Below are 124,027 nucleotides of genomic sequence, written 5' to 3'. Positions count from 1 at the left end.
CCTATACGGATTGACCATGCATGCATGCTTCCAGCAGGATGCACAGCTAACTGGTTTGCATGCCCTGCCAAAGGACCAGTGGTGGAAAAAGTACCCAATTGTCATACTTGAGTAAAAGTAAAGATACCTTAATGGAAAATTATTCAAGTAAAAGTGAAAGTCACCCAGTAAAAAACGACTTGAGTAAAAGTCTAAAAGTATTTGGTTTTACAGTGGGGCAAAAAAATATTTAGTCAGTCACCAATTGTGCAAGTTCTCCCACTTAAAAAGATGAGAGAGGCCTGTAATTATAGGTACACTTCAACTATGACAGACAAGGATTTTTAATGAATTTATTTGCAAATTATGGTGGAAAATAAGTATTTGTGTCACGCCTTGGTCTTAGGTTTTTGTGTTTTCGTTATATATTTTGGTCAGGCCAGGTTGTGACATGGGTTTACGTGTTGTGTTTCGCATTGGGGTTTTATAGGATTGGGATTGCTATGATTAGGGGTGTGTCTAGTTAGGTTTGGGCTGCCTGAGGCGGTTCTCGATCAGTCAGGTGTTTCTTGTTGTCTCTGATTGGGAACCGTATTTAGGTAGCCTGAGTTTCACTTTGTATTTCGTGGGTGATTGTTCCGGTCTCTGTGTAGTGTTCACCAGATAGGCTGTATTAGGTTTCACGTTCCGTTTGTTGTTTTTTTGTATTTATCGTTATTTCATGTACCGTCACTTTTTTCATTAAAGACATGAGTAACCACCACGCTACATTTCGGTCCGACTCTCTCTCAACAAACGAAGAACGCCGTTACAATTTGGTCAATAACAAAAGTTTTTGCCATGCAAATGAACTGAATCCCCCAAAAACATTTCCACTGCATTTCAGCCCTGCCACAAAATGACCAGCTGACATCATGTCAGTGATTCTCTCGTTAACACAGGTGTTTTACATTTTTTAAAACATTTTTTAAAACCTTTATTTAACCTTTATTTAACCAGGCAAGTCAGTTAAGAACAAGTTCTTGTTTTCAATGACGGCCTAGGAACAGTGGGTTAACTGCCTGTTCAGGGGCAGAACGACAGATTTGTACCATGTCAGCTCGGGTGTTTGAAATTGCAACCTTCCAGTTACTAGTCCAACACTCTAACCACTAGGCTACCCTGCCGCCCCTTGACGAGGACAAGACTGGAGATCACTCTGTCATGCTGATTGAGTTTGAATAACAGACTGGAAGCTTCAAAAGGAGGGTGGTGCCAATCCTTGTTCTTCCTCTGTCAACCATGGTTACCTGCAAGGAAACACGTGCCGTCATCATTGCTTTGCACAAAAAGGGCTTCACAGGCAAGGATATTGCTTCCAGTAAGATTGCACCTAAATCAACCATTTATCATCAAGAACTTCAAGGAGAGTGGTTCAATTGTTGTGAAAAAGGTTTCAGGGCACCTAAGAAAGTCTAGCAAGCACCAGGAACGTCTCCTAAAGTTGATTCAGCTGCGAGATCGGGGCACCACCAGTACAGAGCTTGCTCAGGAATGGCAGCAGGCAGGTGTGAGTGCATCTGCACGCACAGTGAGGTGAAGACTTTTGGAGAATGGCCTGGTGTCAAGAAGGGCAGCAAAGAAGCCACTTCTCTCCAGAAAAAACATCAGGGACAGACTGATATTCTGCAAAAGGTACAGGGATTGGACTGCTGAGGACTGGGGTAAAGTCATTTTCTCTGATGAATCCCCTTTCGATTGTTTGGGGCACCCAGAAAAAAGCTTGTCCGGAGATTACAACGTGAGCGCTACCATCAGTCCTGTGTCATGTCAACAGTAAAGCATCCTGAGACCATTCATATGTGGGGTTGCTTCTCAGCTCACTCACAATTTTGCCTAAGAACACAGCCATGAATAAAGAATGGTACCAACACATCCTCCAAGAGCAACTTCTCCCAACCATCCAGGAACAGTTTGGTGACGAACAAGGCCTTTTACAGCATGATGGAGCACCTTGCCATAAGGCAAAAGTGATAACTAAGTGGTTCGGGGAACAAAACATCGATATTTTGGGTCCATGGCCAGGAATCTCCCCAGACCTTAATCCCATTGAGAACTTGTGGTCAATCCTCGAGAGGCGGGTGAACAAACAAAAACACACAAATTCTGACAAACTCCAAGCATTGATTATGCAAGAATGGGCTGCCATCAGTCAGGATGTGGCCCAGAAGTTAATTGACAGCATACCAGGGCGGATTGCAGAGGTCTTGAAAAAGAAGGGTCAACACTTCAAATATTGACTCTTTGCATCAACTTCATGTAATTGTCAATAAAAGCCTTTGACACTTATAAAATGCTTGTAATTATACTTCAGTATTCCATAATAACATCTGACAAAAATATCTAAAGACACTGAGGCAGCAAACTTTGTGGAAATTAATATTTGTGTCATTCTCAAAACTTTTGGCCACGACTGTACATTAAAATGTTACTAGACACAACTTTTACTTGTGTTGTCTTTTTTAAATTATTGAATTGAATAGTATCAGTCAATATGAGGTGGGAGAAACCCTGTGTATTCTGTACCAGGATCAGGGAACTCCTGTTGTTGTCACGCCCTGATCATGGAGAGCTTTTTATTCTCTATGTTGGTTAGGTCGGGGTGTGACTAGGGTGTGTCATCTAGGTGATTTATATTTCTATATTTGGCCTGGTATGGTTTTCAATCAGAGGCAGCTGTTTATCGTTGTCTCTGATTGGGGATCATATTTAGGCAGCAATTTCCTTCTTGGTGTTTGGTGGGATCTTGACTATGGATACTTGAATGTTAACACTATTGTTAGCGTCACGTTTCGGTTGAGATTATTATTTTGTTTTGCTGTGAGTTTCACTTAGTAATAAAAAGATGTGGAACCCAGATCATGCTGCGCTTTGGTCCACTTATTATGATGATCGTGACAGTTGTATACAGGACACCACACAGGAAGATGTTTACCAAGGTTTCTGATCCTGATTACCGCCAGATCCTGATTACCTCAAGACAAAATGCAGATAGGCGCAGTATCTCTATCGGCTGGGAAACAGCTGCGGGCAAGGTTCTGACAGATGGGCTTGGCGGTGGCAAGGACACACCCAAGAAACACCGACATACCCCCAAGCCAACTCACGTATTGCTTCTGTCATGGCCGCCAGCATGTCTTGAGGAGCAAGCCAAAAAACGAGGCAAAATCAGCAGGTGTAGTTCCCCTTTAAAATTGTTGGACACTTATTCCATTTTACTCAAGCTATTGGTGGCCATACCAAATGATGCAATGGTATAAAGCAATTTCTCTGACAAAAATATGGTGATGCAAGTGTGACAGAAAGATGCTAGACCTGGACACTGTAATTGATTAAGAATCTATTGTGCAAGATATACCTAACTTCGCAAACACTTATCACACAGGATTTAACTGTAGGCCTTTGATGCTGTAATATACACTTTGACATTTGAGTATTTTGTGTAGATCTTTGACAAAAAAAGACAATTACATACCACTTTGTAACACAAGAAAATGCGGAAAACGTCAAGGTGTGTGAATACTTCTGAAGGCACTGTATGTACTGTACATATAGGTAGGGGTAAAGTGACTAGCAGCAGTGTATGTGGTGAGTGTGAAATTGTGTTTGTGTGTGTGTGGCGTCAGTGTGCATGTTATGCGTGTGTGGGCATGTGTAGTGTGTGTACAGTATGTGTGTGTCAGTGTATCAGTGTAAGTATGTGTGAGTATGTGGGTAGAGTCCAGTGTTTGTATAGTCAGCGCAAGAGAGTTGGTGCAAAAAAGGGTCAATGCAGGTAGCCATTTGATTAGCTATTTATCAGTCTTGTTTAAAAGTCTTATGGCTTCGGGGTAGAAGCTGTTCAGGGTCCTGTTTGCTTCCAGACTTGGTGCATTGGTACCGCTTGCCGTGCAGTAGCAGAGAAAATAGTCTGTGTCTTGGGTGGCTGGGGTCTTTGACAGTTTTTTGGACCTTTCTCTGACGCCACCAGGCATAGAGGTCTTGGATAGCAGGGCCTCAGTGATGGACTGTCTGGGCCGTATGCACTACCCTCTGTAGTACCTTGCGGTCGAATGCCAAGCAGTTACCATTCCAAGCGGTGATGTAGCCAGTCAAGATGCTCTCGAAGGTGCAACTATAGAACTTTTTGAAGATCTGAGGACCCATGCCAATCCTAAACAACACTGTAGTCCCGGTCTTGGTCTGTGTCGTTCATAGATATGTTACTAGTATACTTTTTGTGCCTTGTTCTGAAGAAAACATAGATAAACCACAGAGAAGACATCTATTTCTGTTCACTGTATTGGGTTTTCAAAACATTTTATTGGTCGGAGATGTTCTAATGAAGGCCTACCTTTGGTATGACAAGAGTTCAACTCAAGTTGGATTGTGGATAAAAATGACCCATTTTCTTTCCATGATGAAAAGTGAAATAATCCTTTCATTTAGGTTCACAGCAAATTCCAGGAGCTCCCTATTTGCTGACTTGCTTGCTAACTCACGTACATTGGCTGTGTGTCAGTAAAAAGGTAATTCAAGATGAATGATGTCAATAATACAGCCTAAGAACAGAAGGGGATAGTGGTGGATAAAAGTTCAAAAAATATAATAAAATGCTCCAAAGAGAGGTACACTACTGTACATAAAACGATTTGATAGGTAACTTAGATCACCCTTTGCCTCCTGCTGTTAAATTAGTGAGTGTATAGACTGGCAATAAGAGCATCCAATATCCAATACCTCTGTCCTTAATGTCTCACTTTCTCACAATCTGCATTGAATCTCACTGCATACTTTTCCAGCTAGTATTACATACATTGGTTGTGCTTGCTTTTGTTAGATCTACAATACATTTTTCACCGTTTTACTGAACTCACACAGATAATCAAGGCTTATTACTCTTCAATAATCTAGCCACATCCCTTAGGCCAAACATAGTACTGACATGGTTTATTATATATAGCATGCATTTGTCAGTTCAAAGATGTCAAAAGTTAGTCCACATACTATCTTAATAGATACGGTATATTTAGAGGTAATTACTCAATCATTTATGTGAGCTACACTATTCTTGACTATTTTGGGAGGTGGCACATTGCTTTGGACACTCCTAAAAAGTATTTAAGGACAAGTGTTATTAACATCGAACAATCACAGACACACACACCCACACTGATTTCCAAGGAGGCCTTTCATGATGCAAGAGTTAGCAACATCCCAGAAGGCCGCTTCCACCCTGGCGATAGGCTACATCCCTGTGTGCAGCTGGATTCACCAAATCAGTGGAGAAAACACACGACACCATCACCTTTAAATAAAAGAGTAAACCACCTGCTAAGAATCATAGAAGCTGTGTTGACATTTTGCCTAAAAGTGATTCATTATGGAGGTTTAGGTTCAAAGACAGGGCAGAGAAGATCTGTTATGTTACATTCAGTTACATTATAAATGGAATAGTGGTCGACATTATCATGTGAATTAATGCATGTATAGTTTCATACATCTTACACGGTTGTCCAATAGCATACAACTTGGATGACGTATAGTATTGCACGTCTTTATCTGAGACCAGGTTGCTTCTTGTGCTGTAACAACATAAGAGAATTAGGGGGAGAATTTACATTGGCGGTTAGGGAAACTAAAGACAAAGGTTAGGAGAACTAAAAAGAAAATGGTTAGATGAATTTACGTAGCAGGTTAGGTGAATTGGGTTAAGTTTAGTATCAGGGTTAGCTAAAATACTACAGTTGTCCCTGACACCACTCAAACATGCAACCTTTGGATTGCTAGACTGTTGCGGATTTCACCCACCCATCCTCAATGACAAACCTCCCTAAACTAGACCATTAGTAGGTATCATACATCTTGGAGGTGTTCAGAAATAAGTAAAATATATTTTGCATGCCTCTGAGGCCAGACCGCAGTGTTGTGACCAAAGTATGTTTCCCCAAAAGCCTTATGAATCACATGAAGAGAGTATATTCTAAGTCAGATGAAGGAGCCTTTGGAAAGTGTTCACATTTAGACTTCTTTTTTGTTTTCCTGAAACTGCTCACTTCTGCTTTCGACAACATCAGATGCTGCCATTTTAGTATGTGTGGTGAGGCTGTCAAATTCAGAAATAGACTCCATGGTCAGTGTGCATATGTGAGAGCAATTCTTCGTTGTGTGTACTTTTATAGCTGCAAGCTTATCTCCATCAGAACAGCTTTAGCTGCACTACAGGTGTCCTGCTGTCTTCAAGACAGTCACATGCAGATAACATTTCCCTTACCCCTTATTACTAGAGATCAGCATCAGTACATACACATATATAGAATTATACCTAATTAAGCTTTGGTTTTCTTGGAACTTTTGTTGTTGTAGGGGTTTAACATGTGCTATACACTTCAGAATGGATAAAATACAACCATGTTTGTTTGCATGAAATCAAAAAGGTATTCTATTTGTATACTAGGGAGGTATCCATGTAATTAAAGTAACTTCAGAAAATGGAGGCATAGCCATAGTCTAAATATGGATGATGGAAAGAAATAGTAGGAATATTAATTAATCAAACTGTAGGCATTGTTTTTTTGTTAAGTGGTGCAATCCATAGAGGTCACAATGATCACCAATAGGACACATTTACTGTCAATCAAGTATTTTCTGAAATTCAATATACTGTAAACTGAACAAAAGTATTAACGCAACATGCAACAATTACAGTTCATATATAGAAATCAATCAATTTAAATAAATTCATTAGGCCCTAATCTATGGATTTCACATGACAGGGAATACAGATATGCATCTGTTGGGCACAGATACCTTAAAAAAAAAGTAGGGGCTTGGATCAGAAAACCAATCAGTATCTGGTGTGACCACCATTTCCCTCATGCAGCGTGACATATCTCCTTCGCATAGAGTTGACCAGGCTGTTGATTGTGGCTTGTGGTCCCACTCCTCTTCAATGGCTGTGCGAAGTTGCTGGATATTGGCTGGAACTGGAACACGCTGTCATACACGTAAATTCAGAGCATCCCAAACATGCTCAAATCACTCACTCACATCTACCCGGTACAGTTGAAACCCGGGATTCATCCTTGAAGAGCACAGTTCTCCAGCGTGCCAGCGGCCATTGAAGGTGAGTATTTGCCCACTGAGGTCGTTAAGACGCCAAACTGCGGTCAGGTCAAGACCCTGGTGAGGACGACGACTTTGCAGATGAGCTACCCTGAGACTGCTTCTGACAGTTTGTGCAGAAATTCTTTGGTTGTGAAAACCCACAGTTTCATCAACTGTCCGGGTGGCTGGTCTCAAGATGCTCCCGCAGATGAAAAAGCTGGATGTGGAGGTCCTGGGCTGGCTGGCATTGTGGTCTGTGGTTGTGAGGCCGGTTGGGCATACTGCCAAATTCTCTGAAACGACATTTGAGGCGGCTTATGGTATAGAAATTAACATTAAATGATCTGCCAATAGCTCTGGTGGACATTCCTGCAGTTAGTTAGCTACCTCAAAACTTAAGACATCTGTGTCATTGTGTTGTAACAAAAGTGAAAAAGGTACACCTGTGTAATGATCATGCTGTTTAATCAGCTTCTTGATATGCCACACCTGTCAGGTGGATTAATTATCTTGGCAAAGGAGTAATGCTCACTAACAGGGATGTAAACAAATTTGTGCACAACATTTGAGAGAAATAATATTTTTGTGCAGTATAGAACATTTCTAGGATAGTTTAATTCAGCTCATGAAATCAACATTTTACATGTTGCATTGATATTTTGATTCAGTGTACAATAACAGGTCAATGGTGAAATGAATTACGTTTCCTAAAGAAGCCAAACATGAAAGGTGGGTGAGTGAATGCACAGGGCAGTAGCCTCAAATCAACAGAGCAACAGCAGTGCGCTCTCTGGGTAAACAGTGTGTGTTTCCAAGGCAACCACTGAAAAGTTAATTGGATTCAAAGAGGGAGATTTCGGGGAGAATGAATGAGAGGGCAGGACACCCCATTTCAAATTCCCAGGACCTCTTGGGGCGTTGCACAATCGCGAGCTGATGGCATTGCGTCATCTTTTGGCAATTTCAGACGCTCGTGCATGATAAGCGAAACATTAACTAATGTAGACAGTTTTAGTTTGATTATTTTCAGGAGGCTACTATTGATTAATTAAATAGACAATGCCTAATTAAAGAGCTATTGAGGACTAAAGAATGTATCTTGATGGATCCTTATTCATTTTAATAGCATGTCTGCACCAAAAATATGACGGTGGCCTAGTCAACCCAACATAAATAAAAACCAAGTCATAATATACAAATAAAAATATTTGTTTTCTGGAGCATGGTTTCTTCATATGTAAAATGTATTTGAGGTTTAAATTCAGTGCGCACTACTGCAATTGTGTTAACGTTCCCAAAATGCCTTCATGCCGGTGTAATTCATGTTTTGGAAGGGAAAGTGAATAGTTTCTAACTTGTATAAATTGGTATAGTTTCCCCCCGGCTGTGGACTGCTTCGGACGAGCACATCAACGCATTGTTCCGGAGAATCCAAGTGAAAAGTCCATTGTTGTTGCGAAGTTTTTAATCTGGGGATTTAAAGAACATCACATGCTCGGCTGGGGGAGTGGGTGCTCGCGCACAATAGGCAAATAACACTCTAATTCCATGATCGGACTCTAAATCACAGGTTTCTTACCTTTTCCTATTCAAAACATTTTTCTACACTTAAAACGACATTTTATGTTAGTTTGAAGCCTTTGGAAAAGAGGACCGCAAGAAGTATCCGGAGGATAAAGTGGATTCCCACCGCGATAACTTTTTCCAAGGAAGACAAGTGCGTCGACGTCAGTCCGTGATTTATTACCCAAATATGACGGTTTACAGCCAGCGGTCTTTGATGGTCCTTGCTTTATTGGGGATCCTATCAGGGATTATGTCTCTGCTATCGGTCAATCTGATTTTCCATTTACAAACACAACAGATTGCTGTGAAGGAATCTCCCACCATCTCCATCGTGCCAACTAATGTTTGGGCAGTGCTGATGCCAGTGTCTACAGTGCTTTCTGCTCTGTCTCTCACGCTCAATTTGAGCTCTGCCGTGGTCTGCCTTCTGCACAGCTACTTTACAACAGAGATATGCAGAGGAGAAGATGATACTGAAAGGTAAATCCATCAACACACCTATACTTAGGATGCTATTTGTTATAGGCTAACATCACTGATACACCAGTAGTTTATTTGGTTGTATAATGTGCTTTAATTAGCCTATATTAATGTTTGACATTGATAGAAATGAAAGAATACTACATTCTATTACATTCATAACTTTCAGTGTGTGCAGAGGCTGCTTGACTGACCGACCCTTATCTCTAAACTCGGTATGAATCCTGGACAAACAATAGCATTTCCTCATTATGCACCCAGTGCACGGCCCCTGGCCTCAGTGGCCCTGCTCTTTCCCACTTTGGCTTATAAATGTACTTTCATTTAGCTTCTGTGCACTCCAGTGCAAGTAATGACAAAGCATTCTGTTTAAAACGATCGATTTTGAGCAGAAAAGTATCCCACATGATAGAACAATTATGGACAGAAGGCCTAATTACAACCTTGAATTGATTTATTTTGGTCTAAATACATAATTTAGCACATTCCACAAATAGTATGGTCATGTAACTGATTGCATTTGCTTAATTTCCTCCCACAGAGCAGACTGGTTCCTATTGGATAGCCGAGCTGTCCGACATGTGGCCATAGGACTATTTTGCCTTGGGGTTTCAGTATACTTAGCAGGTAAGACCAACAACAAATAACAGTAAGGCCTAGTTAATGACCAGGACATATTGTGGACCAAAGCAATCTGCATCCAGCTGGTCTTAACACTTGTCACCCCAAACTCATTGGCAAAATCAAAAGTAACAAACTGCTACTTATTTGGTAGCGTTATGTACACAGTAGTCAGACCACATAACTCTATTCCACATCAAGTAACTCCCAAAAGCAATAAAATCAGATTTAAAAAAAGACAAATAAACCTTATGGAACAGTGAGGACTGAAGGGTCACACACATGGGTACACACACAGGTACCCTACACACACACCTGGATAGTGTGTTGCATTAGAGTAGTGGCCTGCAGAGAGACAGTTAATATGTTGTAACATTTATTTTAATGTTTAAAATTATATATATATATATTCATTCATTTTTGCTGGATCCCAAGAAGTGTAGCTGTTGCTTTGGCAGCAGCTAATGGGGTTCCATAATAAATACAAATGAACCTCACGTGCAAGCTTTTAAATGAATCTGCTTTAGCTAAATTATCAGACATTACATACGTTTAGACCAACGGCTAAACAATTAACAGCTTCTACCAAATAGTTGTGACCCTAGAAAGGAAAACTTAATTTAGATTCCTACAGATATATTCCAGTTAATTTGCAGCAGAGGCAAAAGTCACTACTTTCAGAATCCCTCCAATTGATTGATACACAAGGACCAAAATAATGACTTATTTGATGTGTTAAATAAGTATGTTAAGGTATGTCCTGGCAAAGCTGCTGGCTTTCCATTCCATTGAGTGTCTTGTTGAGGTGGTGGGGGCAGGGCACCATTGTGATGGTAGGGCGAATGACCTCCTGACCCCACAGCTCCCTTTCAGAGGGAACTTAGCCAGAGCCTCACTGCAATGCCACAATGTCGTCATCATCATGTCCCAGAGCTGTGTTTCTCTCCTCCTTCCTTCAGCACTCTTGGGTCTATGGTTCTTCTCCTGCTGAGAGATGTCAAATATAGTAAAATAGGTCACAAAAACACAACCGTGGCAATGCACTACATTAGAGTTATCCACCCCAGGGAGAAAAAGTGATCTTTCTTACAGTGTATAGACTCATCTTTCTGTACCTGTCACTGTGTCCATCTCCCCCTCTTATTCTGTTTATCTTTCTCTCTCTATCCCTCTCTGCTGCAGCTATGTCCATCTACATGCTGCTGGTGTTTGAGGTAGAGACAGGCATAGCGAGCGCATGCGTACTGGCCTCGGGCATCCTGATTCTGCTGATGATCGTGATTCACTCCCTGGTCAAAGCCACCCGTACCGCCCAACACTACCGCGGTGGGGAACACACTGACACCTTGTACCAGAACCAGCACGGTGGGAGCACCCCTGCCGCCCGGCAAGGCAAGCTCCAAGATGGGGAAAAACCCAGGAGGCACCGCAACAACTCCCAACTCCACCGGCATTTGTCCTACCCCCCTCCCTGCACCGACCCTAAGCAGCATCACCAGCATCAGTACTCCCCATCCCACAGCCCTCAGAGCCACAGCAGTGACAAGGAGGGCTACAGTAGTGGTGGAAGTGGTTCTAGAATGCACAGGACCCTGTCAACAGAGTCAGGGCTGCTGCAGTCTCCATCTAAGCCCTGGAATGGCATTAACAATGAGATGCGGAGCGTGCTGGCCCGCAAGTCAGGAGCCTCCAGTAAAGACTCTACTCTGGTGTGACCTGACCTGCAAAGTCTTAGCAGTTAGTACATTCCTAACCAACCATCAAACATTCCAAAGGATACAGTATGGATAGAAAATATCTGAAGCTATTTAAAAGCTCTGTGCTATCCCTTCATGATCCAAGCACCACTAATACTATTACTGTACATTTCAATACAGACATACAGTGAAACTGTCATTTTAATGCACCTTTCCTAACATCTTGTTCCCTTATTGCCTTTGTATTGACTTTTTACACAGAAACCATCACTATTAAACCCTCTCTAGAATGTTTACTTACTGGTATTCCAATGGAAAATGTTAGTAACTTATAGCTACAGCTAATGCTATAGTTGCTACGTGATTATACAATTTAACAAGTGGCTGAGAAATGCTTTATATTTTCAAAATTGTTTGGTAAAGACCAAAGGTGGTCTTTGAAATATATTGCCAAAAATGTATATTACACAATGTGTAGATAAATTTGGTAGTGTTTAGTCTGCATACTGTAAAACAAACATGTCATAACTTTGAATAAAGGTCGTGAGTATGTTGATACAAAACACTGTAAAAAATAAAGTGGAGCATTTTAAGTAAACCAGTATTAGCACATTCCGCTTCATTCTAGCGCACTTACTTGAAAGTCAAGAGAGTGCCTAGAAGTCCTTGAGTCCAAGTATAGCTTTGAGTGATGCCTGAGGATCAACTAACCTTGGACAGTGTCTTCCAAAGGTCAGGAGGAAGTGGATGGGGGATGTGGTGGAGTGGCAGGGGGAATGGGAGAGGGGGTCACTTCATGTGCGCTGCATGCATGTGCCAATGGAGGGAAATAATAAAGTAAACAGAACTGAGACACAAAAATGGCAAATAAAATAATGCAAAGAAAGGATGATTGCAAAGGAAAATAACTACAAACAAGAAATGGTGGCCCACGTCTATGAAAAAGTTACCTTGGCTTTCACTCAAAAGGAGTTTATAAGCCTCATCAACTCCACCCTTGAGCAGGGAGATTGTGTTTTTTCTCCTCAGCAGTGATGAGTGGGTTGTGGGCAATCAGACAAATGAAGGATACAGTGTTGTTACTGTGTAAATGACACAGTGTTATTATGGTTTCCCAGAGCCAAAGTGAGTGGTTGTTTACTGCCTCTTACCTGCGCCCCTGGGAGGTGCTGATCTGTTCCTTCATGCTGATGGCTTGACGAAGGAGGCCATCGATGCTTTTGAAGTACAGGCTGCTGTTTGTCATGCTTTTCACTGCACTGGAAATGAAAATATGAATGTGTGTTAACAAATACAACATTGAATTGCCGATCAATGTTTTCAATATAATTAAAATCGTAAACAGTAGACTTTAGACCATGACTCCAATTCCGTCGCATAACTTTGGGTCACTGGACGCCCCCTTTAGCCTTGTGGGAAATGCCCTGGCACTGCCCGATGCACCTGGCTGTGTTGAGTAACACTTGCCTAATAAATCTGACTTTTATACCAATTCTTGGTATACAGTCAAACAAAGCACTGCAAAAATCGTAGAGTTTAATGACAAGCCAGAATGTTGAATAAATTACATTTGAACTTTACCGGTTGTCTGTGTGGTTGGTCCTTCAGCTGCTCTAAATTTTAAACAAAATATCCACAGAAAAGTATTGTTTCCCCAGCTTTTTAGAGCACCGATACAACACAATTTATATCACCTGGCACATGCGCATGTCCATGTACAGTTGAAGTCGGAAGTTTACAAACACTTAGGTTGGAGTTTTTCCAACCACTCCACAAACTATAGTTTTGGCAAGTCGGTGAGGACATCTACTTTGTGCATGACAACAAATTTTTCCAACATTTTTTTACAGACAGATTATTTCATTTATAAATCACTGTATCACAATTCCAGTGGGTCAAAAGTTTACATACACTAAGTTGACTGTGCCTTTAGCTTGAAAAATTCCAGAAAATTATGTAATGGCTTTAGAATCTTCTGATAGGCTAATTAACATCATTTCAGTCAATTGGAGGTGTACCGGTGTATGTATTTCAAGGCCTACCTTCAAACTCAGTGCCTCTTTGCTTGAAATCATGGGAAAATCAAAAGAAATCAGCCAAGACTTCAGAAAATAAATTGTAGACCTCCACAAGTCTGGTTCATCCTTGAGAGCAATTTCCAAATGGCTGAAGGCACCAAGTATGCATACGCAAGTATGAACACCATGCGACCACGCAGCCATCATACCGCTCAGGAAGGAGACGCGTTCTGTCTCCTAGAGAATAATATACTTTGGTGCGAAAAAGTGCAAATCAATCCCAGAACAACAGCAAAGGACCTTGTGAAGATGCTGGAGGAAATAGGTACAAAAGTATCTATATCCACAGTAAAAACTAGTCCTATATCGACATAACCTGAAAGGCCGCTCAGCAAGGAAGAAGCCACTGCTCCAAAACCCCCATTAAAAAGCCAGACTACAGTTTGCAACTGCACATGGGGACAAAGATCATGCTTTTTGGAGATATGTCCTCTGGTCTGATACAAAAATATAACCGTTTGGCCATAATGACCATTGTTATGTTTGGAGGAAAAAGGGGGAGGCTTGCAAGCCGAAGAACACCATCCCAACCGTGAAGCACGGGAGTGGCAGCATCATGTTGTGGGGGGCTTTGCTGCAGGAGGGACTGGTGCACTTCACAAAATAGATGGCATCATGAGGCAGAAAAATGATGTGGATATATTGAAGCAACATCAAGACATCAGTCAGGAAGTTAAAGCTTGGTCGCAAATGGGTCTTCCAAATGATCAATGACCCCAAGCATTCTTCCAAAGTTGTGGCAAAATGGCTTAAGGACAAGGTAGTCAAGGTATTGGAGTGGCCATCACAAAGCTTTGACCTCAATCCTATAGAAAATGTGTGGGCAGAACTGAGAAAGCGTGTGCGAGCAAGGAGGCCTACAAACCTGACTCAGTTACACCAGCTCTGTCAGGAGGAATGGGCCAAAATTCACCCAATTTATTGTGAGAAGTTTGTGGAAGGCTACCCGAAACACTCGACCAAAGTGAAACAATTTAAAAGGCAATGCTACCAAATACTAATTGAATGTATGTAAACTTCTGACCCACTGGGAATGTGATGAAAGAAATAAAAGCTGAAATAAATCACTACTATTTTTCTGACATTTCACATTCTTAAAATAAAGTGGTGATCCTAACCAATTTTTACTAGGATTAAATGTCAGGAATTGTGAAAAACTGAGTTTAAATGTTTTTGGCTAAGGTGTATGTAAACTTCCGACTTCAACTGTAAACACCTGTTAGTATGCATGCATCGCGTGCATGTACTTCCGTCTTGTGCACCTGCCTTCGTTCATGAGCAAACATCCGGATTGCAACACATCGACCTGCGTTTAGGCCCTCTACTCGTTTCTATTTTTTACCAGTGACCTGCCACTGGCATTAAACACAGCATGTGTGCCCATGTATGCTGATGATTCAACCACATACACATCAGCAACCACAGCTAATGAAGTCACTGAAAACCTTAAAGAGTTGCAGTCTGTTTTGGAATGGGTGGCCAGTAATATACTGGTCCTGAACATCAAAACTAAAAGCACTGTATTTGGTACAAATCATTCCCTAAGTTCTAGACCTCAGCGGAATCTGGTAATGAATGGTGTAGCTGTTGAACAAGTTGAGACTAAATTACTTAGTGTTACTTTAGATTGTAAACTGTCAAGGTCAAAACATAGATTAAATGGTTGTGAAGATGGGGAGAGGTCTGTCCGTAATAAAGAGATGCGCTGCTTTTTTGACACCACACTTCAAAAAGTCCTTCGGGCTCTAGTTTGATCTAATCTTGATTATTGTCCAGTTATATGGTGAAGTCCTGCAAAGAAAGACCTAGTTAAGCTGCAGCTGGCCCAGAACAGAGTGGCACATCTTGCCCCTCTTTGTAATCAGAGGTCTAATAGTAATACTATTCATGCTCTCTTGGCTAAGAGTTGAGGAAAGAACACATCACTTATTTTTTAAATAACAAACATTAATGTGTTGGAAATTCCAAATGGTTTGCATAGTCAACTTACACACAGGACTGGTACACACACTTTCCCCCACCAGGGGTCTTTTCAGTCCCCAGGACCAAAACAAATTAAAGGAAATGTACAGTATTATACAGAGCCACGAGTGCATGGAACTCCCTTCCATTTTATATAGCACAACTGAACAGCAAACCTGGTATCACGGCACAACAACTCTCCCCCATGTGACCTACTTGTGTGTATGTACTGATCTGTATGTGTAACTAAGATTGACACACACTACATGTTGTTTTTAAATGCATGTCAATTGTAAAGTCTTTTGTCTGTAATGTCTTTTTCGTTATGTGTCGGACCCAAGTAAGACCAGGCTTTATTACAGCCAGGCGCAACTTTGTTAAAATGCGTATTTGAAATATTCTCTCTCATTGGTATGAAAGTTCCAAAGGTTTCTAAAACCGTATCACAAGCGAGGATTATTAACATTTCTATTCGTTAAAACAAAGTGTCAGAATTGTAGTTCACATGGAGCCAGCTGTGGTCCATACCTTCAGCTGAGCACCCAAAAGGGGGTTGACTCGCAGTTCTATTAAAATTACACAGAAGTCACTGGACGAAGGCGTTTTCTGTACGAGAGAGTTTTGTTAAGACACTCGACGCTTGGTGTGAACATTAACACACATCACTTACGGTACAGGTTTGGAAGCATAAGGACCTTATCTTTCATATCAGCGAGAAATACTTAAATTGATACACACCTTTAATGGTTCCCACACGGCCATATCTCCATGTTACTGCGCATGTTTACGAAAGACAGAGGGTCCACCTGTGCTAATTAACTATCTAGCATGCTCCAAACACCAGTTTGTAACAGAAGAAGGCCACCAAAAACATGTTGTCACTGAAAAACTGTTGGCTGCAACTGTGATTAAGCCAGTTAAAACAGTGTAGAGTAAGTGTATTTGTGATGCGAAATGAAAGTAAAGGACTTTATGTTTCTAGAACCGTATCGCAATTGAGGCTCCTTAAGAGTACATCTTGGGCTAGATTACCTGCATGCATATTCCACAGTGTAGATTGCTCCTTGGCTTTGCTCCTCCCAGCTCTGCATATCTGTCTGGAAGAGATGATCAGAGAATAATATTATGAATTACGTTACTGCAAAAGTAGCTACCGGTATACATTTAGTTTTTAGACGTGTTTTTGGACAGCCCATTATAGCTATTGTAAAGTAACAAAACTACATTTATTCTCCTTAGCAAGTTAATATGTAGCTAAACTGCTTTGGATTCACTAACGTTACTTACTTTGTGTTGTACTAGCTCTGGGAGGGACCTTCTAACGTGTTCTTGCAGTCGATAAAGAGCCACTGATGGCTCGTTAGCCAACACGTACATGTTCTCCGTGAATTTGTCAGTCACTGCAGAGATAAACATATAATAATATAATATATACTGTTATGAGAAATAGCTACGTTAGCTGTTTAGCTAATGCAGCTACTAGCTAAGGTTAGCTAGCTGGTGATGACAATTGACTTTAGCAAACAATTGTACTATAAAGTATTCGCTAATTACCTCTTTTAACTTTCAGTTGCATCTCCTGGTCCTCCATCTTATACACAGTAAACGATCTACAATGAAATAATTGCAAGGGTTTAAATCGTGTTAAACCGTTATCAAAAATAAACATGCAGTTTCCGTGTTACTGTCATGCGCATCACAAATCATGTTCGGAATGAAACACGCATTTAAAAATTAGTTCCTAGATATTTATTCTCTCGACATTTATCTCACGTTTACTGGTGGATTGAACAATTATCGTAGATAAAATCAGTCAAACAATTTCATACATTACACATGCACACATTCAAAAACACTTAATTGGATAAAGTTATTTATAAGCAATGTAATGAATGGATGGACAGTTCGGGCGGCTTACCATTATCAATTGCATCATGGGATTTTGTAAATAAACTCACTTTCAGTTTTGATATCAGGAAGTTGGAGTGAAGACTAAACCATTGATGTTGCTATTTTTTCCGATATTGTGAGCTGGACATATAAACCATTGCTTGCGACATAAAGGTAAAAATGAATCTATTTATAATGTTCAATTGAGACTTTCCTATTTTGCAAGAGCTGATGTGGAATGGTTTTCCATCATTTCAGCTTTGAAAAGTAAGAGATAGTGAGATAATCATAGACATTTGTTCTATATTTGTTCTATTGACTTCTGTTGGCTAAAGCTAATCTATATAGTAATATATATCTCTACTTTGATTCAAGAGACCATGGATGGCACAGATGGTGTTGAGATACCAGATCTTGCAGCCAGTTTACACATATTCTCAGATGATCTAGCATTGGAATCCACTACATGTCTATCAGGGGAGGCCAGAGGAGAGCGGTTAAATGGTATGACTGTCAGTCCTACAACTCTTTGCTGGTTTTACATGGTCTATAGGCTTTCTCATACAGTAATCACACTTGTCCATTTGTCTGCAGTGAATGTGTCAACACCATTTTCAGTTTGCATAAAGTCTCAAATGATTATAGGCATTGGGGTATGCAAATGTGATGAAATATCTGTATTGCTCCTTGCCACCAGGTGTGATGGTGACTACAGAGAACATGGGTGTGGATGAGGAGGAGAGCCTGTTGAAATACTCCACCACCCTCACGAATAGGCAGCGTGGGAACGAGGTCACAGTCAGACCAGCTACTTTAGACAGTAAGTATGTCTGTCTGAACTCAGAAAACACACTCAACTCTTTGTTCACGGCAAATTACCTTAAACACTACTGTGTATGCACTCTCATTCATAATCTATTAGATAATGCACAGGAATGTTACAGGAATGACCCTAAAATATCTCTGTGGTTTTATGTACACTGTATATGTATATTCCTGTATATTTGTATATAACTGAGGGAGATTAAGGTATATTATGCATATCATTTAGTATATGGACAATTAAATGTACAAAACACTGACCCCTTTGATGTCTCATCAGTTCTGTCCATCCACCAGCTAGCTGCCCAGGGGGAGGTCTTACAGGTGGCCACACACCTGAGCAAAGGTGAGAAATGTTCATATCCACTTACCAATAGTGCAAAGAGTAGAACTTGCCTGACTTGTGTAGTATTGTGGAACCAGCATGATGACTTGTAGGCAGTGTCCTGTGTAAAATGAAAATGTTTGTTGACCTTGCAGACAGTTCATTATTAAACCGCCAGGATGAACGGGGCTTAACTCCTCTCATGTGGGCAGCAGCGTTTGGAGAGAAAGCCATGGTGGATTTCCTCCTGGAAAACGTTTGTGATATTTCTAGACCCTTGATCATTGAATTCAATGTTTAGTCATAAACAGGGTGGTGGTTGATTGTAACCTGTGTGGCTGCTATGACCTTGTGTCTTAGGGGGCAGATCCGAGTACGATAGCATGGGAACGGGAGAGTGCCTTGACCCTGGCGAGCTCAGGAGGCTATGCAGTCATAGTGAAACGTCTTCTTGAACATGGAGTAGATATCAATGCTTATGACTGGGTAAGGGTGTAAATTAGGATTCTTGATTTCTTCAGAAATATCACACATCAGTCTTCAATATGTTTTTGGGTAATTTTATTCATGGGATGTTGTATGTTTAAGAATGGTGGTACTCCTCTCCTTTACGCTGTTAGAGGGAACCATGTAAGGTGTGCTGAGGCCCTCTTAGGTACGTTGCCTCATACCCCTGCACACAGGTCATTTTAATTAATGATCTCCAAAACCAAAATACTGTAGTCATCTCAAAGTGGCACAAATACATAAGATGGTCTTATGATTGTAATTCAGATAAAGGGGCAGACATGAACATTGAGGCAGATTCTGGGTATAGTCCAATGGCCTTAGCTGTTGCCCTCGGACACAAACAAGGTAAGCACCCTCTCTAATCTGTCATCTTCAACAACAAAAAAGTTTTACATTTAAAAAAAAACTTCCCTGGCAAAAGTAAATCATGTAATCAAGTAAAACAAGTTTTGTAAATCATGTGTTGTTTCAGTCCAAAAGGTGTTAGAGGACCATATTCTGAAACTCCTGAAGAAAAAAGCATGACACCAGCTAAGGGTACCAGGATGTGGTTAGAGAGGACGTTGTGCTGAACAGAGGATCACCTGCTGGCATCAGTGGTGAGGTGGTTGACCAAAACACTGAAGCCACAAAAGGCGGTTGGTAGTGAAGACACTTGGAACGGAAGCTCCAACGTTAAGGGACACTGTGGTTCTTATCTTGTACATTTATTCAACATGTTTTTTATATTATGGAAATGCTTATTTCTTTTTTTTGGGGGGGGGGGGGGGGGGGGTCAAACTATCTTTAAATATATATTTAAAAAAACTGGAGGTTTTGCACCAATGGATAGTAAACAAATGTTCAAAAACAAAATGCATTTTACGACGTTCATTTGGAATGGGAAATCAAATGCACAGCACAAGCATTTGAATATGTAGGTGGTTTCGTGACCTTAAAGCCTGGAAAGCTGCAATAAAATCCAGATTCTTTGTCTGAACCAAATCCTCCCTTTTCCCTTGTTGTTTGTGTGCGCAAGCAGGGAACCAACTTAAAATGTCCTCACCAAAAGCAGTCAGATATGGTTCCCATTCAAAACAATTCATTTGGGGTGGTAGTCTTCCAGCAGTCATGTTCTTCAATGGCACTATACCCTCTCTTTCCCTATAAGTCTCTCCCTCTCTCACGCAGAAACAGAAACGTCACAAAGCTCTTTCCCCCAGGATGTCCAAGGAGTAAACAATTATTCTGCCAAAGAAGTCGGCACTGTTCTCAAACACTATTTGTAGCCTGTGCACCGTGGGGACGTCCTGGATGGGAAATCTGTGGGTGTGGAGTTAAGAACCAGATAAGCAGAGGAGTAATGAAAGAGAACGGCACAGAACAATGTTAATTGAAAGCTGCTCTGTAGCTACTATGCATTAAAATCAACATTTCTGTATTACAGTATTTAGGTCCAGGCATAACTTTTCTGTACTATTACAACTTATTTAAGCAATTATTACAACTAAGACTAGTGTCCTGTCCAGGCGGTGTAGTTCTACATCAAGCTGCCTCACGTTTGAATTACAAGGCCATTCTGTCTCGAACAAGACTTACTACAACTAATTTGAACAGGTATGATTTTAGAGACATTTAATAATACATTGAAGGATATTTGTAGTGAGCTGCTGTCTTCTGGGTAAAAATCTATGATTTTAGCCAAGTCTCCATCTTTTGGGCATCCTGACGGGAAAGTGAAAGCCTTTTCAGGATCATTGACAGTCTGTCTCTTTTTTGACATATGACGTGTTATAGCATAGTATGACAATGAATCATTGAAAATAATACCTTAATAATAAATCATTTGGTGAGTACTTATTTGTCCTATTTCACATGTGAATTGTTCTTCATGGTGGTACACTGACCAAAGGAGTTATGGGTGTGTGTGTGTATATATATATATATATATATTTAACACCTTCCAATCCACGTTTTACCTGAAAAGCCACCTTGGAACTGCACCTTTAATTCTGAAACTCTGAAGGACTGTGGGAATTCCAGAGTAACTCACTGAGAATCACCCTGTAAAAAGTTAACATAAAGTAGGTGCTAGTGTCATGGGTTAGTCTGCTGCAGGCTTTCACCTCACCTTTTGTGTGTGTGGTGTAGTGTGCACACACACACACACACACAGCATTCGGAAAGTATTCAGACCCCTTAACTTTTTGTTACAGGCTTATTCTAAAATTGATTTTTTTTTTACGACAAAATGTTCCTCATCAATCTAAACACAATAGCCCATAATGACAAAGCAAAAACTGTTTAGACATTTTTACTTTGTTGAAGCACCTTTGACAGCGATTACAGCTTTGCGTCTTCTTGGGTATGACTCTCCAAGCTTGGCACACCTGTATTTGCAGAGTTTCTCCTATTCTTCTTTGCAGATCCTCTCAAGCGCTGTCAGGTTGGATGGGGACCATCACTGCACAGCTATTTTCAGGTCTCTCCATAGATGTTCGATCAGGTTCAAGTCCGGACATTCTGAGACTTGTCCCAAAACCACTACTGCGTTGTCTTAGCACTGTGCTTAGGGTCATTGTCCTGTTGGAAGGTGAACCTTCGCCCCAATCTGAGGTCCTGAGTGCTCTGGAGCAGGTTGTCATCAAGGATCTCTCTGTACTTTGCTCCGTTCATCTTTCCCTCGATTTAGACTAGTCTCCCAGTCCCTGCAGCTGAAAAACATCCCCACAGCATGATACCGTCACCATGCTTCACCATAGGGATGGTGCCAGGTTTCCTCCAGACGTGACGCTTGGCATCCACGACAAAGAGTTCAATCTTGGTTTCAAAGGATCGAGAAGGGCAAGAAGGTAGAGACAACAATATATCACACAAAGCAGCCACAACTGTCAGTAAGAGTGTCCACGATTGAGTCTTTTAATGAAGAGATTGAGATAAAACTGTCCAGTTTGATTGTTTGTTGCAGCTCGTTCCAGTCGCTAGCTGCAGCGAACTGAAAAGAAGAGCAACCCATGGATGTGTGTGCTTTGGGACCTTTAGCAGAATGTGGCTGGCAGAACGAGTGTTGTATGTGGAGGATGAGGGCTGCAGTAGATATCTCATATTGGGGGGAGTGAGGCCCAAAGGTCTAAACAATCTGACCCAGATGTTTTTGTGGGGCTTAAGAGTTTAAGGAGCTCTTTTAGCACCTCAGACTCAGTGACCGCCTGCAGGGAGAAGATTTGTAGTGGGGCAGGGGGAAAAGAGGGAGAAGCATCAGGGATAGTCACATTAGAATGGGTGGGAGATGAGGAAATGTTGGACTGGCAAGGAGGCATGGCTGAGTCAAATTGGAATCTTGACTTAATGAAGTGGTGATTAAAGAGCTCAGCCATGTGCTTCTTGTCAGTAACAACCACACCATCAACATTAAGGGATATGGGCAGCTGTAAAGAGGAGGGTTTATTCTTCAGGTCTTTAACTGTTTGAAAACTTCTTGGGGTTAGACCCACAGAGAGAACTGCTCCTTAGAAGTAACCAACCTCGGCCTTCCAGATAGCCTGAGTCACTTATTTCTCATTTACCTGAGCCAGTCAGCCTGAGTATGCGTGTCCCAAGCCTTTCACCAGATGCATTTCTTGAGGTAGAGTAACCCTGCAAGATCACAGTTGAACCAGGGGCTGAAACTGTTTTTAATTCCCATTTTCTTTATGGGGCCGTGTTTGTTAACAATACCACTGAAAATATAAAAAAATAAGGTCCAAGCGTCTTCGACAGAGGGGATCAAGCTGATTCTATACCATTTTACAGGCCAGTTCATGAAGGAATGCTTGCTCATTCAAGTTGTTTAGCAAGAGTCTATGACAAATCAGGACAGGTCGTTTCACTGAGCAGCCATTACGAACACAGGCTGTAAAACAGTGATCACTAAGGTCATTACAGAAAACACCAGACTGATACCTATCAGGATTATTTGTGAGGATAACATTGAGGAGAGTAGCCTTTTCTGGGTGTTTGGAGGCATACCTTGTGGGATTGGTAATAATCTAAGAAAGATTTAGCGAGTGCCATTGCGTTAGGACTTGGCCAGGTGATTTAAGTATGTCCCATTTTAGGTCACAAAGCAGGACAAATTCAGACTTGGTGTAAGGGGCCAGGAAAGAGCTTAGGGCAGATAGGGTACAGACCGGTGCTGATGGAGGATGATAGCACCCAGCAACAGTCAACAAAGAGCCATTTGAAAGTTTAATGCTTAAAACCATCAAATTAAATTGTTTGGGGACAGACTTGGTGGAGACAACTGAAGGTGATCCTTGGTAAAGATTGCCACTCCCCCACCTTTGGAAGATCGGTCTTGCCGAAAAAGGTTATAACTAGAAAGGTTAACATCAGTATTCAAAACACTCTTCCTTAACTTCTTGGTGACAGGGGGGCAGTATTGAGTAGCTTGGATAAATAAGGTGCCCAGAGTAAACTGCCTGCTACTCTGTCCCAGATGCTGATATATGCATATTATTAGTAGTATTGCATAGAAAACACTCTGAAGTTTCTAAAACTGTTTGAATGATGTCTGTGAGTATAACAGAACTCATATGGCAGGCGAAAACCTGAAAAAAATCCAACCAGGAAGTGGGAAATTTGATGTTTGTAGTTTTTCAACTCTTTGCCATTCCAATATACTGTCACGACCTGGCCTTAGTTATCTTTGTTTTCTTTATTATTTTGGTTAGGCATGGGTGTGACATGGGTGATGTATGGTTTTTGTCTCATCTAGGGTGTTTGTACTGTCTAGCGGTTTTTGTAGATTTATGGGTTTGTGTTCATTCTAGGTGTTTATGTAAGTCTATGGTTGCCTAGATTGGGTCTCAATCAGAGACAGGTAGGTGTTTATCGTTGTCTTTGATTGGGAACCATATTTAGGCAGCATGTTCTTTGGGTATTTTGTGGGTGATTGTTTCCTGTCTTTGTGTTCTCTGCACAAGATAGGACTGTTTCGGTTTTGCCACGTTTGTTATTTTGTAAAGTGTGTTCAGTTTTTTTAAAACATGGACACCTACCACGCTGCGTATTGATCCGATCCTTGCTACACCTCTTCAGAGGAAGAGGAGGAAATCTGCCGTGACATTGCACTTCCTAGGGATTCCACTACATGTCAACAGTCTTTATAACTTTTTTACATGTAATTTTTTTTTTTTACCCCTTTTTGTGGTATCCAATTGTTAGTAGCTACTATCTTGTCTCATCGCTACAACTCCCGTACGGGCTCAGGAGAGACAAAGGTTGAAAGTCATGCGTCCTCCGATACCCAACCAAGCCGCACTGCTTCTTAACACAGCACGCATCCAACACGGAAGCCAGCCGCACCAGTGTGTTGGAGGAAACACCGTGCACCTGGCGTGCACTGCGCCCAACCTGCCACAGGAGTCGCTGGTGCGCGATGAGACAAGGATATCCCTACCGGCCAAACCCTCCTTAGCCGGATGACGCTAGGCCAATTGTGCGTCGCCCCACAGACCTCCCGGTCGTGGCCGGTTACGACAGAACCTGGGCGCAAACCCAGAGTCTCTGGTGGCACAGCTGGCGCTGCAGTACAGCGCCCTTAACCACTGCGCCACCCCGGAGGCCCGCAGTCTTTCGAACTTTGTTTGAGGCTTCTACTATGAAGGGGGAGAGAATGAGAGTGGATTGAGCCAGGTGTCTGGCAGAGTGCCACAGGCTCGTGATGCGCGGTCACGAGAGATTTAGCTCTCGTTCAATAGATTTTCTACAGACATAGGAATTCTCCGGTTGGGACATTATTGAAGATTTATGATAAAAACACCCTAAAGATTGATTCTATACTTCGTCTGACATGTTTCTACGACCTTTAATAACTTTTTGAACTTTTCGTTCGGCTGGACCTGGACCTGAACGCGCGTTTGGAGTTGTTTACCAAACGCCCTAACAAAAGAAGCTATTTGGACATAAATTATGAACTTTATCGAACAAATCAAACATTTTAATGTGGAACTGGGATTCCTGGGAGTGCATTCTGATGAATATCATCAAAGGTAAGTGAATATTTATAATGCTATTTCTGACTAATGTTGACCACAATATGGCGGATATCTTTTTGGCTGCTTTGTTGTCTGAATGCTGTACTCAGATTATTGCATGGTTTGCTTTTTCCGTAAAGTTAAAAAAATCTGACACACTTCTCCTTAATGCAACCGCTGTATCTCTAATTCCATGTATAACACTTGTATTTTCATCAACATTTATGATGAGTATTTCTGTACATTGATGTGGCTCTCTACAAAATCACAGCATGTTTTAGAACTACTGAACGTAACGCGCCAATGTAAAATTAGATTTGTTGATATAAATATGCACTTTAGCGAACAAAACATACATGAAGTCCTATGAGTGTCATCTGATGAAGATCATCAAAGGTTAGTGATTCATCTTATCTCTTTTGTGTTTTTTTGTGACTCCTCTCTTTGGCTGGAAAAATGGCTGTGTTTTTCTGTGACTTGGTGGTGACCTAACATAATCGTTTGTAGTGCTTTCACTGTAAAGCCTTTTTTTAAATCACACTGGCTGGATTAATGAGAATTTTATCTTCAAAATGGTGTAAAATACTTGTAAATGCTTGAGGAATTTTAATTACGAGATTTTTGTTTTGAATTTGGCGCCCTGCACTTTCACTGGCTGTTGGCGAGGTGGGACGCTATCGTCCCACATATCCCAGAGAGGTTTTAACCCTTTCACGTACCATCACACGGGTCACACAGTCACAGTGGTTACTGAAGCGCACGATCACACCCATGTGATTAGAACGCTTATTTAGAACGGCCAGTTTCGAATGATACAACAATCAACATTTGAGCTGGCCACACTTTTTTCTGAAACTATTTACACAAATCTAGTCCCTACAAAGTTATATCCATAATGTGAGCAGTTTATTTTAGGATGCAATGTTCTGATATTCACAGATATTCCTTAGCATAACACAATCATCCAAATCGGAAAACTGTAGGCTACATTTGTCCTAGCGCTAACTGAGGAAAGATTGATGCAACACAGCACAAGATGTCATATTTTATAACTCTCTTTATAACTCTCGCCAGGTGGAATCCATGCAGCGGTGCAGCAGGCAACAGGAGTAAGTGTCACTACTGGTCTTTGAACAGCAGGAGGGGGCTTCAAAGACTCCTGCCACTTGTTGGGCCCAAAGGCCTCGACACATCTCACGTAGTCACACCTTAGTGCTAATTGAAGTTGTATCTGGTCTGTCCTAGCAAGCCTGGCAGCCTTAACTCAGCATTCAGTCCCCATAAAGTAACATATATCATTGTAATGTACTTCATTTTTTCATTTTTTCTTCTTGTAATACATTTTATTCTAATGTAATCCATTTTAGAATAAGGCAGTAACATAACAAAATGTGGAGAAAGTCAAGGGGTCTGAATACTTTCCAAATGCACTGTATATGGTGTAGCCTTATAATAGTAGTAATATCATGTACCCACAGGGTGCCTCCCAATAATATATATTTTAGTCATTTAGCTCAGATTCAAAGCAACTTACACTGAGTATACAAAACATTAAGGACCTGCTCTTTCAATGACATACACTGACCAGGTGAAAGATATGATCCCTATGCTCTCAGACTATTTGCATTGCCCCCCCTCTTCTACACTGCTGCTATTCTCTGTTATCTATGCATACACTTTAATAACTCTACCTACATGTTCATATTACCTCAATTACCTCGACACCGGTGCCCCCGCACATTGACTGTGTACCGGTACCCCCTGTATATAGCCCCGCAAATTGTTATTTACTGCTGCCCTTTAATTATTCATTTTTCTTATCTCTTACCTAAAAAAAGATTTTCTTAACTGCATATTTGGTTAAGGTCTTGTAAGTAATCATTTCACTGTAAGGTCTACACCTGTTGTATTCGGCGCATGTAACAAATAACATTTGATGTCCCCTGTAATATCCACTTCAATCAGTGTAGATGAAGGGGAGGAGACAGCTTAAAGAATGATTTTTAAGTCTTGACGCAACTGAGACATGGATTGTGTGTGTGCCATTCAGAGACAAAAGATGTACAGTGGGGCAAAAAAGTATTAGTCAGCCACCAGTTGTGCAAATTCTCCCACTTAAAAAAGATGAGGCCTGTAATTTTCATCATAGGTACACTTCAACTATGACAGACAAAATGAGAAAAAAAATCCTGAAAATCACATTGTAGGATTTTTAATGAATTTATTTGCAAATTATGGGGAGTGCCAATATGGCCGATCGGTGGCTTCAAAGCCACTCAATGACCATAACGTCAGCAATTCAGGGTTTATATACATCGTTGGTCTGTTGTGGAACGTTCAAGGGGGATTTCAGCGTTGCATGCCAGACGCCTTTTTATTTTTTACATCTACAACACAGGTTTATTTTGAACTGTTTATCAAATGTGATGATATCTAAAAGTAAAAACATCTAACTCGCACCTACATCTGTTAAAATGTCGAACTATAACACGCTTTCTGCCCTGCTCTGTGTTTCGCTGCAAATCACTGAGAAAGCCATGTCTGATTTCCTAAATGAAGGCAAGTTGCCGTATTACAACAGAGATGAAGCACTTCGATGTACGACAGTACTGGCAAAGGACTTCAACACGATTACCTCTTTCTCCGCTAGATGGCAATCGTGTTCCTTGGCTTTTTTCTTATACCATTCATGACATTATTTGCCGTTTTGCCAAAGATTAGACTAATGTGGGGTTTTGCTCTTCCATGCAGTGCAGAAGATGGACGAGGTCAGCACTAAGGGCATCCTCCTTATTAAAGAAAGCGCAAGATTTTTCATATTTTTAATCCTAGGTTGTTACACTAGTATTTCAGTTTGCCACTGCATCTATTCCTCCCTTTAAGGCCAAGGTTTAAACTCAGCATCAATGTGTGTAGGCGGTCCACATAGGCCTACTGTAGCCAGATATGAATCCCAATTTTATGTGACCATGGTTTATAGACCATGGTTTATCTGTAATTGAGGTAAAATGGCATTTAAAAACAGTGCGTTCTTCAGACCATTTCATCAATACATTGGTGCCAAGAGATATTGAGGTAATGGATGAAAGGTCATCTAAATTAAAATTGAACAAAGGGGATTGGAGCTGAAGCCAACCAACCACAAACAAGGTGCATTGATCAACAAAATTGCAATCTTCAAGCATTCATTTTAATAGATAACACAGTTCCATCATATTATGAAAGGTTTAGATGTGGGACAAACTGCTATGGCAGACCTAAGGTTTAGACATTTCACATTCAATGGAGATGTCTTTAAAGCCATTTTGAATAATTAAATACACCCTTTGGAGGCCAGCTTTGTAGCTTTTAAAGCTAAATGAAGTAGATTTGAGGGCTTGCTATATCCTTTACATATAGCCTAGGTCTCTTGGTTAATAACACCTAGAAGGAGAAGAGGTGATAGAGGATGTTGTGTTTTCATAGGAGCTCAATATCACCCCAGATGAACCTCCTGCTGAGATTTTGGCATGGTGCTCCCTGCTCTGCAGATAATCAATAAGTCTGAATTGCAAAACCTGATGGAGTTAAGCCTGTATGACAATTGCCATCAATGGGGGGTGGAGGTTATAGGGGTTGGACTAGCAAAACTGCAGGGACTGTCCTCCTCACATCTTCCCTTGTACCTCACCACAGTGATTCAACAACACAGTGAGTGGCCAGATTGGGGTTGGGTGATTGATAATATGCCAGTCTGGCTCAAGCCAAGATGTCCTGGGGCTGTGTGAAAGAGGGAGTGAGAACGAGATAGAGAATGAGAGATCTAAATCTATGATATTAAATGGTATTCCCTGCAACCTGTGTATTGGACTAAACAAACAGTTGTTGGGAGTTGGAGAGAGAGGTTGAGAGATGAAGAATGGTTGAGAGATGGTCTTGTAGATAGAGAGAGTAAGGAGTGTGGGTCTGTTTACCGGTCACTGGGGAGATAAATAAGCCTTACAGAGCGGATTGAGGTTTGATCTATCCCAGCCAGGGTTTACGAACTGTGGGCACTTGTGCAGATTGTCCTGATGAGGAGGATCATTAATCCCAGTTGCTTGCTGAGGGACAGAGGACCCTGCCTGGCAGCAGGAAGCAGATTTAGGTCTGCAGCGCCTGGGTAAATGATAAATGAACTCACTAGCTGACAGGTTGAATGAACTAACCCTGTTTGCAGTTCTGCTAGTTAAAAGTCAGCCAGGAGGGAAAACCTGAATGCTTATGAGGGAGTGGGCGTATTAGTGAAGGCTGGACTAACGAGGATTGGAAACTCTGTGAAACAAAAGAAAAGGTAATGCACCTCCCCTCATGTATTTATTTTAGTTTGGCAGTTATGATAGTTTTTAGTTAATTAATTAAACTAAAACACAGTTTCTGAGAGGCCCAGACGCAGGCCTTTGTTGAATTGGGGAAGGAAATGAGTGACACGACGATGTTATGCATTTGTAAATAATTTGGTTTAGACAACATTTGCCGTGCTCTGAGGCTCCCCTCTTTTTAATAAAGCAGAAAATGGGCAACATTGTACGTCACATCTGCTTGTGGTGGAGTCTGTGCTGCTGTATCTGGAAGAGCCACTCGCTCATCTCAACGCTAGAATTTTCTTCAATTTAGTGAGGTTCTTAATTAAACCATTAAGAAGCAAAGCATTTGCACAATATGCTCTGCTGCCTTCATTACAAACCGCAATCACTTGTAATGTATTCCCTTACAACTTCAAGCAATGGATTTTCATGCGTTGTCTGCCTTATTGTGTGGAAGCTTTTCCTGCTTTTCAGAGGAGTAGCAGGCTTTCATTATTGGCCAAGGGTAAAGGAGAACAGGCATGCCTACACTGTTCTAAATTACAAAGAAGACTGATAGACAGCAGAAGAACCTCCTAGTGTTCCGTAATTGCCTTTTGTTGTTTACAAAGATGATTTTTTAGGACTACAATACAAGAGTACAATGCCAAAACATGGCTAAATCAAGAATGCTACATGAAACTGGAAGTGTATTCATGGATGAGATGTTTCTTAATGTTTAGAGGACCTTGAACAACTGAATACTATGGTGCTGCTGTACACACTTATTAATTCATATCTCATAGTGTATGATACTGAGTCAGACAAAATATTATTTTGAAATTGACAGTGGTGCTTGTACCTCAGTTCACCGAAGGTGAAAAGCAAAATGCTCATTTCAGGCCATTATGGTTGCTGGAGAGCAAGTGGAGTGTGCAATGTTGAGTTACCTCATGTTCTCTCTGAACCATGCAATAAATCAGGGTTCCCCAACTGGCGGCCCACCACTGAGTTGATTTGGCCCCCCAAGTTTCTTAAAAAAATAAATACATGTGGACAGAAGAATGTATAAACATCAGCAAATCAGCTCCAAGTGATTTTAATTTTGGAAATCTGTTCCAAAGTTTCCCCACGCATAATATAGAGATACAGTATATGTGATCGTATACAAGTGCAAGCAAGGTTTGAAATAATTTTTTTGTCAAATATATCTATTTAGGCTTCTTGCAGTCAGATTGCAGTTCCGGTCTCCTGATCATCCGCTCAAGAAAAAATTGTTGTCACGGCTGGCTGAAGGACTGGACCAAGGTGCAGCATGGTAAGCGTACATTTGACCTTTATTTAAAAATGACACCGACAAAAACAAAGAACAAAAACAAAACAAAGAACCAAAGAACCACAAAAAAAAAAAAAAACAACCGTGAAGCTTTGGCCTATGTGCCCTGAACAACTACAACATTAACGTCCCACAAAACAGGTGGGGGAAAAGGGGACCTAAGTATGGTTCTCAATCAGAGACAACGATAGACAGCTGTCCCTGATTGAGAACCATACCAGACCAAGACATAGAAATACAAAACATAGAAAAAGGGACATAGAATGCCCACCCTAGTCACACCCTGTCCTAACCAAAATAGAGAATAAAAAGCCTCTCTATGGCCAGGGCGTGACAATTGTCCCGCGGCTGAATCTAGTTGATGATCCCTGCAATAGATTATAGGAGTAGAGACTGAACTGAGATTCTTTGTTTTTTGTATATGTACATTCATGAACTCAGTAAGGTCAATCCCAAGTCACTGCCTAGTGCCTCCCTCACATAAACACTAGAACAGTGGTTCTTAACCTTGTTGGAGGTACTGAACCCCACCAGTTTCATATGCGCATTCACCGAACCCTTCTTAAATTGGAAAAATAAAATATGATTTTTTTCAAATTCAAAACATATTTTACTGGTGCACAAAATGAACCGTGCATCAACGTCACTGTGTTCAAAGAACAAAATCATCAAAACATGATTTTCACACAAAAACAAAAACATAATGAATATTTGCTGCAAATCAATGTAACTTCTGCTGTTGCCCTTCAGAGACCAGTTCAGAAATGCGCAGCTTCACCTTGGCAAGTGCCAATCTCATGTCATTTTCTCAACAAAGTATGTTCCTTTTCTTCATTTTTAAGTCCAGCACCCTCGAAAAGGATATGTTGTAACAAACGGTATGAAAATCTCCAGAGCTTTCTTAGCAATAACAGGGTACGTTACCATTTGTTGACACCAACACGTTGAAAGTGTTGTTGTTCTGAAGAGTTGCTGTTGAACCTGGCTCTGCTGAATTTCAATGATTTCATCGAGGTATTCATCATTGACATCTGTTGTCTCAACACTAAATGTGAACGGCTGTCTCACCCATGCTGGATATGACTCTCTTGTAGGGAAGTATCCGTTGAGAGACTTTGCAAGCTCACCTAAGTGTGTGGCAATTGCTTGCTTCAGTTCCGCGGGTACAGAAATGTCTCCGATTCCAGATACATCTTCGATCTTACTTACAGTCGTCCAGCAGGGGAAAGTTTGCGAAGTTATCGTTCTCTGTTCGTTGTTTCCATAACGGTAGATTTTTTAAAAAGCCTTCAGGTTTTCCTCCGCGTCGATGATGTTGACTCCACCGCCCTGCATCTTTTGATTGAGATGATTGAGAGCTGCGAAGATATCAGCCATGTACGCTAAAATGAGAATGAACTCAGAATTTAAGCAATCTGCATGACAATGTTGGTGCTCTTGCAAAAACAGGGCTAATTCCACACGCACGGCAAAAATTACGATTCAGCACCTGTCCCCGGGATAACCACCGAACGTTAGAATGGTACAGAAGTACCTCGAATTCAACTAGTGCCTCAGAGCACTAGTTGGCCCATAGTTCACGCATTCCACTACAATTTGTAATACTTCTACCAGTTTTGGAGGCAAGATTTTTTATTGCCAACGCATGCCTGTGCAGAATACAATGCGTAACAATGATGTGTGGTGCATCGGCTTTGACTAGCGCACCAAAACCAGACTTTCTTCCCAGCATGACTGGAGCTCCATCCGAACAAACTGCAGAAACCATATCCCACGAAAGATTGTTGTCTTTGAAGAAGTCATCCACAAGTTTCTTCACATCGGCTGCCTTAGTTGTTGTAAGAGGCTTACAAAATAAAAAATCTTCCTTTATCACGTCGTCTTTCACATAGCGCACGAATACAGCAAGCTGGCTTAGATTGGAAACGTCTGTGGTCTCGTCGTTGAATTTTGCCGGGCTCGAAATCAGATCTGCAACTACTTGAGCCAAGATGTCTTTGCTCATGTCCTCTATTCTGTCGCTGATGGTGTCATTTGAAAGAGGAATTTGGGATAACTTAACTTCAGCCTCTTTTCCCAGCATGATATTCTCCATCTTCAACACAACTGGTTTTATGAGTGTTTCACCAATGGTGTGTGGTTTGCCCTGCTTTGCGATCAGGTAAGAAACTTCGTACGATGCTGTGAGGATCGGTTTGTTGATGGGTACAAAGCCGAGAACAGGCAGAGTAGCCTTTTCATCGAATTCAGCGAGCGCTGTGTTCTTGTATTTTCCATCTCCATGCAGCTTAAGGAAGTGTTCTCTTAGTTTTGCCAGTGCTAGACTAGAATTGCTCAACTTGGCATTGCAAATCATGCAGTTAGGACGCTGACTCCCATCACGTTCCGTTATACATGTGAATCCATATTGTACATATTCGTCCGACAACTTCCTTTTTTGGCTCGACATAGTAAGAATGAAGGGATTAAAATAAAGAAAGACAGTCACAAGTCGACTACTGAGCGCACCAAATTCCATGCAACACAGATAGGCCAAGCGATGTAGCGTGATCACCTGCAGCCAATGATGGCCAAGAGGGGCGTGTCATCACGAGTCATATGAGTCGGATGTGTGTCTTGACCTCCGCCAAACCCCTGAGACTGACTCACCGAACCCCTGGGGTTCGATCAAACCCAGGTTAAGAACCACTGGACTAGAATATATATGTATTAAGTGGAAGTATTAAACACTGACCTTGTACCAAGCTATGCTTTACACATACTCTGTAGTATGACAAAGGTTCATCTTGTGTGAAAGAGTAACTTTTATTCCTTGTGCTATTCCTGAATAAAGCAATGCATGTGCAGAATGTATGGCTGTTCTTAATCTAACTTCATGCTCCAGCAGCCAAGAATCCCCACTTGTTCATGATGTGGTTGGATGCCCACAGGACATGCCTTAGCATCAGCTGATGTCTGTGGGAGGAATAGGGTCAGTCGTAATGACAGGAGCTCTACAGGAGCTCTCACTTGAGGATATAGCTGAAATATACCTTGTACACCTACATCTGCTGCATGGCACATCATGGTTAGGGCATAAAGGTGGTCATGGGGATGTAATATTGATCTCATGCTTGGTGAATTGCACCTGGGTTTATTGGCGATATCAATCCATTCGGAACCGGATGAGTTATGGTATAAGCCTAATTTAACATGATGATCACTGCTTGATCTTGCAAGTTTTAGCATTGGAAATCAGTTCTTTGAAGTCAATTGAAAAGCGACCTCTGTCATAGGCACTCTAGAATGACAGAGGCTAAGAACTAACCCTTTCCTCTGTGTTATTATTACATACAGGGACAACCTCTGTAGCATGGTTTATCCTCTCCTTATTCACCATGATCTCTTTATATCTCTCTTTATTCACAGGCACACTGTCTTTATACGATCAGCCATGGATACCACCAGACACCCAAAGTCCATTTCTCAGTTCCTATGACCTCTTGTAAGGTAAGACAACAAAACCCTAGGCTTGTTTCTTTGCTGTGCCGTGGTAGTTAGAGCATCTAACATTGATAATTGAGGGAGGAGCTGAGCCCCTTCCTAAGATACAAGACATTAGACCCTTAGAGACAGTAAAGCTCTCATTGACTGTGACCTTCAGATATCTTCTGCAGGTATTAGTTACATCCTCTCCTCCTCTGATTTCTTCATTCTCTTCTTTTCTACTCGCTCCTCCTCCTCCTCTCCTCTGTGCAACTCCCAGCGCCGTTGATGTCCTGATGTCTTGATAGCATTTGATCAACATGTCCTTGAGAAGTGTAACCCTGCTTGGAAAGAAGGTGAGTCGTAATCATGCCCACACACACCAGGCACAGCTAGGTGCAAGAAACACCCGAGGCATGAAATTCTCTAACACCTATGGATTTATGTGGGCAAATCTGTACAATTCAGGGGGAAATGCCGTGGGTCAGGATTGGAAAAATGCATGGAAGATTTTGCAAACCTACCCAAATAGGAGGGGGAAGGTGTACTATAATAGGGATAGAAGTAGAGTCATGGATACATGGAGGTTTTGTACTCTGTGTTATTATGTTATCATGCAAGGCAACACTGTATCACTCTAGTATTGTACTCTGTCTCTTTGTTAAATTTGAAAGATGTATGATTGTGATTAAATACTGACTGTAGAGCAGAATTTCAGTTATACAACCATAAACCCATTGATATTACAATGGATATTTATGCAATATCTGTATATTTCACTTTATATTCTTTAGTCCAGGGTCAAAAGCAGTTCATCATATTCTGCAGTACACAAGGGTATTGAAAGGTGTAAATATGAACATTATTATCTGCTTTGTCTGTTTTTGGAACCATGGCCATATATAATATTTGGGTTTGTACCATGTTTTGTGCTGCTACCATGTTCTTGTCATGTTGCGTTGCTGCCATGCTATGTGGTTGTCTTACGTCTCTCTTTATGTAGTGTTGTGTTGTCTCTCTTGTCGTGATGTGTGTTTTTGTCCTATATTTTTATTTTATTTATTACAATTTTTAATTCCAGCCCCCACCACCGCAGGAGGACTTTTGGTAGGACGTTATTGTAACTAAGAATTTGTTCTTTAACTGACTTGCCTAGTTAAATAAAGGTTACATTTGTTTTATTTTTATAACTCACCTCTGCCTGTGTCTAGACACCTGATTCCAACTCTGCCTGTGTCTAGACACCTGATTCCAACTCTGCCTGTGTCTAGACACCTGATTCCAACTCTGCCTGTGTCTAGACACCTGATTCCAACTCTGCCTGTGTCTAGACACCTGATTCCAACTCTGCCTGTGTCTAGACACCTGATTCCAACTCTGCCTGTGTCTAGACACCTGATTCCAACTCTGCCTGTGTCTAGACACCTGATTCCAACTCTGCCTGCGTCTATACACCCGAACAGGGCAGCTTAGTTTAACTCAGCCAAATAATATTTGCCGCGATTATCACCAAATTGCAAATTCATTCTCATTAGGGCTGACTCTTGCAGATGGTGTAACAGACAGGAGCACCAGACACCTGCCTTTCTCTCTCTCTCCCACTATTTTTCTCTCTACACTGTGTGCAGGCAGAGAGGAGGAGGTGGAGGTTATGGGGTTGCGGAGAGGAGGGGGGAGTTAGGACAGCAGGGGGGTATTTGGCTTGTCTTCAGCATAGGCAGGCAGCGCTGTAATTGGGAGACTGTGGAGAGGAGAGCCAGGCCAGCAGGTGATAATACAACTACGGTGGGAGGAGGGGGATTTGGGGGCTGAGGACTGAAGTCCTGGGTGAAGGGGGGTTCCTGGAGCTGCCGCCATCACCCACTACGTCATTGTCTGGGTCGATTCCTTCTCAGGTCCCCCCACCTTTATCCAGCTGCTCAATCTGGTCAAATCCAATTGAGATCCGTCTCAATGGTTTCTAAGCCCAGGCCATAAGTGCTGCTCCCTCCCTATTTCCATTTGAATGCAATTCAAACAGTTTCACTTTCAATCTAATCCCGGTGCTTTAGTCTCCCATAATGTGGACCTATTCTCCTCTCCCCCTGCAGCCCCTTGCCAATGTAAAGATGAACCCTCCAGACAGGTGCCATGGCTCTGAATGTAAATTTGTGTTTTAGAAATCAAGACACTGCCCATTGTCCTCTGAAATTTAGTTAGCACAGCAGCAGAGACCCTCATCTGTTTCTTAGAGGTCTTACAGTAGGCTAAGCTTCTGTACTTGAGCCATTTTCACAACCAAACAAGAAAGAAGGTTGGGTTGAGTGGTTGAATATGATGACTATGAGAGAGTTTGTGGTTTATTCGTACTCTGGTGAAATAGCTTGTACTGTACGCATCCATAAGTATGTTGTGACTGTCACTTTATACATATTTCTGTCACAAATCAAGAAGGAATAGCATATCATATCCCCACGGACTAAATTTGATGGAATGGTTATCTGTAACTACCGGAGAGGCTGTGATATTAAGTGGTCTACTGTGGGGACATAGTCATGTGTGCATCCATCCATATAAGTGTGTGTAATGATATAACTGTCACCTTATACACAAAATACCATTGCTCAAGCACCCTGGTGAAGGCTTTTAGAAATACGCATGTTCTATTCAACTTCCATTGTCCTCAATGAGTGGCTTGCATATCCTGTTGCTTATAGACATTACTGCTCTCAATGCTCAGGGTTATCTGAATTCCTCATGTCTACACTCTTGGTATAGTAGAAGGGAAATTACCTCATATATATCACAAACCTGCAGCATTAAAAGGACAAAATGAGAATCATTCAACTCATACCTAAAATAATACTCTAACCCCATCCCCTGTTTTCTTCAATCATCCTCTTATTCTTCTGATGAGCTGAACATGTGAGCCATTATTCCTGAATGGGTTACAGGGTGAAGGGTTCCCCGTGACAGAGGACCCTTCGGCCGTCCCAGTTAACTACCGCATCAAAAAGCACATGAGCAATCCATCAGGAGAAGGGGTTCCAAGTGATCCATCTATCTCAGGGCCTCTCCTCCCATGCAGCCCAATCAGCGCTTATCACCACATACAAGTCCCTGACCGCAGAGCTTGTTACTGTAACTTGTGGTGAAGGAATGAAGGCATCAACTGGGTAGTGCTGTGCAGTACAGTTAGTTGCATGGCACATTGGAAAAACTGGGCTGTAAGCTACCGGCAGCCAGTCGCATTACGAAACAATGCATCTTGTGACCATGTGGTGAAGGCATTTACTGGATACTGCTGTACATTACAGTGACTTGTGTAAAACATTGAAGCTATTGTACAGATATTGCCAGTCAGTCACATAACACTTTTCAATTATTGAACTGTACATTGACTGAATTTGAATGATATTTCCCCCAACCCTGACTGACATTAATGACTTGGGCAGAGGATGATGTTGTCTTGAAGTGGTCTGTAATAGGTTGTCTGTAGAGGTGGTGTGCTCAGCCCAGGCCATTTAGTTTGACCTGCTCATGTTGGGGTTGGATGAGGATTCCTGTACAGTATACAGAACAGTGGTCTGGAATGGTCACAGAGTGGAAAACTGTGATGTGAAATGATTGGAAAGTCCTCTCCTTAATCTGAGCTGTTAATGCCTGGATGAGTGTGCACACCTCCCCTTCCCCCTTGTGTGTGTGTGTGTGTAATCTTGTGAAACCTCTCTGCTGAATGTGTATAAATCCTGGCTTCTGCTTGTTTCTGATCTAAAGAATCCTTTGATCTCTATAGCTTACATCATGTTCCCAATTATTAGATTCTGTGTTAGTCATGTGGACAAATCAGTCTGGATTTACATACTGCATTAAGATTGGATTTCTACTTAACAGACATTGCGTTTCCTTCCAGGATAAGTGTTCAAATGTTTGCAAGTCTTGTGAATATATACTGTCATTCTGTTTCTTAGAGTCAAAGGCAGTGTAGAGATGAGCTATAATGGGAACATAATCAGATGGATTAATGTGGTCCGTTTGTCGCATGTACAAAAATAGGCCTACATCTTGACACACAATGTGAGAAGTAAAATCTAAGATTGATTTTTTACAAAACCAAGAAATCGGATTGATGAGGATTTCACTTTGGCAACATCAGATGGTAGTGAATGAGATTGCCAGGAGAAAGTGGATTTCTACCACTTATTTCATTGCTTCTGTGACTGAGGTTCACAATCCGATTTCTATGAAACAGGTTTATTGAAAGGATTTTAAATGTGAATTGGAGATTTGGAGTAAAACCAATTTAGTGAGTGGTGGTCACCAACCCTTCTGAAGTCAGTCTCAAGCTGTGAATCATTGTACTGAAATTAAATGGAAGTGGGGATGTAAGTGGACAGGAGAAGAATCTTTCGATACTGGTATCTTCACAACTCGGAACCAAAAGCATCTACAGAGAAATCAACAAATACAAAATCAACATTTTAAAATAGACACCTAAACAGAGGTGAAGATGCAGCATACAGTAAAAACAATAAATAAAAGACAACAAAAACAAACATGAAAAAACATACTTCATTTTCTAGAGAATGTGATCAGCAAGGATCCTGTTTTGTTGTAATGATTTACTTTCCCTAATCAACTATGGCTTACTGCAGGTCAGCCACCAGGGGAGACTTGTCGAGGCCCGGTGACAGATGGAGTATACATCACGAGAAGATGGCTCCATCTGCTGGATGTGCCAGGTCTCGACGGGCAGGTCTCTCCGGCCAGGACTAATTGGGGCTGATTGGGGATTGGTGAGTAATCAAGGGCTGATTGCTCACCAGCTATACAAGTCCCATAAAGCTGCCAGAAGGGCAGCACACAGGGGAGAGACTGGGGGAGGAAAGGACTCCCGTATAGTTGGGGATGGTAACAGGAGGGAGTTCCGTTTTTGATCCCCACAGGATACAGCAAGACCAGGAGCACAGAAGACGGTATCCCGGAGATATTATTTTAATAAACACCTTTGAAACTGAGCTAATCATACTCTGTCCGTGTCTGATCTGTGTAAATGTTTTGACCCAACCCCCTGGTCTGCCACCAATGGTGTAGAATGCGGGCATCCTGACAACGTGGTCAGATCAGTGGTGATGTTTACGCAGCATCAGCATGGATGAGTTGATCCGGTTCTGAGGAGCTCAGTTCATCCGGTCCTAACAAGCCCAACAGACGATTCAAGAACGAACACCGGAGGAACAGCGGCTACAAAACGTCCACCTCATTGAGGAAATCAGGAAGCTACAAGGAGGAGTGTCTACTGAATCACATCCAAACCAGTTTTTAATCAAGCTAACAGAAGATGATGACATCGAAAACTACCTCTGTACCTTTGAACAGACAGCACTACGGGAAGGGTGGCCAAGGCAGAAGTGGGCCAGTCTGCTGGCCATGTTCCTCTCTGGGAATGCCCAAAAGGCATATTGGGACCTGAACGATGAACAGGTGGCTAACTACAACGGACTCAAACGGGAGATACTCAGCCGCTACGGGTACAGCCTGGCCCAACGGGCTCAGCTATTCCATAACTGAAGGTTCATAGCGATACATCCCTCCGAGCCCAGATGAGCGACCTACTGCGCGTCACCAGGGGATGTCTCCAAACCAACTTACCCACCCTCTCCATCCTAGACAAAGTGGACCTGGATCGCTTCCTATGGGCACTACCCCACGACATGAAGAGGGCAGCGAGTCTATGCATACCCCAGACATTGGAGAGCCTCCTGGAAGCGGTGGAGACGCATCAGAACACTCAGGCCCTGCTTAGTGGGAGCGGGACCGAGTCGGCAACCCATTCAAGGAGTCGGAAGGACAGCCCCACTGCTGGGTACACCGAACCGACAGTCGGCAGGGCCAAGGGACCGCAAACCCGTGGAGAGACTGATGGGGCAGGGCTGACCCGCTACCGACGACCCCAGGTAGATGGAGACCAAAGGAGGTGTTTTGAGTGTGGCGCCCGGGGGCACATTACCTGAAATTGCCCGGGCTTGAGAGGAGTCGATGCCATCAGCAAACCCCAGAAGCGAGGTGGGTCACGCAGTGAACTACTTCACCTCCTGTTGGGCACAGCACGAATCAACTGCACCCATGGTCCCGGTGAAGGTTGACGAACACGACACGGAAGCTATATTAGACTCCGGAAGTATGGTTACCCTCGTAACCACGAGCCTGCTGAACCAGAAGACCGAACATTTCCTATGTTCACAGGGACACAAAGCGGTATCCAGCCATATGTGCCAACATCATGATGCCACAAGGGAACTGCCAGATGATGGTGGGTGCAGTACCAGAGTTGCCTGTACCTCTCCTAGTGGGACGAGATTGTCCACTGTTTGCAGCCCCTTGGGGACACGAGCTGAGGAAGGAGTTACGAGCCGTCCAAAGACAAGAGCGAGGACGACCCATCACCTGTGTGTCCCGGAAGCAAACGGTTGATCAACCTGTATCTATGGTTCCGGAGTCAGAGTCGGAGGGGGTGCTGGAACCCGACCCCCCTGGGGTACCACGGGAGGATGAACCCAGCCGGGTAAAAACAGCACGAGGACACCGGTACATCCTGGTAATCGTAGACTATGCCACCTGGTATCCCGAGGCCATTCCCCTACGGGCGGCGGGATCCAAAGGAATCGCCCGGGAGCTGTTCCACCTCTTTAGCCGGGTGGGCATCCCGAACGAGATCCTCAAGCCGAGGGTGGACGAGCTCATCAACCGATTGGGAAAGGCCCGGTACATCAGCACCCTTGACCTGAAAAAAGGATATTGGCAGGTACCGTTGGCAGCCTTCTCCCAGGAGAAGACGGCGTTTTCGACACCAGATGGATTGTATCAGTACCGGGTGCTCCCGTTTGGTCTCCATGGAGCCCCGCCCACATTCCAGCAACTGATGAACAAAGTACTTTGACCACACCAGCAGTATGCAGCGGCATATTTGGATGATATCATCATCATCCACAGCCAAGGTTGGGAAGAGCACCTGACGCGCCTCCAGGCAGTGCTAGACACGCTCAGACAAGCCAGGTTGACTGTGAACCCCAAGAAATGCAAACTAGGGTTCGAGGAGGTGGAGTATCTGGGGTATTTGATCGGACAGGGGAACGTCAAGCCCCAGGAGAGGAAGGTTCACACGGTATGTGACTGGCCCCTTCCACGCATCAAGACACATGTCAAGTCCTTCCTGGGACTGGCAGGATACTATAGCCGGTTTATCCCCAACTTTGCGGCTATAGCTTCTCCCCTCACCGATCTAACCAGGGTCCGCCTCCCGAAAACAGTGAAATGGACGGATGAGACAGAAGCGGCATTCAGCCAGACGAATGCATGTGACACGGGACTAGGTGCCGTTCTGTCCCAGATACACGATGGGGAGGAGCACCCCATCATGCACATCAGCCCGAAAGCTGTTACCCAGAGAGAAAAATTACTATTGTTGAGAAGGAGTGTCTAATAATAATCTTCATCATAATAGTAATCTCCATAATAATCCTCTTCATCAGAATCATCATGCTCTTCAAGCCACTCTTCAACCAACTGTAACCAATCTTCATAATCCACATATTTTTCCTAATTCTTTTCTCTTTTTTTTAAATTTCACCTTTATTTAACCATGTAGGCCAGTTGAGAACAAGTTCTCATTTACAACTGCGACCTGGCCAAGATAAAGCAAAGCAGTGCGACAAAAACAACAACACAAAGTTACACATGGGATCAACAAACGTACAGTCAATAACACAATATAAAATCTGTATAAAGTGTGTGCAAACGAAGGAGGTAAGGCAATAAATAGGCCATAGTGGCAAAATCATTACAATTTAGCAATTAACACTGGAGTGATAGATGTGCAGATGATGATGTGCAAGTAGAAATAGTGGTGTGCAAAAGAGCAGAAAAAAATATGGGGATGAGGTAGGTAGTTGGTTGGAAGGGCTATTTACAGATGGGCTGTGTATAGCTGCAGCGATCGGTAAGCTGCTCTGACAGCTGATGCTTGAAGTTAGTGAGGGAGATATAAGTCTCCAACTTCAGTGATTTTTACAATTAATTCCAGACATTGGCAGCAGAGAGCTGGAAGGAAAGGCGGCCAAAGAAAGTGTTGGCTTCTGGGATGACCAGTGAAATATACCTGCTGGAGCGTGTGCCATGGGTGGGTGTTGCTATGGTTACCAGTGAGCTGAGATAAGGCGGAGCTTTACCTAGCAAAGACTTATAGATGACCTGGAGCCAGTGGGTTTGGCGAAGAATATGTAGCGAGGACCAGCCAATGAGAGCATACAGGTCACAATGGTGGGTAGTATATGGTCTTTGGTGACAAAACGGATGGCCCTGTGATAGACTGCATCCAATTTGCTGAGTAGAGTGTTGGAGGCTAATTTGTAAGTGACATCGCCGAAGTCAAGGAACGGCAGGATAATCAGTTTTACGAGGGTATGTTTGGCAGCATGAGTGAAGGAGGCTTTGTTGTAAACTAGGAAGCCGATTCTAGATTTAATTTCAGATTGGAGATGCTTAATATGAGTCTGGAAGGAGAGTTTACAGTCTAGCCAGACACCTAGGTATTTATAGTTGTCCACATATTCTAAGTCAGAACCGTCCAGAGTAGTGATGCTAGGCGGGCGGGCGGGTGCGGGCAGTGATCGGTTGAAAAGCTTGCACTTAGTTTTACTAGCGTTTAAGAGCAGTTGGAGGCCACGGAAGGAGTGTTGTATGAATTTGAATCTTGTTTGGAGGTTTATTAAAACTTCTTATGGCTGCAGGGGTAGTATTGAGTAGCTTGGATGAAGCTTGGATGAGTAAACTGCCTGCTCCTCATTCCCAGTTGAGAATATATGCATATTATTATTAGTATTGGATATAAAACACTCTGAAGTTTCTAAAACTGTTTGAATGATGTCTGTGAGTATAACAGAACTCATATGGCAGGCAAAAACCTGAAGAAATCCAAACAGGAAGTGGGAAATCTGAGGTTGGTCGATTTTTCTCCCTGCCCCTATTGAATACACAGTGGGATATTGGTTATGTTGCACTTCCTAACCGTCTTTAGAAACATGTTTGAGGATTCTACTGTGAAGTGGGACAGAATGAGAGAGGAATGAGTCAGAGGTCTGCCAGCAGTCATGCGCTGGTCATGCACATTTCACATGAGAGGTAGCTGCATTCCTTTGCTTTTCTGAAGACAAAGGAATTCTCCGGTTGGAATATTATTGAAGTTTTATGTTAAAAACATCCTAAAGATTGATGATGGACATTATCAAACAAATCAAACATCTAACGTGGAACTGGGATTCCTCTGAGTGCATTCTGATGAAGATCATTAAAGGTAAGTGAATATTTATAATGTTATTTCTGATTTCTGTTGACTCCAACATGGCGGATATCTCTATTTGTTTTCTGATCGCTGTTCTCTTCTTGCTTTTTCCGTAAAGTTTTTTTGAAATCTGACACAGCGGTTGCATTAAGGATATATATATATATATTTCCATGTCTAACAATTGTATTTTCATCGACATTTATAATGAGTATTTCTGTAAAATGATGTGGCTCTCTGCAAAATCTCTGCATGTTTTAGAACTACTGAAGTTTTAAACCAGTGTCCAAAGAAAGGCCAGATGTATACCGAATGGTGTCGTCTGTGTAGAAGTGGATCAGAGAATCACCAACAGCTAGAGCGACATCATTGATATATACAGAGAAAAGAATGAGCCTGAGAATTGAACCCTGTGGCACCCCATAGAGACTGCCAGGCCCTCCGATTTGACACACTGCACTTTATCTGAGAAGTAGTTAGTGAACCAGGTGAGGCAGTCATTAGAGAAATCAAGGCTGTTGAGTCTACCAATAAGAATACGGTGATTGACAGAGTCGAAAGCCTTGGCCAAGTTGATGAAGACGGCTGCACAGTACTGTATTTTATCATTGTTAGTTATGATATCCTTTAGGACCTTGAGCGTGGCCGAGGTGCACCCGTGACCAGCTCGGAAACTGGAATGCATGGCCTCCTCCTCAGTGTCCTCATTCTCTTCCTTTTGTCCTCTTCTGTCCTCTTCTTCCTTTTCTTCTCCCTCTTCTCCTCTTCCTCACAATCTGTCACCTTTTCCTCATAATCATCACCTTTGCCTCATAATCCATCACCTTTTTTTCATAATCCATCACCACTTTCTCATAATACCTCAAACAGTGATGCGGTTTGGATCCTGGACACAGTTATTTTCCAGCCTACTGTGTACCATGCCACAGTTAGGAGGAACCCAGGCAGTGTTGTAACCTGGGTCATGCCAGCTCTTCTGCAGACCACCTTTGAGAGACATTTTAAGTTAGCCTCATTTAAAAAAATGTGTAACCCCAAATATGTGACGTTTTTCTTGATTCATCAGGGATCCTTGTACACCCTTTTTTGTTCAGGTAGAACTATTTTGGTTTCCATGTAGAACCCTTTCCACAGAGGGTTCTACATGGAACCCAAAAGGGTTCTACCTGGAACCAAAAAGGGTTCTCCTATCGCAGAATAACCCTTTTGTAAGCCTTTTTTTTGAGAGTAAGTAAGTAGATCTAATTGAAATAGCAATGGTTCTAACATACATTTGTAAAGCAAACCAAATTTTATTTTAACTTGCCTTTTTTCCCAGGTGCAACACCCATGTGTCCTGATTCAACAGACCTTTGGTGAGTCATGTATGGCTTCTCCCATTTCTCTCTAATTCATTCTCCATGTCGTTCACTCATACTCACGTGTGCACATTTGCAGAGAAGAGGAAGAGATTAGCCAATTACAGTCATTTCTAACAATGATTGTTGCAGGAATGATATGACAGACACATCACAATATTTGATTGTCTCTTTAATGCCTCTTTACACATACTTATATTTTTGCATTTACTTTTCGTGGGGGATTCTCTGTCCGGGACAATGCTCTCAGGATTATGGAGCAATGTGTTTATAAAAAGTTGCCTGAATATTACAACATGTATTAGGATTAAGCGAAACTTTGCCATTTAGAGATGAGTTCAAAATGTTAATTATCCAACTACTACTGTCTAATTTTGATATCATCTTTCTTAAAATGTTTCAGATTGATGATCAATGAATTAATGTCCCACTTCAATATGAAGGGACAGAGGAGTGAACATGCCTTTGCTACCACTCGTGTGTTCTCCATTGTAATTGGTAAGTAAATGTGAGCAGTTGAGACATTTGACATAGACAATGAGACATTTTTATTTTATTTTACGGTGCGTTACTGTTCTGTCGTGTCCTGTATATACACATTATGCTAATCATTATATTATTTTCGTAGTTTTTGCAAGCCCTCTTGAAAGTCCAAAATATGCCCCTGACCGCCAGGGTGGAGGAGGAGTTACTCTTTTTTGAAGACATCTCTAAGCTATAACTGACACAAGCTTCTTCAACTAGTACCATGGAAATATTTTTAGCCACAACGTCCACAAAGTTTCTTCAGGAATGTCCTTTTCTAGTTTTCTTTTAAAATCTCAAATTGGTGAAGTTGTAATTTACTGATTCTCTTCACTGCAGATCTGACCCATCGCACCACTTTTATTAATCAACAACCTGCCTTTATATACTCTGTGTCCCAGTCTTTCTATCCATGTCATGTCTGTGGGTGAATTATGAAACAATTACTGTACGCAGATGTGCCAAAAATTGTGATGTAGAATTGTTTTTGCTATTTCTTGATCTTTACTGAACAATAATCTAAAAGCAACATGTAAAGTGTTGATCCCATGTTTCATGAGCTGAAAAAGAAGATCCCAGAAATGTTCATTACGCACAAAAAGCTTCTTTTTCTCAAATGTTGTGTACAAATTAGTTTACATCCCCGTTAGTGAGCATTTCTCTGTCAAGATAATCCATCCATCTGACAGGTGTGGCTTATCAAGAAGCTGATTAAGCATGATCATTACACAGGTCCGTCCACCTTGTTCTGGGGAAAATAAATGGCCACTCTAAAATGTGCAATTTTGTCACACAACACAACGCCACAGATGTCTTGCAGAGTTAATTTCTCTACCATAATTTCGCTACCAACGTCGTTATAGAGAATTTACCGGTCACGTTCTGACCTTAGTTCTTTTGTTATGTCTTTGTTTTAGGTTGGTCAGGGCATGAGTTGGGGTGGATTGTCTATGATCGTTTTTTCTATGTTGTGTTTTACGTTTGGCCTGGTATGGTTCTCAATCAGAGGCAGGTGTCATTAGTTGTCTCTGATTGAGAATCATACTTAGGTAGCCTTTTCCCACCTGTATTTCGTGGGTGAATGTTTTCTGTTTTGTGTATTCACCGTACAGGACTGTTTCGTTTAGTTCGTTCTCGTTATTTTTGTTTTTGTGTTCTTGATAATAAATGATCAATATGGACACTTACCACGCTACGCATTGGTCCTCCTCTTCTTCCACCACAGACGAGCGTTACATTACCAGTATGTCCAATCGGCATCACGACCCCAGACCACGTGTAACCATGTCTGCCCAGGACCTCCACATCCGGTTCTTCACCTGGGGGGTCGTCTGAGACCAGCCACCCAGACAGCTGATGAAACTGAGGACTATTTCTGTCTGTAATAAAGTCCTTTTGTTGGGAAAAACTCATTCTGATTGGCTGGGCCTGGCTCCCCAGTGAGTGGGCATATGCCCTCCCAGGCCCACCCATGTGAAATCCATTCGGGCCTAATGAATATATTTCAATTGACTGATTTCTTAAATGAACTGTAACTCAGCAAAATTGTGGAAATTGTTGCATGTTCCATTTTTATTTCTGTTCAGTATATTTTAAATGCACGAATATGTTGCAGCTTTTAACTTTATTGGTTACTATGGAAACAAATAGAAATGTAATGAACAAGGTTTTCAATACCCAACTTTATCCTCTGTAATACTTTATACAGGAGGTAATAAACTGTAGCCAGGTGGTCATTACCAGGTTATGATGAGGTCCTAACTATGACCAGTAGGCTACATACCATAGCATATAATATAGTGGTCAGAATTATATGACTAGCTGGTCAGATAGAGGTCACAATTATGACCAACTGGTTGTATGGTGGTCAGAAAAAGACGCCATACAGGTTTTTCCCACAGTGTAGGTTATACTCCCACTATATCTGCAATCTGTTGGCTAGAGTGCATGTGCCAATACCAGAGTGGGCACATACACTATGTAAAGCAACATCTCTGGTGATAAACCATCAGTAGAAAATGCGATGCAAACCCATTTAACTTGTATTGTTTATTTGGTGTAATTTAACCGCAAAAGTAATTTTTATGTCATCTATGTCATCATTACAAGTCCATTTGTTTTTGTATTTATTATGGATCCCCATCAGCTGCTGTCAATTCCTGGGGTCCAGCAAAATTAAGGCAGTTTGATGAAACACAGTATCTGGTGGGAAAATCCACATATTTTATTTCGGATGATATTAGAATATTCATATGAAAATCCGTCACCAATTGGATGGAAACCTAACTACAATGCACAAAACTGCAAAACTATCATTTTGACAGTCTGACCATACATAAAGATGGAAAGAAACACACGCTTTCTACCTTGAATGTCAAATCAAATCAAACTTTATTTGTCACATGCGCCGAATACAACAAGTGTAGACTTTACCGTGAAATGCTTACTTACTGTACAAGGCCTTAACCAACAGTGCAGTTCAAGAAGAGTTAAGAAAATATTTACCAAGTAGACTAAAATATAAAGTAATAAAAAAAAGTAACACAATAAGAATAACAATAACGAGGCTATATACTGGGGGCACTGGTACCGAGTCAGTGTGCAGGGGTACAGGTTAGTTGAGGTAATTTGTACATGTAGGTGGGGGTGAAGTGACTATGCATAGATAATCAACAGCGAGTAGCAGCAGTGTACAAAAAGGGAGGGGGTCAATGTAAATTGTCCGGTGGTGATTTTATTAATTGTTCAGCAGTCTTATGGCTTGGGGGTAGAAGCTGTTGAGGAGCCTTTTGGTCCTAGACTTGGCGCTCTGGTACGGCTTGCCGTGCAGTAGCAGAGAAAACAGTCTATAACTTGGGTGACCGGAGTCTGACAATTTTATTGGCTTTCCTCTGACACCGCCTATTGTATAGGTCCTGGATGGCAGGAAGCTTGGCCCCAGTGATGTACTGGGCCGTTCGCACTACCCTCTGTAGCGCATTATCGTCAGAGGCTAAGCAGTTGCCATACCAGGTGGTGATGCAACCGGTAAGGATGCTCTCAGAACCTTTTGAGGATCTGGGGACCCATGCCAAATCTTTTCATTCTCCTGATGGGGAAAAGGTTTTGTCGTGCCCCCTTTGCGACTGTCTTGGTATGTTTGGACCATGATAGTTTGTTGGTGATGTGGACACCAAGGAACTTTAAACTCTCGACCTGCTCCACTACAGCCCCGTCAATGTTAATTGGGGCCTGTTTGGCCCGCCTTTTCCTGAATGTGAGGGTTATAAAAGTAGCAAATTGATCAAATTTTCCAGGATAAAATACCCACCAACAAAATATAATTCTAGGATACTCCTGTGAGGATGTACCTGTGCTATCGAGTTGTTTGACATTTCCCTTAATCCTCCCCACATGAATTCACTGTTTGCAAAATTAGCTACAAATGAATTGCTAGGTCTTGTTAACTGCTATTGCTGGTCATGTTTAAACACTGTGCATAGTAAATTCAAAGAACACAGACCAGAGTAACATTAAGATATTCATTTAGAAAATGTCTTTCTTAAGGAAAGTTTAACTTTGTTTCCTTTGAAACGCAAAGTTTACCTACCATCATGTGTTTTGACCAGACATCTGTAGCACATGGCAGTAACGTTATTACTTTTAATTAGCAGGTTGTCATTATTTGTATCTTTTGACACCCTTAAGCTACCAATGCATAGAGAGTTCTAATTCCTAATACTGTGTACAGAACAGTTACTGTTTATGCGAGTAGGCCTACATGGGAGGCTCAATCCGCAGGTGACATTTGGTCAAAATCACTGATACAGGTTGCTGATAAGGTCCCCCTCGTCCACTCTCTGATTTGGTATGTCTCCAGAGAAACCTGGATTTGAAAAAATATACTATATTTTTCCAAATACTGTAGGTGGAATGTTATGTTATTGGTGCTGGTGAAAGTGTCCATATTGAAACACTAAACAATGGTAGGCCTATAGATTTAAAAGGAACACGTTCATGAAAATGGGACGGATTGAATAAATAAACCCCATTTGAGAAATGATCAAAAATATACATCTGGTGCCAAAATAATGACTTTTGAAATAATTGAGTAACTCAAAATGTGTTAGGAGAAGATGAATGCAATAGTTGTTTGCATTTGGGCTCCCCCTGTGAGAGGCAGCTCCAGACTGATGCTCATCTGCACATCAGATGGTAGTGAATGAGATTACCAGGAGAAAGTGGATGTCTACCTCTTATTTCATTGCTTCTGTGACTGAGGTTTACAATCTGATTTCTCTGAAACAGGTTTAAATCAAATCACACTTTATTGGTCACACGTGCCGAATACAACAGGTGTAGACTTTACAGTGAAATGCTTCATTATGAGCCCATGCCGAACAATGCAGAGTTAAAAAAACAAGACGAATATTAGCTAAATAAAAAGGAAATTATAACAATAAAAAATAGAACGAGGCTAAATACAAGGACTACAGTACCGAGTCCATGTGCAGGGATATGAGGTAGTTGAGGTAATACTGTATGTACATGTGGGTAAGTGTCACGCCCTGACCTTAGTTATCTTTGTTTTCTTTATTATTTTGGTTAGGTCAGGGTGTGACAAGGGTGGTTGGTTTAGTTGTTGAATTGTCTAGGTGTTTTTGTCCTGTCTAGGGTTTTTGTATATCTATGGGGTTTTAGTATGTCTAGGTATATGTAGGTCTATGGTGGCCTGAATTGGTTCCCAATCAGAGACAGCTGTTTATTGTTGTCTCTGATTGGGGATCCTATTTAGGTTGCCATTTTCCATTTTGGTCTTGTGTGTTATTGTCTATGTGTAGTTGCCTGTTAGCACTTGTTAGTGTAGCGGTGTGGTACTTTGTTAAGTGTTCTTTGTTTAATTAAAAGAAGAATGTATTCTTATCACGCTGCGCCTTGGTCTCCTCGTTATGACGAATGTGACAGTAAGGGTAAAAGTGACTAGGCAATCAGGATGTATAATTAACAGAGGAGCTGCAGCAGAGAGACCAGTCAAGGACCATATCACCTCCACCCTACCTGGCATCCTAGACCCACTCCAATTTGCTTACCGCCCCAATAGGTCCACAGATGACGCAATCGCAACCACACTGCACACTGCCCTAACCCATCTGGACAAGAGGAATACCTATGTGAGAATGTTGTTCATCAACTACAGCTCAGCATTTAACACCATAGTACCCTCAACTCGTCATCAAGCTTGAGACCCTGGGTCTCGTCCCCGCCCTGTGCAACTGGGTACTGGCCTTCCTGACGGGCCGCCCCCAGGTGGTGAGGGTAGGTAACATCTCCACCCCGCTGATCCTCAACACTGGGGCCCCACAAGGGTGCGTTCTGAGCCCTCTCCTGTACTCCCTGTTCACCCAGGACACCTACACCACCCAATGTCACAGGAAGGCCATAAAGATCATCAAGGACAACATCCACCCGAGCCACTGCCTGTTCACCCCGCTATCATCCAGAAGGTGAGGTCAGTACAGGTGCATCAAAGCTGGGAACAAGAGACTGAAAAACAGCTTCTATATCAAGGCCATCAGACTGTTAAACAGCCACCACTAACATTGAGTGGCTGCTGCCAACATACTGACTCAACTCCAGGCACTTTAATGATGTAAAAAATGTATCACCAGCCACTTTAAACAATGCCACTACATTACCCTACATACTCTACATTACTCATCTCATATGTTTATACTGTACTCTATACCATCTACTGCATCTTGTAATACATGTATCACTAGCCACTTTAAACAATGCCACTTAATATGTTTACATACCCTACATTACTCATCTCATATGTACATAGTGGAGTTTGGAGTGTGACTGTTTGAGGTTGTGGACAGGTGTCTTTTATACTGATAACAAGTTCAAACAGGTGCCATTAATACAGGTAACGAGTGGAGGACTGAGGAGCCTCTTAAAGAAGTTATAGGTCTGTGAGAGCCAGAAATCTTGCTTGTTTGTAGGTGACCAAATACTTATTTTCCACCATAATTTGCAAATTCATTTAAAATCCTACAATGTGATTTTTCTGGATTTTTTTTGTTGTCATTTTGTCTGTCATAGTTGAAGTGTACCTATGATGATAAATTACACGCCTCATCTTTTTAAGTGGGAGAACTTGCACAATTGGTGGCTGACTAAATACTTTTTTGCCCCACTGTATATACTTACTCGATACCATTTACTGCATCTTGCCTATGCTGTTCTGTACCATCACTCATTCATATATCTTTATGTACATATTCTTCATCTATTTACACTTGAGTGTATAAGGTAGCTGTTGTGAAATTGTTAGGTTAGATTACTCATTGGTTATTACTGCATTGTCGGAACACGAAGCACAAGCATTTCGCTACACTCGCATTAACATCTGCTAACCATGTGTATGTGACAAATACAATTTGATTTTGATATATGAAGAGTGTCTGTGTTGAATTGACAGTGTAGTATGTGTGGGTAGAGTCTAGTGAGTGTGCATAGAGCCAGTGGGAGGGGGTCAGTGCAAAACAATTCATATAAAGAAATTAGTAATAAAGGAGGTCAATTTAAATCAACTGGCTCTCAGTCTCACGTCCGGCTTAGACATTCATCCATGTTTTTCAAACATCAAATTTCGAAGAGTTTAGGTATTAACTACACATTTGTAAGGTTATGGTTAAGTTTAGGCAGTAACTCAATGGATAAAATTTGGGATAGGCTTAAAACAAAAATCGAAACAACATTCTATCGCTGAAAACGAACTTTTGGAATCAGAGGCAGATTCTTTGAACTTGTAACCTTTGGAATCAGACAGACCCTAATCTGTTTCATCTGTCTGTGGTGGTCTCCACCACCCTCTCCATGTTTGCCATCTTACCCATTATCCCCAGTGTATTTATACCTGTGTTCTCTGTCTGTTGCCAGATCGTCTTGTCAAGCTTACCAGTGTGTTTTTCCGTGCTCTTGTTTTCCTAGTCTCTGTTTTTCTAGCCCATTCTGCCCAGACACTGAGCCCACCTGCCTGACCATTCAGCCTGCCATGACCTTGAGCCTGCCTGCCCCCACTGTACCTTTTGGACTCTGACCTGGTTAATAAACTTCTGCCGGTCCCTGACCTGCCCATTGCCTGTCCCTTGTATTTCAATAAATATCAGAGACTCGAACCATCTGCCTCCTGTGTCTGCATCTGGGTCTTGCCCTGTGTTATTATAGGCAGATGCTTACGCCCATCTGCCATCCCTGTCCACAAAGCCGTAGCAAAACTGAAACCTATTTGAAGGTAACAGCGCTCACTGTTGCCCTACTGGCCGGATTCTACGTTATCTCTCAATGTCCTCAGACACAGATGGACGTTGAATACTAGCCTGTATCACGGCTAACCTGGCTGTGTAAATAGTCCTGGTAGCCATTTGATTAACTGTTCAGTAGTATTATGGCTTTGGGGTAGAAGCTGTTCAGGTGCTTTTTGGTCCCAGACTTAGTGCAACAGTACCGCTTACCATGCGGTAGCAGAGAAAGCATTCTGACTTGGGTGGCTGGAGTATTTTCGATCCCAGGCTGTATTACAGCCGGCTGTGGCCGGGAGCTCCATAGGGCGGCACACAATTAGCCCAGCATTGTCCGGGTTAGCGAAGGGTTTGGCCAGGGGTTGTTCCATGGCTCATCATGCACTAGCGAGTCCTTGTAGTCCTTGCGGTGGACTGGGAGCCTGTAAGTTGAACGGTGTTTCCTCTGACACATTGGTGCGGCTGTGAAAGTTGACATTGTGTTTCCCAATGACATCACCAAGAGGTAGAATATATGGTGAAAACTATAGTGGTCCGAGAATGGAACCTTGAGGAACACAAACTTACCATTTGATTTGTCAGAGGATAAACCATCCACAGAGACTGACTGATATCTTTCTGACAGATAAGATCCAACCCAGGCAAGAACTTGTCCACATAGGCCAATTATGGTTTCCAATATCTCCCAAATAATGTGGTGATTGATAGTGTCGAAAGCAACAGTAAGGTTTAGGAGCACAATTATAGATGCAGAGCCTTTGTCTGATGCCATTAAAGAGTCAGAATATTTCTCATAACGAGCAACCGGATAATTTCATAATAACGATGACTTTCTCGTAATAACGAGATAATGGATTACTTCGTAATAACGTGATCTTTACAAAAAAAATTATTTAACCCCCTTTTTCTCCCCAATTGCGATCTTGTCTCATTGCTATGGTAATGATGGAACCCCAGGCTGTAACGACACTGCAACATTGTGACGTAGTGCCTTAGACTGCTGCGCCACTCGGGAGGCCTGTAATAACATGATCGTATCTTGTAATAATGAGATAACAAATATATTTTTCTGAGTGGAAGCAATATGCTACCATACTAAAGGAACTCACTTCTGCCACAAATGTATGCATCAATGCACACAACTGCAAAACTGGATGTGAGAGAAAGGGGGAAATGATAGTTTGACTATTTATAAAGATGGAAAGAAACACGTTTTTATCTTGAATGTAGGGTTACACCTTCAAGCTACCAATGCATATATGAGATCTGATTCCTAACTCTACAGTATGTATTGAACAGTTACTGTGTACTCTTATGTGAGTAGGCCTACACGGGAGGCTCTATCTGCAGGTGACATCTGGTCAAAATCCCTGATACTGGTCTCCCTCTTCCACCCTCTGATTTGGTATGTCTACAGAGAAACTTGGATTTTAATAAATATACTATATTTGTCCAATTACTGTAGGCAGAATTTGATGTTATGTTATGGTCAAAATGTCCATATTGAAGCAGTAAACAATGGTAGGCCAATAGATTGATTAGGATCACTTTCATGAAATCAGGAAAAATGGGACAGATTGAATAAATAAACCACATTTGAGAAATTATCAAAAATATACATCTGGGGCCAAAATAATGAGTTTTGAAATAAATGAGTAATCCAAAATGTGTTAGGAGTAGATGAATGCAATTAGGTCTAGTCTAATAGTTGTTTGGTATTGGGCTCCTGCTGTGAGAGGCAGCTCCAGACTGCTGCTGCTAACCTCTAATGGGCTCTAGCTGGGTAAATGGGACAACACTCCTCAATTAACAATGCTTCATTTACATCTGCCCCTCACTGACTCGCCCATCTTTCTGAGTGGAGCCCACCTGTGCTCTACAGTATGAAGCACTATTGGCACATAGATCAGTAGGCCATCAGCAGATTGAGTTTTCATTCATATCTCTATATCACACTACGCCTGTGCACTGCCAGGCTGTGTTTTCAGATGATAGATTCTCTAGAGGTTTAAATCACTGGATGAAGATCCTCTATTATTCCTATAGTAACCATGCAGAGAGCTCTCTCTGTCTCTCTCTCTCTCTCTCTGTCTCTCTCTCTCTCTTTCTCTCTCTCTCTCTCTCTCTCTCTCTCTCTCTCTCTCTCTCTCTGTCTCTCTCTCTCTCTCTCTGTCTCTCTGTCTCTCTCTCTCTCTCTGTCTCTCTCTCTCTCTCTCTCTCTCTCTGCCTCTCTCTCTCTGCCTCTCTCTCTCTGCCTCTCTCTCTCTCTCTCTCTCTCTCTCTCTCTCTCTCTCTCTCTCTCTCTCTCTCTCTCTCTCACTCACTCACTCACTCACTCACTCACTCACTCACTCACATACACACCATGTTAGATTGTCATGAAAGATCTCTGGTTTAACAGAAATAAACCCATCCTACCCCGATATTATGCACTATTCCACCTCAAAGCTCCTTTGTGATCTTCAGAAGTGCATAGTGGCAAGAAAAGGTATTGTAATGTTTGTGTGAAAATTAGTTTGTTTGTGTGGATGAATGTTTGAGCATGTAGCTATGCAGGTTAGATAGTGATCACAAGGTTATGTCTGTGTGGGAGTATGTTTGAGTATGTTTGCATATATATCATATTTATATGGTTGAGAATTAAGAATTTTGAGCATGTACAGTAGCTCTGAGTGGGTGTTTGTGTGCGTGCTTGTTACGTCAGGTCAGCGTAGTGCTTCATACATAAATGCATTTTGTCATAAATGGAATATATAGTTCTGGATGGGTTAGGGGCATGGCAGGGCTATGACACTAGCTCTTTTCCCCAATCAAGCAGCCAGGTTTGAGTCTGTGTGTTTCATAATGTAGGGAATTGGGCCCTCCTTCAAAAACACGACTAAGACCTGCCCAATTCTGAGCCATACTTAGCCTTCCATCCTTTCTCTATCCGCTTCTCATGCTATTAGGGATAAATCCCGTTCGTACCGCGCTCCTTTTCCTCAGGGATTCTTTTGATTAGCGTGAAACCAGACTGTTGAGTTGGCTACATAAAAAATAAAGAAATAAAGAAACAAGTCTTATACATCCTTAATCATCTTCCTCTGTGATACTTCAAACATATCGGCACGCACAGCCTTCGCAATGGGGTCTTGAAAGAGAATTCATCCATAACTTCAAATGTGTACAAATGGATAAAGAAAGAAAGAAATCAGTGAGGTAAGCTGATAAGAGAAGAGAAGCAGGCCTGTCTGCTTTAAGAGAACGCCAGCCAGCTCAGCCGAGCAAGTCTGCCACGCCAACAGGTAAACAAATGAAGGACGAAGGCAATCAATTCGGTTCCGGATTCTTCTTCGCTCAATCATGTTGCTACAGAACATATTGCGACTAGAGGAACCTCGCAACGATATATCCTGTCTTTAGAACAGATTCCATAAACTCTACAGCCCTGTTTTACTCCAAAAACCCTTTGTATTTCAAGAGTAATTTATTTAATTGCCTCCAGCAGAGGCACCAATTAGGAATTTAAACTCAATTAAATCATTAGTGTGGAGTTTGTATTGAAGTTCTATTGTAGTACAGTTCAGACTGGAGCCCCTGCAGTGAGTAAAGTCATTTTCTTGTAAGCATCGATGCATATTTGCCCAATTATTCTCTCTCTGGCGGTGTGGGGGGAGTTCCATAGCCTATAGACCTAGGATCTTAATTTGACCACCTTGTTGCAGGAGAACATTCCTTCAATGCAGGACATTTGAAACTTGTAGTATATTTGAGGTTTGAAAAGGCATCCATTTCAGACTAGAATTTCCCCTAAAAAATGTCTATTCACTATAATCAACATAATAATTTCCATTTCCTGCTGCAGGATTATTTTCCTGCTGTAGAAAACGGGCTCAAATTAAAATCCTATAACTTTACGCCTCAGCACAGTAAAGAGCCAACATTCACATGGCTAGCAGCTATGTGTCCACATCTACAATTGGATAATAAGGTCAAGCACTTTCTACTGTGCATCATTTGCTGCCTAGAGGTTTTATGAAAAATGAGTAGGAATGAGCAATATATGCCTCTGCTTTATCAGGCAAGCATTCACGGTTAGCTTAATCATTAATTGACATTGAGTTTGCTCATTTACTCCTCTGCAAACCAAAAGTAAGTTGATTCCCCACTTCCTTTGGGTTATATTGTGTTTCAGGCTTGGTGTGAAGACATGGGGGAATTGGTCTGCTTTTCATTCTCTGACATTTGAGGCATTAGCCTCAGAGCTTCTTGGCCCTGTTGGGTTGAACGACAAAGAGGACAGGCTAGTCCCAGTGGAATGCCTTCCTTCAGCCCTCTCCTCTCTTCTTCCCTATCTCATCCTCCCCTCTTCTTCTCCCTCTCTCCCCTCCTCATTTGACATTCAAGGAACGTTCCCCTGGTCTTCTGAAACCATTTCTAGACTTTTCCTGGAGTGTTATGAAAGAAAGGAATTTTCTCAGAATACTCAAAGGTGGACAGAGAGACATTAGAAAACCTGGGTTTCCGTTACCCATAACCTACCAGAAATATAATGGGATCGAATAAGAGAGCTACGTGAAGGGAATGGAGATGTAGTCTCACCTTCCCTCCCACTTTTCCTCTAGACTCACTCTCATATCATCACCACCAGTCTAACATTTCTCTTCTCAACAACATGAGTCATGACAGAGTGAGATGGGCTCTACTTTACATGCGTTAGGAGGCGTGGAGCACCAGGAGACAGATGCCATTTACTTCCCATTATGTGTGATTCATATATCGTCAGACTCACGGGGGGGGGGGGCATGACGAGAGCAGTCAGGTGAACAAAGGCCTGGAGACAAGCAGCATGAGACAGAAGAGACAATGCCATTGTCATGTCTGGCACGGAGGCTGGGGAGGAGTAGGGGGGGGGGGGGCGTTTTGGTTCAGAGCAGCATGTGCAACAGTCTTCAACTAGTGTCTGAGGTATATGACATGAGTGTCAGGGATGTGAACTGAAATGCATACTAAATGTACCATATCATCTTTGGTGTCCAAAGTCCATTCTCTACTGAGGGTGAATGGATGACTGTTTGGATTGGGAAAGATGAGGAGGAACTGATGAATAGGACCGTGGATGGTACCAAACATTTCTGGCAAGCTCTCCTGCTTCTGTGTCCGTAGCCCTTTCAGATCTTTACAGGATGAATGATTGATAGTCTCAATCATGGAAATATTAAAGGAAGGCAGAACATATGGACAGGATGAATGCAGCGAGAACAGTACAGGAAGTAGCTAGGTTTCCATATGCTGCTCATATTAGTACAGTCCACTATTTCTCTACCAATAGGGATGCAGCTGTCAGGACCAGGCAGGAACTCACGTGAGCGGAATGTCAATGCTGGGGTTGACACTTCAACAGGATATCACCTTTCATTTGACGCTCCATGAACATGTTAATATGTGACTGGAGGAAATATAGAGAGTGTTTGTGATGTATTTCAGAACTCAGTAAGATGACGTCTTTATTGGCTCTGTGCTGTTCTCTCTTCTCAGTGTCTTTAGAGTTTGTTTGACGTGTTTTCTCTTTGAATCAATATCATGTTATTATAATGTGTTTATAGATCAGTGGCTTTGTCTTTAGTGTGAGAAAGGAGAAACATTTATAGGATGTCTTGGATCTTTTTCACGTTTACAGTAACATGTGATGTTATATGTGTGATGTTGAGTCACAATCACCACATCGAAGAAACACAGTGCTTTACAAACAATATTACCAAACAAACAGAATGATTTTGCATGCAAATGAAAACAAAACTATCACAAGAAAACGAGCAGGAGTCATGTTGAGAAATGAAACGATCAAACTGGCAGTGCTATAACAACAGCAAGGTGATAATTGTGTCTATTTGGTGCTTTCCCTACTATACATTTCTCACTTGAACCTCAGCACATGATCTGTAGCACATACACTACCGGTCAAAAGTTTTAGAACACCTACTCATTCAAGGGTTGTTCTTTATTTTTACTATTTTCTTCATTGTAGAATAATAGTGAAGACATCAAAACTATGAAACAACACATATGGAATCATGTAGTAACCAAAATAGCCACCCTTTGCCTTGATGACAGCTTTGCACACTCTCTCAACCAGCTTCACCTGGAATGCTTTTCCAACAGTCTTGAAGGAGTTCCCACATATGCTGAGCACTTGTTGGCTGCTTTTCCTTCACTCTGCGGTCCATAATGTCTCAAACCATCTCAATTTGGTTGAGGATGGGGTATTGTGGAGGCCAGGTCATCTGATGCAGCACTCCATCACTCTCCTTCTTAAGTGTGCCTTGAATTCAAAATAAATCACAGACAGTGTCACCAGCAAAGCAGCCCTACACCATAACACCACCTCTTCCATGCTTTATGGTGGGAAATACACATGCAGAGATCACCCATTCACCCAAACCACGTCTCACAAAGACATGGCTGTTGGAACCAAAAACCTCTAATTTAAAAAAGGACAAATTTCCACCGGTCTGATGTTTGTTTGTGTTTCTTGGCCCAAGCAAGTCTCTTCTTCTTATTGGTGTCCTTTAGTAGTGGTTTCTTTGCAGCATTTAGACCATGACGGTCTGATTCACGCAGTCTCCTCTGAACAGTTTATGTTGAGGTGTGTCTGTTACTTGAACTCTGTGAAGCATTTATTTGGGCTTCAATTTCTGAGGCTGGTAACTCTAATGAAGTTATGCTCTGCAGCAGAGGTATATGTGAGTCTTCCTTTCCTGTGGTGATCCTCACATGAGCCAGTTTCATCATAGCGCTTGGTGGTTTTTGCGACTGCACTTGAAGAAACTTTAAAAGTTCTTGAAATGTTCCGTATTGACTGACCATCATGTCTTAAAGTAATGATATACTTTTGTTTCTCTTTGCTTATTTGAGCTGTTCTTGCCATAATATGGACTCTTTTACCAAATAGGGCAATCTTCTGTATACCCCCCTATCTTGTCACATCACTGATTGGCTCAAAGGCATTAAGAAGGAAAGAAATTCCACAAATGAAATTTAAGAAGGCACACCTGTTAATTGAAATGCATTCCAGGTGACTACCTCATGATGCTGGTTGAGAGAATGCCAAGAGTGTGCAAAGCTGTCATCAAGGCAAAGGGTGGCTATTTGAAGAATCTCAAATAGAACATTTAGTTTGATTTTTGTAACACTTTTTTGTGATTCCATATGTGTTATTTCCTAGTTTTGATGTCTTCACTATTATTCTACAATGTAGAAAATAGCAAAAATAAAGAAACCCTTGAATGAGTAGGTGTTCTAAAACGTTTGATCGGTAGCGTACCTATATCTTACCTTTCATCAATGGCAGAATAACCAAACAGCTGCATGACACTCATTTTATATTCCTCTATCTAAAAAGACATAAACATTACAAAAGGACACATCTATCATAGTGACTTTCCCATTGCCTAGGGGTTTGCCTCAGGGTGTTTAAATCTGCATCAGAGACTGATAATATGATGTCTATTTCTCTGCCCCCCTGAGTCAATTTGTTAGACAGGGAACAATCTGTAGCCATGGACACGTGATGGGAGGAGAGGGAGAGGCCTTTTTGATCTGTTGATATTTACTGACAACCTTTTATCAATATAAACATTTGCACAACAAATGCGAGGTAAATATTTTCCATTATGTTTTATTTCGACATTTTGTGTTGCACTGTCCCACCACATGTTTGAGAAAAGACAGGGAACTGTGGGAACTGAATTGTGGGAGCTGAATAGGCTATTGTTGATGTCGAATGATCATGTGAAAGCAACTTGCAGACATGCAAATATAGCTCTGTGTATATAGTCAGGGAGGACAAGCAGCCATGCCTATAAAGCTCTTTGCCTGGTCAGCCATGGTGACAGTTTTGAGGCCATGGTCCTCCTCGCTCTGCACATTCTCTTTCTCTCCTTGTTGCTGATATATTCTGGCCAGTCTGGCAGAGCAGCTGCACAATCATGTCAATTCAACAGTGACTTATTGGCATGAAATGCAAAGGTATTTCATATTTTCAAAGTAAACTCTAACAACAAACATCGTAAAACATCAAGGGATATTTCGTAGACATTGGCTGTAAGCCAATAAACAAAAGGTAAAGCTGTGAAACACAAGGGATAAGCTGTATATTATGTTGTTACGGAAAAGCGAAGTTGTATGATCGCAGACAATAGAGAGTGATAGGGAGAGAGAAAGTCCAAAAAGGAGCTCAATTATATGCATGAGATAATTACAGCTTCCTAGCTGAATTGAGAAAATAGGCTCCCGTCTGAATAAGGGCTCACAGGGGGAGAGAGCCGTCCTCTGCATGTGAAAAGTGTCCCCCTTTCTGCCCCCCGATTGTACAAATTGTTCACACTAGTCTATTTAAACATGCTGGCTTTTCAGATAAAGCCGGGGCCCCCGCCCTCGGCCCCCGGCCCCGCGTTCTGTTATTCTGTTCTGAGGCTTGATTATACAGCACAGAAGATTGAGTGTGGTGCCTGCATGCCTCTTGGAGGACAGATCACTTCTGGTTCTCCACTGCTGTTTGTTTGCTGTTTGTTTACTTTCTGAGCTGGCCAGTAGGGAGCCACTTACAGTGGAGTAGAGAGGAGAGTAAGAGGGAGGGAGAGCAGAAACCCGGACTTCACCAAAGAAATCGGTAATACAGACATTGTCATCCTGCAAGAAACCTGGTATAGAGGAGATGGACCCACTGGTTGCCCTCTAGGTTACAGAGAGCTGGTAGTCCCATCCACCAAACTACCAGGTGTGAAACAGGGAAGGGACTCAGGGGGTATGCTAATTTGGTATAGAGCAGACCTAACTCACTCCATTAAATTAATCAAAACAGGAACATTCTACATTTGGCTAGAAATTCAAAAAGAAATTATCCTAACAGAGAAAAATGTCCTCCTGTGTGCTACCTATATCCCCCCACTAGAATCCCCATATTTTAATGAAGACAGCTTCTCCATCCTGGAGGGGGAAATCAATCATTTCCAGGCCCAGGGACATGTACTAGTCTGTGGTGACCTAAATGCCAGAACCGGACAAGAACCTGACACCCTCAGCACACAGGGGGACAAACACCTGCCTGGAGGTGACAGCATTCCCTCCCCCATATGCCCCCCTAGGCACAACTATGACAACATAACCAACAAAAACGGGTCACAACTCCTGCAGCTCTGTCGCACGCTGGGTATGTACATAGTCAACGGTAGGCTTCGAGGGGACTCCTATGGTAGGTACACCTATAGCTCATCTCTTGGCAGTAGTACTGTAGACTACTTTATCACTGACCTCAACCCAGAGTCTCTCAGAGCGTTCACAGTCAGCCCACTAACACCCCTATCAGACCACAGAAAAATCACAGTCTACTTAAACAGAGCAATACTCAATCATGAGGCATCAAAGCCAAAGGAACTGAGTAACATTAAGAAATGCTATAGATGGAAGGAATGCAGTTTGGAAACCTACCAAAAAACAATTAGGCAACAACAAATTCAATCCCTCTTAGACAATTTCCTGGGTAAAACGTTCCACTGTAATAGTGAAGGTGTAAACTTGGCAGTAGAAAATCTTAACAGTATATTTGACCTCTCAGCTTCCCTATCAAATCTAAAAATCTCAAATAGAAAACCGAAGAAAATTAACAATAATGACAAATGGTTTGATGAAGAATGCAAAAATCTAAGAAAGAAATTGAGAAACCTGTCCAACCAAAAACATAGAGACCCGGAAAACCTGAGTCTACGCCTTCACTATGGTGAATCACTAAAACAATACAGAAATACACTACGGAAAAAGAAGGAACAGCATGTCAGAAATCAGCTCAATGCAATTGAAGAATCCATAGACTCTAACCACTTCTGGGAAAATTGGAAAACACTAAACAAACAACAACACGAAGAATTATCTATCCAAAATGGAGATGTATGGGTAAACCACTTCTCCAATCTTTTTGGCTCTATAACAAAGAATAAAGAGCAAAAACATATACATGATCAAACACAGATCTTAGAATCAACTATTAAAGACTACCAGAACCCACTGGATTCTCCAATTACATTGAAAGAGTTACAGGACAAAATAAAAACCCTCCAACCCAAAAAGGCCTGTGGTGTTGATGGTATCCTCAATGAAATGATCAAATATACAGACAACAAATTCCAATTGGCTATACTAAAACTCTTTAACATCATACTTAGCTCTGGCATCTTCCCCAATATTTGGAACCAAGGACTGATCACCCCAATCCACAAAAGTGGAGACAAATTTGACCCCAATAACTACCGTGGAATATGTGTCAACAGTAACCTTGGGAAAATCCTCTGCATTATTATTAACAGCAGACTCGTACATTTCCTCAATGAAAACAATGTACTGAGCAAATGTCAAATTGGCTTTTTACCAAATTACCGTACAACAGACCATGTATTCACCCTGCACACCCTAATTGACAATCAAACAAACCAAAACAAAGGCAAAGTCTTCTCATGCTTTGTTGATTTAAAAAAAGCCTTCGACTCAATCTGGCATGAGGGTCTGCTATACAAACTGATGGAAAGTGGTGTTGGGGGTAAAACATACGACATTATAAAATCCATGTACACAAACAACAAGTGTGCGGTTAAAATTGGCAAAAAACACACACATTTCTTCACACAGGGTCGTGGGGTTAGACAGGGATGCAGCTTAAGCCCCACCCTCTTCAACATATATATCAACGAATTGGCGAGGGCACTAGAAAAGTCTGCAGCACCCGGCCTCCCCCTGCTAGAATCCGAAGTCAAATGTCTGCTGTTTGCTGATGATCTGGTGCTTCTGTCACCAACCAAGGAGGGCCTACAGCAGCACCTAGATCTTATGCACAGATTCTGTCAGACCTGGGCCCTGACAGTAAATCTCAGTAAGACCAAAATAATGGTGTTCCAAAAAAGGTCCAGTCACCAGGACCACAAATACAAATTCCATCTAGACACTGTTGCCCTAGAGCACACAAAAAACTATACATACCTTGGCCTAAACATCAGCACCACAGGTAACTTCCACAAAGCTGTGAACGATCTGAGAGACAAGGCAAGAAGGGCATTCTATGCCATCAAAAGAAACATAAATTTCAACATACCAATTAGGATCTGGCAAAAAATACTTGAATCAGTCATAGAGCCCATTGCCCTTTATGGTTGTGAGGTCTGGGGTCCGCTCACCAACCAAGACTTCACAAAATGGGACAAACACCAAATTGAGACTCTGCACGCAGAATTCTGCAAAAATATCCTCCGTGTACAACGTAGAACACCAAATAATGCATGCAGAGCAGAATTAGGCCGATACCCACTAATTATCAAAATCCAGAAAAGAGCTGTTAAATTCTACAACCACCTAAAAGGAAGCGATTCCCAAACCTTCCATAACAAAGCCATCACCTACAGAGAGATGAACCTGGAGAAGAGTCCCCTAAGCAAGCTGGTCCTGGGGCTCTGTTCACAAACACAAACACACACTACAGAGCCCCAGGACAGCAGCACAATTAGACCCAACCAAATCATGAGAAAACAAAAAGATAACTACTTAACACATTGGAAAGAATTAACAAAAAAACAGAGCAAACTAGAATGCTATTTGGCCCTACACAGAGAGTACACAGCGGCAGAATACCTGACCACTGTGACTGACCCAAAATTAAGGAAAGCCTTGACTATGTACAGACTCAGTGAGCATAGCCTTGCTATTGAGAAAGGCCGCCGTAGGCAGACTTGGCTCTCAAGAGAAGACAGGCTATGTGCTCACTGCCCACAAAATGAGGTGGAAACTGAGCTGCACTTCCTAACCTCCTGCCCAATGTATGACCATATTAGAGAGACATATTTCCCTCAGATTACACAGATTCACAAAGAATTCGAAAACAAATCCAATTTTGAAAACCTCCCATATCTACTGGGTGAAATACCACAGTGTGCCATCACAGCAGCAAGATTTGTGACCTGTTGCCACGAGAAAAGGGCAACCAGTGAAGAACAAACACCATTGTAAATACAACCCATATTTATGCTTATTTATTTTATCTTGTGTCCTTTAGCCATTTGTACATTGTTAGAACACTGTATATATATATATAATATGACATTTGTAATGTCTTTACTGTTTTGAAACTTCTGTATGTGTAATGTTTACTGTTAATTTTTGTTGTTTTTCACTTTATATATTCACTTTGTATGTTGTCTACCTCACTTGCTTTGGCAATGTTAACACATGTTTCCCATGCCAATAAAGCCCTTGAATTGAATTGAATTGTAAGAGGCAGGGAGTGGACAGAAAGAGAGAGGAGTGGAGTGAGATGGGAGAATGGGAGTGGAGAAAGAGATTGGGGAGAGAGAAAGGAGATGACAGGAGAAAGGAGAGGGGAGGGGAAAAGGGACGGAGAGAGGAGAGCTATTGGGATTTAGTGGTCTGTTAACCACTGAAAGGGTTAGGACTGTTCTTCTGTCACATTAGATGATCACTGCTATATCAGAGTGGAGTGATTGGAATGATGAGAGCATCACCTTTCAGAAGCTTTCTGTGTTAAATGCTCTTTATTGGTCCTGTAAAAGGTACCCTTTGCTGTCCAAGGCTGCATCCTCCATTCTGCATGTCTTCTGGATCGGTGCCAGCCTCTACCTTGCCTTGTGTTGATTTCTTTAAAGTGGCAGTTGAAACAATAACAAAGTGTTTCGGTAAAGAGCTGAGGGATTGGGCTGGACAAATGTAACCACTCTCAAATTCATAGACAGCTATGTATGCAAGGACTGACCATCCAAGATCTTAATATTATAGTTTGAACCATGTTCTGAGGCTATACAGTGTTTGTTACATTTACTTTGTATACAAACACTGGAGAAAAACAAGTTTATATTTTGGGTTCTGATGGAGTGTGACAGTTGAACTAAGCTCATTAGCATTTACTAAGTTATATTCTACAATAATCAATGCATCCCACTCCTCCTGTAGATGACGTGTGTGTGGATAAGCTTTCTCCCAGAAGGAGTGACAGTGACAGGCGTGATTCATCAGTCTGAGGGCTGAGCATTTATAAAAGTTACAGCGCTAGGGGCCACTAATGAGAGAGAGAGAGAGAGAGAGAGACTAGGAGGAGGTGTTTTCTACAGGTCTATAATAGATAAGGTATGTGCCATAGAGATGAGTAATAGGCCTAGATAATGTATGTTATGTGCCATAATGCATTAGTCAGCAATTCTAGTCCCATCCATTTCCCCATATGCTGATTAATGCTGATCTAATGCTTCATTATGTTGCTTAATATAGCTAATGTGCTGACAGACCAGAGGTGCAGAGGGTTTCACTTTAGAGATATGGTAGTTGTGCGCTCAATGAAACCAGACCCATACTGCAGTACTCACGGAAAACATTTTTCAATGTTAAAATAAAATCATTGAACGTTTTCGGGAGAGGGAAAACCCTTCTACTGTTACCAGGTAGATTCCCTCACTGGTAGATTCCCTCTCTGGTAGAGGTTTCAGAAATGCAAGTGTGTGTGCACAGGCAGTAGTTTGTGAACAAAGACAGTAATTCAGCTCGTGTTTTTGGCTCTACTATTGGCAGAAATGTCTTCTCATGGACATGGTAATCTCAGACACCATAGGCACATACAGCAGAGCTGTTGGTGTTGTTCAGATGTTGTTAAGTGTGCAGCTCACAACTCTCGTTTGAAAGGGGAGACTTCTCTCACATGAGCAACCTTACTGAGTGTATCATGTCTCTCTCATTAACTCTTCATCTCTCCCTGTCTCCTCTCTCTCTCTCTCTCTCTTTCTTCCTCTTTCTTTCTCTCTGCCTTTATTTCTCTCTCTCTCTCTTACTGTTTTGCGTTAAGGGTTTCTAATGTCAGTGCTGGCGGCCAGTAAAGCTGAGCATCTCCCTCTGCTTGTAATACAACCTGTCCCCAGGACTCTCTCTTTCTTTGATGCTGACATTGTCTCTGCCACCGGCTATTGTTTGGAATTGAGTTTTCAGTGCCGCAATGAGCTGAGCTCTGTCAATTATTGTTTGGCCGTCTGGCATTGGGCAACATTAGACTCTGTTACTGGCTCATCATATAAGGCCTTGGGTTGCCGTGGAGACCCATTGGTTTGGCTTGAGAATGTGCATTCTCTTTTGCAAAGCAGCTGCTGTGGTTAGCCAATCTTAACAATGTACTTGAAACCACCTGAAATTAAATAATTTTATATAATCAAAGTGTAATAGGATATGACCAGCTACTACCTACTATAACTGGCTATTAGGGAATACTCACTTAATCCCAGTACAAGGGCACTATTCTAAATCTGATCATGAGATGATTTAAGTTTTCATTAAATAATTTCTTATGCATTATGATGTGATTATATAATCATATGATGTTGATATGTGGTATAGCTATTAAAACATACCATAGTCCTTGGCTTAAGCCACTGCTGCTCGGCCTCTGTGCAGCTGTGCACAGGTGGGATGACTGGTGTTTCCATCTGGGAATAGTGTGCAGACTGGAATAGTAATGCAACTGTGTGGTTGCATAATGCAGTGCCAGCAACACATGAACAGTGATGTTGTGTCATTGTTACTGGCTCAGAGGGCTTCAGTACAACCTACGATGGGATATAAAAATAAAATGATTAGACTATAAAATCACTCAACATGTGTCACGACCAGCAAAAATAACTGACTGGCGCAACATGTAACAGCATGTAACAACATGTAACAGCATGTAACAACATGTAACAGCATGTAACAACATGTAACAGCCACTAAATTCAATACAGCAATACGGGTTTCAGCTTTTCTATTAAAGGTACATGCCCTTGATTAAATGTAATCTAATGTGTCCAACATAACAGAGCTCACATAAACAGAATAGAAGACAACTGAACAATAACTACACTAAGAACGGTTTCATAGACATAGGTTAAGTCCTTAGACTAAGCAATGCCTCTTAATGCAGATCTCCATTGACAGGAACTTCTTAGTCTAAGACTAGGCTTCATCTCTGACTGTGTAACTGGTATGTAGTGTGTCACAAACAGCTGACTTTTCACCCTACACTCAAACTGTGTGGTTTCTCAGTTTTCTTCATGGACCTGTAGCAGCAAGCCCTTATGCTGACCTCTCCTGTCACTTTGTCCCTGTTCGAAACTGTTTGGAATAAAAAGAATGAGCAATCATAATGTTAGCTAGCTACTGTAAAAGGTATGTCTTAACTCTGGGATAGGTGTCCCGCTAGGGGGACAACTTCCGGGGGAAACTGGAGTGCGCACAATTCAAATAAATAATCATAAAAATGATGGATACTAAACATTTATGTATTAATTCTTGTTAATCTAACTGCACTGTCTGATTTACAGTAGCCATTAGAGCAAAAGCATGCCATGCGATTGTTTGAGGACGGAGCCCCACATCAAAATATTTCTCACAGGTTTCATAAATTCACAAATAGCAATTAAATATTCACTTACGGTAAGGGTGCGTGCTGGTGGCAGGGAAGTCAGGCGCTGGAGATCGAACTTGGTATAAAACGGAGCAGTTTAATAAGTGCTCAAAAACTCTGAAAACCAAAATATACAAAAAAATACAAGTGGGTAAAACCCGTCGCACAACCGAACATATCTTGCACATAGCTTACAAACAAACAATCACTGACAAGGACAATGAGGGGGAACAGAGGATTAAATACACAACATATAATGAATGGGATTGGAACCAGGTGTGATACAAGACAAGACAAAACCAATGGAAAATGAAAAGAGGATCAGCGATGGCTAGAAGGTCAGCGATATCAACCGCCGAACGCCACCCGAACAAGGAGAGGGACCAACTTCAGCGGAAGTCGTGACACTTACATTTTGTACATTTTCCTCTGATTTGTCATCCAAAGGGTCCCAGCTATAACATGTAGGCGTTTTGTTGGATAAAATCCTTCTTTATATCCCAAAAAGTCTGTTTAGTTGCATTCAACATGCAGAGAAAGGAATTCAAAATCTACCACTAAACTTTGTTAAATTAAACTACGTTACAGCTTTCAGTAAATGTCCTTGTCTGGCCTAATATGCAACTTGGCTATACTTACCTTCATAGTTGAAAAGGTAACTGGAGACAAAGTTTGAATCCTTTTCCAACTTGGAGGTTGGTGCTTTGCTACTTGTCTTGGCCAGACAATGTAAATCTGTCACTTTTATCTTTGGCAGCCCTTGCAAGTGCCTTGAGTAAAACAGTGCCATGGTTGGTTTGGGAGGTGTGCGTTGACTAATTGCTAGCCACCTTACTAGTTAGCTAGCTAGCTATTAACACGCTAAGAGACAAAAAAAAGTTAAAGAACACAATAATCGAATCACAAAAATCACTAACTGAACGGATAAACAGAATTTTCAACAAGAATGATAAAAAAACGCTATGGAAATATGATTCTAATAATATTCTGATATAATGATAAAACAAGCAACTTCGAGGCTTGAATGGCTACAAGCTGACAGGACGCGATCGGGACAGGAAGCTATGTATCAGGTAGGAAGTTGAGCGGAAGTGGGCGTAGCTACGTTGTGCAAAAGGTCTATAGGGCCACCATGGCTCACATTCACTGTTGACATAATCAAATTGTAATTATAAAGCCCTTTTTACATCAGCAGTTGTCACAAAGAGCTTATAAAGAAACCCAGCCAAAAACCCTTAAGAGCAAGCAATGCAGATGTAGAAGCACAGTAATGAAGAGGAGTAGGATGGAATTAAACCAGTTGGCGCGCGTTGGAGCTAAAAAATGACGACAGACATGAAGTCCCGAAGCACCCCGCCGTTGTGGTTACTCACTACTCGTAGATATTTCCTCGGCAAAGTATAGCAGTTCCGTGCAGGTGTCCTCACAAGATCCACAGCTATCAATGCAGACAGTACTCCTTAGCAGCAACAAATATCCCATGGTAACATGAGCTTGTTAATCTTTCAATTCTCTCCAGGTCTCGGTAGGTGTAGGTTTTGTTATATTTTTATTGTCTACTTTTATCGTTTTTCTTCACCAACACTGATAATGTCTCTCCATCTTTTTTCAACGTCCCTCCCTACTTTTTTCCCCAGCCCTCCTGTTAACCAGGTCAACTGTCCCATTGGCCACAGCTTAACCTGCTACCTTACTGGTCAAAACTAAAACTTAAAAGTAAACCAAGCTATTCACTTGTACATGAAATAAATATTTATTCAAAAGAAATGCATTAACGACAATACAATTCAGGAGCAATCACCTTTTAAATCTAATACCAATTAATTATGACAAATGAACTCTATACCTGGTTATAACAAGGGTATTACAAGGGTATTACAAGGGTATTACAAGGGTTTTACAAGGGTATTACAGTAGGATGTTCCTAGATCTGTGTCTAAGGGGAGCGTGTACCTAGAGAATTGAAGTGATGTGTTCATAGTTCATTATCTTTGATGGAGGTCTGTAGGTCTGTATCAGGGCAGTCATACAGCAAGCTCACACAAACACACACACACAATTGTTTATTTGTATATATTCTCCTTTATCTCTCTGTTTGTCAACCATGTTGTCTGTGTGAGTGACTATAGAATATGTTGAGAAGCTTTTCGGGAGGAATATATTTTCTTTGATCACTGGTTCCATCTGTCAGGTAATAAGACAGAAGGGGAAGAACAAGTTCTGTAATGATTTCATTGGGAGATGGGCTGCCTGCAGAGACAGAAAGGAGATGGGCTGCCTGCAGAGACAGAAAGGAGATGGGCTGCCTGCAGAGACAGAAAGGAGATGGGCTGCCTGCAGAGACAGAAAGGAGATGGGCTGCCTGCAGAGACAGAAAGGAGATGGGCTGCCTGCAGAGACAGAAAGGAGATGGGCTGCCTGCAGAGACAGAAAGGAGATGGGCTACCTGCAGAGACAGAAAGGAGATGGGCTGCCTGCAGAGACAGAAAGGAGATGGGCTGCCTGCAGAGACAGAAAGGAGATGGGCTGCCTGCAGAGACAGAAAGGAGATGGGCTGCCTGCAGAGACAGAAAGGAGATGGGCTGCCTGTAGAGACAGAAAGGAGATGGGCTGCCTGCAGAGACAGAAAGGAGATGGGCTGCCTGCAGAGACAGAAAGGAGATGGGCTGCCTGCAGAGACAGAAAGGAGATGGGCTGCCTGCAGAGACAGAAAGGAGATGGGCTGCCTGCAGAGACAGAAACTATTCAGGATATATTTAGCATAGAGTTAAAAGGGCCAGGTAATCGTTGGTGTCCCAAATGAATAGCTCGGGTTCGGGGAGTTTGTATTTTTTGTGACATGACATGGAATTTGCACGACCCAATGGCTGTTTGGTCTTTGGAAAGTCAGAATAGATTTAGAAAATGGAAGAATAAACATTATTAATTATTTGTCTCATGCTCTCGGTGCTGCCAGTGCATATTAAAGCATACATCAAATATATATTTTGAAGCACTTAAGTCCAAGTATCAGCCAGTATTTGAGCAACAACAAAAAAAACATATCGACCTTTCTCCTTGTTGGAGTGTGTTTCTGATGACAGACATGGACTCTGTTGTGTGCTGTAGTTGCTGATTTGTTTGTGAAGGCTGATTCGTGTTAAAACAAGTGCTGTGAACACTTCTTTCCACAACTCACCGCCTGCTCGCCTTATTGACTCCCTTGTCAGAGTGAGTGCTTAGTTTGGAGAGATTTGCTTAGAGGTCCATGCATTTACATTACAGAACCACTACTGCCCTCTCTGTGAAGCGGGGTAATCGCCTCCCATTACAGCCAAGCGCCAAACCACTTCTCCCCCGAAAAAAATAGATCTTCAAAACCAAACAAAAGCTGCCTCTCATAATTGCTGACTGTGTCGAGCAGAAGCCACTTCATTTTGTAATGTGTTTATTGTTTATCTGACAAGGGCCTGACTAGAGGCCTGTTCCCTCCTCTCCTCACATCCTCTCCTCTCACCTATGGATCACCAGCCCCCATCTGAGAGGCTTCATTTTGCCCTTATTTACAGCGTCTGGCTGCTCTCTCCACTTTTTCTCTAGTGCTCCATGGCCTCTGTGGCACTCCCACAATGCCTGTCACTGAACTGCCAAACCTCCAATATCATCCCACGCTTTGTCTTCCCTCCTCCTCCCACATCCTCTCCCCTCATTTTCACCTCCAGCGTAATTTAACCCCCTTGCGCATCCCCAGTAATGGCGAGTGACCAAGTGCAGTTTGTTGATTGCCTCTAAGTACTTCACTTCTGGGTCAATAAGCTGTGGTGGCTGGACCGGCGCTAAGAACTCCCTCACCTCCATTTTCCCCCTCTACCCCAAGCGCACTGTCCTCTCTCATCTTCTCTCCTACTTCCTTTTCTGTCATCACCTCTCCTTTCTCCTCATTCGTCCATTCTTTCCTCCCATTGGGCACAGAAGTAAATTCAATGTCTGTTCGTTGGCTCAACATAATTTCATTGAAATAATGTGGAAACAATGTTAATTCAACTAGTGTGTGCCCAGTGGGTCTTCTCTCATCTCACTCTCTTCTCATCTCCCTCTCCTCTCTTCTCATCTCCCTCTCCTCATCTCCCTCTCCCCTCTTCTCATCTCCCTCTCCTCTCTTCTCCCTCTCCTCTGATCTCTATTTTCTCCCTTCTCTTCCCTCTCTCCTCTCTTCTGATCTCCCTCTCCTCTATTCACATCTCCCTCTCCTCTCCCCTGACCTCCCTCTCCTCTCTCCTCATCTCCCTCTCCTCTCCTCTCTTCTTATCTCCCTCTCCTCTGATCTCCCTCTCCTCTCTTCTCATCTCCCTCTCCTCTCTTCTTATCTCTCTCTCCTCTCTTCTCATCTCCCTCTCCTCTCCTCTCTTCTCCTCTCTCTCTCCTCTCTTCTGATATCCCTCTCCTCTCTTCTCATCTCCCTCTCCTCTCCTCTCTTCCCATCTCTCTCTCCTCTCTTCTGATATCCCTCTCCTCTCTTCTCTTCTCATCTCCCTCTCCTCTCCTCTCTTCCCATCTCTCTCTCCTCTCTTCTGATATCCCTCTCCTCTCTTCTCATCTCCCTCTCCTCTCTTCTCTTCTCTTCTCTTCTCTTCTCTTCTCTTCTCTTCTCTTCTCTTCTCTTCTCTTCTCTTCTCTTCTCTTCTCTTCTCTTCTCTTCTCTTCTCTTCTCTTCTCTTCTCTTCTCTTCTCTTCTCCTCTCTTCTCTTCTCTTCTCTTCTCTTCTCTTCTCATCTCCCTCTCTTCTCTTCTGATATCCCTCTCCTCTCTTCTCATCTCCCTCTCCTCTCCTCTCCTCATCTCCCTCTCTTCTCATCTCCCTCTCCCCTCTTCTGAGCTCCCTCTCGTCCTCTCCTTCCCTCTTCTCACCTCACATCTCATCTACAGTAGTAGTGATGGTTTGATGATGGTGTCTCTTTCTCTTACCCTGTGGTAATGGATGAATTGACTAGGTGGAAGTATGGATTGCAATCAATCAGGGCAATTCTCAAAGGAGTTATCTCTTACCCCTATCCCTAAAACATGACCACAAAACACACTTACACCCTCTATCCCTGACGCATCAACACAACACATCCATGTAGATTCTAGTCACATTATTCATACTAAACTACTGAAAAAAAAGTCACATTTTAAATCCACATCCACAATATCTCATATATCAAGCAGGGGTTGGAACCGAAATTGTGTGCAGAGCAGCATCAGAATTCAAATAAAAGCACGTCATAACTTTTTGGAGATAATATGTTCAATGTGAAATGTGATAACTATAGTTTGCTTATCTAGCATTGAAAAGGTTAATCCATTCTTCTCTAATTAAAAATCCCTCTCCCTAATTTCAGAATCACACTTGTAAAGTCAGTAGGCTACTAGACTATGCTTCAGAGGGGGAGGGACAGGTTGACTACACACACACACACTCTGGCAAAGATTTTCAGCTGGCAGGCAGGCAGGCAGATACTGGAATACGTTTCTGAGCATTTGCATTTTTTGTGGGAATGGGAAATAACATTATTAACATGTTTCTATGCTTTTAAAATAAGTTGATTTGGGACAATATCATCCATCATACCGTGAGAGGATTAATAACCTTTTGAGTTGCTAATTATTCTTTCCTTGCATAATACTGCACCTTACAATCTCATCAGTGATGAAAAAGGATTACATTATTGTGTTAATTAGTGAATCAACTATGCCAACTGTAACTAATTGCAATTTGCTTTGCATTATAAAACTTTGTAAGTAATGCTTTTGGCTGAAATTGTACTTGATTTAATCCATGTATTAATATTGCAGTTGAAAGTTAAAACAAACTAAACAGAATGAATGATTTACCGTAGGAAATGGAAGAAAACAATAGATTAAAGTGAATTATGAAATTACAGAACCATACTAGTGAAGTTGTGTCCAATTAGCCAAGTCTACAAAAACGTTGATGCGATGGAGTTTTTCCTGGGGGCCATTTTTTATTCTGGTGGTGATCTCAGTGAGCTCAGGCTTTGGCCTGTCTGTCAGTGCTGCACATCATATCTGATAGCAGCTTACGCAGGGGAATGATGGATCGATCATTGGTCAGATAGGAGAACATAAAACCGCATAAGGTCAGGCTGGGCGTCTGTATGTCTGCTGACCTTTTATTTCATAAAATCTCATATTCAGCTCGTCCTGAAAGAATTATAGAAACTGTCAATTTGCTTCAACTATTCTATATGGACAGAAATCACAAGTTTGGGGTCATTTAGACATTTTCTTGTTTTTGAAAGAAAAGCTATTTTTTTTTGTCCATTAAAATAACATCAAATTGATCAGAAATACAGTGTAGACATTGTTAATGTTGTAAATGACTATTGTAGCTGGAAACGGCTGCTTTTGAATGAAATATTGACATAGGCGTACAGAGGCCCATTTTCAGTAACCATCACTCCTGTGTTCCAATTGTGTTAACTAATCCAAGTTTATGATTATAAAAGGCTAATTGATCATCAGAAACCCATTTTGCAATTATGTTAGCACAGCTGAAAACTGTTGTCCTGATTAAAGAAGCAATAAAACTGGCCTTCTTTAGACTAGTTGAGTATCTGGAGCATCAGCATTTGTGGGTTCGATTACAGGCTCAAAATGGCCAGAAACAAAGAACTTTCTTCTGAAACTCGTCAGTCTATTCTTGTTCTGAGAAATAAAGGCTATTCCATGTGAGAAATTGCCAAGAAACTGGAGATCTCGTACAACGCTTCATACTACTCCCTTTACAAAACAGAGCAAACTGTCTCTAACCAGAATAGAAAGAGGAGTGGGAGGCCCCGGTGCACAACTGAGCAAGAGGTAAGTTCATTAGAGTGTCTAGTTTGAGAAACAGACGCCTCACAAGTCCTCAACTGGCAGCTTCATTAAATAGTACTGACAAAACACCAGTCTCAACGTCAACAGTGGAGAGGCGACTCCGGGATGCTGACCTTCTAGGCAGAGTTCCTCTGTCCAGTGCCTATGTTCTTTTGCCCATCTTAATTTTTTCTTTTTATTGGCCAGTCTGAGATATGGCTTTTTCTTTGCAGCTCTGCTTACGCCTACGTAGATATTCCATCAAAAATCTGCCGTTTCCAGCTACAATAGTCATTTACAACGTTAACAATGTCTACACTGTATTTCTGATCAATTTGATGTTATTTTAATGGACAAAGAATGTGTTTTTCTTTCAAAAACAAGGACATTTCTAAGTGACCCCAAACTCTTGATGGGGAGTGTATATAAAATACATTTTATTGTGTATTGGTATGTTGTTTACCATATGTTCGATAGAGCAGTCACTCATATTCAAGATGCGTTGAAGAAGCTTTGTCATATGAAATGCTCTATTCTCATGGGAGCCGGTTATTTCATTCTGTGCCTGCAGAACGGTATCTGTTGTGGACAATAAAGCACAGCTTAACGCTCCTTATTATGCTATCTCTAATGCCCCACGGACTCAACTTTATTTAAAATCCTCTTAGGGGACAGACATTCCTCCAGTACTGTAATCATTCATGTGGGGCGTCAGGCGTGGCTGGACTGTTTCTTTCTAAGCTCCGTCCGTTGGGACTAATTGCTGTGTGTTGTTGGCTAATTAAGGTATTAACACAACAGTAATGAAAATCAATGAGAGAGAAGAGCCTCTGCGAGGCTGCTGTGCTTAGCCAGCCCAGATCACACAAACATATTTACTCTTTGGTTTTGTTTAGTTTATTAATTCAACCATTTAAAAAACAAGGACACATAAAACTTGAAAAAAGCCATACATGCACATGAATAAAATCATGGAGAATAACACAATAAAGTCTGGGACTTATTTCCATTGTGGTCCTCTTGAGACCGATGGCTAGGCAGGATCCAACATGGTTGCAGACAGTATGACAACAAGATAATAAACCATAAAAACAAAGAAGAAGAACATCATTGCAGTTGCATCGTAAGGTGCATATGGTGGTGGCTGAATGAATACATTTACCCCCAGCTAAATAAGACATGGATCAATATAAACAGCCTCAATGTGTTGACTTGTTCTGATTGCCTCCTAGTCTCCCTGCCTGCCTAGGTGCCAGTGACAGATGGGTGAAGGCTGGAGAGAAGACCAGTGTCTGACCAGTGTGTGCAGCATCAGGCAACCTTGGATTTGGAGATTCTCTCTGTGACGTGATCTGATAAACTGGGTCTGAGGGTCCTCGAGTGCTTTTGGGTTCAAAGCCACTGAAAAGGGAGACTACTGCAACATGTCGACAGGGAACCTTTCAGACAAAAGGGAATCTTTATCCGGGAGTAAAATTGTCAAATTGAACCATTACATGCATTTGCTTTGATGATGAAACCTTGAGTGTCACACCGATAGTGGCATAGAAATTATGTTCTCAATAGTATACTGTGATAGATAATGATTAAGCATCTGCAACTGTATTTGGAGCAGGGTCGCTCTTGAATTACGGTGGCATTTGGGCATGCCACTTTGGAAAACATTTATTTGGAGCAGGGTCGCTCATGAATTACGGTGGCATTTGGGCATGCCACTTTGGAAGAAATGTATTTGGAGCAGGGTCGCTCTTGAATTACGGTGGCATTTGGGCATGCCACTTTGGAAGAAATGTATTTGGAGCAGGGTCGCTCTTGAATTACGGTGGCATTTGGGCATGCCACTTTGGAAAAAATGTATTTGGAGCAGGGTCGCTCTTGAATTACGGTGGCATTTGGGCATGCCACTTTGGAAAAAATGTATTTGGAGCAGGGTCGCTCTTGAATTACGGTGGCATTTGGGCATGCCACTTTGGAAAACATTTATTTGGAGCAGGGTCGCTCTTGAATTACGGTGGCATTTGGGCATGCCACTTTGGAAAACATTTATTTGGAGCAGGGTCGCTCTTGAATTACGGTGGCATTTGGGCATGCCACTTTGGAAAAAATGTATTTGGAGCAGGGTCGCTCTTGAATTACGGTGGCATTTGGGCATGCCACTTTGGAAAAAATGTATTTGGAGCAGGGTCGCTCTTGAATTACGGTGGCATTTGGGCATGCCACTTTGGAAAAAATGTATTTGGAGCAGGGTCGCTCTTGAATTACGGTGGCATTTGGGCATGCCACTTTGGAAAACATTTATTTGGAGCAGGGTCGCTCTTGAATTACGGTGGCATTTGGGCATGCCACTTTGGAAAACATTTATTTGCTTTTCGAGATTTGTATTTGTTTAAATGTTTTTAGGTACATCTTCCCATTCTAAATCAACTAATGTGATAGCTTCTGTCACTTTATTCCTAGTTATGTACACTGAACAAAAAATATAAACTCAACATGTAAAGTGTTGGTCTGTGTTTCATGAGCTGAAATAAAAGATCCAGAAATGTCCCATACACTCAAAAAGCTTATTTCTCTAAAATGTTGTTCCTGAAATGTGTTAACATCCTTGTTAGTGAGCATATCTCCTTTTCCAAGATTGTCACGCCCTGGTCTTAGTATTTTGTGTTTATATATTTATTTGGTCAGGCCAGGGTGTGACATGAGGTTATTTTGTGTTGTGTTGTGGTATTGGGGGTTTTAGTAGGTATTAGGATTGTGGCTGAGTAGGGGTGTCTAGCATAGTCTATGGCTGTAACAAAGATATTCCATCCATCTGACAGGTGTGACATATTAAGAAGCTGATTAAACAGCATGACCATTACACAGGTGCACCTTGTGCTGTGGACAATAAAAGGCCACTCTAAAATGTGCAGTTTTGTCACACAACACAATGGCATAGTTGTCTCAAGTTTTGAGGGGGCGTGCAATTGGCATGCTGACTGCAGGAATGTCCACCAGAGCTGTTGCCAGGTAATTTAATGTTAATTTCTCTACCATAAGTCTCCTCCAATGTTGTTTTTGAGAATTTGGCAGTACGTCCAACTGGACTCACAACCGCAGACCATGTGTAACCATGCCAGCCCGGGAACTCCACATCCAGCTTCTTCACCAGCGGGATCGTCTGAGACCAGATACACAGACAGATGATGAAACTGTGGGTTTTCACAACCGAAGAATGTCTGCACAAACTGTCAGAAACAGTCTCAGGCAAGCTCATATGTGTGCTAATCGTCCTCACCAGGGACTTGACCTGACTGCAGTTCAATGTCACTGGGCAGGCTAGAGAAGTGTTTGCTGATGTCAACGTTGTGAACATAGTGCCCCATGGCGGTGGTGGGGTTATGATATGGGCAGGCATAAGCTACGGAGAATGAACACAATTGCATTTTATCAATGGAAATTTGAATGCACAGCAATACCATGACGAGACCCCGAGGCCCTTTTTCATTCCATTCATCCGCCGCCACCACCTCATGTTTCAGCATGATAATGTCCCATGTCGCAAGGATCTGTACACAATTCCTGGAGATGAAAATATCCCAGGTCTTCCATGGCCTGCATGCTCACCAGACATGTCATCCATTGAGCATGTTAGGGATGCTCTGGATTGATGTGTGCTACAGCATGTTCCAGGTCCCGCCAATATCCAGCAACTTCACACAGCCATTGAAGAGGAGTGGGACAACATTCCACAGGCCACAATCAACAGCCTGATCAACTCTATGCGAAGGAGATGTGTCGTGCTCATGAGGCAAATACTGACTTGTTTTCTAATCCACGCCCCTACCTTAAGGTGTTTGTGACTAGCAGATGCATATCTGTATTCCCAGTCATGTGAAATCCATAGATTAGGGCCTAATGAATTAATTTCAATTGACTGATTTCCTTATATGAACTGTAATTCAGTACAATCTTTGAGATTGTTGCACGTTGTGTTTATATTTTTGTTCAGTGTACATATCTACCTCAATTAGCTCGTACACTTGCACATCAACTCGGTCCTGGTACCGTATAACCGCCACACCCGTGGCTACGTGTCTTGACGGCAGTCAAATTCCATGTGACCGTTTAGTCCCGGTAATTAGTCTTCTCCAAGCTCTGATGCTGCTGATGGTCATTAGTATCCTACCAAACTTGCTAACTGCCTGGTACTCAGCACTCTATTGTCAATCTAATAGCTCTAATTTGCTCTGACATCAGTGGACATTTTATTTAAAAAATCTAATCAAACACTTTGTGAGAGCCCATGAGCTCATGTTGCGCAACATTTCTAAAGACTATGCAATTGCATTGGTGACAATATTAGCCTATCACGTGTGAATTATATATTATCACTTGTTGTTATTGGAATCATAGTCGTACAACTCATGTAGCTTAGCCCATAGGCCTGTATATTTTGAGAAGGTTTGTATCACAACTAAAGTGGCCAAATAACTTCTTAAAACTAAGCACATTAATCCGCTTTACAAGGGGTGTAGATCCTAACTGACATACATAAGCAGAGGGTGAGTTTCAAGTTTGGGGAAGATCATTTTCACCATAAAAATGCACATTTATGATAAAAGCATTATATGCATAATCCCATTTGCGGTCACCTTTGATAATGGTGTTTTCTTGCTAATAAAACATTCACGCTTATAGCCTACTGCCATGTGTGCATTGCTGCACTTATAATGTGAAGAAATAGCCTAATAGTTTATCAACATTTTTAGCTAAACGTTCTGATCTATTGCGTCAGCCTCATTGCGTAAAAAAGGTTTTTGATGATAATGGTTATATTAATTTGGGATCTATTGCATCCCACAACTGTCCCAAACTATGTTTGGAATATTTATTTATTGTACAGAATAGGTCAATTTTTGTACTATCGAGGATAGTAGAATGACATAGGCTAGTGCTTTTGCTGTTCGCTAGGCCTACTCATCTTGTTGGCTGACAAAAAGTAAATATGGACAGTTCTTCCAATATCTTCAATATGCAACACGGAATTGGATATGGACACGCGCAGTTGCATCCCGGATGCGTCTTCACTTGTAGCCTGTGAGAAAGACCCGATCACATAATGGAGAGCCATGTGAGTGAGAGGTGGTTCTGAGCAAGCAGCACTCAGGGAGAAGGGAATTATAGTTATTATATTCAGTCCAAGGGTACAATGGCACTGGCCGCAAAAGGCATGGATTGTTTGGGGGGCATTACGGCCACACAAAGGGGAGGCAGCCGGAAAATTTGAGGCATTATCAAGTGCTTCTCAAATTGTGAATGAGAGACTGATGAAGTGTGTACAGCCTGCGCAAAATAACAAAGTAGAGCTCAAGCCTTTCAAGCAACTTTTTTCAAATCATCATTGGAGTCGCATCATGCAGCCTTAGAATGTTAAAAATCTAAACATATAGCCCAACGTTTGTAGAACAACTAAAGTTACATGAATAACTCTACATTTAGCATACAGGAATACCTATTTCTTTGTTAACCGCTCAACATAGAGTAGCCGCATGCTCTCACTCCCTCAAATTCCTTGGAGAAATCATCCTTTCAATTATTTTCAGCTTTGTTGTGCAGTTATTTGCTTGACAATCACCGGCTGATGAAATTTCATGACCACCACAGCCCTACTGGTACCCCATGTACTGTATGTAGCCAAGTTATCCTCACTCATTGTGTGTCTATTATTACTTTTATAACTTTTTTTATGTAACCTTTATTTAACTTGGAAAGTCAGTTAAAATTAAGAGCAAATTCTTATTTACAATGACGGCCTACACCGGTCAAACCCAGACAACGCTGGGCCAATTTTGCACCGCCCTATGGGACTCCCAATCATGGCCAGTTGTGATACAGCCTGGAACTTAACCAGGGTGTCTGTAGTGAGGCCTCTAGCACTGAGATGCAGTGCCTTAGACCGCTGCGCCACACAGGAGCCAGAGTGTTTAACTGTTCTATGAGTTATCTATTTTCTTTCTCTCTGCATTGTTGGGACGGGCCCATAAGTAAGCATTTCACTGTTAGTCCACACCTGTCATTTACAAAGCATGTGACAAATAGAATTTGATTTGAGCTTCAAGGGTGACTACACTTCCTGATTTGGCCTTCTTTTTCATCAATGCTCATTAACTTCATGACTGAAGACGAACAAGAGTTGTATTGGGGGTGTGGTTTGATGTGGGTGTTTTTTTGGTGTGTCTTTGCCATTCAATCCCAACAAACATGGCCAGTAGTGAGTACAATGAGGTAAGCTAAGTTAGCTTTGCTAAGGAGTGAACAAAGTTTTTGAGGACTTCTCCCCTTCTCAAGATGGTCAGCTAATTCAGTTTTATCAAAGATATTTATAACTAACCCAAGATAGTTCATCTGTGTCGTTTTAAAATGGGAGCAAATGAAGCATAGTGGGAAGAACAAGGAAGGAGGTGCTCAGAGATAAGCACGAGATAGCTACATCCTATTGGTGCGTTCTAGCATGTATTTTCGTATTTCTGTTATGGAACGCCTTCTGTGTGAAGTGCACATGTGCAGTAACTCAATTCACTCTTGCACTCCTTGTAAATAACACACATTTTTAAAACTTTGGCAAGGGGCACTTCTACAAAATTTTGTGCACTCTGTTTCAAACAGATTCTAGTTTTGGGAACAGAAAACTATATTGAGATCAGCCTTTCCTTCTATTAGAAAATCAGCAGAATATTGGCCCAGTTCCATCTCGCTCTACAGTTGAAGTTGGAGGTTTACATACACCTTAGCCAACTACATTTAAACTCAGTTTTTCACAATTCCTGACATTTAATCCTACTAAAAATGATCTGTCTTAGGTCAGTTAGGATAACCACTTTATTTTAAGAATGTGAAATGTCAGAATAATAGTCAGAATAATAGTTCGATTTAATATCTTTCATCACATTCCCAGTGGGTCAGAAAGTTTACATACAATCAATTAGTATTTGGCAGCATTGCCTTTAAATAGTTTAACTTGGGTCAAACGTTTCTGGTAGCCTTCGGCAAGCTTCCCACAATAAGTTGGGAGAATTTTGGCCCATTCCTCCTGACAGACCTGGTGCAACTAAATCAGGTTTGTAGGCCTCCTTGCTCGCACACTCTTTTTTTCAGTTCCTGCCACACATTTTCTATAGGATTGAGGTCAGGGCTTTGTGATGATCACTCCAATACCTTAACTGTCTTGTCCTTAAGCCATTTTGCCATAACTTTGGAAATATGCTTGGGGTCATTGTCCATTAGGAAGACCCATTTGCGACCAAGCTTTAACTTCCTGACTGATGTCTTGAGATGTTGCTTCAATATATCCACATAATTTTCCTGCCTCATGATGCCATCTATTTTGTGAAGTGCACCGGGTTGTTTATACAGCACCAGTTAAAAGTTTGGACACAGGTACCCATTCAAGAGTTTTTCTTTATTTTTACTATTTTCTACATTGCAGAACAATAGCGAAGGCATCAGAACTATGAAATAACACATATGGAATCATGTAGCAACCAAATCAAACCCTGTGTTAAACAAATCAAACCCTGGAATGAGTAGGTGTGTCCAAACATTTGACTGGTACTGTATGTATATTATAGATTTGTTTTATTATAATTTTTTTATTTATATCACTTGGTCACCACACCCGCTCAATGGTCATGCTTCTCCCCCTATGGAAATTTCCCCACCCCCAACAGTCTTTACTCTGCCTCCACCCCAATTGGCATGTACAGTGGGGCAAAAAAGTATTTAGTCAGCCACCAATTATGCAAGTTCTCCCACTTAAAAAGATGAGAGAGGCCTGTAATTTTCATCATAGGTACACTTCAACTATGACAGACAAAATGAGAAAAAAAATCCAGAAAATCACATTGTAGGATTTTTAATAAATGTATTTGCTAATTATGGTGGAAAATAAGTATTTGGTCAATAACAAAAGTTTATCTCAATACTTTGTTATATACCCTTTGTTGGCAATGACATAGGTCAAATGTTTCCTGTAAGTCTTCACAAGGTTTTCACACAGTGTTGCTGGTATTTTGGCCCATTCCTCCATGCAGATCTCCTCTAGAGCAGTGATGTTTTGGGGCTGTTGCTGGGCAACATGGACTTTCAACTCCCTCCAAAGATTTTCTATGGGGTTGAGATCTGGAGACTGGTTAGGCCACTCCAGGACCTTGAAATGCTTCTTACGAAGCCACTCCTTCGTTGCCCGGGTGGTGTGTTTGGGATCATTGTCATACTGAAAGACCCAGCCACATTTCATCTTCAATGCCCTTGCTGATGGAAGGAGGTTTTCACTCAAAATCTCACGATTCATGGCCCCATTCATTCTTTCCTTTACAGGGATCAGTTGTCCTGGTCCCTTTGCAGAAAAACAGCCCCAAAGCATGATGTTTCCACCCCCATGCTTCACAGTAGGTATGGTGTTCTTTGGATGCAACTCAGCATTCTTTGTCCTCCAAACACGACAAGTTGAGTTTTTACCAAAAAGTTATATTTTGGTTTTCGCTAGCTACAGTATAATTCCCCTTTCATCTGTGGTATCATAGCTAACCTGGCTCACTAGCATTATGAAATAATGATGTTTAACCAAAGGTAGCAACTAGCTAGCTAGTAGCAGCTATCTACATAGCTAACATACTCAACATTACCAGTGTTTTGATGGTTGACAGGCAGTAGAAGTGACTGTATCAGATGTAATCCATTCCTGGCCATCTGGCAATATTGTTGAAACGCATTGGAAGTTTGCACCAACTTTATGGAAGCCCATTTTCACTCTTATTTGCCAAACTAAATGTACGTGCATTGCACCCATATGCAGACTTGACAACAAATGTTGGAAGAAGGTGAGGACCAAGATGCAGCGTGGTACGTGTTCATATTTATTAAATAGAACTGAACACTGAATACAAAGTAACAAAAGGAATAACCGAAACAGTTCTGAAAGGTGATACAAACACTAAACAGAAAACAACTATCCCACAAAACCCATGTGGGCAAGAGCTACCTAAGTATGGTTCTCAATCAGAGACAACGACAGACAGCTGTCCCTGATTGAGAACCATACCTGGCCAAAAACAAAGAAATACACAAATATAGAAAAAATAACATAGAATGCCCACCCTAGTCACACCTAGGCCTAACCAAAATAGAGAATAAAAAGTCTCTATGGCCAGTGCGTGACAGTTACTTGAACTCTATGAAGCATTTCTTTGGGCTGCAATTTCTGAGACTGGTAACTCAAATAAACTTTCTTTATTTGAGTATGTCAATATGACATACTCAATATTTGTTGTCACTGTTTTGGCATCAAGCTGGTGGAAGTTGTGAAAAAAGTAAATAGTTGGACAGATTGCAGAATTAATTGAAAATGATGCCATTGTTGATTAGATGATTTTTTCATTGATGAGGCTATTTTCTCTTCAACCATAGGTCTATCTACTATAAACTCAATATATACACAGATTTAGAAAATTAATACGTTTAAAAAATATATATATATATATTTGTACAGTTATTCAACTAAACTCAGCAAAAAAAAGAAACGGCCCTTTTTCAGGACCCGGTCTTTCAAAGATAATTATTTCAAAGATAATGAACCATAAACAATTAATGAACATGCACCTGTGGAATGGTCGTTAAGACACTAACAGCTTACAGACGGTTGGCAATTAAGGTCACAGATATGAAAACTTAGGACAAAGAGGCCTTTCTACTGACTCTGAAAAACACCAAAAAGGAAAGATGCCCAGGGTCCCTGCTCATCTGCGTGAACGAGCCTTAGGCATGCTGCAAGGAGGTATGAGGACTGCAGATGTGGCCAAGGCAATAAATTGAAATGTCTGTACTGTGAGATGCCTAAGACAGTGCTGTTCACTGACGAGTTGCCGTTTTGTCTCACAAGGGGTGATGGTCGGATTTGCCTTTATCGTCGAAGGGATGAGCGTTACACCGAGGTCTGTACTCTGGAGCGGGATCAATTTGGAGGTGGAGGGTCCGTCATGGTCTGGTGCGGTGTGTCACAGCATCATCGGACTGAGCTTGTTGTCATTGCAGGCAATCTCAAGGCTGTGCGTTACAGTGAAGACATCCTCCTCCTTCATGTGGTACCCTTCCTGCAGACTCATCCTGACATGACCCTCCAGCATCACAATGCCACCAGCCACACTACTCGTTCTGTGCGTGATATCCTGCAAGACAGGAATGTCAGTGTTCTGCCATGGCCAGTAAAGAGCCCGGATCTCAATCCCATTAAGCACGTCTGGACCCTGTTGGATTGGAGGTTGAGGGCTAGGACCATTCCCCCCAGAAATGTCTGGGAACTTGCTGGTGCCTTGGTGGAAGAATGAGGTAACATCTCACAGCAAGAACTGGCAAATCTGGTACAGTCCATGAGGAGGAGATGCACTGCAGTACTTAATGCAGCTGATGGCCACACCAGATACTGACTGTTACTTTTGATTTTGACCCCCCCCTTTGTTCAGGGACAAATTATTCAATTTCTGTTAGTCACATGTCTGAGGAACTTGTTCAGTTTATGTCTCAGTTGTTGAATCTTGTTATGTCCATACAAATATTTACACATGTTAAGTTTGCTGAAAATAAACACAGTTGACAGTGAGAGGACTTTTTTTGCTAAGTTAATATGTTAATTCCCCAAATTACTGAAGATTCCGGTAAATTGTGGTAAATTACTGATAGCTTTGCAACGTCTGCAAAAAAATAAAAGATTAAATAAAATGAAATTATTAATGAGCTGGACAGTCAAGCAACTGAATGTAGATCCATTATAATTTCTACACACTTTTGATTTGTTGTTAGTCGTTTTTAAGTATATTGAGTTTGTTTAAAAAAAATTTTACATCTTTTTTACTCAAACCACCTATGGGCAGGGTTGAATTCCCCTCAAGGGCCGGATCCAGCTGGATTGAATCCAGCTGTTTGAAACAATGGATAAACATAACGTTTTGCAGTAAAGAACTTGCATTATGTTCTATCATTGATAAACAGTTCACTATAAACCAAAACATGTATGACTTGTAAATATTAGTCATTTAAAGTGTGTTTCATGGTTGCAAAGGCAAGGGATGTAAATGTCCCCGCAATTCAAGAATGACCGATCAGCAATGAAATGTCAATGGCGAAGGCCTCTTTGTTTTCCTGTAAATGCCACTGGAAATTGGTTAGTAATTGTTTGCTTTGAATACAATGTCATAGTCTATTGGACACAAAAAGCAATGTTTTAAGTGAAAGATAAGTGCAGTAAATATAAAAAGACAAAATTCAAAAGCCATTTCCTGGTTGCAAGTTTTTTAATAGTTTGCCTAATTTCAGTTTAGGTGACAAAACAAGCAAGTATATAAACTATCTAAACCGCTGTGAAATATCGTTTCCATAATCAAAAATATTGTATTTTCAGCTGTTTGAAGCTGGTGTACAAAACCGAAATTAAAAGAAGCAAAAACAACAAAAGGAAAAGGAAGCATAGAAATAGTGACATAGAACATATATACCATAGAACAGCTCTATCGCTTCTTATACTTGCTTTCAATTAGAATGACAGATCTGTAACTCACATTTCTAAGTGAATTTGGTTTGGTCGCCCAAAAATTACATATTTGCTGCTTAACTTTTGACAGACCATGTAGCAGCTGTTGTAGCTGTGTGCGTTGGGAAAACCTAGTAACGCGCTTGGTGCTGGAAGGAAAGCCCCGAACAACAACATGTGGCGCTTGGTAACACTTAGGCACCATGGACAGCGCAGGTACTATATGCACTGAAAATAGCACTGGTCGGTGTAGAGCCGTCTCAATAGGCCCACAGTTCGCCAGTTTGGAAAGTCTGAAACTCAACACCAGCATATTGCTTAGAATAGGTTCACAGTTCAATGTATTACAAGGAGATTTTCTAAAATCCCAATTTCTACACTCCAAGAACAAACCGCATACGTTTCAAAAAGCCCTCTGCAGATCCCCCCCCCCCCCTCCTTAAAAGAACAAGCAATACTGAAAGTGTATCTGGTGGGCTGTGAATTAGTAGTGCGAGTAATCTCCCCCTTGCGGCACCATGGCGTCTCGTGGGGGATCATTATTCTCCGAGTGGTAAAGTGGTGGGTTGGGAGGCAGTTCTTAATGATTTCTGTAGAAGGCTAGACAATTATATGAGCTCATATAATCTATAAGAGCTAATAACTCATGACTTTAGCATTAATTGCAATTAGTTGAATGTTTTGGTTGGTGATACATACCTTTACTAACGTTTTAATATATTGACAGTGAAGTGTATTATATGCCTGTCTGAGTAGTTGATAGTTTTAGTAGATAGGTGTTAATTAAGTGTTTGGAAGAGCGACAAGCCTATCAGTAAAGTGTGATATCAAACATATTTTAAGCCTATAATTAATATATTTTACTTCAGAAACAAGAGTAGGGCTAATTATGAATCTCAGGTTTCAGCATTAATGAATTATACGTCTAACTTCCTTACTCCGCAAAGTCAAGGTGAATTTGCATCACAAGGTAACATTATCCCCCAGGCTATTTCATCGTGGCACTCAAAATAGCCAAACGGGATTATACAGTAATAGGGCAGATGTGCCAAATTACACCTCTCTCCCTCCCTCCCTCCCTCCTTCGGTCCCGCACCCATCCAAAGGACTAACACCCCTCAACGCCCCCCCATCTCCCCTTTTTCGTCGCTGATTTAAATAGCGGGACTCTGCAGCGCGCATCTGCGCTCTTTTGTTCAGTAGCGCTTGGCTTCTGGGGAAGTGAGCATCGTTCTCACTCGGATCACTTATTGTCTGCCTCTCTTCTCTCTGCGTGATAGGATGGACACCAACTAGGCTATACACTGAGAGATACCCCGTTTTTGTCTTTTGGACCTCTCCTACACCCGATTCGTTCGTTTTTTTCCTGCACTTTATACAGTTTTGGTGCGGCTTGATGGTTCACCTCTGACTGTGGCTCGCAAATAACCGAACACCTGCAACGGATCAGACCAACGTTCCTCAGGCGGTATCGCTCTACATTCCTGAGGACTTGACAGAGACACCAGAGTAGCTCACCTCCTAAAAGGTGAGAACAATGTGTATTACTGTTAAATAGCCTATTCTAGTATGTTACATTACGATTAGTATTTTTGGAGTCGCTTAATAGGAAGCTGGAGAATCCGCTATCTTGGTTCGTCGTTATCATGTAGAATAGTCTACAGTAAGTAGCTCAATAAGGATTAGGATAGGATATCTTCACAAGACAAAACGAGCTATATGGACACGCATTTTCTACCGCTGTATTTAAATGTTAGGCTATGCATGTCTTGAAAATGCTTCAGTATTTAGTTTTCTATGTGAACATTGGCTATCACTACACTAAGGGTCCCCCCACACTTGTATTTGCTGCCTTAGAGCTAGGCTATCTCATTTGAATTACTAAATTGTCATTATGGTTTTAATTTCAAATGTAATTTTATTATAAAAAGTTTTAGCCATGCTTTTACATGATTTAACCCTTTCCAATCATGTTGTAACATATGTAGAATCATTGTTGATACAACAATTAACCACTCTTAGCTAAGAGCAAAAGTTCATGCTTGACTGAATGATATTTGAAGAATGATACTTGTCTGTCCCTTTATGATCTAACTGTTAGTAATGTGTGAATAATCTCTGCTTTGCGTGATGTTGTGGTCTGCAAAGTCACCGCCATCACCAGGGGCAGGGGTGCGACAGAAAATGTGTTAATGTGTTTAAATGTGACACATTTAGAGCAATTTAAGGGGATGTTTAAATAGCTTATCGGCTCTCTTATAAAGCCACTTAATTGTTGACGAGTCAATTAAAAGAACATCGACCTTGACGAAACCAACCGGATGAGAATCTGAGCAAATTTGAGTAGAGTAGAAATTCTGAGTAGAGATTCTAGTCTTTCATAAAACCCGAGACACTCCATTTAGTACGATATGGTACGTTTTGTATGGTATGTATTAATTTGTGGATGTCAATCATCCATTTGTATGATATGCTATGAATTACAATTCGTATGATATGTTACAACTTGTAATTTGTATAATATGTTACGAATTGGCAGTATGTATGATATGTTACGAATTCCAATTTTATGAGATTTACATTAGCTAGGTGGCTACTGCTAACATTAGCTGCGTGGCTAAAGTTAGCTAGGCTAGTAGTTAGGGTTGGGGATTAGGAGTTAGGTTACAGAGTTAAGATTATGGTTAGGGGAAGGGTTATGTTACATTCTAAGTAGTTGCAAAGTTGCTAAAATGCTAAAGTTGTCCATAATGGGAATTGAACACACAACCTTTTGGTTGCTAGAAGTTTGAGTTATACTCCTACCCATCCACCCTGACCAACCACCCTCCTGTCGTTTTTGCCTTAAAGATGCACTATGCAGAATTCACTCTGACCATTTCCTGGTTGCAAAAATTCTAATAGTTTGCCTAATTTCAGTTTTTTGTGACAAAACAAGCAAGTATAGTGTAAAGAATCATTGTACCATCTTAACAGCTGTGAAATGTATTGTCCATAACCAAAAATATTGTATATTCAGCTGTTTGTAGCTGGTGTACAAAACCGAAAGTAAAAGATGGAAAAGCGAAAGCGAAAATGGGAAGCATAGAAATAGCGCACATAGAACAGATCTACCTCGTCTTAGACTTGCTTTCAATGAGAATGACATATCTATAACGCACATTTCTATATGAATTTGGTCCAGTCGCCCCAAAAAGTTACATATTGTATCTTTAAGTGACCTTCTGTCCTATGTAACCATACCAAATGTAACATACCATACTAATTTGGGTGTCCCGGATTCACATTTGCTATGTTACGTCTAGTCTATGACAACAGGCTGTGTGAAGTCGACTACCAGGGAGCCCTGTCTGTAAATCCTGGAGCAATGACAACTAGCTAGCCGAAATGGAACCTGAGACGTTATCTTTGATGGCACTCTGTCAAACATGGCTGTGTGTTGGCTGGCTGTGTGTTTGTATACTTTTTGCTGCCTGAAAACAGACAACTCCTGTCTCCTGCTCAAACTGATAAAAGTGCGTGCCCGAGTGCTGGTGGGGGTTGTTGCGTCAGACTCCAACATGCCTTTGCGTCTGACAAAGATATGATGCAGCTGAACAGCATAGGCTACATATGTATTTTCAGTGTTATATTTTCAAAGCGTGTCAGAAAGAGAAAGCGGCAGAGGCAGGAGGGATATGCTGGTTGATAGACTGTAGGGAGAGGGGCCTTGTCACGTAGTGACATTAGGGACATCAAAACACCTCAACTGCTGTGTTATTCTTTTTTCCCTTCACTTGGTTGAGCACTCATATGTGGACATGTGCGCATGGAAAATCATTCTTCCCTGTCACTGACCCGTGTTGGGGGCCATGTGTTTCCTGGGTGGCACCTGTGGAAACTGGAACGATCACAAAAAAAAGATGATGAGCTCTAATCCTGTTAGTGAGACAGGCACCGATCTATCTATCTCTCTTGTCACTGTCTATCTCTTTCCTCTCTCTGTCTCTCTCTCTTTCTCTGTCTTTCGATCTCGCTCTCCATCTATCTGTCTTTTAAATCGTATCTTCCATTGTCTCTCTGTCTCTCTCTCACTCTCTCTCTCTCACTAAATTCAGTTTCAGTTCAAATGGCTTTATTGTCATGGGAAAAAAGCAAGTGAAATAGACAAGAAGCAAAAGGGAAATAATCAATAAAACATTAACAGTAAACATTACACTCACAACAGTTTTTAAAGAATATTGTCATTTCAAATGTTATATTATTGGGAATGTTGTAACAATGTGCAAATAGTTGACGTATGAAAAGGAAAATAAATCAACGTATATAGGTTGTATTTACAGCGGTGTTTGTACTCCACTGGTTGCCCTTTTCTTGTGTCAACAGGTCACACATCTTGCTGCTGGGGTTCCACACTGTGGTATTTCACCTAAAAGATATGAGAGTTTATTAGGATTGTATTTGTTTTCAAATAATTTATTGGTCTGTGTAATCTGAGGTAAATATGTGTCTCTGATATTGTCATACAGTTGGCAGGAGGTTAGGAAGGGTAGCTCGGATTCCACCTTTTGTGGGCAGTGTGCACATAGCCTTTCTTCTCGAGAGCCAGCTATGCCGATGGCGGTCTCTCTCGATAGCAAGGCCATGCTCACTGAGTCTGTACATAGTCAAAGCTTTCCTTCATTTTGGATCAGTCACGGTGGTCAGGTATTCTGCTACTTTGTATTTGCTGTTTAGGGCCAAATAACATTCCATGCTCTGTTTTTTGTTTTTTGTTTCCTCATGATTTGATTGGGTCTAATTGTGTTGCTGTCCTGGGGCTCTGTAGGTCTGTTTTTGTTCGTGAGCAGAGTCCCTGTACCAGCTGGCAGAGGGGACACTTCTCCAAGTTCATCTCTCTGTAGGGTGAGGGCTTTGTTATGGAAGGTTTGAGAATCACTCATATCAGTTATCGCTCTCTCTCTCTCTCTATCCCCCTCTCTCTCTCTCTCTCTCTCTCTCTCTCTCTCTCTCTCTCTCTCTCTCTCTCTTCTCTCTCTCTATCCCCCCCTCGCTCTATCCCCCCCTCTCTCTCTACCCCCCCCCTCTCTCTCTCTCTCTCTCTCTCTTCTCTCTCTCTCTCTCTCTTCTCTCTCTCTATCCCCCCCTCGCTCTATCCCCCCCTCTCTCTCTACCCCCCCCCTCTCTCTCTCTATCACCCCCTCGCTCTATCCCCCCCTCTCTCTCTAGCCCCCCCCTCTCTCTCTCTATCACCCCCTCGCTCTATCCCCCCCTCTCTCTCTACCCCCCCTCTCTCTCTCTCTATCCCCCCCCCACCTCTCTCTCTCTCTCTCCAGGTTGAAAGGGTAGCTTGCTGACACCACTAAACTAACCTCAATAAAGGTGTTCTGTGGCACTGCTAATTCGGTTGCTGCTCCATTTTTCTTCTTTTCACCAATGCATAACAGAGAGTTAGCTGTACACTGCTCCGCGGTGGCTGTTTTCCAAAGAGGCCGACGAGTGCCAAAAGCTGCTGAGAAATACTGTCATCACATGGGGCTGAAAAACAGATTGGGGAGAATTCAGAGTATTATCTGCTTTTGCATGGGTTGATTCGCTCCGTCTTTCAATAATGTGCCGCCCTGCTCGGCTGCACACAGCTTAGCACCGACACTTGTAGCGAGCGACGTGAACGCAGAGAATTCAATTTTGCACTTGAGTAGCATCCAAGCCAATGAAATAGCGTTTTTTTTTTTAGGTTTCACTCATGTAGTAAATTAATATTGACTTAATGAAGCAGCCTCTGGCTGTTGAATTAACAAAATCACTCCCAAACTTTTTCTTAGGAACATGACAAACTGCAGGGTATCCAAATGGCTGCAGAGGGTTCAGATGGTCAATGGTGCCGGCCAGAATTCCTGCTGAAAGCAATACCCCATTCATACATGCAGTACAAAATGGTGCTTATTATTGGTTGTGGGGGGATAGGGGGTTATGCCGACAGACACAAAGACTAATTTAGAGACTTAGACAACCCTGATCCAAATAATCAGTGCAAATGCTCACAGCAGCCTCCATGTAACATGAATTCTGTGAGTGTATTTGTTTGTGTGTGTGATCACTGTGCATGTTTGTGTACGTGTGTGTCTGCATACTCATGTGTGTGTGTGCTGTGGGCACATAGCCTTTCACATAATGCCACTTTAAGAATATTTACACATCTCGCATTATTCATCTCATATGTATGTACTGTATACTGTATCCTTCACTATCTATTCTTTACTATCTATTGCATCTTAGCTGCTCTGTCACTGCTCATCTATATATTTTATATTTATATATTCTCATCCCATTCTTTTACTAGATTGTGTGTATTAGGTTTTGTTGTGGAATTTGTTAGATATTACCTGTTAGATACTGCTGCACTGTCGGATCTAGAAGCATAGGCATTTCGCTACACTCGCAATAACATCCGCTAACCATGTGTATGTGACCAATAAAATTTGATTTGATTTTCTGCTCTGGCTTTTTGCCAGTCTCTCCCTCCTATTGCCAGAATCCCAGAGACGTTTCATCACCTTAATGAACGTGGGGCCAGTCAGGAGAATCTCAGGCTGTTCTCAAGCCTCTGGCCTGGCAGAGCAGAGTTGAGGTGTACCCGAGCTGTAGCAGGCTGTTGGCTTTCATTTGGCGTTAGCAATGCCCTGGCATTAACCACTTTGGCTAACCACAGTGTCAGGCTGCAGGCACAGATGTGCCATTGGTTAACCACATACAGACAAAGGCGAGCAGCCAATAAGGCAGCGAGGGGTTACCAGATAACTCTAAGCAGACACAGCTTGTGAATATTCATTGGAGTAACAGACCCCGAATGCATAATTCAATGTGGGCATTTTGCCTATTAAACACCATCAATAAATCATGACATCTAGTAACTGTTTTTCTCTTTGAATGTGGAGCACAAATGGGCTTTTTCAAAGATTGGGGATTGAATATCTTTCTCCCCTCTCTTATTTGGTGACCATTTTGGTTGGATGCATCCATGTTTAGTGATATGGCTCAGGTGGCAAATGAAATGGTCTGTGTGCTGCTCAGGTTGGAATTGGATAGTGATTCTGACTGAAACCCATAGGGGAAGAATACTAGCTGTTTGTTTCACCAATTTGCTAGTGGTTTCTTATCTAGAACAGTTAATCCTCACATAGAGAGAGAAAGCAACCTCCCAAGGGGATCTGGAGTGTAGGAGGCTGCAGTGTTTTCAGCACCGTGACTGCTACAGGACCAAAGCTCTCATTGTCTCCGATGCTTCCTCAAGCACAGCAGACTCTGTTACTGCTAAATAGAGACAAGAGTCGCTACACAGGAAAGGAGAGCGAGAAAAAGAGAGAAAAAGAGAGAGATACTTCAGGGTTTGAACACTGAATGGAGCCACTCCAAACTCTTTATTCCCCTCCCTCCCCCTCTCATCTGCTTCTTATTGACTGAAGAGTGTGACGTGGTAGTGGATGGCACCATGACAGAGTTCTGGGCTCCCAGCCCTGGTATGTCCTGCCATCCAACAGACACCCATAAGCCTTTAAACAGAGAACACTTGTCAAGGGTACAGATGGGTGAGGCATTCCTTCATGTCTTCAGAACACTTAGTTCCCAGAGAAGCTGTATGTTTTCTGAGTGGGTTGACTGGGGTTGTGTTTTGAGGGGAAAAACCAGGTCATCTATATGATATTTTGGAAGGTCTTAGAGAAGGAAAACGGTTGCCATAGCAGAGAGACGTAGAAGGAGTAACATACTGTAAGCCCTTCAAGCCCCCATTACAGACAATAATTCCTGGGGTACTCCGCCTGTCACATTCCTTCTGAGTGCAGGTATTTCTGAAGCCCAGAGTCTGTCGGAAACCTATTAGAAGAAGCCCAACTCTAATCATATATCTATCTGCCTTGTCTGAGTCTGGGGGGAGACCAAGACAAATCGTGTTGGATTTATGGAAGAATGGAAAGTAATGTAATTAATTTAATTCAAATCCCTCTCGGACCCCAGTTGTGGCGCCTCTCAATTTCTAGTTGGCGGCTTTGTGAATGCAATCTGCCTGCTCGCTATCGGCTTGTGCTGCTATTGATATTAGTTATTAGTTTCTCCCCCTTGTGTAATTCAGAGATGCTCATTAACATGTTAAAAAGATACAGAAAGCTTTATGCGGCTTGCCTTAGTGAATCATTTCTCTTTAATGTAGTGGCTTCAAAAAAGCAGTAGAGGTGTTTTGTTCTGCATAGAAAATGTAATTAAGTTTTCATATTTTCCAGAACGAAACTCATTTTTTAATCCTCTTTCCCCATCTGCCTTCCTGAAGGCAAAAGCTCAGAAGCTCATGTTTCTTGATTTTTTTAGTTCTGATGCAATATATGCCATTATTATTTTCTCATTTCTACAGACTGATATTCTCACAATCAAGATTCACACTGAGATCAGGCTGATCCTATTTATTGTACTATTCTGTTAGTTAGTGTCCTGAGTCACCTTTCTGAACTGTATCTAGGTGGATTTAGTTCGTGTTTGTGTTGGGAGTCAACCTTGCAGTGATTGGAGAATTTGCAGGCTCTGTAGCAGAAGCTACCTGTCTGATATCAACAAAGCCTCTGAGGGGATACTGGAATCGGCTGAGCTGGGCAGAATGAGCTACGGCAGCTTAGAAGAGGGCTGAGGTTAAAGCACACTTCCTCTGTAGATGGTGCACGTGCACACACGCACGCACACACGCACGCACACACACACACATACATACATACATACATACATACATACATACTGTACACAAAAACACACACACTGTTCCAGGTGGTTAATGGCTGTTCTCTGGTGTGGAGAAGAGTAGTATAGAACAAGATGGCCTGCACACTGTTAAAGCTCCCAATTCACCTCTTTATTGACAACGTTTGGATCTGAAGCTGATCTTCGTTAGGAGGGGCCTCACAGTCCTACTTTGGTCCTTCATCCACACTCTATACCCTGGAGGGAAAAACTCAATTGAAAACTCCAGCCGTTTGATTGAAGTTTCAATTCATAGGAGTTCGAGGTCAAATGTCCAACCTGTAGACTTTGCAGTAGATCTGCATTCAGTAAGGAGATTGCCATTGCCCCACTAGAGTGGTTTTACATGGAAGACCCATTCTACTCCTTTAGATATGTGAGATTCTCTGTTCAATTTACTCATTGATGAAAGTGAGTGCAGAAAGGAGAGAGAGAAGAATAGAGAAAGAGAGAGAGAGTTTTTTCCAGTCAGTGTTGTGTGTAGAAGTGAATCTTGTTCCTTAAATGGAGGATATAGGGACATCCATTTTCCAATAGTTGTCATGTTAGTGACGGGAAAATTGCAAAATGTAATTTCCTTTCCCATTACTGTATCTTAGCAAGGGAGAATAAACAGGCACATATCAAAACCCATTTGTTTGCTGTGTTACCATTTTAGGAAAGAAACATCTGCAAGTCAGTAACTGAGAAGAACATTGAGAGAACTCACACACACACACACACACACACACACACACACACACACACACACACACACACACACACACACACACACACACACACACACACACACACACACACACACACACACACACACACACACACACACACACACACACACACACACACACACACACACACAGAGATACACTGAGGAAAAACCTTGTTTCTATGTGTTGTCTCAGAGTGATGCATTTGTTAAACAATCAGCGTTTAGACGTGCCACACAGAATCTTTGCAGTCAACTTCTCCTCAGTGTTTTGAATTGCTTTTCAGTTTTGTTTGACAAATTAGACTGGTGGGGTTGTAACCAATTCCCTTTTGTAAATAACTATCATCCTGCAGAATAACAGAGGAGGGGAAATGCAGAAAAGACAGAGAGAGAAGCAGTCCAAAGATGGGGCTGGTTCTGTTTGCACTGATTTGCAAGGATAATCTGTTATTTAGCAGAGAATATATGGTCTAAAGTGTGTGTGTGTGTGCATGTCCCCATATGGGTGTGTGTATCTGTATGTGCACGCTTACTTATGTGTGTATGTCACAAAAATACAACATCTGTCAGCATCAGCATAAGTGTTGCCCCATGCCAACCCAAACCCTCCATAACCCCATTCTCCCCACCACTGGGCATTCCTCCCAGAGGGGTATTCCTGCACCCCTCTCTGCCCCCTTACCCTCTGATCCAGTGTGTGTGTGTCCCAGGTAGCACGTCTCTCCCCTGGCAGCCGACTGTGTGGCAGCATGGCCCCTGTCCACTCAGCTGTAATTAACAGGCTTTTATGTCTGTTTGTCTGGCTGGAATCACCTCTAGTCAGCAGCAGTCACTGCCTGGGTCCAGCAGGGTTTGTCTGGCAGCTGGTCACACACACACACACACACACACACACACACACACACACACACACACACACACACACACACACACACACACACACACACACACACACACACACACACACACACACACGCGCGCTATGTGTCTGAGTGTGGGGGCTGCACCGACGACCCACTCTCTGTTCAGATTGATTTGAGAGCCCTCCCAGTGAAGGATGCCTCTTTGCTCGACACCACTATTAGCTGGGTCGTTGATCACTGGCTGCTGTCACTAGAGCCACTAGAGCTAAAGTACCAGGCCAGTAGTAGGAGCGTGTAGGCAGCAGCCCTGCACTGTAGTCGCTCAAATTGGTTGTCCAGCTGAAGTAATGTCCAATCCTCTCAGGAAAATAGAAAACAAGAGAGAGTAAGGATCTGATATGGAATCCCCAGTCTGCTACGTCGAGGCTTAATGGTGTCAAAATGGCCCCTTATTTTTTCCCTCTTTTGTCCCTTCCCTTTAATGTATCCAAGCCCCATCACCACCACCACCACCACTCTCCTTCCCCCAGCCTCTCATTTCTCCTCCATCCACAGTCTGTTTTGTTTAGCTGCAGGCGGCTGGCAGAGCTCTAACTGGGCGTCATCTTGTTTGGCCTTAGTTGTTTTGACAGAGACTGATCAGAAGCAGTCAGAACTCCTCTCCCCAAAACGCCTCTCCAGCGAGTACCAGAGGACAGCATGGAGGTGAGCCATTAGCCGACTGGCTTCTCTGGGCTTCTGAAGGAGTCAGGGTTGGGGATAGCACTGTCTGTCTACCAGTCTGGAATGGTATGCTAGCATTCGCCTCAATGGTCTTTAATGAAAAAGTGCTGGAATGAAAAAGATGAGCAGAACACCTGAATGCGTCAGATGTAAAAGCAGAGATAGGTTAAGATACTGTAGGATTTTCCCACACTCAATTAGAATTCAGCTGCTTGCATGTGCCATGACGTTGGCCTCTTTGGGTATAGCAAGCCCATCCCCCTCTCCCTACCTCCCCCTTGCCTCCTTCAACTAGGCTGTTGTGGTCAGAGGTTGTAAATTCCTGAGAAGACCCTGCCCCATGGCCACATAGTAGAGAGAGGGTAAACTTTCATAGAAGGACAAAGGAAATCCTTCCACCTCACAGAACTTGAGGTGCAAACAAATGTCATGTTCCGGAGAAAGTATAAAAGATCGGTGAAGAATCCAGCTACAAACGGGTCCGTTTGTCACAACTTGGGAAAGCTCATGGGAGATGGTGTGGAATCACCACACCATAAGCTCATATAACGCTGTTGATATAATAGCCTCAGATATGAGGTTTACATCTAATTGTTGTATAAGATGAATGAGTGAGTATGATACTGTTTGTATAATGGTGTAATATGATTTTGGACTGTTTAATGAAGAAAAATACAATTCCCTTTTGATTTGAACTAAATCAGAGGACTGCCCCTGAGCCCAGTTAGGGTCAGACATCCTGGGACAGCCTTTTCTGCCATTCCCAATAAAAACCCCACTCTGGTTTTCGATCAGCAGACCAAGCTTACCTCAATTACGAGATGGCTAAATGCAGATCATGTTTCTCTCAATCACGGGAGTACAAAGGTTGTAGACCATTGCTGAATCTTTTAACCATACCACGTGGTTAAACTCTTAGACTATCGATTCCCGACAGAATGAGAACAAGTCTTTGATATTAATTACTAGTCGTCAGCTAGGAATTCGGTATCATTGAACGTGAAGAACGACAACCGTCGAAACATCCATTCTATAACGAATGTCACTCCCCTCTAACCATGAACAATCCCCTCTAACCACAACCGAGAGAGAGAGGGAGAGAGACGGACAATTCTACAAAAGACACAAACTTTTCACCAGAGATCAAGACGAAACACTGAGCGTAAATATATATATTGATTGCAATTGTTCCCGAATGAGTGAGCGTTCATGTGTAAAGGATTAGCATTTTTCAATTGTTATAGTTATAATTATCACTCTGTAGTGACTTCTTAGTCGACCCCCACTTCCCCTTTTGTCTAACAAGCCGCCATGCCGGTTTAGCCAACTAGGGCACATCCTCCTATCATTACATTTACCTTGTTTGTTTATGCATTTCTGTGAATTACTTAGATAGTAATAAATATTGATGTAAACATTGATGTATGGTTGACTCATGGTGAAGACTGGGTTCGTGCAGACAACCAACCATTTACGACGTTTGGAATGAGACTAACGTGAGGTACAGTAAATAATTCATTAATTCGAAGACTAATTGATCAGATAAAATATCTGAAAAGTTATTTTAGGAAATGATAACTTTATAATCTGAATATTTTTCCTTGGTGCCCCGACTTCCTATTTAATTAGTTACGTGATTGTCACGTTCTGACCTTTATTTCTGTTGTTTTTGTATTCAGTGTTCAGTACTTTCTTTAATTAAATATTCATCATGAACACATACCACGCTGCATTTTGGTCCTCCGATCCTTCTCGCCTCTCCTCTTCAGATGAAGAGGAGGACGACCGTGACAGAATCACCCACCAACCAAGGACCAAGCGGCGTGGTAAAAGACAGCGACGACAGCAGCAGCAGCAACAACAGCGGCCAGCATCACAGGACTCCTGGACATGGGAGGAGATATTTAATGGAGAGGGACCCTGGGCACAGGCTGGGGAATATCGCCGACCCAAAGCAGAGCTGGAGGCAGCGAAAGCTGAGCGGCGGCGATATGAGGAGGCAGCACGGCAGCGCGACAGGTACGAGAGGCAGCCCCCAATTTTTGGGGGGGAGGGCACACGAGGTGTGGGGCTAAGCCAGGTAGCAGACCTGAGCTCACTCCTCGTACTTATTATAAGCAGCGCGTTACTGGTCAGGCACCGTGTTATGCGGTTAAGCGCACGGTGTCGCCAGTACGTGCCCATAGCCCGGTTCGCTATAGGGCAGCCCCCCGAAAGTGCCATGCGAGTGTGGGCATTGAGCCAGGGCGTATGGTGCCTGCTCAGCGTGTCTGGTCACCGGTACGCAGTTTTGGTCCAGGGTATCCTGCGCCGGCTCTGCGTACTGTGTCTCCGGGGCGCTGGGAGGGTGCAGTGCGTCCTATGCCTGCGCTCCGCTCGTGCTGGGAAAATGTGGGAGTGGAGCCTAAGGGAGAGGTGCGCGTAGTAAGCACTACATCTCCAGTGCTTACCCACAGCCCGGTTCAACCTGTGCCTGCACTCTGGAGGGTCCGGGCTAGAGTAGTGGTCCAACCTGGGGGAGTGGTGCCAAGGCTGCGGTCTTTCAGGTGCCTCCTCCTAACACCAAGCCTCCTGGAGGTCTCCCCTGCCTGGTGGGTCCTGTGGCAGCCCCATGCACCAGGCTGTCTCTCTGTCTCCTCCCTACAGGTGTTCCCACCTATCCGGCGCTGCCGGAGTCTCCCGCTCCAGAGGCGCCAGAGCCCCTCAGGAATCCACGGAGGCGGACAATGAGACGGACTAAGACTATGGTGAAGTGGGGTCCACGTCCCGCGCCAGAGCCGCCACCGCGGACAGACGCCCACCCAGACCCTCCCCTATAGGTTAAGGTTTTGCGGCCGGAGTCCGCACCTTTGGGGGGGGGGGGGGGGGTTAGTATGGTCAGGGTGTGAGTTGGGGTGGGCAGTCTATGTTTGTTTTTCTATGATTTTGGGATTTCTATGTTTCGGCCTAGTATGGTTATCAATCAGAGGCAGGTGTCATTAGTTGTCTCTGATTGAGAATCATACTTAGGTAGCCCGGGTTGCACTGTTTGTTTGTGGGTGATTGTCTAGGTTAGTAGCTTGTGTCAGCACAGGTCTCATTTATAGCTTCACGGTCGTTATTTGTTTATTGTTTTTGTATTCAGTGTTCAGTACTTTCTTTAATTAAATATTCATCATGAACACATACCACACCGCATTTTGGTCCTCCGATCCTTCTCGCCTCTCCTCTTCAGATGAAGAGGAGGACGACCGTGACAGTGATTAATCAGTTGATCGCGTAATAACTAATTACAGAGAATCTTTGATAAAAACTATAAGTCTTCAGTAAATGATAGTAAAGTCACGACACGTGCCGCTAGCGCCCTACCTCGACAACATACAGGGAAATTGCAGATGCGAAATTAAAAATACAAAATTTGAAATATTAAACATTCATGAAAATACAAGTGTCTTACATCGTTTAAAAGCCTAACTTCTTGTTAACCAGTCATGCATTAGGGGGCGCTATTAAATTTTTGGGATGAAAAACGTTCCCGTTTTAAACAAGATATTTTGTCACGGAAAGATGCTCGACTATGCATATAATTGACAGCTTTGGAAAGAAAACACTCTGACGTCTCCAAAACGGCAAAGATATTGTCTGTGAGTGCCACAGAACTGATGTTACAGGCGAAACCCAGATAAAAATCCAACCAGGAAGTGCCGCATTTTTTTAAACCGCCTCATGCCAATGACTCCTTATATGGCTGTGAATGAGCTACGAAATAGCTTACGTTTTCCACGTATTCCCCAAGGTGTCTACAGCTTTGTGACGTCATTTTAGACATTTCCATTGAAGAATGGCTGTAAGGGACCGAATATAGCATGTGGTCACATGGTGTCTCCCGCAGAAAATCTTGCGTAAAATACTGAGGTAGCCATTTTTCCAATCGCTTCTTATGAGAAACCAATTGCCTCGACGGATATATTATCGAATATATATGTTAAAAACACCTTGAGGATGGATCCTAAACAACGTTTGCCGTGTTTTTGTCGATATTATGGAGCAAATTTTGAAAAAAGTTTGGCGTTATAGTTGCAGCATTTTCCGGTCGATTTCTCAGCCAAGCATGATGAAGAAACGGGAGCTATTTCGCCCTACAAAAATAATATTTTCGGAAAAAAGTTCTTCAAAGGTAAATGATTTAATTTGGTTGCTTTTCTTATTTTCGTGAAAATGTTGCCTGCTGCCAGCAGAGCTAGCATAGCATTATGCCATTATGCCATTACAGCGTTGGCTGTAACGCATATTTTGAAAATCTGAGATGACAGTGTTGTTAATAAAAGGCTAAGCTTGTGTTTGAATATATTTATTTCATTTAATTTGCAATTTTCATGAATAGGAAAAGTTTCTAGGGGTATTTATGTCTGCTGTGTTATGCTAATGCATTTGAGGCTACGAGTGCGCTTCCAGATACGGGTTTGCTCGTCGCAAGAGGTTAATCCAGCCGCCTTGTCAGATTTCAAAAAGGCTTTACGGCAAAAGCATACCATGCGATTATCAAAGGACAGCGCCCAGCGTACAAAAGCATTACAAACATTTTCCAAACAAGCAGAGGCGTCACGAGTCAGAAATAGCGAAATCACTTACCTTTGAAACTCTTCCTCTGTTTGCAATCCCAAGGGTCCCAGCTACATAAAAAATGGTTGTTTGGTCGATAAAGTCCTTTATATCCCAAAAAGTTAGTTTAGTTGGCTCGCTTGATTCATTAATCCACTGGTTTTCCTCGTTCAAAATGCATACAAATGAATCCCAAAAGTTACCAATAAACTTCGTCCAAACAAGTCAAACAAATCAAATCAAATCAAATCAAATGTATTTATATAGCCCTTCGTACATCAGCTGATATCTCAAAGTGCTGTACAGAAACCCAGCCTAAAACCCCAAACAGCAAGCAATGCAGGTGTAGAAGCACGGTGGCTAGGAAAAACTCCCTAGAAAGGCCAATACCTAGGAAGAAACCTAGAGAGGAACCAGGCTATGTGGGGTGGCCAGTCCTCTTCTGGCTGTGCCGGGTGGAGATTATAACAGAACATGGCCAAGATGTTCAAATGTTCATAAATGACCAGCATGGTCGAATAATAATAAGGCAGAACAGTTGAAACTGGAGCAGCAGCACAGTCAGGTCGAAGTTGAAACTGGAGCAGCAGCATGGCCAGGTGGACTGGGGACAGCAAGGAGTCATCATGTCAGGTAGTCCTGGGGCATGGTCCTAGGGCTCAGGTCAGTTGAAACTGGAACAGCAGCATGGCCAGGTGGACTGGGGACAGCAAGGAGTCATCATGTCAGGTAGTCCTGGGGCATGGTCCTAGGGCTCAGGTCCTCCGAAAGAGAGAAGGAGAGAATTAGAGAACGCACACTTAGATTCACACAGGACACCGAATAGGACAGGAGAAGTACTCCAGATATACAAACTGACCCCAGCCCCCCGACACATAAACTACTGCAGCATAAATACTGGAGGCTGAGACAGGAGGGGTCAGGAGACACTGTGGCCCCATCCGAGGACACCCCCGGACAGGGCCAAACAGGAAGGATATAACCCCACCCACTTTGCCAACGTTTCTAACGTTTCTAACGTTTCTAACGTAGAAACAACGTTTCTAATCAATTCGCAGGTACCCTAATATGTAAATAAACGATAAAATGTAAGACAGAGAATAGTATGTTCATTACCTGAGTTAAATAACGAAGTGCGCGCCCTCATCCACGCGTGCCACAATACTTCAGCCAAAATGGGAGCCACCTAGAAAAACTACAAATTCTAGCAAATTTTTCAAAAAAACAAGCCTGAAACTCTTTCTAAAGACTGTTGACATCTAGTGGAAGCCCTAGGAACTGCAATCTGGGAGGTTTTCCTTTGATTTTCCCATAGACAGCCATTTCAATGAGTGGTGACCTAAAAACAAAAAATTCTTGATGGATTCTCCTCGGGCTTTCGCCCACCATATCAGTTCTGTTATCTTGTTAGGGAGGATGTTCCTGTGGCGGGATCAAATCAGCGGATATTTTAGAGCGCCACCGAAAGTTTTCGATAAAACTCAAACTTTCATTAAAACACACATACAAGGTACTGAATTAAAGCTACACTCGTTGTGAATCTAGCCACCAAGTCAGATTTGTAAAATGCTTTTCGGCGAAAGCATGAGAAGCTAATATCTGATAGCATACACCCCCCAGAATACCAGACCGTCAACAAAACAACAGATTTAGCGGTAGCCGGCGCTACCCAAAACGCAGAAATAAAATATAAAACATTCATTACCTTTGACGAGCTTCTTTCTTGGCACTCCTATATGTCACATAAACATCACAATTGGGTCTTTTTCCCGATTAAATCCGTCATTGTATACCCAAAATGTGATTTGCTAAAGACCGGTCTGATCCAGAAAAATGCCCCTTTACAAGACGCAACGTCACTTTTTAAAATGACAAAAGTTGCCTATATACTTTTACAAATCACTTCAAATTACTTTTCTAAACCAACTTTAGGTATTAATAAACGTTAATAATCTATTAAATTGATCACGGGGCGATCTGTATTCGATAGCAGCAAGTCTTGAAATCATCGTCCGTGTTTTCACATTCAAAACATCCTGTGGTGAGCCCAAAGAAAGGAAATGCGTCACGTTACCAAACCAAGGATAAAGCCGCCCCTAAATGACAGCATTGGCGACATCGTGTGGAAGCTGGAGGCGTTTACAGGGGATTGCCATGTATTTTCTTCAGCCTTAGACATTACATTGACTGGCGGATGGATATTATTTTTGTGTTTTTGGTGACCAGTTTTTCGAAGGATTTTGACTCCTAAACACGTTCTATTATAGCCACAGACACGATTTAACCCGTTTTAGAGACTTCAGAGTGTTTTCTATACACACACACTTATCATATGCATATACTATATTCCTGGCATGAGTAGCAGGACGCTGAAATGTTGCGCGATTTTTAACAAAAAGCTGCGAAAATTCGCAGCCTCCTTAAGAGGTTTTAAACTCACAGACATTATGTTAACAGTTTTAGAAACTTTAGAGTTTTCTATCCAATACTACCAATTATATGCATATCCTAGCTTCTGGGCCTGAGTAACAGGCAGTTTACTTTGGGCACCTCAGTCATCCAAACTTCCGAATACTGGGCATTTGCAGGATGCAGACTGTGATTGTTTTATCCAGACTCCAGCACAGTAGACTCAGTACCTCATCATGGCTTTCTCATCAGTCCCAACCAGTTTATGCAACATGAGCTTCCCGACCATAGCCGTGTCTCAAACACCCCTTAGTTAGCATCTTTACAGCAACGAAAACATCATCCTGGCCCCCCTTCGCCCTCTCTCTCTCCCTTCAGTCTTAATACCAGACATCAAGGACAAAACAGCACTCAAAGTGGCATTAGAGTCGGCACTTTATCCGTTGCAAACACAGGGCTTGATTACGCTATCCCATATTCCTGATCAGCACAGCAGGAATATCGTAAATGCTCATCACATCACCCGGCTGCAATCAAAGCATTGTCATGTGTTATATATTACACAGTCTTTAATTGGCCGCTCTCGCTCTATGATTGACCAGCGCTGCTATTGCTGAAGCTGTTTTAAATAATGATGCCCTATCTAGCCTGGTCCCAGAACTCTTTGTGCTGTCTTGCCAACTCCTATAGTCACTGTTGTGCAATGACCATAGGAATTGTCGAGACGGGACAAACAGATCTGGGACCAGGCTAGCTTGTATCCACTAGGAAGTGTAAATGTAGCTGGCCTGGACCTGGGTTGGCCCGAGCTGTATCTCTGCAGTGTTTTGGCCTAGCTAATGCCAGGTCAATCTGTCACATGGATGCATCAGACTGCCAGCTCCAGTTCCTATGGGAGATAGTCTTTGCATTGGCGGGCAGATAAATTATGTGTTTGCTTTCCTTTGGCGGCAAAGGAAAGCAAGAGGTCAGTAGGTCCGGACTCTGGGACCGTTTGGCTGTCTCTCTCGCCACTCCGGGCCCATCTGCTCATGCACGGGGTCAGGACGGGGGAAGGGGTCGGGGGTCAAGATGGTCTCCACGGTAGCATCTCTTCTCAGATGGAGAACGGCTGAACTCTTGTGCAGCAGCAGCAAACTATTTTGCACCAACCATGCATGACGAAACTGGATGTCAATGTTTTTCAGTGAGTCCAAGACGGAAACTTCACCAAACCTAAAGGACGTTAAAAATGTATACAAAATAGTATGGCACCATGTTGGATATTTTTTATTTTACCTTTATTTAACTAGGCAAGTCAGTTAAGAACAAGTTCTTATTTTCAATGACGGCCTAGGAACAGTGGTTTAACTGCCTGTTCAGGGGCAGAACAATAGATTTGTACCTTGTCAGCTTGGGGATTTGAACTTGCAACCTTCCAGTTACTAGTCCAATGCTCAAACCACTAGGCTACCCTGCCACCCCATGTATTCCATGTATTCCAGAAGTTTCTGGCCATCCTGCCCAAAGCGCTCTGGAGGAGATGGATGGATGAAAGATGGTCCACTTCGTCACATTTTAGAGACAATGTGTTCGAAACTTCTGAAGGGATGGCATTAATTCAGAGACAGTTTCTTCAGAAGACTGGCATCATGTGTCCTTCTCCTTGCAATGCCAATCCTCCATCCATCCTCCCATCCATTTCATTCAAACCTGATTCCCGCTCGTTATCTTCACAATCGTCACACAATTGCTTTTGAATTAACGCCAGGTGTGTTTGTTTAGTTCATCTTTACAGTTAACATTGGTTGATGAGTCAGCTAAACTACCTCTCCAATGCGTAGTCTGGGGAGCAATGACTACTTCACACCTCATGCTGTAAACAGCATGATGATGATCCACAGTTGGATGATGAGGTCCCCACGGTTGAGTCATAATGGCTCCATGCATGTGTGTCCATAGCTTTGATGAATCTATAATGATACTGTATGTGTGTTGAAGCTGCGTCCTGATCAGACGTAGTGCATTACCCTACACAAGGAATTGGGTGAAGGGCTCTGGTCAAACGTAGTGTTCTACAGTATCTAGAGAATAGAGTGGCATCCATACAGTCTACTCTGTGTGAGCAGGATCTTCATTAATTATACAAAGCATGCAGCAACACTGTTCTAAATAAATAAGAGGTCTGTTATGAGCTCTTTAAAGCTGTCATGGGACCCCCACTGTGTTTAGTTCTGTTGTTTTCCCTTTAGAACACTCTTTAAATGGCTTCATTCTGCCTTTTGTTTATTCCATCCGTTGTATTCACAGAAAATGCTCATTGAGTGAAACTTTAGAAGCTTTTGGATCTTAGCTTGTTGTAATAGTGTTTAGGAACTGTGTGTTGGAGCAGAGATGAAAAAACAAGTAATGTTTCATCAATATGTTTTTGTTTAGAACTTTTGCCTTTTCTAAATGAATTGTTTCTAAATTCTTCTTGTTCTCTGTTGGTGTGAGCTCCCTGCTGAAGCACTGTAGAATTTTTCAGTTTAGCTGCTCTCCTGGCCACATTACCTGCTCTGTGGGCTAGCAAACCTAATTTCTCTTCCAATTTGTCTCTCGCTCCTTCTTCCACTCCCTCCCTCCTTTCTTCCTCCAGACAGCCGCCTGCGTTGCATTCGGTGAGACAACAGTAGCAGGGGATGGGGAAAGGAAACATTCTTAGGAATTCATTGGGAATGTGTGAGGCATCCATTAAAGTCAGGCTTGGCCCAAGTCGTGCAGGAACAGTTGGCTCCATTGACAAGACTGCATCCATCAGACCTGTACTAGCAGGATAATATCAGGATGATTCCAGCTCCAGCACCACACTCCCTCCCTCCGCATCCCACTACAGAGACACACAGAGGGGCTTAGGTTGAGGCAGGCTGGCTGGCTGGGACTTTGAAGGGCTGTTGGGACATTAGAAAAGTTTCCTCTCCATCTGAGCTCACTGACAAACTGAAAAACTGCATGCTTCTGGTCTATGGACTGGAGAAATGGAGAGGAACCGAGGTGAAACGAGGAAGCGAACCGTTACACTCTATCTCCACAGTTACTCTACATTTCATCATGGCTTCCTTGTTTAGTCACTCTCTCTCTCTTTGTCTCGCTGACTGAGAAAACCAATACTCTTTTCTCAGTCAATCCATGTGATTATGAATACATCTTGCACTGTATCAAAAGGGTGCCGTATTAGATTAGTTTCTGACTGCCATACGTATCGACTGGTTTGTATTGAGAGGAACCATGTGGAAGGGGCTGGGGTTAACACCACTAATCAAGCTAATTAATTGCCCCAATTTAGTCATTAAGACAAATTTGGAATGGAAACCTGACAAGTGTGAGGCTGCAGAGGGTTGTACGTACTAGGCATCAAATGGAAGGAAACTTACTGAAACAGGGAGGGACTACCAGGCCTTGTCCAAGAAGAGAAGCTGCTTTTTCATCTTCTGTTTTCTACGGTGTGCACTAATGAATATGAACCTGATCCACGAGAGCAGTATTCTCACTGGCACTTCAGCACAGCCATATAACCTCACCCTCAAGATGCCATGCATGTCTCCACGTCTCCTACTATTACAGACGTTGATATGCTGATATGTGTAGTACGTGATGTTGTGTGCTGATGCTGTGTTTTTGAGCTCTCTCTCGCTCTCCATTGATGGCACTGCAGGCTTCTCCTTCTGGCTCAGATTAGACAGGCTATGTTAGGAGGAGGGGAAATTGTGCATGGGAGGGTTTGTGTACCATAAATTATTTGAGGTTTAGGGGTGGGTGACGTACTGTACATGATATATACAGTAGAGATGTGAGGTAGGGTAGGTTGGCACCTTGGGCTCTGTCAGTGCTGACTCTGGAGGTATAGGGAGTAGAGGTCTTCACGGATCCAAAAAGTTGGACTCATTCCGAAATGGACCTGGGGCTTTCCCACCCAGACCATATATATAAATATATATATATATATATATATATATTTCTTTTTTTCCCTTCCAAATATAGAGACCCATTCCAAACAGACCCAAGGACAAAAGACCCGTTCCGTATAGACCTGGTCGGATGCAGACCAGTCCAATCTGATCCAAGTGATGGAAGCAACAGAAAAGTAATTTTTTAAGCTGAGATGATAAAGCACAAGAGGAGGGAGATAGAGGTGCTGCTCTAGCAGGGAGGGAGAGACCAGAGACAGCAACAGACAAACCAAGCCAATTTGCATTATATGTAGTTGTCAGGGATTGTCTTAGTCCGCCTTATTGTCCGCCTCCGTGGCTTTCTAACCATGGCCACCCCTCTCAATGACCCCACTGGACAGAGGGGCAGCTCGGGACAGAGGGGCAGGGGCTCTGGCGCCTCTGAGCTGAGGGGCTCTGGCGCCTCAGACTCCGGCAGCAGCGCCGGACAGGCGGGAGACTCCGGCAGCAGTGCAGGACAGGCAGGAGACTCCGGCAGCAGCGCCGGACAGGCGGGAGACTCCAGCAGCAGCGCCGGACAGGCGGGAGACTCCGGCAGCAGCGCCGGACAGGCGGGAGACTCCGGCAGCAGCGCCGGACAGGCGGGAGACTCCGGCAGCAGCGCCGGACAGGCGGGAGACTCCGGCAGCAGCGCCGGACAGACAGGACCACCTGCAGGAAGGAGACAGAGGGCAAGCCTGGTGCGTGGGGCTGCCACAGGAACCACCAGGCTGGGGAGACCTTCAGGAGGCTTGGTGTTAGGAGGAGGCACCTGAAGGACCGGGCTGTGGGGGAGCACTGGAGCTCTGGTGCGCAACCTTGGCACCACTTCCCCAGGCTGGACAACTACTCTAGCCCGGACCCTCCAGAGTGCAGGCACAGGTTGAACCGGGCTGTGGGTAAGCACGGGAGATCTAGTGCTTACTACATGCACCTCTCCCTTAGGCTCCAATCCCACATTTGCCTGGCACGAGCGGAGCACAGGAAGAGGACGCACTGCACCCTCCCAGCACCCCGGAGACACAGCACGCAGAGCCGGCGCAGGATACCCTGGACCAAAACTGCGTACCGGCGACCAGACCCGCTGAGCAGGCACCATACGCCCTGGCTCGATGCCCACACTCGCATGGCACTTTCAGGGGGCTGCCCTATAGCGCACCGGGCTATGGGCACGTACTGGCGACACCGTGCACTTAACGGCATAACACGGTGCCTGACCAGTAATGCGCTGCTTATCATAAGCACGAGGAGTGAGCTCAGGTCTGCTACCTGGCTTAGTACCACACCTCGTCTGCCCCCCAATTTTTTTGGGGGGGGGCTGCCTCTCGTACCTGTCGCACTGCCGTGCTTTCGCAGCTTTTGCTGCCTCCAGCTCTGCTTTGGGGCGGCGATATTCCCCAGAACAAAGGAAATAAAGGTCAAAACGTGACAGTAGTAGACTAATACCTGCCATAGCTAGGTTATTTATCATCAAATATGATCACATACTACCTATCTTGACTGCATCAAACTAACATTAGCTAGCTAGGTGAACTGAGGCTGCAGTGCATGCGCTTTCTCATCCTACAGTTACAAATAACAACTCCAATCAGAATATTAAATAGCAGCCTACCTGTTGGCTTTTGGTTATCCTTTTAATTCCATGTTCTGTTGATTATATAACTCCTAACTTTTGCCACATGGAGGCTCTATGACTGTAGCCTATTGCCACTTTGATGACTTGTAATTGGCCAACAACAATAAGTTACATGCGTCACGCTCCACTCTTGTGAAAAGCAAGAGCAGCAGCATAAATTAAATTACTTCAGCAATTGTGTTTGCATCTGTACGGGCCCTTCTGGACAAGTCAGTTAAAATTACACATACCCGAGACCCATGACTGGACCGGGTCCCGGATCGGGTCTCAGGTATTTGGGTAGAGGTGGATCTGTGAAGACCTTTAATAGGGAGAACAGGAGGGGGAAGAGAGGTGTAGCACAGAGGGATAGAGGGTTTAGAGGAGAAATAGTAGTCTGTTGACAGGCTCCCAGAGTGAGACCTTCACAATGCTCTGCATCTGCCTAGACACTCATCAGTAACCAGAGAGAGAGAGCGAGAGAGACCGAGAGAGAGCGAGAGAGACAGAGAGAGACCGAGAGAGAGAGAGCGATAGAGACCGAGACGGAGAGAGAGAAGAATACACTTCTACATGAGTGTGGATGCTACCATGATTATGGATCATCCTGAATGAATCGTGAACAATGATGAGTGAGGAAGTTATAGACACACAAATGTCATACCCCTCAAAAATAATAACCTCCCCTGTTATTGTAATGGTGAGAGGTTAGCATGTCTTGGGGGTATGATATTTGTGCTTCTGTAACTTTCTTACTCATCAATCTTCACGTATCATTCAGGACGATCCGTAAACTTGGCAGCATCCACATTAATGTAGAAGTGTTTTGAAACACATTAGATACTCACCGGTATTCACAATAAATGTGATTTCAAAATGACACAATACATTATTCACCATTCATTTCTTTTGGGCACAAATTAATCAGAAACACAAACAAAACAAACAGCAAAAGCATCCAATTTGTGGAGACATAAGCTTGATGTAGTCATTGCGTGCTATGAATGTGGGACCAAATACTTAACTTTTCTACACATAGAAGTGAATTTTTACCAATACTTGTGCTCCACTAATATAGTGAGACTATGTGCAAAAAGTGCTGTAATTACTAAACGTTTCACCCGATATGGATGACAATACCCTCAAATGAAAGCCAGGACTGAGCAGACCCCCAGGGCCAGGACTGAGCAGACCCCCAGGGCCAGGACTGAGCAGACCCCCAGGGCCAGGACTGAGCAGACCTCCAGGACCAGGACTGAGCAGCCCCCCAGGGCCAGGACTGAGCAGACCACCAGGGCCAGGACTGAGCAGACCTCCAGGGCCAGGACTGAGCAGCCCCCCAGGGCCAGGACTGAGCAGACCCCCAGGGCCAGGACTGAGCAGATCCCCAGGGCCAGGACTGAGCAGACCCCCAGGGCCAGGGATTAACAGCTCTACAGGCTTCACTGTCATGGTGCACAGTCAGTAAACAACACTATGCTCATCATGTCTTAGCAGGATCAGATGTGACAGGTGTCACAGCAGGGTCAGACAGTCAGGGAAGACCAGTCTACGGAGCACAGGTGAATTTTGCAGTATATTATACCAATCAGAGAATGGATACAAAGTTCCATCTACAGATTCGCCCTTCTCCCTGTTTTTGTTTGCTTGGAAATGTTGAAACTTGGGGACTGTTATCAGAAGAAACTATGTAACCTAGCATTTAAAGCAGCTAAGAAATGCATTGCCTTTCAATGGAAGATTGGTTATCCTCCCACAATGTCATAATGCATGGCAGAAATGTCAAGCTATGTATCACTATATTTGATTAATTACAAGATGAAGGGTATACTGTGCAACTTTCATACGGTCTGGATGCCTTATATGGAATACTGTACGAAAAAAGGAGTCTGTATTGAAAACATGCCCACGTCAGGGGAGATACATATTTAGGCAATCCGTTTATACCGTGCCAGTGTGAAAAGTAGGGAATTAGCTAGGGAAACTGACAGATCAATAACATTACATTGCTATACTGACTCTAATAAAAACTCACATTGCGCTGTCAAAACCTGTCAGAATATCAGGCTTCAATCATTTGGCTGCTGGTTTCATCATTTGATTCAGGTCTACTAGTGTGATTGAGGCAAAAATAAAAAATAATGTTAGCCAACTTTTGGCTAGCTCTAATGGTACATCAACAGGCGAAAACGTTCCAAGTTCATTTATTTCTATTGAAACAGGACAAAACAACAGCTCAAAACATTTCCATACACACAACAGCTGTTGGATACTGCTAGCTGGCAGATTGATAGAGGCTAGAGCTGAACTGGCTGTGGTCATTCACTTCAGACAGAACTTCAGTCAAGAGGGGATGAAACATTAGCTAATGTTACATGTCAGTTACACTACTATCTCAGCACTGGGAATACATTTTTTTCAATGTTAAGTCAAACAGCAGTTACATTGCCAGCTACATAAGTCAAATAAAGAGTAGCCAATTTCTGCTCTGTTTCTATTCTGTAGCATTTCGGCACACCCACAATAACATCTGCTAAATTTGTGTATGTGACCAATAAAGTATGATATGATTTGCTTTTACAACTCGGATAAACAGCACAACACACAGAAACAACCATTGCCTCTAGTAGCACGCTCTGTGGTGTCTGTGTGGTCCTAAATCTAGCCATTTGAAACCACTAAACAGCCTACCCGACCGCTCTGAGGCGTCCGCATGGTCCTAAAGTACACCGATGCCATCTATTGTGTCACAGTGCAATGATAAAACAGAGGAGGGTAAAAAATGCAATTTCAGTATGTGGGGGTTCATGTCCCCATCCCCCCGTCCCCAGTGATAGTTCCCAGGAAGCTGCCCTCCCTATCTGATGAAATAGGGCTGATAAAGACAAGAAAGATGGCACCCTTAATTCTCCATCTCTTCCTCCAGTCCTCGAGTGGTCGAGGACGGTAATAGGATAGAGGAGGTTATGTTGGCAAGTCAACACGCTCGCTGTGACATTTAAATGAGCCTCCCTTCTTTAATTTGTCACAGGCCTGTACATCCTCTGTACTAGGACACTTAACGCCTGAAACCATCACCACTGTGTTTACTGAACACTTATTTGGAGTATAACACAGAAAGGCATTAGGACTGTAGGGGCAGGTCAGATTGATTATAAACACAAAGAATTAAAGGCCCTCGTCGTAACGTGGCCAGCCATCATTCTTGTTGTTGGGGACATGTTGTACCATTAATACGAATGGGGGTGTCTGCTCTATCATGCCGTTGTCATTAGCAATTGCTGCCTTTCAATCAATTAATGCCAGCTGAGGGCATGGTGTTTCAAAACACCTCCATCCGGCTGGCTGGGGCCTTGATGCAGTACATGATAGGCTACTGGCAGTAGTGTAGTTGAGGGTATAAGCAGGTTTTTGATTTGATTTATTAGCATCCCCATTAGCAAACGTGTGTGTGTGTGTGTGTATCAGTTACACCTACAGTACACTACTTTAGGCCCAGCATTCCTGAATATAGTCACTATATATTGATCACTGCATCCAATGGGTACGAACACAGCTTTAGAACAAAGTTCTACCATATTAGTAAAAATGTGATCAATATATGTGGATGAACTTGTTCCTCTAGTGTTTGTAAACACCCTGGTAGGTTGATTAATATCCTGAACCAGATTACAGGCACTGGTTACAGTGAGAATCTTCATCTTGAGCGGACATCTTGATGAAAACCAGTCAATATTCAGGTCCCTAAGAAAGTAGACCTCTCTGTTTACATCACATACACTATCAAGCATTTCACACATATTATTTATATACTGACTGTCAGCACTTAGTGGCCTATAGCAACACCCCAAAAGAAAAGGCTTTAGATATGCCGAGAGTCCTGCAACCACAACACTTCAATAACACTTGACATAAGATCCTCTCTAAGCATTACAGGGATATGGATTTGAATATATACAGCAACACCTCCCCCATAAGCATTTCTGTCTCTTCTATAGATGTTATATCCTTGTATTGCTACTGCAACTATCTTAGAAATTGCTCAAATATGAATGTTATTTCTAAGGATACATATATTATTAGGGATTATTTTCACCCTTTCCAGGGAAGCTTATCATAATTAGACATAATCTGGAAAAAAGCTAACAAAGCAAGAGAAACAATATACTGGTGAAGTCAGAAGTTTACATACACCTTAGCCAAACTCATTTAAACTCCGTTTTTAACCATTTGTGACATTTAATCAGAGTAAAAATTCCCTTCTAGGTCAGTTAGGATTTTAAGAATGTGTAATGTCAGAATAATTGTGGAGAGAATTATTAATTTCAGCTTTGATTTCTTTCATCACATTCCCAATGGGTCAGAAGGTCACATACACTCAATTAGTATTTGGTAGCATTGCCTTTAAATTGTTTAACTTGGGTCAAATATTTTGGGTAGCCTTCCACAAGCTTCCCACAATAAGTTGGGTGAATTTTGGCCCATTCTTCCTGACAGAGCTGGCGTAACTGAATCAGGTTTGTAGGCCTCCTTACTCGCACACACTTCTTCAGTTCTGCCCACACATTTTCTATAGGATTGAGGTCAGGGCTTTCTGATGGCCACTCCAATACCTTGACTTTGTAGTCCTTAAGCCATTTTGCCACAACTTTGGAAGTATGCTTGGGGTCATTGTCTGTTTGGAAGACCCATTTGCGACCAAGCTTTAACTTCCTGACCGATGTCTTGAGATGTGGCTTAAAAATATCCACATAATTCTCCTTCCTCAGGATGCCATCTATTTTGTGAAGTGCACCAGTCCTTCCTGCAGCAAAGCACCCCAACAACATGATGCTGCCACCCCGTGCTTCACGGTTGGGATAGTGTTCTTCGGCTTGCAAGCCTCCCCCTTTTTCCTCCAAACATAACAACGGTCATTTTGACCAAACAGTTCTATTTCATCAGACCAGAGGACATTTCTCCAAAAAGTACAATCTTTGTCCCTATGTGCAGTTGCAAACCGTAGTCTGACTTTTTTATGACGATTTTGAAGCAGTGGCTTCTTTCTTGCTGAGCGGCTTTTCAGGTTATGTCGATATAGGACTTGTTTTACTGTGGATATAGATACTTTTGTACCCATTTCCTCCAGGATCTTCACAAGGTCCTTTGAGCAACGTCAACTTATCAACATTACGACCAGGAATACGACTTTATCCAAGAGGATCCTCTGTTTGGTCAACCACCCAGGGCAATGGATCGGATCCCAGCAAACGACCCAAAACAAAGGCGCCGCAGAAAGGGCAGACTGAGTGGTCTTCTGGTCAGACTCTGTAGATGGGCACATCGCCCACCGCTCCCGAGTTTACTACTAGCCAATGTCCAGTCTCTTGACAACAAGGTAGATGAAATCCGAGCAAGGGTTGCCTTCCAGAGAGACATCATAGATTGTAACATTCTATGTTTCACAGAAACATGGCTCACTCAGGATATGTTATCAGAGTGGGTACCGCCACCAGGTTTCTTCAAGCACCGCGCCGACAGAAACAAACATCTCTCTGGTAAGAAGAAGGGTGGGGATGTATGCCTTATGATTAACGAGTCGTGGTGTGATCATAACAACACACAGGAACTAAAGTTATTTTGTTCACCTGACCTAGAATTCCTTATAATCAAATGCCGACCGCATTATCTACCAAGAGAATTCTCCTCGATTAAAATCACAGTCGTGTAAATCCCCTCCCAAGCAGACACCTCGACGGCCCTGAAAGAACTTCATTGGACTCTATGTAAACTGGAAACCACATATCCTGAGGCTGCATTTATTGTAGCTGGGTTTTAAACAAGGCTACTCTGAAAACAAGGCTCCCTAAATTTTATCAGCATATCAAATGCGCAAAAAATTTGATGTAATAAATGTATCACTAGTCACTTTAAACAATGCCACTTTATATAATGTTTACATACCCTACATTACTCATCTCATATGTATATACTGTACTCTATACCATCTACTGCATCTTGCCTATGCCTATGCCGTTCGGCCATCGCTCATATTCTTATTCATTCCTTTACACTTGTGTGTATAAGATAGCTGTTGTTAGATTACTTATTAGATATTAAATTGTTAGATTACTTATTAGATATTACTGCATGGTCGGAACAAGAAGCACAAGCATTTCGCATTAACATCTGCTAACCATGTGTATGTGACCAATACAATTTGATTCGATTTGTTGTTCTCGATTGATTTGCACTTTTCACACCAGAGTACGTTCATCTCTAGGAGACAGAATGCATCTCCTTCCTGAGCACTATGACGGCTGCGTGGTCCGTGGTGTTTATACTTGCGTACTATTGTTTGTACAGAAAATTGCTCCCAAGGATGCACCAGACTTGTGGTGGACTACAATTTATTTATGAGGTCTTGGCTGATTTCTTTTCATTTTCCCATGATGTCAAGCAAAGAGGCACTGAGTTTGAAGGTAGGCATTGAAATACATCCACAGGTACACCTGCAATTGACTCAAATTATGTCAATTAGCCTATCAGAAGCTTCTAAAGCCATGACATAATTTTCTGGAATTTTCCAAGCTATTTAAAGGCACAGTCAACTTAGTGTATGTCAACTTCTAACCCACTGGAATTGTGATACAGTGAATTATAAGTGAAATAATCTGTCTGTAAACAATTGTTGGAAAAAATGACTTGAGTCATGCACAAAGTAGATGTCCTAACTGACTTGCCAAATCTATAGTTTGTTAACAAGAAATTTGTGGAGTGGTTGAAAAATTTGTTTTAATGACTCCACCCTAAGTGTATGTTAACTTCCGACTTCAACTGTATACATTCAGCTGTCTATTAATCCGTTTGTGTGTGTAAGTGTGTGTGTGTGTGCGGGGTTGAAGCTACGAACCCATAGGCAGGACTCTCTCACCCCCTCCAGACTTTTGGGAGGGAGGGTGGACAATAAGCCTGTCATAGTGGATGTAAGCAATGTCCACAATCACTCTGGCAGCTTTCATGGCTGGGGTAAGTTTTTTCCTCTTCTGGCACACAGGTTCAGGATAGTCCTTGTTGAGGAAGATTTACGTTCCTTTCAAGTTCTTGGCTCTTCCCGAACAGCTAAGAAATATTTGAAAGTTTAATGCTTAAAACCAGTAAATCAAATTGTTTGGTAACAGACTTGGTGGAGACAAGAGAGCATTGAAGGTGTTCCTTGGTAAAGATTGCCACTCCACCACCTTTGGAAGATCTGTTTTGCAAAAAAAAGGTTATAACCAGAAAGGTTAACATCAGTGTTCAAAACACTCTTTCTTAACCATGTCTCAGTAATGACCAGCACATCTGGATTGGAACTGTGAACCCACACTTTCAATTGATCCATTTTAGGTAATAAGCTTCTAGTGTGTAATAAGCGTCTAAATGTGCTGAAAACCCAGGCTTTTACGAGAGCAGAAATCAGTGAAGCAGATATCAGAGCACCAGTCAGAATTGGGGCTAGCAACAGTACAGGCACATTTCCAGATATCATCAGCAGTAATACAATCAGGCCATGGCAGAGGACAGGGAGAGTTCTGCAGTGTTGATTTTTTATGAAATTTGAATGTGCATCAGATGGCAACAAGATCGTATTGTACAGCAATTTCATCAGGTAACATGAATACAAAGCCGGGGAGAGGTGGTTAGAATAGGATGGGAGGCCAAGAGTCCCGAGTGTATATAAGGAAGTCTATCAAATATTTGCCTTCGCATTTCTATGGTGGGATTTTGTCTATAGGCTACTTTGAAGACATGCCTCATAATGTGATGTAAAATGTCCAGGTTTCAAACAATTAAGGAACAGGAACAATATAGTGATGCTAATGATAGACCTCACCATCTTCTGGTAGATGGTAATGATAGACCTAACCATCTTCTGGTAGATGCTAATGATGGACCTAACCATCTTCTGGTAGATGGTAATGATAGACCTAACCATCTTCTGGTAGATGCTAATGATAGACCTAACCATCTTCTGGTAGATTAAAAGGCTTTCACAAAAACCATCTCAATTAAATGTTTACCTACAAAGTAGCCTATGTCTACCTGGCAAAATGATATCATGATTATTTATTTACATCAACCCAGTGGCCATTTGTTTTGCCAACTCCATCTCATATGCTACATCGCTAACCAAACAACAGTGTGAGGTGCCTGTGCACTTGAAGTAAAGGGTAACTACACTCAAAAATATAAATATATTTTTTCCAAACCTACAAAGTGGTCTCCTGATGTGGTTTAAGCATTGTTATGGACTTAGAACATCCAATTTTGTGTTTTTTCTAAGTGTAACTTTGAGAGCGAAACCCCCCTCCCCCAAAAAAAGGAACAATCTGAAACCTGTGAATTTCTGACTCAGTTGACAGCCACATGCATCTGTTTCAATAGAATGCCTACTATTAGCCTACTTGCACAGTACAGCTTGGGTTGGCCTGACTGGGAAAGACCAGTATGCGATTTATCATTTTTGGTCACTGTTTCACATATAATTTTTCACACATGGCGCCATTCCTTCACCAGGCCGTTTCTTCACCAGGCCGTTCCTTCACCAGGCCGTTTCTTCACCAGGCCGTTTCTTCACCATACTGCAATTTTCACCATACTGCAAAATTAGAGTATACCCACTTCTCCAGGCACCATTATTCAATTCAAATCAAATTGTATTTGTCACTTGCACTGAATAAAACAGTTGTAGACCTTACCCTGAAGTGCTTACTTTCAAACCGTTAACCAACAATGCATTTTTAGGAAAAATAAGAGTTAAGAAAAAGATTTACTAAATTAACGAAAGTTAAGAATAAAATAACAATAACGAGGCTATAACGAGGATACCGGGTGTACCGGTATCGAGTCAATGTGCTGTGGTACAGGTTAGTTGACTTAATTGAGGTAATGTACATGTAGGTAGGGGTAAAGTGACTATGCATAGATAATAAACAGCGAGTAGCATCAGTGTAATAGTCCAGGAAGCCATTTGATTAGCTACACCACTGGTGTTGACACCACTGTCACTACACCACTCGCTAATGGGATTATATAGAGCTGCAGCAATTTCAATAACAATAACACTCAACTATTCAAACACTATGGGTATGCCATAACAATGCAATGGTATGCAATTTAATATTTCACCTAGATACAGTAAGTCATTGAGAACGAGAACCTTTTCGATAACCTCAAGGCCAAATGGAATATATGAAAATGTAGAACTGCAGAAAAACAATCTGTCGATTGCTTGTTTGTTTCATGTTGAAATTCTTACCTTATCAACTTAGAGTATCGTGGAGCTATATGAGTTTCAATGTTTTGTGGAGCATTAATATATTTGTAACTCAATGCTCTATCGATCCAAAAACCAAGCTTATTTCTGGGTTGCTCGCTGCTTTAATCTTGTAAAATGCCAAAATCATTCAAACAAATACATTTCCAAAGATGTAATTTGGTAGCACTGGCTCATGAAGCCAATATTCACTTATGGAGTACAGTGGAATAATCAAGGCCCTTTCTCTCTAGACACATTCTCAGGAATAAAATAAAGTCTTTGAAATGTTATTCAATTTACAGTCAGGCCTTACTGGCAAATGTTGTAATTTAGGTAGAATTGAGACTAACTCATTCCTTTGCTATATATTCATTGCTGTTAAATCCAGTTTAATTCTACGCTGTGGTATTTCAATACAGATGAATAGCAACTTTACTGCCGATCCTCATTTTTCATGGTCATCTGTTACACAGTATAACATAAATCCTTTAGACTTACAAAAGTGGAAAGAACTGCCGAGGAAAGAAAGAAGTTAGGGCAGTGAACTATAACAGCACTTTCATCATTTAAATGGAATAACCAATATTACATCATTATGTCCCAGCTCCCTATTGGCATGAAATCCCATGTTATCTGTAGCATGCCTGGCATGTAAGGATGCAGAGTATGAAGAGTGTGTACACAATTCCATCCAGTATGCCCATCAAAATCTTCCCATGTGAACTTCTGGCTACGGTAGGAATGTCAGTGGAACCTTAAGAGCTGTCAGAGTAGCTTCGGCACAGCAGAGCAATGGTTTTCAGATTCAAATCAGTGAGTCAGCCAGAGCATATCACATCGTGCCTCCATCTTGGCTCTGTGTGGTACAGTAGCAGTAAGATGATTTGAAGGCTGCCAATTACTGGTGAAACATGCCTCGCTGATCAAAGTGTCCTACAGTTGGAGTCAAGAAGATGTGCAGCTTCTTTGTTCATTCCTCCAGGGGGAAACAGAGCAGTATAATCTATGCAGAGGTGCTACAGAACCAGAGCAAAGGGGAAGCTGCATTTCCCATAGAGATAAATAGAGTACTCATATTTGTATCTGTGCCATTATAGCATCTGTGACAGCATGGGCAGCACCATTGAGGTTATCTACATTGTAAGGTTGTCTATTTTCTTCGTCAGGATTGGCTGATCCCTCCTGAGGACCCATTTAGACATGACTCCAACAGTGTCACCAGGAGGGATTAGCCAATGAAGTTGGAAGTCTCACCCAGTTGACTTCATTAAAATGGTGGAAGCCCTAAATGGTGCTACCCATGCTAATACTGCCTTTTGGCCAGTAGAGGCCTCTATCATTCTCTATGGCAGTGTTTCACAAACTCTGTCCTGGGGACCCCAAGGGGTGCACATTTTGTTTTTTGCTCTAGCACTACATAGCTGATTTAAATAATAAATGCTTAATGATGACTAGATTATTTTAATCAGCTGTGTAGTACTGTTGCAAAACCCAAAACGTGCACTCCTTGGGGTCCTCAGGACCGAGTTTGGGAAACACTGCACTATGGCATCTCCATAGAATTTAGGCTAGTTATCCTCTTGTAGAATGCAAGCCTATCTGGTGCGGACTGGCTATCTGACATTTCAGGTAAATGCCAGGTGGGCTGGTACCTTTTTTACTAGTGGGACTGCCTAACTTTTTTGGGGGGATGCAAAATTAGAATTATCTGGCTAATACTGGGGGCCTTAAGGAAAAAATGATGTGGGGGTCTCAATTGCTAAAATGGGCCAGTGTGTTAGAAAATATCAATTCTGATTTCTGGTCCCAGTCTTCCACTCTCTTCTACTACCCACCTATCCCTCCCTCCCTGCTTCTCTATAGAATGTAGGTACTGTGTGGTGTGTGTGTGTGTGTGTGTACCAAGTGTGTGCTTGTTCAGTATAAGCCTGTACAAGATCCACTTTATCCCACCACCCACCTACCTCTCACTGAGACCACAGCAAGGCTGGCTAGATGATCAACATGCCGGAGATTGCATCAGAGTTTTGTCACTAATTATTTCATGCCATCATTTGGACTGTCTGTTGAAATCCAATTATCCAGAGAACCTGTGTAGCTTACAAGATGGGGGCGGTAAAAGAGGGAGGAGAGAGAGGGAGGAAGGGAATGAGGGAGAAATAATGGAAGGATAATACTGGAGCATAATACTGTGATAACTGAAGCATTATTATGTGAGAGAAAGAGAGAGGAAATAAGAGGAAAGAAATCCCTGTTGATTCTTTAGCTTTTGTTTCTCACATTCAGTGGCCCCCTTAGCCAGAATGATACTATATAAATTGTGGTGTTTATGATACTAAAGATTTACTATGAGTAAGGGAAGAGTGGGCTAAGTTGAGCCAAAGAGTTAGTTGAGCCACCCCTTGTGTCTAGGTAACCATACCCTAAATGAATCATGTGACCAAATATTTAGGAAGTCTAATGACTTTATGAACATGTTTGACAAGCATTTCGCGACACCCGCAATAACATCTGCTAAATATGTGTTGGTTTTTATTTTAATTTTTTTTAAATTTCACCTTTATTTAACCAGGTAGGCTAGAACAAGTTCTCATTTGCAACTGCGGCCTGGCCAAGATAAAGCGTAGCAATTCGACTCATACAATAACACAGTAACACATGGAATAAACAAAACATACAGTCAATAATACAGTAGAACAAAAGAAAACAAAAAGTCTATATACAGTGAGTGCAAATGAGGTAAGTTAAGGAAATAAATAGGCCATGGTGGCGAAATTACAATATAGCAATTAAACACTGAAAATATGCAGGTAGAGATACTGGGGTGCAAAGGAGCAAAATAAATAAATAAATACCAGTATGGGGATGAGGTAGGTAGATGGGCTGTTTACAGATGTGCTATGTACAGGTGCAGTGATCTGTAAGCTGCTCTGACAGCTGGTGCTTAAAGCTAGTGAGGGAGATGTGAGTCTCCAGCTTCAGAGATTTTAGCAATTCATTCCAGTCATGGGCAGCAGAGAACTAGAAGGAAAGACGACGAAAGGAGGAATTGGCTTTGGGGGTGACCAGTGAGATATACCTGCTGGAGCGGGTGCTACGAGTGGGTGTGGCTATGGTGACCAGTGAGCTGAGATAAGGCGGGGCTTTACCTAGCAGAGACTTGTAGATAACCTGTAGACAATGGGTTTGGCGACGAGTATGAAGCGAGGGCCAGCCAACGAGAGCGTACAGGTCGCAATGGTGGGTAGTGTATGGGGCAAAACGGATGGCAGTTTGATAGACTGCATCCAGTTTGTTGAGTAGAGTGTTGGAGGCTATTTTATAGATGACATCACCGAAGTCGAGGATCGGTAGGATGGTCAATTTTACGAGGGTATGTTTGGCAGCATGAGTGAAGGATGCTTTATTACGATATAGGAAGCTGATTCTAGATTTAATTTTGGATTGGAGATGCTTAATGTGAGTCTGGAAGGAGAGTTTACAGTCTAACCAGACAGCTAGGTATTTGTAGTTGTCCACGTATTCTAAGTCAGAGCCTTCCAGAGTAGTGATGCTGGACGGGCGAGCAGGTGCGGGCAGTGATCGATTGAATAGCATGCATTTAGTTTTACTTGTGTTTAAGAGCAGCTGGAGGCCACGGAAGGAGAGTTGTATGGCATTGAAGCTCATCTGGAGGTTAGTTAACACAGTGTCCAGGGAGGCGCCAGAAGTATACAGAATGGTGTCGTCTGCGTAGAGGTGGATCAGAGAATCACCAGCAGCAAGAGCAACATCATTGATGTATAATGAAAAGAGAGTCGGCCCGAGAATTGAACCCTGTGTCACACCCATAGAGACTGTCAGAGGTCCGGACAACAGGCCCCCCAATTTGACACACTGAACACTATCAGAGAAGTAGTTGGTAAACCAGGCGAGGCAATCATTTGAGAAACCAAGGCTGTCGAGTCTTCCAATAAGAATGTTGTGATTGACAGAGTAGAAAGCCTTGGCCAGGTCGATGAATACGGCTGCACAGTAATGTCTCTTATCGATGGCGGTTATGATGTCGTTTAGAACCTTGAGTGTGGCTGAGGTGCACCCATGACCAGCTCTGAAACCAGATTGCATAGCGGAGAAGGTATGGTGGGATTTGAAATGGTCAGTAAATGGTCATTTGTTTGTTAACTTGGCTTTGGAAGACCTTAGAAAGACAGGGTAGGATAGATATAGGTCTGTAGCAGTTTGAGTCTAGAGTGTCACCCCCTTTGAAGAGGGGGATGACCGCGGCAGCTTTCCAATCTTTGGGAATCTCAGACGATACGAAAGATAGGTTGAACAGGCTAGTAATAGGCGTTGCAACAATTTTGGCAGATCATTTTAGGAAGAGAGGGTCCAGATTGTCTAGCCCGGCTTATTTGTAGGGGTCCAGATTTTGCAGCTCTTTCAGAACATCAGCTATATGGATTTGGGTAAAGGAGAAATGGTGGGGGCTTTGGCGGGTTGCTGTGGAGGGTGCCAGGCAGTTGACCGGGGTAGGGGTAGCCATGTGGAAAGCATGGCCAGCCGTAGAGAAATGCTTATTGAAATTCTCAATTATAGTGGATTTATCGGTGGTGACAGTGTTTCCTAGCCTCAGAGCAGTGGGCAGCTGGGAGGAGTT

At 42.4% G+C, this 124,027-nt stretch overlaps 4 protein-coding genes and 1 long non-coding RNA gene across 11 annotated transcripts in view; 4 read left to right on the top strand and 1 right to left on the bottom strand.

Annotated features, from left to right (window-relative positions):
• Positions 1-8,399: 8,399 nt before the first annotated feature.
• On the top strand, positions 8,400-12,181 carry tmem221 (transmembrane protein 221). Its single transcript, XM_020480477.2, has 3 exons — positions 8,400-9,150; positions 9,692-9,777; positions 10,954-12,181. The coding sequence occupies exons 1-3, from the start codon at positions 8,858-8,860 to the stop codon at positions 11,484-11,486; spliced, it is 912 nt and encodes a 303-aa protein (XP_020336066.2). The 5' UTR covers positions 8,400-8,857; the 3' UTR covers positions 11,487-12,181.
• On the bottom strand, positions 9,583-17,433 carry borcs8 (BLOC-1 related complex subunit 8). 5 transcript variants are annotated; one of them, XM_020480480.2, is made up of 6 exons: positions 17,063-17,433; positions 16,796-16,908; positions 16,541-16,605; positions 12,620-12,727; positions 12,180-12,271; positions 9,583-10,758 (listed from the first exon to the last, which is right to left on the bottom strand). In XM_020480480.2, exons 1-5 carry the CDS (start codon positions 17,175-17,177, stop codon positions 12,202-12,204), a joined length of 471 nt encoding a protein of 156 aa, XP_020336069.1. In that variant the 5' UTR covers positions 17,178-17,433; the 3' UTR covers positions 9,583-10,758; positions 12,180-12,201. The 5 variants fall into 5 exon arrangements, 4 of the variants coding, with proteins under 4 accessions (XP_020336069.1, XP_020336071.1, XP_020336067.1 ...); XM_020480482.2 differs by having other exon boundaries at positions 9,583-10,755; XR_004209669.1 differs by having other exon boundaries at positions 9,583-10,755; positions 12,180-12,727; positions 17,063-17,397.
• Positions 17,412-20,042, top strand: rfxank (regulatory factor X-associated ankyrin-containing protein). Of its 2 annotated transcripts, none has more exons than XM_020480475.2 (9): positions 17,412-17,572; positions 17,774-17,902; positions 18,096-18,218; positions 18,501-18,566; positions 18,701-18,801; positions 18,906-19,031; positions 19,134-19,200; positions 19,320-19,400; positions 19,536-20,042. In XM_020480475.2, exons 2-9 carry the CDS (start codon positions 17,779-17,781, stop codon positions 19,625-19,627), a joined length of 780 nt encoding a protein of 259 aa, XP_020336064.1. In that variant the 5' UTR covers positions 17,412-17,572; positions 17,774-17,778; the 3' UTR covers positions 19,628-20,042. The 2 variants fall into 2 exon arrangements, with proteins under 2 accessions (XP_020336064.1, XP_020336065.1); XM_020480476.2 differs by having other exon boundaries at positions 19,528-20,042.
• A 9,036-nt stretch (positions 20,043-29,078) lies between these two features.
• LOC109888621 (uncharacterized) lies at positions 29,079-46,699 on the top strand. 2 transcript variants are annotated; one of them, XR_002255161.2, is made up of 7 exons: positions 29,079-29,363; positions 30,575-30,673; positions 34,100-34,180; positions 34,437-34,512; positions 44,794-44,830; positions 45,237-45,331; positions 46,584-46,699. It is a non-coding gene; the product is annotated as an uncharacterized LOC109888621 (long non-coding RNA). The 2 variants fall into 2 exon arrangements; XR_002255162.2 differs by lacking the exon at positions 46,584-46,699 and adding an exon at positions 45,462-45,960.
• Positions 46,700-87,704: 41,005 nt separating this feature from the next.
• Positions 87,705-124,027, top strand: part of LOC109888620 (neurocan core protein) — a 289,577-nt gene continuing 253,254 nt past the window's right edge. Inside the window, exon 1 of the mRNA XM_031822616.1 lies at positions 87,705-88,023. The gene's annotated coding sequence lies outside the window, so the exon portion shown is untranslated. The remainder of the gene's footprint in view (positions 88,024-124,027) is intronic.

The sequence above is a fragment of the Oncorhynchus kisutch genome, linkage group LG4 (assembly GCF_002021735.2).
Source record: "Oncorhynchus kisutch isolate 150728-3 linkage group LG4, Okis_V2, whole genome shotgun sequence".
Lineage (NCBI taxonomy): Eukaryota > Metazoa > Chordata > Actinopteri > Salmoniformes > Salmonidae > Oncorhynchus > Oncorhynchus kisutch.
This window is presented reverse-complemented; position numbering and strand designations above follow the sequence as displayed.

Bases quoted from the DNA above. Each gene is read 5' to 3' on its own strand.
- tmem221 (XM_020480477.2), top strand. From the start codon at position 8,858: ATGACGGTTTACAGCCAGCGGTCTTTGATGGTCCTTGCTTTATTGGGG. The intron at 9,151-9,691 runs GTAAATCCATCA...TTCCTCCCACAG, and splicing joins GGAGAAGATGATACTGAAAG to AGCAGACTGGTTCCTATTGG. The intron at 9,778-10,953 runs GTAAGACCAACA...TCTCTGCTGCAG, and splicing joins GGTTTCAGTATACTTAGCAG to CTATGTCCATCTACATGCTG.
- borcs8 (XM_020480480.2), bottom strand. From the start codon at position 17,177: ATGTTTATTTTTGATAACGGTTTAACACGATTTAAACCCTTGCAATTA. The intron at 12,728-16,540 runs GTAATCTAGCCC...TTTCATTTCCAG, and splicing joins ACTGTGGAATATGCATGCAG to TGCAGTGAAAAGCATGACAA. The intron at 12,272-12,619 runs GTAAGAGGCAGT...ACATGCATGCAG, and splicing joins AGCACCTCCCAGGGGCGCAG to CGCACATGAAGTGACCCCCT.
- rfxank (XM_020480475.2), top strand. From the start codon at position 17,779: ATGGATGGCACAGATGGTGTTGAGATACCAGATCTTGCAGCCAGTTTA. The intron at 18,802-18,905 runs GTTTGTGATATT...CTTGTGTCTTAG, and splicing joins TGGATTTCCTCCTGGAAAAC to GGGGCAGATCCGAGTACGAT. The intron at 19,201-19,319 runs GTACGTTGCCTC...ATTGTAATTCAG, and splicing joins GTGTGCTGAGGCCCTCTTAG to ATAAAGGGGCAGACATGAAC.